Genomic DNA, 121,896 nt, shown 5'->3' with positions numbered 1-121,896 from the left:
CTGTGACCTTGTGGCACTAAAAATACAAGTCACTATTCTCCACTGCACCAACCACGATTTAAATCTGTTGTTACACACAGACCTCTGCAGTGCATTAACTAATAGAGGTTTCATGATGCACTACAGTGCATCTCCCAGTGAGTAACATCTTTCTTTTATTTATTTTTCATTTAAGCGCGCTGTTTTTTTATATGTACTTGCCTAATGGTGAAAGACTTAAAAACAACTTCGAATATTTTGGGGTTTATGTATGAGAGGTTTGTGCTGCTGAAGCATCACTGTTTTTGACACTCCAGCGGCACAGGCCCCTCAATCATAGCTTTGAGGCAACGCAAAGCCACCCTGCATGGCCTCATGCATACAGAGTAAGACAAAGCAGCACAAAGCCACTGCCTTGCGTTACTCTGCGTCAAGGAGGCGTTCCATGGGCATTGTGGGGGGTGTTTCCACCCAACACCCATGGATTTTGATGCTGCGCCAGATTTACAAAAGTACATAAACTGGAGAAGTGCCAAAGCCTTACGCCTCCCCAGAGCAGGCGTAATGAGGAGAAATGTTTTCATCTCTCCTTATTTTCACCTCTTCCATGTGTGTTGCGTTCTGCCGCACATATAGAAAGAGAAAAATGCCACTCAGGATTGTTTTTGTGCGGGAAGGTGCCCCTTCCTGCACAAAAACAATCCGGCCTGTGTTGGTGCTATGCAGCAACTTGTGCGCCAGCGTAAAGAGAAAGGATAGGAATTTCATAAATATGGTCCATTCCTGGACTTCTATATTGGCGTAGGGAGTGTAGCAAGAAGACTTGTGGCAGTACCCTATACCAATTCCTCATAAATTATGACTTTTGTTTTTAGCTACACCTTTGACCACGCCCCCACACTCACTGACCTTTGGTTTGCTAAACGCTGTTTAATATTATTTTCTCACCGTAAAAATGATTTGACGTGGGAATTGGGGACCTTTATGGTAGTCGATGATGAGGAGTACCATGTTCTAGAAATTTGTGTCAGGAGGGGGTCCACCAATACAAAAGTTTGACGGGGGTCCAAGCATCAAAGAGTTTGAAGACCTCTGTTCTAAGGATTTATTGGATCACAGGTTAAAAACCGCTGCTCTAATGGCAACATAATCTATAACATGGCAGTGACCACATAACAGACAGCGTTTTTTTCATTCAGTACATCTCACTCGGCCCCTCACCCTACTTCAACATTACCCTAACTCCTCAGGTTATGTATCCCCACTGTTTGAAGACCAGTTTTTAGGTCTTATGTCTTGAACATTATAATGCCTACTAGGGAGCTGATGAAATAATCTGTATTATTATGTTATGGGCATTTCTATAGACATTGACCCATGATTATGGCACTGACACACTTACATTTAAGGCTGTTTCCTATTGGATGGGTTGCTTACAAGTTTTAAAACATAGCTTTGGAGATGCTGAATAAAAAAAGAACACATTTTGTTGCAAAACATCTATGCACATAGGCTTGTTTTCATATTTTGGTTCATACAAACTGTTTTACTATAAAGGACACTTTTTATAAAATGGTATCCGCTGCATCTAAACAAGACAAAATATGTGTTAGTCAATAACACTTTAAGACCTGTTGAATGTTTGTACTTCACCCTCATAAAAATAAATCATGTTAAAATGCCTGATTAATGGTTGGAGACTCCCAATTTGGCCAGAGAAAAATTATGGTATTATAGTCAGGCGTATGCCTTTCTCTGAGAAAAATACCTCCCATTTATATGTGTTTTAAGGTTCTGGAGGGACCAGGAAATGACACTTTAATTACAGTTTTTAAAAAAAACTGCTGCATTCATTTTTAACGTTTGTCTCTATTTGCTTTATATACTTCAACTTGGAACAAAATACCAGATTTTGCAGCTCTTCTCTAGTTGTTTAAGTCAATCAATCAATCAATCAATAAATTTATAAAGCACGCTATGTACCTGTTAGGGTTTCGAGGCGCGAGGGGGGGGGGAGGGGAGGGTGCTGCTATCGTTCGAAGAGCCATGTCTTGAGGAGTCTCCTGAAAGTGAGGAGGTCCTGGGTCTGGCGTAGTGAGGTCGGGAGTGAGTTCCAGGTCTTGGCGGCGAGGTAGGAGAAGGATCTGCCACCAGAGGTCTTGCGCTGGATTCGTGGGACGATGGCGAGGGCAAGGTTGGCAGATCGTAGTTGACGTGAGGGAACGTAGAAGTTGAGTCTGGTGTTCAGGTAGGTGGGTCCGGTGTCGTGTAGAGCCTTGTGTGCGTGGGTGAGGAGTTTGAAGGTGATCCTCTTGTCCTCTGGGAGCCAATGGAGGTCCTTCAGGTGAGGGGAGATGTGACATCGGCGGGGTATGTCGAGGATCAGGCGGGCGGATGCGTTCTGGATGCGTTGGAGTCGTTTGATGTCTTTTGTTGGGATGCCTGTTTAGAGTGCGTTGCCGTAGTCGAGTCTGCTACTGACGAGGGCTTGGGTCACCGTCTTTCTGGTTCCTGTTGGAATCCACTTGAAGATTCTGCGGAGCATTCGGAGGGTGTTAAAACAGGAGGATGAGACTGCGTTGACCTGTTTGGACATGGTGAGGGCGGAGTCGAGGATGAAGCCGAGATTTTGTGCGTGGCTGGCTGGGGTGGGTGGGGGGCCCAGGGCGGAGGGCCACCACGAGTCGTTCCAGGCCGAGAGGGTGCACCCGAGGGTGAGGACTTCCGTCTTGTCGGAGTTAAGTTTCAGGCGGCTGTTGCTCATCCACTCGGCGATGGATTTCAGTCCCTCGTGAAGGTTGGCTTTGGCGGTGAGAGGATCTTTGGTCAGGGAGAGGACGAGCTGGGTGTCGTCGGCGTAGGAGAGGATGCTGAGGTCGTGCTGGCGGGCCAGTTGTGCGAGGGGGGCCATGTAGACGTTGAACAGCGTTGGGCTTAGTGAGGAGCCTTGGGGGACGCCGCAGATGAGGTTGGTGGCTTTGGAGTGGAAAGGTGAGAGTCGGACCCTCTGAGTTCTGCCGGAGAGAAAGGAGGAGATCCAGTTGAGGGCTTTGTCTTGGATGCCGGCTTCGTGTAAACGGGTAAGTAGGGTGCGGTGGCAGACTGTATCGAAGGCGGCTGATAGGTCTAAGAGGATCAGGGCAGAGGTTTCGCCGTTGTCCATTTGTAGTCTGATGTCATCTGTGGCGGCGAGGAGTGCAGTCTCTGTATCTGTGGTTTCGTCTGAAGCCGGATTGGGAGGGGTCTAGGATGGAGTTGTCTTCTAGGTAGTGGGCGAGCTGTGCGTTGACGATCTTCTCAATGACTTTCGCTGGGAAAGGGAGGAGGGAGATCGGTCGGACGTTTTTGAGATCGTTGAGGTCGGCCTTGGGTTTCTTGAGGAGGGGTTGGATTTCTGCATGCTTCCAGCTGTCCGGGAAGGTAGCAGTGTTGAAGGAAAGGTTGATGATCTTGCGGAGTTTGGGGGCGATGGTGACGTCGGCTTTGTTGAAAACGTGATGTGGGCAGGGGTCAGAGGGAGATCCTGAGTGGATGGAGTTCATGGTCTTTAGGGTTTCGGCTTCGTCTACTTGGGTCCAGGTTGTGATGTGGTCGGCGTGGGAGGAGTTGTTGGGGGTGGGGTCTGGCGGAGGTGAGGTGTTGAAGCTGTCGTGGATGGCTGCGATTTTCTGGTAGAAGAAGGTGGAGAGATCGTCGCAGAGTTTCTGGGATGGAGGGATGTCGTTGACGTTGGCGTTGGGGTTGGAGAGTTCCTTCACGATGTCGAAGAGTTCCTTGCAGTCGTGAGCGTTGTTGTTAAGGCGTTCTGTGAAGTGGGAGCGCTTGGCGAGTCAGATCAGTTGGTGGTGTTCACGGTTGGCTTCCTTGAGGGTAGCCAGGTTCTCGGGTGTGCGCTCGAGGATCCATTTTTTCTTGAGTTTCTGGCAGGTGCGTTTGGAGGTGGTCAGTTCGTCTGTGAACCATGCTGGTTTTTTCTTTTCTTGGTTGACGGTGGGTCTCTTGAGTGGGGCTAGGATGTTGGCGCAGTCGAGGATCCATTGTTGGAGGTTGATGGCGGCGGAGTTCGGGTCGGTGGGGTCGGGTGGTGGGTTTTTGGCGAGGGTGTTGGTTAGTTGGTCTTCGGTGACTTTTCCCCAGCGGCGGTGAGGCGGTAGAGGGGTGCGGTGGTGTTCGGTGTTTTTCTTGAAGGAGAAATGGACGCAGTGATGGTCGGTCCAGTGGAGTTCGGAGGTGTGGCTGAAAGAGATGTGGTTGCTTGAAGTGAAGAGTGGGTCAAGGGTGTGGCCGGCGATGTGGGTGGGAGTGTTGACCAGTTGACGGAGTCCGAGGTTGGAGAGGATGGTGGTCAGTGATGCGGTGTTGACGTCATTGTTGTTCTCCAGGTGGAAGTTAAGGTCTCCCAGGAGGATGTAGTCTGAAGAGGCGAGGGCGTGGGTGCTTGCGAGGTCGGAGACAGTGTCGCTGAAGAGGGCTCTTGGTCCTGGAGGACAGTATATGAGGGTTCCTCTGAGGGTAGTGTTGGGGTTCGTGTGAATCTGGAAGTGGAGGTGTTCGGCTGTTTTGAGGGTGTCGTCCGTGTGGGTGTGGATCTTAAGGGTAGATTTGTGGGCGACGGCTATTCCTCCGCCGATTCCGTTGGTGCGATCTCTTCTGGTGATCTTGTAGCCGTCAGGGATGGCGATGTCTGGGGCCGAGGAGTCGTTCCACCAGGTTTCGGTTAGGAAGGCTACGTCTGGGGCGGTGGTGTCGAGCAGGTCCCAGAGCTCGATGGCGTGTTTTCGTGCGGAGCGTGTGTTGAGGAGGATGCAGTGCAGGTGGTTTGTGTTGGTTGTTGCTGGCTTCGTTGTTTTGTTGCAGGTGAAGTTTCAGGTGCAGCAGGAAAAAGGTCCTTTGGTGTGCTTTGGGGTGGCCTGGAAGCACTCTGTGGAGGGACCAGGGTTGAGGGCGAGGAGTTCGCGGGCCGAGTATCGGAGGCATAGGGTGCGGGGGGCGTGAGGACCAGGGGGGGTGGCGCTGGGTGCGGTCCAGGCACGGACGGGCGCAGACGGGCTTGCATCTGGCGCACCTCCGGTGCGCCAGCGGCGCGGCCGCGCAGCGCCAGCCATTAAGAAGGGAGGGGGGGAGGCGGGAGGGAGCGGCGAATGGGGGCGCGAGTGGGGCGGGGCCGCAGGGAGGCAGCGGCAAGGGGAGATCGGCAAGGGGGAGCGAGGGGGAGCGCCCAAGGGGCGAAAAAACAGGAGAAATACAAGGCACAATCAGAAGGCAAAAACTTCCAAAAACAGTCACAAAATACAGTGAGGGCACAAAATACAATCGGGTAACAGCAATCAGAAGGGCACAAGGGGGTCAGAAGCGCAAGGAAGCAAGGCGCTGAAACAGTGGGCAAAAAACACTTACAGAGCGGCGAAAAGCGTCACACGGATCTGATGAGGCTTACCGGGGCCTCGAACACGCTAGCAGCAGCGGGGGTCAGAGGCAGGAGACAGCAGGTTGGTGCTGAGGACGTGGGGGGCGAGCTCTAGACCTAAGGCAGGTCAGAGGTCGTTCACTCGCGATGCGCAGCGCCAGCCATTAAGAAGGGAGGGGGAGGGAGGAGCAGCTGGGAGGCGGGAGGGAGCGGCGAATGGGGGCGCGAGGGGGGCGGGCCGCAGGGAGGCAGCGGCAAGGGGAGATCGGCAAGGGGGAGTGAGGGGGAGCGCCCAAGGGGCGAAAAAACAGGAGAAATACAAGGCACAATCAGAAGGCAAAAACTTCCAAAAACAGTCACAAAATACAGTGAGGGCACAAAATACAATCGGGTAACAGCAATCAGAAGGGCACAAGGGGGTCAGAAGCGCAAGGAAGCAAGGCGCTGAAACAGTGGGCAAAAAACACTTACAGAGCGGCGAAAAGCGTCACACGGGTCTGATGAGGCTTACCGGGGCCTCGAACACGCTAGCAGCAGCGTGGGCGGGGGTCAGAGGCAGGAGACAGCAGGTTGGTGCTGAGGACGTGGGGGGCGAGCTCTAGACCTAAGGCAGGTCAGAGGTCGTTCACTCGCGATGCGCAGCGCCAGCCATTAAGAAGGGAGGGGGAGGGAGGAGCAGCTGGGAGGCGGGAGGGAGCGGCGAATGGGGGCGCGAGGGGGGCGGGCCGCAGGGAGGCAGCGGCAAGGGGAGATCGGCAAGGGGGAGCGAGGGGGAGCGCCCAAGGGGCGAAAAAACAGGAGAAATACAAGGCACAATCAGAAGGCAAAAACTTCCAAAAACAGTCACAAAATACAGTGAGGGCACAAAATACAATTGGGTAACAGCAATCAGAAGGGCACAAGGGGGTCAGAAGCGCAAGGAAGCAAGGCGCTGAAACAGTGGGCAAAAAACACTTACAGAGCGGCGAAAAGCGTCACACGGGTCTGATGAGGCTTACCGGGGCCTCGAACACGCTAGCAGCAGCGTGGGCGGGGGTCAGAGGCAGGAGACAGCAGGTTGGTGCTGCGGACGTGGGGGACGAGCTCTAGACCTAAGGCAGGTCAGAGGTCGCTCACTCGCGACGCGCAGCGCCAGCCATTTAGAAGGGAGGGGGGAGGGAGGAGCAGCTGGGAGGTGGGAGGGAGTGGCAAATGGGGGCGCGAGGGGGGCGGGCCGCAGGGAGGCAGCGGCAAGGGGAGATCAGCAAGGGGGAGCGAAGGGGAGCGCCCAAGGGGCAAAAAAACAGGAGAAATACAAGGCACAATCAGAAGGCAAAAACTTCCAAAAACAGTCACAAAATACAGTGAGGGCACAAAATACAATCGGGTAACAGCAATCAGAAGGGCACAAGGGGGTCAGAAGCGCAAGGAAGCAAGGCGCTGAAACAGTGGGCAAAAAACACTTACAGAGCGGCGAAAAGCGTCACACGGGTCTGATGAGGCTTACCGGGGCCTCGAACACGCTAGCAGCAGCGTGGGCGGGGGTCAGAGGCAGGAGACAGCAGGTTGGTGCTGCGGAAGTGGGGGGCGAGCTCTAGACCTAAGGTAGGTCAGCCTACTTGACAGTGCATGTACTGTCTGTTGCAAGGAATATTGTGGCATACCAAGAGATTTGGAGCTCGACAATTGCTTACCATTTGCTTTCTTTCCTTGTCACCCTTTGCATTTGCCTGCTTCTTATTGACTTTTCAGCTTGTACATCTTGTGTTTGTCCCTCCCCAGGAGCAACAATCTCTTGGACTGGCTCACATTCGTATTTCCACTGCTTCTTTTTCAACCTCTACTCTTTTCTTTCCTGTGAAGCACTTCAGTATGTATGTTTTTGAGTCATCTCCCTAATGTGAGTCTCTCCCCTTGCACTACGTGTTGCACTCTGTTGCCTGACTACTTCTTCCTGATCCCTCACTCCCTCCCTCTTGCACTCACCTATGAGCTTTTTCCAATGTCATCCCCCACCCACACATTCCATGTTGCTTTCACTCTGCCCCTCTGTCGCTGCTTCAGCATATCCTTCAGCCCTTCCCTGCCTGTTACTTTTGCATCCCCTCCCATGTTTCTTTGACATTTACCACAATCCTCCCCAGCCTGCTTTTAATAAACCTTTTGCATATTTTCTTTTCTTTTTAGTTAGCAATTCAACTCAGATTGGTAAGTAAAAGGAAAACAAAAAGCACCAGTGTCATTTTGTAAGTTCTCATGCCTGGTGTGCATGCCTACAAAATGATGCGGGTAGACATGTCTAAGATTTATTTTTAATCTTTAGCCACACTGCTGAGCATTGAGGATGCTGGGCTGTGTGGCTAAATACCACTGGCAATAGGTCACAACAGAGATCTAGGTTTTTTTAACCTGTCTTGGTGTTAATATACTGGCCCAGCCTTGTCAGGAGGCAACCTTAAATTTAAAGCATATGAGTTTTAAAACGTGTGCCACTCCAATACAAGTTCAATGGAATCTACATTTGTTTGATTCCTGTATCTGAATCTCCCTACTCCATGTGCTCTGTCACCATGTATCAAGGGGGAAATTGTATGTTATTAGCTTGCAACTCTCTTTCAATCAGTGTATTAAAATGTGAAAAAACCTACACAAAAAATCAAAAGTGATGGATAATTTACAATGTTTGAAGAGTTGTCAACTTTTCTGCAAAAGAATTTATGTATAGATTTGAAATCAGTAACTTCCCAAGTTCCGTGTGTAACCTCGGGTAACTAATCCAATCCTAGTTTTGTCTATGCATCTTATCTGTTTGAAAATCAGGAGTACAAGTTCCCCTATGCAAAGGAAAATCTTGATCTCAATTATATACATATGGACAGTGCTTCAAAAAAATTTAAATATAAAAGTGCAGGTACTCACTGCTAAGAGTACATGTTTGCTTCTGAGAAGTGCTGGTACTCTCCTATTAAATGTATTGTAACAGTGATAAAAAGTGCAAGTACTCTCCCTTTCAAATTAAAGAAGTGCAGGTACTAAGTACCTGCCCATTTAAAGCACTGCACATGGAACTTGGGAGACTTTAGAGCTCTGTAAATTCTAATGCTAGTATAGCTACAAAGTTTCCCAAGTCCATGTGTGATGTGCTGCTCCAGTCCAGGTTTTTGTTCCTTTGAATTCTGGGACTTGAAGTCCTGGTTTATAATGGAATAAACAAGAGTACAAGTGCAAAAATTGAAAGCGAGGATGGGGTGTAATGGCTGCTGCCTTTGGAAGTGGGGAGCCGGGTTCAAGTCTCAGCGTGGGTATCCCATGATACTGAGAAAATCACCTAAGCTCCCCATGTCCAAAAATAAAATGAATATGTCCTTGTGTGAGGGAGCTGGTGCTCATGTAAAGCGCTACAATACCTGCGGATTGAGTTTGCGCTACATAAAAACTGCAAAAAAAAACGGGGCTGTAGGAGCACATCACACATGGACCTACCAAACTTGGTAAGGCTGCTCTATGCCTGATATATAGGGGATAGCATACACGCCAACGTTTTCGAGAGAAACAGCTAAAATAAAGCCATTTTTGGCTGAAAAATAGGGAGTCTTTCTACTGAACATGCTGTGTTGTCACGTATGCGAAAGTTAAAAAGCCTAAATATTTTGAAACGTTGCATTTTGGTGTCTGCACATCCCAGGGACTGCTGCTACTACTCTGAAGTTAAACATCTGGATGCACTCCAGCTGTGCTATCCTCAGCCAGGAGGCTGACACCTCGGCAGCCATATTTGATTGGGAAGAGAACACTTCCGCTTCCCTGCGCAATAACCAAGGTAACGGCGACCCAAACACCCGCCGAGCACCCGCGCCAATAGGAGCTGCCCAAGTAACTGATCGACACGTGCGAGCAGCCAATAGGCGCGGCTCTCACTGGAGAAGGCCAAGTTCTGCGTCACAGTGAGTGGAGATGGCCGCAGCCGGGCGCGTCGGCGCCGTGAGAGGCGTGGTCTCCGCTAATGTCCGCCACTCGTCCAATCAGAGCAGGCGGCCAAGTTTGAGCGGGCCGCGGCGGCGGGAGATGGAGGACACTCGGAGCTTCGAGGAGGCAGCGGCCGGGCCCGAGGCGGCCTCGGCGAGCAGCGTGTTCTACAGGCTGAAGGTAGCGCAGGGCGAGGCCAGGGACCGGCGGGAGGCGCACGTTAGTGGGAAGCGGGGTGGGCATGGAAACGGGAGAGAGTTGGCATAGAGAAAGGACTAGCGGGTAGGCATGGAGGAAGGACTAGACGTAAGGAGTGCGCGAGGGTGACGTAACAGGAAAGAGTGCAGGTGCAGACATAGAGAGAGGACTGCGCGGCGTTATGCGGCAGAGGAGGGCCGTGTTATGCGGCCGAGGAGGGCCGTGTTGTGCGGCAGAGGAGGCCCGTGTTGTGCGGCCGAGGAGGCCCGTGTTGTGCGGCCGAGGAGGCCCGTGTTGTGCGGCAGAGGAGGGCCGTGTTGTGCGGCAGAGGAGGGCCGTGTTGTGCGGCAGAGGAGGGCCGTGTTGTGCGGCAGAGGAGGGCCGTGTTGTGCGGCAGAGGAGGGCCGTGTTGTGCGGCAGAGGAGGGCCGTGTTGTGCGGCAGAGGAGGGCCGTGTTGTGCGGCAGAGGAGGCCCGTGTTATGCGGCAGAGGAGGGCCCGTGTTATGCGGCAGAGGAGGGCCCGTGTTATGCGGCAGAGGAGGCCCGTGTTATGCGGCAGAGGAGGCCCGTGTTATGCGGCAGAGGAGGCCCGTGTTATGCGGCAGAGGAGGCCCGTGTTATGCGGCAGAGGAGGCCCGTGTTATGCGGCAGAGGAGGGCCGGAGTTATGCGGCAGAGGAGGGCCGGAGTTATGCGGCAGAGGAGGGCCGGAGTTATGCGGCAGAGGAGGGCCGGAGTTATGCGGCAGAGGAGGGCCGGAGTTATGCGGCAGAGGAGGGCCGGAGTTATGCGGCAGAGGAGGGCCGGAGTTATGCGGCAGAGGAGGGCCGTGTTGTGCGGCAGAGGAGGGCCGTGTTGTGCGGCAGAGGAGGGCCCGTGTTGTGCGGCAGAGGAGGGCCCGTGTTGTGCGGCAGAGGAGGGCCGGAGTTATGCGGCAGAGGAGGGCCGTGTTGTGCGGCAGAGGAGGCCCGTGTTGTGCGGCAGAGGAGGCCCGTGTTGTGCGGCAGAGGAGGCCCGTGTTATGCGGCTAGGTCGGATTGTTATGCGGCAGGACAAATTATGCGGCACTTTTGTTAAAGACATGCCTCATCATTTTGTTATTTTTAGACCCGATAACGGTGTCTGAGAAAATAGTTCACCTTAATTCGTACCAATTGAACACCTAAATACAGTAATTGGCAACTGACAGATGAGCAGTCAACCGCTGCGGAAAGCCTTTCAGTGCGCATGAACTGGAGTTCCCATGGTCTTATTTAACTTTTGATCCGTTTGAACTAGAAACAAAATTATATTTTGTTCAGTGCTGCAAGTTGTGCGGCAGATGACGGATTAAAGGGCGAATGAATAATTGTGCGAGCATCGCCCCGGGCGCGGAACCGCATAATTCCAGTCACTCTGGAGTCCGCGCCTATCTAGACATAAAGCGGGGGCGGCTCTGTATGATCGAGGGGGGCGTACACTGTAAAACAGCACACAGTGCCTCAATATGGGAAAGATTACACGTGCAGCTATTACCAATTGCTCTGTAAGTGTAATAAGTTATTTTTTTGTATCCTCTTAGTGTCAGGCTTCCTAGCTTGGCTTTTGGGGATTCTTTTCAGACCTAGTGGAATTATTCAAGAGGGGAGGACTAATTTGTGCAACAAGAAAAGACAAATTATGCAGTGTACTGCAGCATATTTTGTGATTGCATTACTTCATAGTTTTGACGATTTTACACATGGTAACCCTGTTTGGACTAATATGTTACCTTGTTAGTACAAGTTCAACACCTAGATACAGCAATAAGCAAATGAAAGATGAGCAGCCAGCCTTTGCGAACAGCTTTCCAGTGCAGAGGGACACGTTACAACGTTTTTAGTATGTTATGATCTGTTTCAGCTAGAAACTATTTTTTTGTTTAAAATCTGCAGATTTCCTAGCAGAAAACAGATCATGTGGCAAATGTTACAAAGCTATAATTATATGGAAAATTCTGAAGAATCACAAAATTCCATTGACCCTTCATATAATGTATTTGGCAGTTTTTTTGACTTTTCACAATATTTACCTTTGAACGGTCTGCCACTATTTTTCATCACTTAGATTTTGAAAAACTGTGATTTTTAGTTTGAAATAAAGGCTTCAACTAGGCGACATAAGGTTCATGTAAGAAACATAGAACTGCAGAAGTCTCTGTGCAGCCAGATAATGTCCTTCCATTCATTGAGAGCAACTACTAGTCTTTCTGCCCCTTCCAGTAATACCAATCCATTCCTTTCCTGTCCATTTAGGTAAAAATCGAAAGGCTTCAGGGTCAACATTAATGCGCTCCTCAGACTCTATACCAGAATAAATGAACCAACCCAGACTCAAGGTTTTTTTGCTGTGTTTATATGGCATATTGAATAGCGCAAACCTAGCTAGAAAGCAATAGAGCTATAAATGGTCAAAGGCAAGCATAAGATCAACAAGTAAAAGGAGAGGACGCTCGTTGTGGAGGGTTAATGCATTATGAAAAAGTGGTATTTAAGGAGGTGAGTGAGCAACTCTTTCCTAATTTAATGCAGTGTTGCGGTGGTTCTGATGGATAAAGGGATGTTGTTCTGAATCCTTGATTCATAGGTGAGAGTGCAAGGGCATAAACAGCAGTCCTTAAGTCACTTTCTAAAAGAAATGGTTTGACTTTCTTTACAAGAGAGAGCTGGTAACAGGCCGTCTGTGTTTTAGGCAGTGTTTTGCTTGATGGTGAGGATAGTGTCCATGGTGGAACTTGAGTGAATTGGTATTCGGTGAAAGTTGTGGTTCAAAGCCATCAAATTTGATTTCATTGAGCCCGGTTTGTACTGTTTTGTGTTTGTTCTTGGCAAATAACAGCTGTTCTATCTTGGCTGGATGGGTCTCCAGGCAAGGGCTTAACATCCAGGTCTTGATGGTGTGCAAGCAGTGTTTGAAGAGACGAATGTCTGAAGCGGAGGAGACTTTAAAGCAGAGATATGTATAATCGCCATGTTAGTGAATTCTGATGCTGTTATTTGTGAGGAGAGCACCAAGCGGCTCCAACTAAAGGATGAAGGTGACTAAAGATAGTATCATAGCTGCTAAGTTTTCAGATTGCTTATGTGTGACATTTCCATGATTTCAGTGTAATGTACTTGAGTGACATTCAACTGTCAAATGTGTGACACTTAGAGTGAACCATTCTTGTGAACAAAACCAAGCAATTGTCATTGGATAGAGATAAATGGCATAATTTCTGACCCTTAAAGCAACAAGAAGCTCTAATAAGATCATGGAAGTGCTGCAAAATCCCTGAAATGGGAGGTCACGAATCTACTGCCCTTTTCTAACATGAGTGACAGGTAAAGTCAGTATTATATCTCTGCAAGATGAAAAGGTTTTTTCATATACTTTTTCCACGGTGCCAAGCATCATCTTGAAGGATACCTACTGAATTTTTCTCAGAAAATGAACAGCAGTTTCCTTTCAGCAGTCAGATTATTAGCATGTCTGCTCTTGAATCGCTTGCCACACTTTGTTACTGTCATTCATGGGCTGCACGTAAGTGCAGGGCATCCAAGCCATGTCATAGCATAATTCATTAGGTTTATTAGGATGCTGACAGCTTCGGTTGTTGGTATGAAGGTTTGACTAGTCCGGAGCCTTCAGCACACTTGCATTGCACAGTGTTCTCTTCAGAAGCTTTTTGACAGTGCTCACTTCAAATAATTTTCTTGGACTGCTTCTTCAATATCACTGGAACAGGTGTAGTCCCATACTTAGCCACAACGCTTCTGTTGGACAGGTGGGCTATAAAAAGGCTTTCACTTGTGTTTGGATGGTGGGCACTACCCACTCCAACACAGACTTAATCTTGCCATTCAACGGGTGTGTCTTCCTATTACCCACCTGATACTCATAGTAGACTACAATGGACTATCCCACCTGGCACTTCTTTGACCTTCTGGTCAGTTTTGCTGCCTGTGTGCTGATCAATACTTGCTCTAGCTGCTTCAGGTGGTTCTCCCATGAACTGCTAAACACCACAGTTTCACCTTGATAGGCCACACAGAGTTCTTCTAATCCTGATCAAACAAGGTTCACCGGGCACTGGAAAGAGGCATGAGCCTTCTGCAAATAAAGGGGTATTGCTTTGAACTGAAATAATACCTCTGGCATGGAAAAAGCAGTGGGTGACAACAATTTGCTTGTAACCACTGGTCAATTCAAAGATGCTTAAATATTTTGAAGTTCCCATCTTATCCATAGTTCATCACCTCTGGGCCTCATATGTGCATCTGTTTCTTGATGTCATTGAGGGCTCAGTAGTCCACACAAAATTGTGAGTCTGTGAAACCTTGCCGGGGTATACCAACACTAATGGGCAGGCCCAAGGACTATAAGACTGATCAATAACTCCCAAGCCAAACATCTTGACCACTACTGCCCTAATGCACCCCTGAACTTGATCACATATATAAGTCTTGAGTTTTACTGGTAGCCTTTCTCCTGTGTCTGTGTTATGAACACAGAGAGATGTTTAGTCCTGAAGTCAGCAAAAAAAGATGGAAATATTGTGCCAGTAACTCTATTTGCTCTTTCTGCTGCTCAGGTCTCAACTCTGAGACAAGCCACTTCCCTCTTCCGCAGATTCATTTTTTTGTCACTGTGTCAAGTCAGGAAGTAGCCCTCTGTTTTCAACTCCCTCAATCATAGCTATGATGTGCACTGTATAATCTCTCCAGTGGTAAAACTTACGCTGGTTCACACGGAAGACCCTCCGGGGCTTCCTTGTGGCATACATATCCACCAACTACTTCACATCAGAAACCTTCTGCCCTACCTTGTATCACCCACACCACTTACCCACCAAAGCTCTGGGACCAATGGTCTACAAGGTTCACACCTCTTGACTGTCCTGATAACCAGTCACTGTCTTTTTCTTGTTATAGCGATCTTATCAGCTCCTGGCTTGTCTGAAAGCTTTTCTTTGCTTGACCTAGGGATTGTGCTATAAACTCCCAGAGGCAGTCACATAACCCACATAGTGATGAATCAGAAGTGCCTTCCCACGCTTCTCTGTCTAAGGTGACTATGCATTACACTGGGTGCCCAAACAGAACTTCATGTGACCTGAATCTAGCTACCTTTTCCGGAATTTCCCTGAAAACAAATGAGCAATGGCAGGATATCCTTCTTCCCCCTGAGGTTCGTTTGTAGAGTCCCCATTATGCTCTTAGGGTCTTGTTAAACCTTTCCATCAACCTATTAGTTTGCTGGTGGTATGCCTTTGAGAAGTTGTAGACCGCACTAGCTTCCTCCTAAATCTGTCTCCTATATGATGAGAAAAAGTTGGTTACCCCGTCGAAAATCACTTCCTTTTGAAAAGGCAACCCTAAAAACGATTCATAGGAGAGCTCTAGCTACCACCTTTGCAGACGTGCTCATCAGCTGTACTACCTTTTGGATATCTGGCGGCAGGATCCACCACAACCTACACATACTTGTTGTCTGACGCTGAAAAGGGTGGGGGTGTCATATGGATCAGCAATATTAATTCCCAGCTGCTCAAAAGGCAAACCTACAGCGGGTAGGCCATTAACAGTGCTTCTTACCTCCTGAGTTACCACTCAATTGGCAAGTGGGACAGGTCCCACAGGATCTGTGTCTCTGTGCATCCATGGCCATTAGAACAGGGGATCCAACCTATCCTGTGTCTTTCTAATGCCCAAGTGTCCCGAGAAGGGCACTTTGTGGGCCAGTGACAATAGGAAGTTCACCATAAAGCAGTCCATCTTCCAAGCTAATGTAACTGTAGGTAGCTAAGTTCTGATTGCAGTAGCCTCCCCACCGTTTGCCTGTATTTCGATGCAGCTTTGACTGAAGTGCTCTGGATTCCTGTTAACTAGGTCCCCAGTACCAGTGTTCCTTCCCCAAAAACAAGACCCTTTGTTACATACCTCTGTAAGCCCCTAGTAAGTAGTATCTTGGGTATCTAGGACATGGGTACTAAAGAGGGTCCCATAAGAGCTGCAGCATAACTTGTGTGTAGGAAGTTGGCTCTGTATGTGCTATTTCAAAGTAAGGAATAGCATGCACAGAGTCCAAGGGTTCCCCTTAGAGGTAAAATAGTGGTAAAAAGAGATAATACTAATGCTCTATTTTGTGGTAGTGTGGTCGAGCAGTAGGCTTATCCAAGGAGTAGTGTTAAGCATTTGTTGTACATACACATAGACAATAAATGAGGTACACACACTCAGAGACAAATCCAGCCAATAGGTTTTGTTATAGAAAAATATATTTTCTTAGTTTATTTTAAGAACCACAGGTTCAAATTTAACATGTAATATCTTGTTTGAAAGGTATTGCAGGTAAGTACATTAGGAACTTTGAATCATTTCAATTGCATGTATACTTTTCAAGTTATTCACAAATAGCTATTTTAAAAGTGGACACAGTGCAATTTTCACAGTTCCTGGGGGAGGTAAGTTTTTGTTAGTTTTACCAGGTAAGTAAGACACTTGCAGGGTTCAGTTCTTGGTCCAAGGTAGCCCACCGTTGGGGGTTCAGAGCAACCCCAAAGTTACCACACCAGCAGCTCATGGCCGGTCAGGTGCAGAGTTCAAAGTGGTGCCCAAAACGCATAGGCTTCAATGGAGAGAAGGGGGTGCCCCGGTTCCAGTCTGCCAGCAGGTAAGTACCCGCGTCTTCGGAGGGCAGACCAGGGGGGTTTTGTAGGGCACCGGGGGGGACACAAGCCCACACAGAAATTTCACCCTCAGCGGCGCGGGGGCGGCCGGGTGCAGTGTTAGAACAAGCGTCGGGTTCGCAATGGAAGTCAATGAGAGATCAAGGGATCTCTTCAGCGCTGCAGGCAGGCAAGGGGGGGCTTCCTCGGGGAAACCTCCACTTGGGCAAGGGAGAGGGACTCCTGGGGATCACTTCTGCAGTGAAAGTCCGGTCCTTCCGGTCCTGGGGGCTGCGGGTGCAGGGTCTTTTCCAGGCGTCGGGACTTAGGTTTCAGAGAGTCGCGGTCAGGGGAAGCCTCGGGATTCCCTCTGCAGGCGGCGCTGTGGGGGCTCAGGGGGGACAGGTTTTGGTACTCAGTCGTAGAGTAGTCCGTGGGTCCTCCCTGAGGTGTTGGTTCTCCACCAGCCGAGTCGGGGTCGCCGGGTGCAGTGTTGCAAGTCTCACGCTTCTTGCGGGGAGATTGCAGGGTTCTTTAAAGCTGCTTCTTTGGATAAAGTTGCAGTCTTTTTGGAGCAGGTCCGCTGTCCTCGGGAGTTTCTTGTCGTCGTTGAAGCAGGGCAGTCCTCAGAGGATTCAGAGGTCGCTGGTCCCTTTGGAAGGCGACGCTGGAGCAGAGTTCTTTGGAAGGCAGGAGACAGGCCGGTGAGTTTCTGGAGCCAAGGCAGTTGTCTTCTGGTCTTCCTCTGCAGGGGTTTTCAGCTAGGCAGTCCTTCTTGTTGTTGCAGGAATCTAAATCTTTAGGTTCAGGGGAGCCCTTAAATACTAAATTTAAGGGCGTGTTTAGGTCTGGGGGGTTAGTAGCCAATGGCTACTAGCCCTGAGGGTGAGTACACCCTCTTTGTGCCTCCTCCCAAGGGGAGGGGGTCACATCCCTAATCCTATAGGGGGAATCCTCCATCTGCAAGATGGAGGATTTCTAAAAGTTAGTCACCTCAGCTCAGGACACCTTAGGGGCTGTCCTGACTGGCCAGTGACTCCTCCTTGTTGCTTTCTTTGTTCCCTCCAGCCTTGCCGCCAAAAGTGGGGGCCGTGGCCGGAGGGGGCGGGCAACTTAAGCTGGAGTGCCCTGCTGGGCTGTGACAAAGGGGTGAGCCTTTGAGGCTCACCGCCAGGTGTGACAGCTCCTGCCTGGGGGAGGTGTTAGCATCTCCACCCAGTGCAGGCTTTGTTACTGGCCTCAGAGTGACAAAGACCCCCTGGGGCCAGCAACATGTCTCGGTTGTGGCAGGCTGCTGGAACCAGTCAGCCTACACAGATAGTCGGTTAAGGTTTCAGGGGGCACCTCTAAGGTGCCCTCTGGGGTGTATTTTACAATAAAATGTACACTGGCATCAGTGTGCATTTATTGTGCTGAGAAGTTTGATACCAAACTTCCCAGTTTTCAGTGTAGCCATTATGGTGCTGTGGAGTTCGTGTAAAACAGACTCCCAGACCATATACTCTTATGGCTACCCTGCACTTACAATGTCTAAGGTTTTGCTTAGACACTGTAGGGGCACAGTGCTCATGCACTGGTACCCTCACCTATGGTATAGTGCACCCTGCCTTAGGGCTGTAAGGCCTGCTAGAGGGGTGTCTTACCTATACTGCATAGGCAGTGAGAGGTTGGCATGGCACCCTGAGGGGAGTGCCATGTCGACTTACTCATTTTGTTCTCACTAGCACACACAAGCTGGTAAGCAGTGTGTCTGGGCTGAGTGAGGGGTCTCTAGGGTGGCATAATACCTGCTGCAGCCCTTAGAGACCTTCCCTGGCATCAGGGCCCTTGGTACCAGAGGTACCAGTTACAAGGGACTTATCTGGATGCCAGGGGGTGCCAATTGTGGGATCAAAAGTACAGGTTAGGGAAAGAACACTGGTGCTGGGGCCTGGTTAGCAGGCCTCAGCACACTTTCAATTCAGAACATAGCATCAGCAAAGGCAAAAAGTCAGGGGGTAACCATGCCAAGGAGGCATTTCCTTACACAACCCCCCCCCCCCCCCCCCAAACGAAAGAGGATGAGACTAACCTTTCCCAAGAGAGTCTTCATTTTCTAAGTGGAAGAACCTGGAAAGGCCATCTGCATTGGCATGGGCAGTCCCAGGTCTGTGTTCCACTATAAAGTCCATTCCCTGTAGGGAGATGGACCACCTCAACAGTTTTGGATTTTCACCTTTCATTTGCATCAGCCATTTGAGAGGTCTGTGGTCAGTTTGAACTAGGAAGTGAGTCCCAAAGAGGTATGGTCTCAGCTTCTTCAGGGACCAAACCACAGCAAAGGCCTCCCTCTCAATGGCACTCCAACGCTGCTCCCTGGGGAGTAACCTCCTGCTAATGAAAGCAACAGGCTGGTCAAGGCCATCATCATTTGTTTGGGACAAAACTGCCCCTATCCCATGTTCAGAGGCATCTGTCTGCACAATGAACTGCTTAGAATAATCTGGAGCTTTTAGAACTGGTGCTGAGCACATTGCTTGTTTCAGGGTGTCAAAGGCCTGTTGGCATTCTACAGTCCAGTTCACTTTCTTGGGCATTTTCTTGGAGGTGAGTTCAGTGAGGGCTGTCACAATGGATCCATATCCCTTCACAAACCTCCTGTAATACCCAGTCAAGCCAAGGAATGCCCTGACTTGAGTCTGGGTTTTTGGAGCTACCCAGTCCAGAATAGTCTGGATCTTGGGTTGGAGTGGCTGAACTTGGCCTCCACCTACAAGGTGGCCCAAGTAAACCACAGTTCCCTGCCCTATCTGGCATTTTGGATGCCTTGATAGAGAGGCCTGCAGATTGCAGAGCCTTCAAAACCTTCTTCAGGTGGACCAGGTGATCCTGCCAGGTGGAGCTAAAGACAGCAATATCATCAAGATAAGCTGTGCTAAAGGGCTCCAAACCAGCAAGGACTTGATTCACCAACCTTTGGAAGGTGGCAGGGGCATTCTTTAAACCAAAGGGCATAACAGTAAACTGATAATGCCCATCAGGTGTGGAGAATGCTGTTTTCTCTTTTGCTCCAGGTGCCATTTTTATTTGCCAGTACCCTGCTGTCAAGTCAAAGGTACTTAAGAATTTGGCAGCACCTAATTTGTCTATGAGCTCATCAGCTCTAGGAATTGGATGGGCGTCTGTCTTGGTGACAGAGTTGAGCCCTCTGTAGTCCACACAAAACCTCATCTCTTTCTTTCCATCTTTGGTGTGAGGTTTGGGGACTAAGACCACTGGGCTAGCCCAGGGGCTGTCAGAGCGCTCAATTACTCCCAATTCCAGCATCTTGTGGACTTCAACTTTGATGCTTTCCTTAACATGGTCAGACTGTCTAAAAATGTTGTTTTTGACAGGCATGCTGTCTCCTGTGTCCACATCATGGGTACACAGGTGTGTCTGACCAGGGGTTAGGGAGAAGAGTTCAGGAAACTGTTGTAGGACTCTCCTACAATCAGCTTGCTGTTGGCCAGAGAGGGTGTCTGAGTAGATCACTCCATCTACTGAGCCATCTTTTGGGTCTGATGACAGAAGATCAGGGAGAGGTTCACTCTCTGCCTCCTGATCCTCATCTGTTACCATCAACAGATTTACATCAGCCCTGTCATGGAAGAGCTTAAGGCGGTTCACATGGATCACCCTCTTGGGGCTCCTGCTTGTGCCCAGGTCCACCAGGTAGGTGACCTGACTCTTCCTTTCTAGCACTGGGTAAGGGCCACTCCATTTGTCCTGAAGTGCCCTGGGAGCCACAGGCTCCAGAACCCAGACTTTCTGCCCTGGTTGGAACTCAACCATTGCAGCCTTTTGGTCATACCAAAACTTCTGGAGCTGTTGGCTGGCCTCAAGGTTTTTGCTTGCCTTTTCCATGTACTCTGCCATTCTAGAGCGAAGGCCAAGTACATAGTCCACTATGTCCTGTTTAGGCTCATGAAGAGGTCTCTCCCAGCCTTCTTTAACAAGAGCAAGTGGTCCCCTTACAGGGTGACCAACAGAAGTTCAAAGGGTGAGAATCCTACTCCCTTCTGTGGCACCTCTCTGTAAGCGAAAAGCAGACATGGCAAGAGGACATCCCATCTCCTTTTGAGCTTTTCTGGGAGCCCCATGATCATGCCTTTTAATGTCTTGTTGAATCTCTCAACTAAGCCATTAGTTTGTGGATGGTATGGTGTAGTGAATTTGTAAGTCACCCCACACTCATTCCACATGTGTTTTAGGTATGCTGACATGAAGTTGGTACCTCTGTCAGACACCACCTCCTTAGGGAAACCCACTCTGGTAAAGATACCAATGAGGGCCTTGGCTACTGCAGGGGCAGTAGTCGACCTAAGGGGAATAGCTTCAGGATACCTAGTAGCATGATCCACTACTACTAGGATGTACATATTTCCTGAGGCTGTGGGAGGTTCTAGTGGACCAACTATGTCCACACCCACTCTTTCAAAGGGGACCCCCACCACTGGAAGTGGAATGAGGGGGGCCTTTGGATGCCCACCTGTCTTACCACTGGCTTGACAGGTGGGGCAGGAGAGGCAAAACTCCTTAACCTTGTGGGACATATTGGGCCAGTAGAAGTGGTTGACTAACCTCTCCCACGTCTTGGTTTGTCCCAAATGCCCAGCAAGGGGAATATCATGGGCTAAGGTCAGAATAAACTCTCTGAACGACTGAGGCACTACCACTCTCCTAGTGGCACCAGGTTTGGGGTCTCTGGCCTCAGTGTACAGGAGTCCATCTTCCCAATAGACCCTATGTGTTCCATTTTTCTTGCCCTTGGACTCTTCAGCAGTTTGCTGCCTAAGGCCTTCAAGAGAGGGACAGGTTTCTTGTCCCTTACACAGCTCCTCCCTTGAGGGTCCCCCTGGGCCTAAGAGCTCAACCTGATCAGGTTCAAGCTCCAAAGGCTCAGTTCCCTCAGAAGGCAGAACTTCTTCCTGAGAAGAGAGGTTCTCTTTTTCTGACTGTGTTGCAGTTGGTTTCCCAACTGACTTTCCTTTTCTCTTGGTAGGCTGGGCCTTTCTTCCAGACTCCAGCTCTACTTTTTCACCCTGTGCCTTGCACTGTGCTCTTGTTTTTACACACACCAGTTCAGGGATACCCAGCATGGCTGCATGGGTTTTTAGTTCTACCTCAGCCCATGCTGAGGACTCCAGGTCATTTCCAAGCAGACAGTCTACTGGGATGTTTGAGGAGACCACCACCTGTTTCAGGCCATTGACCCCTCCCCATTCTAAAGTTACCATTGCCATGGGATGTGCTTTAGTCTGATTGTCAGCGTTGGTGACTGTATAGGTTTTTCCAGTCGGGTATTGGCCAGGGGAAACCAGTTTCTCTGTCACCATGGTGACACTGGCACCTGTATCCCTCAGGCCCTCTACACTTGTCCCATTAATAAAGAGCTGCTGCCTGTATTTTTGCATGTTAGGCGGCCAGGCAGCTAGTGTGGCTAAATCCACCCCACCCTCGGAGACTAGAGTAGCTTCAGTGTGGACCCTGATTTGCTCTGGGCACACTGTTGATCCCACTTGGAGACTAGCCATTCCAGTGTTACCTGGATTGGAGTTTGGAGTGGAACCTTTCTTGGGACAGGCCTTGTCTCCAGTTTGGTGTCCAGACTGACTACAGTTTCGACACCAGGCCTTTTTGGGATCAAAGTTTTTACCCTTGTACCCAGGATTGTTTTGTGAAGAGGCTCTGGGCCCACCCTCCTGTGCAGGTTTTTGGGGGCCTGTAGAAGACTCTTTACTATTTTTATTTTTGGCTGTCTCACCACCTTTCCCCTGGGGAGGTTTTGTGACCCCTTTCTTTTGGTCACCCCCTGTGGAAGTTTTGGACACCCTTGTCTTGACCCAATGGTCCGCCTTCTTTCCCAATTCTTGGGGAGAAATTGGTCCTAGGTCCACCAGATGCTGATGCAGTTTATCATTGAAACAATTACTTAATAGGTGTTCTTTCACAAATAAATTGTACAGCCCATCATAATCATTTACACCATTTCCTTGAATCCAACCATCTAGTGTTTTTACTGAGTAGTCTACAAAGTCAACCCAGGTCTGGCTCGAGGATTTTTGAGCCCCCCTGAATCTAATCCTATACTCCTCAGTGGAGAATCCAAAGCCCTCAATCAGGGTACCCTTCATGAGGTCATAAGATTCTGCATCTTTTTTAGAGAGTGTGAGGAGCCTATCCCTACACTTTCCTGTGAACATTTCCCAAAGGAGAGCACCCCAGTGAGATTTGTTCACTTTTCTGGTTTCACAAGCCCTCTCAAAAGCTGTGAACCATTTGGTGATGTCATCACCATCTTCATATTTAGTTACAATCCCTTTGGGGATTTTCAACATGTCAGGAGAATCTCTGACCCTAGTTATGTTGCTGCCACCATTGATGGGTCCTAGGCCCATCTCTTGTCTTTCCCTTTCTATGGCTAGGATCTGTCTTTCCAAAGCCAATCTTTTGGCCATCCTGGCTAACTGGATGTCCTCTTCACTGGAGTTATCCTCAGTGATTTCAGAGTTGTTGGTCCCTCCTGTGAGGGAACCTGCATCTCTGACTATTATTTGTGGAGTCAGGGCTTGAGAAGCCCTGTTCTCCCTAAGTAGGACTGGAGGGGGGGAATTTCCCTCCAAGTCACTATCTTCATCCTCTGTGTTGCCATCCTCAGAGGGGTTGGCTTTTTCAAACTCTGCCAAAAGCTCCTGGAGCTGTACTTTGGTAGGTTTGGAGCCCATTGCTATTTTCTTTAGTTTACAGAGTGACCTTAGCTCTCTCATCTGTAGATGGAGGTAAGGTGTGGTGTCGAGTTCCACCACATTCACATCTGTGCTAGACATTTTGCTTCTAAAAGTTGGAATACTTTTTAAGAATCTAAAACTAGTTCTAGGTTCTAATTCAAACTTTTACCAAACTTTTAAACTCTAAAAGAAATGCTAACAGGGACTAACACAAGGCCCTAGCAGGTCTTTTAAGAATTTAGAAAACTTTTCAAATTGCAAAAATCAATTTCTAATGACCATTTTGGAATTTGTCGTGTGATCAGGTATTGGCTGAGTAGTCCAGCAAATGCAAAGTCTTGTACCCCACCGCTGATCCACCAATGTAGGAAGTTGGCTCTGTATGTGCTATTTCAAAGTAAGGAATAGCATGCACAGAGTCCAAGGGTTCCCCTTAGAGGTAAAATAGTGGTAAAAAGAGATAATACTAATGCTCTATTTTGTGGTAGTGTGGTCGAGCAGTAGGCTTATCCAAGGAGTAGTGTTCAGCATTTGTTGTACATACACATAGACAATAAATGAGGTACACACACTCAGACAAATCCAGCCAATAGGTTTTGTTATAGAAAAATATCTTTTCTTAGTTTATTTTAAGAACCACAGGTTCAAATTTAACATGTAATATCTTGTTTGAAAGGTATTGCAGGTAAGTACATTAGGAACTTTGAATCATTTCAATTGCATGTATACTTTTCAAGTTATTCACAAATCACTATTTTAAAAGTGGACACTTAGTGCAATTTTCACAGTTCCTGGGGGAGGTAAGTTTTTGTTAGTTTTACCAGGTAAGTAAGACACTTACAGGGTTCAGTTCTTGGTCCAAGGTAGCCCACCGTTGGGGGTTCAGAGCAACCCCAAAGTTACCACACCAGCAGCTCAGGGCCGGTCAGGTGCAGAGTTCAAAGCGGTGCCCAAAACGCATAGGCTTCAATGGAGAGAAGGGGGTGCCCCGGTTCCAGTCTGCCAGCAGGTAAGTACCCGCGTCTTCGGAGGGCAGACCAGGGGTGTTTTGTAGGGCACCGGGGGGGACACAAGCCCACACAGAAATTTCACCCTCAGCGGCGCGGGGCGGCCGGGTGCAGTGTTAGAACAAGCGTCGGGTTCGCAATGGAAGTCAATGAGAGATCAAGGGATCTCTTCAGCGCTGCAGGCAGGCAAGGGGGGGCTTCCTCGGGGAAACCTCCACTTGGGCAAGGGAGAGGGACTCCTGGGGATCACTTCTGCAGTGAAAGTCCGGTCCTTCCGGTCCTGGGGGCTGCGGGTGCAGGGTCTTTTCCAGGGGTCGGGACTTAGGTTTCAGAGAGTCGCGGTCAGGGGAAGCCTCGGGATTCCCTCTGCAGGCGGCGCTGTGGGGGCTCAGGGGGGACAGGTTTTGGTACTCACAGTCGTAGAGTAGTCCGGGGGTCCTCCCTGAGGTGTTGGTTCTCCACCAGCCGAGTCGGGGTCGCCGGGTGCAGTGTTGCAAGTCTCACGCTTCTTGCGGGGAGATTGCAGGGTTCTTTAAAGCTGCTTCTTTGGATAAAGTTGCAGTCTTTTTGGAGCAGGTCCGCTGTCCTCGGGAGTTTCTTGTCGTCGAAGCAGGGCAGTCCTCAGAGGATTCAGAGGTCGCTGGTCCCTTTGGAAGGCGTCGCTGGAGCAGAGTTCTTTGGAAGGCAGATGACAGGCCGGTGAGTTTCTGGAGCCAAGGCAGTTGTTGTCTTCTGGTCTTCCTCTGCAGGGGTTTTCAGCTAGGCAGTCCTTCTTCTTGTTGTTGCAGGAATCTAAATCTTTAGGTTCAGGGGAGCCCTTAAATACTAAATTTAAGGGCGTGTTTAGGTCTGGGGGGTTAGTAGCCAATGGCTACTAGCCCTGAGGGTGAGTACACCCTCTTTGTGCCTCCTCCCAAGGGGAGGGGGTCACATCCCTAATCCTATTGGGGGAATCCTCCATCTGCAAGATGGAGGATTTCTAAAAGTTAGTCACCTCAGCTCAGGACACCTTAGGGGCTGTCCTGACTGGCCAGTGACTCCTCCTTGTTATTCTCATTATTTTCTCCGGCCTTGCCGCCAAAAGTGGGGGCCGGGGCCGGAGGGGGCGGGCAACTCCACTAGCTGGAGTGTCCTGCGGTGCTGTGACAAAGGGGTGAGCCTTTGAGGCTCACCGCCAGGTGTTACAGCTCCTGCCTGGGGGAGGTGTTAGCATCTCCACCCAGTGCAGGCTTTGTTACTGGCCTCAGAGTGACAAAGGCACTCTCCCCCTGGGGCCAGCAACATGTCTCGGTTGTGGCAGGCTGCTGGAACCAGTCAGCCTATACAGATAGTCGGTTAAGGTTTCAGGGGGCACCTCTAAGGTGCCCTCTGGGGTGTATTTTACAATAAAATGTACACTGGCATCAGTGTGCATTTATTGTGCTGAGAAGTTTGATACCAAACTTCCCAGTTTTCAGTGTAGCCATTATGGTGCTGTGGAGTTCGTGTAAAACAGACTCCCAGACCATATACTCTTATGGCTACCCTGCACTTACAATGTCTAAGGTTTTGCTTAGACACTGTAGGGGCACAGTGCTCATGCACTGGTACCCTCACCTATGGTATAGTGCACCCTGCCTTAGGGCTGTAAGGCCTGCTAGAGGGGTGTCTTACCTATACTGCATAGGCAGTGAGAGGTTGGCATGGCACCCTGAGGGGAGTGCCATGTCGACTTACTCATTTTGTTCTCACTAGCACACACAAGCTGGTAAGCAGTGTGTCTGGGCTGAGTGAGGGGTCTCTAGGGTGGCATAATACCTGCTGCAGCCCTTAGAGACCTTCCCTGGCATCAGGGCCCTTGGTACCAGAGGTACCAGTTACAAGGGACTTATCTGGATGCCAGGGGGTGCCAATTGTGGGATCAAAAGTACAGGTTAGGGAAAGAACACTGGTGCTGGGGCCTGGTTAGCAGGCCTCAGCACACTTTCAATTCAGAACATAGCATCAGCAAAGGCAAAAAGTCAGGGGGTAACCATGCCAAGGAGGCATTTCCTTACATTGTGCTACTCTAAGGGACCCACCACCAACCTCAAGCAGACTGCCATTACAGACTGCATGACAAGGTGCTCCAAAAAGTGAAAACACAACATGGCACACAGCCTGTGTGCCGTGCACCCTAAACACTTCATGTAATATTTGTAAGTCACCTCTACAGCAGGCCTTACGGCCCTAAGGCAGGGTGCATTAAATTACATGTGTGAACGTAACTCCAAGGACCGATATTCCCCTGCTATGTATTTGTCAATACTTAGACATAGTAAGTAAACAGGGAAGCCATTTTAAGTACATGTGCTGGACAATTGTCAATACGAGTTCCCCAGCTACGTGTTGCGTCACTGAAAATAGGAATGTTTGGTATCAAACATCTCATATTAATAAACCCTCACTTATTAAAGTGATGGATTTATTAATACATGCATCCAGAGGGCACCTTTGAGGTGCCCCCTGAAAACCTATCAACTTCTGGTGTGCTAACTGACTAGTTGTAACCAGCCTGCCACCAACAGATGGATTTTTGACCCCGAGGGTGAGAGTCTCTGTTCTCAGGAGGTCAGGAACAAAGCCTGTTCTGGCAGAGGTGTTGCACACCCCTTCCAACAGGATGACCTGCACATCTGCATTCCAAGGCAGGAGGCTTCAAAGGAGCCCACCGCCTTTGGTATGCAGCCCTAGCTTCCTTCAGAAGGGAGATGCCGATTGCTCCCCTCCCAACCCCAAGGCCCATTTGGCCTCTGGACAGGCCGGAAAACTAGCTATGCAGGAGGTGTGTTAAACTTACAGGCTGGATACACCCGTAGGGTGACCAGCCTGAAATGCACACAGCCTTAGAAATTCCACCATCTTGTGTGTGGTGGAATTAGGAATTCTGGGACAGGATGATGCCCACTACCCAAAGGAAGTGGTCATCTAGGGTGTGTAGTGACCCCAGGGGTCAGCAGCCCTTTGGCTATGACCCTTCACTCCCATAATGCCCCTAAATTGAGTATTTAGTGGTGTCCCTGATACCAGGCCTTCAGATATTTGCGGGACACAAAAGAAGGAATGGGCAAAGAAGCCTCCGGACCCAGGAGCTGAGAACCACAACTGATTTGGTGCCAACTCTGCCAGCTGCACCATACCCTTGAGGAGCAGCTGACCTGATGCTGCAACTTCCAAAAAACGGGAGAGCTGCCAGTGCTTCGCAAATCTCCAAGAAGAACTCCCTTGGAGCAGAGAAGCTGCTTCCCTGCCTCTGCAGGCAACCAAAGAAGAACTGTGAGTACCAAGGACCGCCAAACCCCGACGCTGGACAGCACCGCTGCATCGAGTCTCCTAGCCTGAGCTAAAGTGGGCCAATGGTGTCATCATGGTTCCCAGGCTCTCCATGGACGAAGCCAACCTTGAGTTTGCTCACTGAGGACTTCTCGATGGTGTCTGCAGCTTCTTTCAGCAGATCCCTTCCTTACCGTGACCGCCTTCTTTGTAAGTTCAATGCACCTCTGCACCTGGACCAAAGAGAAGATCACTGGTATCCCCACGTTCCTGAGACTTGTGAGACTTGAGCCCACTTGTGGGTTTGGTCGGACAGGACCCTCAGTCCACACCTGTAGCCTCTTCTGAAGGTCCTCTCTACTGCGACTGCTGGCAGTGTTGGAGACTCAACGGTCCTAACCACCTCTGCACCTGGCTCCTCGTGAGAAAGGAGAACAGGACCACTGGTGTGCCCGAGCATCGCAAGACCTGAAGCCACTTGGTGTTTCACCCAGATTGGACTTTCAGTCCACCCCTGCAGCATTTTTCTGACCGGACTAATCCCCATTGACTTACACAGGGCACCCGACACTGAACTGCACCTGGTCGCCCTAGATGACATGTTGGTGTGACCTAGAACTCTGCCCTATATAACTTTAAGTCCTGGAGAACAGACCTGTAAGTTGCTATGGATTTGCTGTTTGCCATGTATGTTTTCTCTCCCATAGAGTAACATTGCAGTTTCAGAAAAATTAATTGTTGACCTTGAAAACTGTAAAAATTCATAACTCGAAAATTACTCACTTCAATCCAGTGATCTTGGTATCTAAATTTATATAAAAGTACATGAAACGTTTATAAATTGGTGTCAGATTTCTTTGAGTGTGAGTCTCGCTTACTCCCTATGTGTGCTTTACATGCTTAGCACCACCCTCTGATATGCCTAACTGCTTGCCTACAGTACCACAGAAGAGAGCACTTGGGATGTCATTTGTGCCTCTGTGATTCCTTGGGGGTTTGCTTGGACTCATTACATGGTGTGCATCTTTTCGGTCCACTATATAAAGAGCCATCTTCCTACAGTAATGCCTATGGACTACTTCAGTGTTGACGTGTTCCTGGACTCCTTGGAAGGTCCAACAAGCATAGGGCATGAAACCTCTGCCATGTAGGTCCTCCAGCACAGCTAATAACCCTTGCAACTCTAGCTGTGACCCAGACTCCAAAACGTGGTCCACTTTAGTGTCCCATTGTCTTCTCTATCATGAGTAGGGATGATGGGTGCCTTCTCAGAGTGTGCCCTGATCCACTTATTACTTTGTTCTGGTCTAGGCAAATCTGGAATGGTCCCAGTCTCCTTCTGAGACTGATGTGCATCCTGACGTGGTTCAAGTCATGTAGACGTCGGGTCCAATCATTGCCAAGTGGACATCCAGCACCTTGCTTCTGTCACCCTACACAGCCATGGCTGTCTCGCCACTGATTTCTAGTTCAGCTTGTATAAGGAGGTACTCCATGTCTTGCCCACTGGCTACCAACCCTGTGTCATTGGAAGCAGGAAGAATCTCTCCTTCCGGGCTGAGATACTACCTCTCCACCACAGTCCTATAAGCTCATGTATTTCTCGGGGCAGGAACCTTCCTCCCAGTGATACTCGCTTCCAACACCGTACAAACCTCATGTTTGTGTGAATGTGCTTTTGGGCATCTTCTTCCCTTTCCCACATGTCCATTGCTACTATGTAGCGTGCAACAGGGCCCTTTTAGGCACACAACAAACCCCATAACTCACAATATATACCATGATGTTCTCCTGTTAACTGTTTTGTGTATTTGTGCCCTTGGCAAATAGATGTTTTGTGAACAGTGGATACTGTGAGCAGGGGTGTGGAATTTATTAAAATATCTACTTGTCCAGGGGACAGGTTGCTTCTCAAATCTACTTGTCCTGTAAAAAGATCTACTTGTCCCTTTGGTGCCATGTAGTGTGGCGACAAATTATGGCAGCAATTAATAGCCTCTCTGATTATGCCAGGGCTACTACCATAGTAGGGCTTGAATACTTGGAGTTTCAATCCCTACTGTAGCAATTTCCTTATTTTGCCACCTTTCTGCAGATCTGCATACTGGGGCTGGAGGAAGCAGTAAGCAATAGTTCCAGGGCTGGAATGCCTTTGAGTCTGCAAACCTACTAACCTGCATGTTTTAAAGATTTTTACCAGCTTCTCTCTAATATTTTCCCATAATAAGAAAGGTTGGACATTTACTCCTGACAATGGCAGAATTAGAACTTCTTCCAGGGTTGGGAAGAAAGTGGCTGGAGGGAAAATGAACTTGCAGATGCTCAATAGATTTTCACATGAGCAAATCTACACATCGTATTTACCCACGCTAAAATCCAGTTCACAAATATTTTATAGGGGTACGACATATACCATGGGTGCACTTTTGTGACTTTCTTTAAGAATTTGGGGCCACAAGTAGGTAGGTTCAGATTTGTGACCTGCAAATTGCGAGTCGCAAATCCGAATGTAGGATGGTGTCCTTGACACCATATGTGATTCGCAAGGGCTTCGCAAATGCCCACATCATGAATAATCATGAGGTGGGTCGCAATTTGCGACCCCCTCACGAATGGTGGCCTGCTGGAGACCGCAGACCACCATGTCTGTGACTGCTTTTCAATAAAGCAGTTTTTTGGGGGGTTTTTTGTAATGCAGCCCGTTTTCCTTAAAGGAAAACGAGATGCATAACAAAAACGAAAAATGAAACGTTTTCGTTTCATTTTTTCAGAGCAGGACCACTGCCTGCTCTGAAAAAATGTTTACAGTGACATTCTCAATGGGGAAGGGGTCCCATGGAGATCCCTTCACTTTTGCGAAAGTGTTGGCACCCATTTGAAATGGGTGCAAACTGCGATTGGTGTGCGCCCCCGGTCACAAAACAATCCTACATTGCACTGCGAGTTGCAATTAGGAAGGGAACACCCCTTACTAATTGCGAGTCGCAAACCTGTTTTGTGATTCGGTAACCAGGTTACTGAATCGCAAAACTGGGTTTTGCATCGCAATGTGCTTTTTGCATGTCGCAAACAGCGAAAGTCGCTGTTTGCGACATGCAAAAAGCTACCTACATGTGGGTCTTGGTCCCTAATTAGGTCTGGTGTTAACAAAGACATTTTGTTTTTATTAAACTTCTATTTCTCTCTCTTTCGGCTGGCTTTACTGTGAGTGATCGCATTCTGCTCTTCCACAAGGAGCATATTGCCACACAAAGTAGTTTTGTTCAGTGTCAGGAACTACAGTGGCAATCAGTGACGTAACGAAACTGGAGGGTGCCCCTTTGCAAAGAACATGGAGGAGCCCCCTCTCCAGACTCACTCAGGGCAGGTGCTGTGCTGACGGGGCCCCCTGGAGGGCGGCTGCGGGGCCTTTGTTATGCCGCTGGTGGCAACGTGTGCTTTAAGAGTTCAAAAACTTTTTCGTTTTTTTTTGCCAATGTTTGTTACAATGTTGAGGGCCTGGTAGCTCCCACAACAATAAAGTGTTACAAAAGCCATGTCAAAATAAGACACGCATTGATGAAACTAAAAGACTTATAAAAATATGTCAGATCAGTTGGCTTTGTCAGTGTTTGTTTATTTTCATGCTTCCCATAATCATGTTGAAAATGGTTACACTGATTTTCCATTAGAAATATTTTTGGGAAATACTAGCATGCATCAACACATTTTACTAAATGACACTTCATTTGCATATAATCAGAGAGCATTCTGGAAGCATTATACTTAGCCTCTTAGCCTAAACGTTTCAAAAATGTGTGTACACGTTTTTTTTTTTTTTGTACTGGAACCAACGTCAGTAGTGAAGTGTGACCTTAAAACATTTATTTACAGCATGCACCCTAATAATGAAGGCTTTCAAATAATGAACCATAAATACAAGTTCGAACAGCATTATCTTTTGGAAACATATTACCTCAACTGCAGAGAGTTCAACTCTCTGTAAACAGGCAGCCAAAGGGTTTGTGCTGCAGGGGGTTGGGCCTACTTGTCCCAAGGACAAAGTAAACATAAAAACTTGTTGCCCTTGACCCCAAACAAGATGGCGTTGGGCGATAGGAATTCCACATCCCTGTGTGAGTTAAGGCATGTGTTGTGTGCATTCATAACCATAATTGACAAATTTCAGTTTTGAGGCAGAACCATAATGCTGTTTTTAACTGTATATATATATATTTTTTTAGTTCATTTTATATAATGCTGAGCGTAGTAGGGGTTGGGCGCCCAACCCCCCAAAACCTACACGCAGTCTGTGGCTCGACCCAGTGGGGTTTAGCCGCAGGGCTGGACTATGGCCAGGCCCTGCGCTCATCATGCCCTGGCCACCCATTCCAGACTGCACGTCCTTCTAGCCAGCCCCTGTGCCCTACCTCCACTTCCTACTACACAAGCAAAGGTATTTTTTTCCCCACTGTCTGAAAGTCACTAGTCAGAAGTAACTCGCAAGTCCGGCACAAAGTGGCAGGCAAATCCAGCACCTAAATGGTTGCTGGCGTGCTCAGAAGTTTCCTTTAACTCGTGAATCCTGCCCTGTTTTTTTCACAGGAGTGCTGTGTATTTTCCCTGCATCTAGGTACTCCTGACCACTACACTGGGGTGTGTTACCTTTGGGTTTGGCCCACGGTGGAAGTGGAATTTTGTTTTCACACATTGCGAAATGTGTGAGGCTAAGCCAATTTACGAGTTTGAAGATGGTGGAAAAAACTGATCTTTAATCCAGCTAATCACAGTTGTAAAAAAATCAAAATGTGACATGATTTGTGAGTCATGACTTAGCAACTGAAAATGCAGACTTCTACAAAAGATTTCAACCTTTAAATGCTGCTTGGCCACTTTGTTAATACCTCAGATCTACTGAACAGATGTGCACCAAAGAAAGCATGCTTTGTGAGCAAAGTTCTACTTTCATGCCAAGTGTGGTTTAAATCCAAACGGTGTCTTTTTTTTCTGTCTTGCCGCAAAACTTCCTCTGGGAGCTAAAATGGGGAAATCACTTGTTTTTCACCCCCATTAACTTTTTTTCCACCGTAGATGTGTTTTCACAAAATGTGGTGTGTTGAAATTTAGCTAAGTAGACTGTCTGGTTTCAGGCAAATCCGTCCACAGGGTGAAAAGTTATTGGCATTGTATGTAGATAATGGGTCTTCAATAACAGACAGCTAAAGCGGTCTGCAGGCAAGGTCTAAGAAAGAGGCTAGAGGCAGAGAAGAGTACTGGATGGTGGCATGTGTGTAGTGCCCCAGTGGCGTAGAATCTTGTGCGTTTGCAGATTACCAGAGAGTTTGTATACATAGAGAGCGGCCAGAGATCAACCATGCCAGTGGCCGCCTCCTGGCAGAGGATTGTCCAGAAGCACAGAGAAGGGGCCGATGAGGGGACATCCTTGGTAAGCATGGTGTTCACCTCACTGCAGGCAGCCAGGCCAGAGCTTGAGGTAGCAGCTGGAGGCATCTGGCCTGAGTTGAAGGGTGCATTGTTGGAGCCCTGATCCTTTTGAATATGTTAGCTGCATTCTTTACTGTTATTCATTGTATCTCCCTGCGTCACATTGATGAGGTCAGTGTGGACGCCTCAGTTGTACTTTGCATATAATAATTTCTCAGGGAACAAGAGCAAAGAGCTGCAATACTACCTTTATCAGCACTGGCCCAGTGGTTTTAACTGAAGCTGGTCAGAGCTCTCTGCATTGACCGCCATATTTAATTGCCAATAAAAGCTCTACACAACTTTGATCGGACTGTATACGATTAGGCTTATGAGCATCAGCTGTGCTCGAAATTGGAGCCATACAAATGCCACAGGGACCTCTGTTTTCCTTTGTCGTCTATTCCACTGGAGTCCAGTGTTCTCCAGTGTCGGTCCTGGATGGCCTGGATCCATGCCAGACTTTTAGCATATCCACATTCAGATAAATGTGATTATCTTAAGGCCCTGCATGGATCTGGCCCTTCAGGACTGATATTGTAGAACCCTGCCAGACAGGACTGTGGTGGGATTTTGATGAAGCACAGCCTGTCCAGAACCGAAATTCATCTTTTTGGGGCTGGCCAGGAAGAAGGAAAAAGAACAAGTGAGTAAGGTCTGAGTGCCCCCTCTCCTCTCATGATCGTTACAGGAGTGAGCACATCTCCGCCACACCACTCATCACACTGACTTCAACAGCGAGCAAGTTCTCTGGGCCATACTCTGCTCATGCTAGTTCAGAAGCAAACAGTGTCTGGGCCCTAGTTTGTTCACGTTAGTTAAAAAAAAAAATTAAAAAAAACAAGGTCGGTGCGCTCCCACTCTTCTCGCGCAGCCAGCGTCGGTGCGCTCCCACTCCTCTCGCGCAACCAGCGTCGGTGCGCTCCCACTCCTCACACCAGCTTTGACAGCGACTAAGATCTCTGGGCACTCACTCCGGTCCTGCTAGTTTCAACTGTAAACACTTTCCTTGCTGTCCTGGCTTAGCGACTAGGCTTCTCTCTTCAAATTGCATACAAATGGCAAATCTGTGGTTTTCTATGCAGACCCTAAAACGTTCTTTGCTGTCCTCCCCATTAAAGATGCTGCGTCATCTGCATTGTGCACATTGTCTGTCTGGATTATGCCAAATCCCTATCGCGGCCTTTTTCAGTCCACTCTATGCTGATAGTCCAGACTGATTTAGGCACAAACACTCTGTACATGTTGCCACTTACCAGGCTACCTGAATTTAATATCTTATGCTTTGTACATCAGAGCTTATGCAATATTTAACTAGTGTTTCTAGCAGACCGATTTAATCGCACTTCCCAAAAAGAGAAATACCATCATCATGTGCAGGGCTTAAGAGAGATTCCAGGACCAAAAACTCCACAGTGGGTAGGTGAGCAGTTGCTCTCCAGACAGTCGCGCTTTGGAACAAACTTCATCTAAACTATATGACAAAAGTATAAAATTTAGTCAGTGCCTCAAAAACTTGGAGTTTCCTGTCAGAGTTCTGGGACAACATTTTTACACAACCCTCCTGCATCCTTGGTGCAATTAGGCACCAAAACATCATTCAGATGAAGGATGTTGCACTAGGTACATATAAAATAAAAAGGAGGACCTCTTGTGTCAGGAACAAAAGTGCTTTAGCGATAAAAGGTTGAATAGAGGACTACACAGTCGGGATACCATCACTATGATGTCCTGGGCAGAGATGAAAGACCATTTGGATGTCTGTAAAGGAGGATTTATGGAACAATGATGAGCATAAACAGTGCTAAAGGTTGAGGCAAGTGTCTTATAAAATGGTTGTCACATAAATGTTAGGACCAGGGGCACCCTTTTCTAGGTCGAGCATAGCAGGGCGCATGCGCTGCTTTTCTGACGTGTTGGTATGTATCTGGGCTTTTAACAACGCCCACGTCACGCCCATCATTACCACTCGTTCGTGGGCTTGCCCTTCAAAAATCCTTTGACATTGGTAAATGGCTTACGTTTGTTCCTCCTTAGGGAGGTTTTGTTACCGCCTTTGCCATCGCCCGTTACATGTCTAATTGCACTTTTGCCGATAACTTTGACTGCAAGAGAACTTTTTTCCTTTTGTGTGTCTCTTCACGCTGATGCTCATGGCGGCCGTGGTGCTGTGAATCAGCTCGCTTCTGTAAAACTCTTTTACTTTTAATTTTCAATTTATGTGGCAAGAAAAGTCCGGTTAGGAGTTTACAACGATAATAGCTCTAACTCAAGCAATTGCGGACTTACGGTGTGGCTGAAGGAGTTTGCAAGCCCAGCTCATGCTTTCAGTCACAGGTCACCACCACGTAGAATCAGTCCTGGGATCAAGCACGATCGCTTGGGGGGGGTCTTACTGGAGAAAACTTTGTCTTACTCCAAGGAGGGGAGGTGCTTGCTTGTCTATCCTATTTGCAGATCTGTGAGCCCGGTCCTGTTATGGTGCTACTTTGAGGAGAAGAAGGCCTGAGCTTCAGATCTTCATATGGGAGCTGTATGATCCACTGGCTTTCACCAGGACCCCCGTCGTACCTCGCTGCACCTTTTTTGGCCTGTTGTTGTCTTACCAGCCCACTTTGGGAACCTTTGGAGCACACTGATTTGTGGAGGCAGCTGAATTAAGAGTCTGCAGGACAATATTCCTTATGCACAGTAAGCAGTAGTGATCCTAATGTCAATGTATTGTCCACGTTTTACCTTCTTAGTCTAATTACTACACCTTACATGGTTGTAACAGAGAGCGTTAAAGTCTGCAGTGAATGAATATAGTAAATTGCCTTTCCTTAACCCCTGTTTTCTAGTGCTTCACTATTTTATTGGGGTCTGAAGGCACTGATGGTGCTTGCATTGTACAGCTCTGGGCCTAGGTGATTCTGTGACTTGCAGCTGCAAAGAGTATTTGTAATGAGGGCTTCCTATGGGCAGCCAACTCTAGCACATGCCGCTTAGCTGTACTGCAGAACCATAAAGGAAGCCAGAGGTTCATTGCAGAAATCCGAATGATGAGCAGAACGGATCATAAGCTTTAAGAGGGATGGTTGGAATAGCCAAGGTGATGAGCCATCACGTAGCATCCACCAGTGGCCAGAAAGGACAGCAGCTAAAGGATCAAATAAAAACCTTGTATGAACAGGAAACCCCTAATTCCTCAACCTCGCAACGTTTTTCAAATATATAAGTTGTTTCCCCCCCAACTGCTTGGTACACCGCAATAAACCACTATTAGTGATGTCAAACCCAGGCAGTTCTTTTTATAGACCCCATCGCCACTACCACTCCTGATATTGTTGGTCAGAAGCGGTGTACCAGTTCTTTTTCACCTGCACTGCAATTCTTTGCTAAAGAAGGATAACGTTCGAGATAAAATGTTAACATACATTGTGTGAGCCCAAGTGCCTTGCCAGAGTGGTGACATGGCGCAAACTTTCCTCACCTTCTAAGTACCTGACCAGTACGCTCCTCTGCCATACCAGACTGTGACCCAGGTAGGACGCCCACATTTGCCACTAGGTTATAGTTGACTGTGAGTGAAGAGCAGTCGTGCACTGTCCCTTTTGCTGCCTTCTTGAAACTCCTTTGCCAAACTGCTTCAGTCTTTTTAAGCTCAGATCAGAGCTATACAAGTCAGCCCTGCCTCTCTTGGAAGTTGCTTTCATATACAAGTGATCTAAGTTTTAATTATTCCTGGGTGCGGGTTTACACATGTAGAAATGTTGCCACTACGGGAGTGCAGGGAGTCTATTTAAAAAAAAAAAAAAAAATGTAATAGTTGATCGATGGAGGGCGATAGCCGAGGCATGCCTATGTGAGCTATAGCCTCTGGGTGTGCAAAACAAAATAGTGTAGGCATGGTAATTGAAAGTGTAAGGTTCCATGACTTACAAACTGTTCTTCATGTTGCAGGAGTTGGAGTGTCCACCTGTAGAGGGCCTCTACCTAACAGAGCCAGAGACCATGTTGGAGCTGTTCTGCACCCCATCAGTGCACCGCCTCGACATCCTGGAGTGGATCTGCACACGGTAAGACTCCAGGATATATCGGTGCATGGTCAGAAACTGGGGTGGCTCTGTGTCTGGTCAAAGGGTAAGGTGGATCTGTGCACCATAAGATCTCAGGGTAGATCTTTGCATAGTCAAAGGCAGTTGTAGCTCACACAGTCAGAGGGTGGGTGGAATGGGGTGGTGCCGTGGTCCATTGTCAAAGTGTGGGGTGGAGCTGGATCTGTAGAGCTTATCAACATTTTATTTGTGAATTTGTGTAGGATGAACATAGCCTCACGCACTATAGAGGGATCTCATAATTCAGAAATAGGACCCTGGGCTCTAGACTGAATCAGTAAGAGAGTCAGTCTAGACTTGCACTCGTTTGTGTTGGTGGCTCTCCCTGCAGCAAGAGGCCACTTTCTGTTTAACACACCTCAGTGGCTTTGGTGGCAAGCTCATAAACTCCTCTCTGAGGCTGTTATCTCTCTGTGCCCCTGAGGACGAATTTTGGGTGATTGTGTGCTTTGGAGCTTCCTTGTTGGCCTACATTTTCTCACAAGTAGTGTCTGTTATGGTTTCTTGAATATAATGACACCGGTTGCACCTGAGTAAGGCCCTGTGCATGCAAACTCTATTCCTTCTAATGAAACTTGCCTCCATCACACCATTTGTCGCTTCGGTGTTCTCGGTCTCCTTCTATAAACTCTGAGAATGTGGTTCCCCTGGTTTATGGGGTCAGGGCATGGTGCCTAATTATCGTGCCCTCATCCTGGAATCCTATTTTAAAAGTAATGGTTTAAATACAAGTCCCCTGCATTTCTTTGTCATTCTAACTTTAAAGGAAGGACCCAAATTGGCGCATCTAATGTGTGTTTTTTTTTTTTTTTTTTTTTAACAGTCGTGTTTCTCCAACTTCACAAGGAAAAGAGCCATGGACAGGCACTCCTTTTTTTTTTTTTTTTTTTTTTTTTTTTTTTTTAATTTCTTTTTTTTTACTTCAATTGTAAATAAACTCTCAAATTAGTGATATAAAACACTTTTTGAATGTCTCAAAAATATTTTATAGATGAAAACCAAACTGCAAAAGGATTTCATGTTCACCATTTGTACAAAGCCTTTCCTTACAGGTTCAATCCATTTTTATGTAGTAGATTTCTCTGCTTTTCTGAAAGATTTCCTATGGGAAACATACTTTTTGAACTGCTTCTATAAATCTGTGCTCCCCATCCTACCAAAAATCTTCATTAAAACATTACATTAATTTAGCAAATGTTTTGTTTTGCAAATTTGTTTGGAGATTTATCAAATGGCACCATAGTTGTTTAAGAAAGGTGTTTGTCTCTGAACTATTCACCTTAATCACAACAGTGTCAGTCTGTCTCAGGACCTTTTGTAATGTCATTCGTGTAGAAAGCTTTTAGGACACAGCGTCATACTGAAAGTGTTTTGCTGTCAGAGAGGTTTTTATTGTTAATCACCTCAATAGCGCATCTTCTTTTTTTCTCCTCTAAAACAACCCTTCAGACTGCTAAGTTTACCCGAGACCCTGCAAAGATACTGCTATTCTGTGTTCAAACTATTATCTCTTTTCCTTTGCCTACACTCCTTCCCCCAACTTATAGCCTCTGCTTCAGTTTGTTTGTGTGACTCTAACCGCGGTGCAGCGGGTCTGCTCTCGTAGCGCGGTGTGGGTGTGCGTGTCTGCTCTCGTAGCGCAGGGCGGGTCAACTCTTGTATCTCAGTGCAGGTCTTCTCATGTAGCGCCGTGCGGGTCTGCTTTTGATCAGGATGCAGTTCTTATAGCATGGTGCAAGTCTCATCTTGTACCATGGTACAAATCTGTTGTTGCTTCACAAGTGCAAGTCCATCTTACTGTTCAGTGTGAGTCCATTTTGTAGCACAGTGCAGGTTTGCTCTCGTTACATGGTGGAAGTCCTGTTTCACTGTTCATTGTGAGTGTGCTTTCATAGCAGAGAGTCATCTCTTGTTGCACAGTGCAAGTTGTCACTCTTTACAAGTTGTAAGTCGCTTCTTGCAGCACACGTCTGTCCTGCTCACTGTTGTGGTATTGGTTGCTTGTTTTCTAGTAAGAGGCACCCTTATCACCCTATCACACTCTTGTTGCTTGCTTATGCTTTTTCTTCTCCTAGGAACATGGGACTCTGTCTCTTCTCTCCATCATTTATTGCTCTTCTCCCACCTATCTTGTTTGCTCTTCCTTTTTTCACACAGATAGCTCTGCCATCTCCCTGTGTGTGTGTCTCTCCTAACACAGCTCCTTCTCCTCTTCAGTTCGATGCACCCTCTCTCTCTCGTAACATAATGCCTTTCCCTTGTTGCAGGATTTGCCCACCACTCCAGGATCAGTTTTCTTGTCTGAAGGAGTCTCAGAGCCAAGTTAAAATTAAAGGTATGCCTTCTCATTCTCCCTTCCAGAGACCTGGCAGACCTCAATGTCAGTGCTTAATTTGAGCCTGTGGTTTCCAGAGCTCAACACTGACACTTAATTGTCAAGCCTGGCACTTATGATGGTCAGCCACATGGAGGTGCTGTTTGTTTAATTCAGAGATGAGCAGAGCAACAGTTGTTTATTACTTCAGTGTACATTACAAATGGCTAGTACCTGCCGCCCAAGACATTCTTATAACTTTGTGGGCCTGGAATAGTCTGAATTATCGCACTTGGAGGAGTGTGATGGTTCGCAGTTGTTGGTACTGTCGTTGGAAGCAGTCGCAGGGGCAATTGGTGGTCCAAGCTGCAGTGGCCTCCTGACGGGAGCCCTGGCGTAACGAGAGCTCTGGCATTTTTTTTTTTTTGTTTTGTTTTTTGTTTAATACAAATTAAGCACTACTCAACGTTCTTTCCAAATTTGAGGATTTATGCACTGGTCCTCACAGCTGCCTAGCTTTAAGTGTAATCTTTGAATGGTAATACAGTGGTTAGCATCAGTGTGCTTAGCATTTCCAGGCTAAAAGTGTTAGTGATTGATGTTGTGCCATGTAAAGTAGGTCTTTGTCCTGAAGATGCCACAGTTCAAACTAGCCCAGGACTACACACCGATACTCCATGCGTTTGGGCTTCCTACAGAACAGAAGTAGGGGTATGGGGGTAAACCGCATGCTTTTTTTCTAGAACAAAACCTGCTCCCAAAAGCAGAGAGGAAAACTGTGGAAGCCAGTGAGCTGAGCAAGCGTCCTGACTGATAGCCCAGTGGCATATGCACCCATCCACACACATGTAGTTTACATGTCTGATCCTGGAAGGGCAGTCTCCATTTGAATACTTTGAGAGCAAGAAAATAACTAGGTTTTGTTGGGTCTTGCCTAGTGAGTACTAATAGACATTCTGGTCTGTGCTCCATAAGTACTCATTATTATTAGAATTATTATAACATACTACCCTGCAAACATGGCTGCTTCCCCGCAGAGTGATCTCTGGAATACTCGTCAAGACTGCAGCGTAAACTTGGACATATGAAAGAAAAAGATGTGACTGGTTGCACTGTCTCCAAAGGAGTGTTCATTAAGCAAACGGCAACCACACGTAAACTCTGGAGTGAGAAGTTACATGCACTACATAAATGATAAATTAACAGTACAGATCCCAGTCCCATATGAGGCCCGGAGTGTTGCCAGCGGTGTTTTAAGTCCTCTCTACACTGGTTCACCAAACGTCATTCATGATTACTCCAGTTGGCCAGAATTAATGATGAGGTGTTAAAATATGGAGATTGGGTAGAAAACCTTTCTAGTGTGTGTTATGAAAACTGGATGTAGCCCCACTTACAGGGTACATGGTGAAAACCTATCCTGGATAAATAGTGCTATTTTGGGCTATGACTTTAGTGTAGGATGCACAGTTAGAAGGAGATGTTAAAGTTGGGCAGAACCAAATGACAAAGCAGGCACACCAAAGATGTTGGAAATAATGCTTGCAAATAATTTGAGCCACTGACGATTGCTCTACGTAGCATTCCAAGTCATGGTTTTCACCCACTGTGCCACTCTAGACAGAAGCCCACGTTATGCAAACCAGTTCTGACCCTGCTTCCCATAGGAAGAGCCCATCGCAAGCTGCCAGGCAAGGCCCCCTCAGTAAGGAACACAAGCAACCCCAGACTGGATTTGGTCTTGTCAGTGAGTTATATTTTAGATTCTGTGGGTGAGCGGGCAAAGGACCCACATATGGGCATTGTAGGAAGCAGGCTCTACATATGGTGTACCAAAATGAGATATACTGTGCAAAGAGTCCAGGGGCTCTCGTACCAGTTGACAAGGGCTTGCTGTAGCAATCCCAAGGTGCTCTTTTAGGGGGTAGTGTGGTCGAGCAGCCTTAGGCTTATCAGAGAGGAGTGTTGGACATCTACAGTAGGCACGCAGTCAATAAATTAGACACATGACTTAAGAAGGAGATCAACACCAATTTTACAAAAATATCAAGTATCTTTATATATGTTTAGGCAGCAGAATCAAAACTGTCAGGTAAGTACATTTTGCAATAGAAATTCTTACAGTTTTGAAAAGTTGACACTTAGAGCAATTTTCTGAAGCTGCAATGTTATCCTATAGAGGAAAAACAAATATGACATACAGGTACTCAGCAGTGATTTACAGGACCAATCTTCCAGATTTAGGATGAGTATGGAGCAGGGTACTAGGCCACACCAACAGGTCCCGCAGGCGGCACTGAGGCAGCCGCTTACAGAGGTGTAGTTCAGCATTGGGTGCCCCGTTTAAGACAATTGGGATCAGTCCAGTCAGAAAGGCACTGCAGGCAGGGACTGGGAGTGCAGTCTGGGTGGACCAGCAAAGGAGTTCAGTTTGTGCGGTGGTCGGGGATGAAGGGACACCAGTTGCCTTCTTCTCCTCGATCCAGGGCGGCCAAGTGCAGAGGTGCAAGGGACCATCGTGTTTCCGTCACCGGTCGCGGTAGAGGGGCCTGCAGAAAGAGGCTGCAGACGTTGACTGGGAACCCATTCCTACCGAACCAGTAACTCGGATCTCTCAAAGCTCAGGGAAGTAAGGACACCAGTGGTCCCCTTCTCCTTGGTCCGGGGCGGACAGACGCAGAGGTGCAGTTGACTGTCTGGTTTTTATCTCCGGAGGCAGTCGTGGTGGGGCTGCACAAAGAGGCTCGAGCCGACGATGTGAAGGTCGCAGTGGGAAGACCTACAATGGACTTTGTCTCTGGAGAGGCTGGGGATCACACTGGTACCGTTGTCCCACTTCACCTCTGGATAGGGGCACGGGTGCAGTGGTGCTGTCCAGCGCCAGGTGTTGGACGTGCGGAGTCCTCTTCAGTGTTTCTAAGGTGCCTTCAAGATTCAAGGAAGCGGCTGTGCTACTCCACTGGAGCTCCTTGTGCTGGGGTGAAGGCTGACAATCTTCCCAGGCTTTTGGAAGATTTAGCAGCTGGAAGACAAGGCGTCTTTCTCTCAGTTGTCGAAGTCAGCTGGTATGGTTGGCACCAAGTAGTCAGTGGTCTTCAGTTCTTACCTTTTTGTGTCTCTGGAGTGTCCTTCTTTTTCAGGTCAGCAAGATCTGATTTCCTGGTGCCAGGGGCTCCTCTAAATACCAAATTTAGGGGCTTTCAGGTGTAGGATAGTAGCCAGTGGGCTACTTTTCCCTGGGGTCAGGTCATCCCCTATATAACCACTTCCTGTGGTAAGTGGGCATAACCCTGTCCCATAGTTCCTAGTTCTGCCATCACCAGGGTGGCAGGCTTTAAAGTGGTGTCTACATCAGGCAGCTCACCCTAGGGGTGGGAATGCCTCTCTGACTAATTTTCCTGCCTGCCCATGTGCCAAATGGACTGTGGGGCAGGGGGATTGGTATCCTTTATTTTGAGGGAAGCCAGATCTGCATACCAAGGGCTTCTTTGAAGCCCCCTGTCTTGGAATGAGATTTGCAGATCATCCTGTTGGGAGGGGTGTGCTAACACCCCTGCCAGAGCAGGTTTCGTTCCTGTTCATCCAAGAGCCAAGGCTCTGAACCTTGGTGGTCCGAAACCGGTCTGGTGATGACAGGCTGGTTAGAACTAGTCAGCAAGCACACGAGCAAAGGTAGAATTTTCAGATGGCACCTCTGAGGTGCCCCCGAGTGCATGTATTAATAAACCCATCACATCCATCAGTGAGGGTTATTTAATATGAGATGTTTGAAACCAAACATCCATATTTTCTGTGAAGCCATCATGTAGATGGACAACTCCTATTGGCCAGTGTCCAGCACATGCACTTAAAATGGCTTCCCTGTTCACTCGCTATATCTGAGTCGAGAAAGACATAGCAGGAGCGTATCTGCTCTTGCAGACATCTCCTAGCATATAATATAATGCATGGTGCCTTAGGGCTGTAAGGCCTGCTTTGGGGTGACCTACATATATTGCATGTAGTGTTAGGGGACATGGTGTGCCATGTTGTGTTTTCACTCTTAGCTGCACCAAGACACGCAGCCTGCAACGGCAGCCTGGTAGGTGAGGGGTCCCTGAGGGTGACACAATAAATGCTGCATCCCTTGGGACCCCCTTTGGTACCCAAGCCCTAGGTACCAGGGGCATTTTATTAGGGACTTACAAGGATGCCGAAGGTATGGCCAATTAGGGAACAATTGCACAGTTTTAAGGAAGGAGATCTGGCGCTGGGGACCCGGTTAGCAGGAACCCAGTGCACATTCAGTCATAATTGCACTAATTTTCAGCAAAAAGTGGGTGTGACCATGTCAAAAGGGACACTTTCCTCCGGGCAAACACTTGGCCACTTAAGGCGTTACTTCAAACAAACAAAAGGTGATGGGAAGAATGCTAGCAAATAGTCCAAACCACTAGAAATCACTCGTGGTAGCTCGCCAACCCATTTTTTTTTTACCCAGTGTGCCACTATAGCTGGAGGCCCACAATATGGAAAACACTATTGACCATAAATGTACAGTTTCATGCGAAGATAATATTGGACCTGCGCTAAGTTCCTACCTACTGGACTGGTGCCCAACCAAGTCGATAATGAACATATAACCAAAAGCTGGTCAAAGGGAAATTATTCAAAAGGTTTCAACACAGACAAGATAAACCACATCTGTCCACAACTTGTATTCCATTAACATTTGTTCTTACATTTTAAAATTATTCGTATCTGAGATACTGCTAATCCACAGGTCCAATAATATCTAAGACCCATGTTAAAGCACTTAAGTTCAGTATAAATGTTCAATTTTGTTCATTCCACTTTATATTCATCAAAATAACAATTATAACCGTTGTATTTTTTCCACTTCATGTTGAATAAACACTTTCAGCCGACACGTGTTTTACGGCGGTTCATGTGGCTTCTTCAGGGCTAAAATTTAAAAAGATAACAATAGTTTTACACAATATTACAAACAGTGCTGTGCCTTCATTGCAGGTTCCTTGTAGTTCAAAAACACAACTTGACCACTTCCAAAATTACTTCTGTGGGGGAAGGCTCATTTGAGAACATAATTATACTAATCTCCACAACTCCATTGTGTGCTCACATTATCAAACAATAATTACTGTATCAAGCCGTAGTCCCCATTGCTCCCCAATTGTTTTCCAAAACAATTTGTTAAACCCTCACTCTAAAAAATATTTTGACTTGCTTCTTTACAGAACTGCGCCTCCACACCTCATTGCAAATGAAACATCGAATGTTCAGGGTCAGTCTTCTGCTAAAATACATCAAAATGTCACTAGTATTATTCTGTCACTCAGATCACATGTTCACCAGAACTTATTCTAAGAGCTTGTCTCGTGGTTTCCCTGTATACAAATAAAATCTAATCTTTAGCAGGATCCAGCCTCACTATCCACTATTGCACTGTTGGCCGTGCTCCTCGTGGAATAGTCCATCCTGAATGGCCATCCGAGGCCCCCTCCAGAAGCGGGCAGATCTTGTTTCGAACAAGAGAGCAGCAGGCGGGAAACCTCTGCATTATTGATAATAACTTCTTGAACAAGTTACCCACGAACAGTTCTCCAGTCCCTTTTGGAACCCACAGGGGATAAGCAACTTTTAGTTTTCTCGGGTAGAAGTTAAATATGCGGTTGGGTTTGCTTGACTCTGAAGGGTGACGTTTTCCAAGCAGGCTGTCATTACCCTTCTGTGTCACTGTGAACAAGGGAGCTTTGTTAGGAAAAGCAGTCCTGCCACTGATAGCTGCTAGAGTGCAGCAAAGTGCGACGTCCATGAGCACAGGTACCAAGGGCCTTATTTTTGTTTTTTTTGTTGGTTTTTTTTGCGTATGGATTACTCCGTCGGAGCGGTGAGGGATGTCCTGTTCGCCGTAATATATATCCCATACGAAATGATGGTATTTATTATTCGGCGGACGGGATATCAGTCACCGTTGTAATGAAGTAACCTGTCTCCGAAATATAAATCCGACCCCAAGCTCTTTAAAATAATAATTACTTTGCAGGGTGATTGTCAACTTTACCCTGAACACTTTGGTTTCTAATCTTCACCCTCCCCCTATATGATCACCTCCTGTGGGAAGTGGGCATAACCCTCTCCCAGAGTTTATTTCTATTTATTGATTAGTGTAATTACACACACCTGATGCATGTTGTTCTGTTCGTGGACGTGGTTGTTTGGATTCGCTCCTGCCACACTCAGCAGAGCTAGAGAAGATCTGGACCGAGCAGGGAGTGTGTCCCTGTTCCTTGTGGGACGTTATGTTCCCTTCGTCTCCATCTACTACTGGGCGTGCTACCTCTCCATCTAATAGTCCACAGAGAACCTTCAGTCCCCAGCGGGTTTCTGTAGTGATCAGTCTTTTGAGATTACAATCTGAACGCTCTGGTTTTTAATAATCATCCTCCAGGCTATAAATTAGCATAACCGGATGTGCATGTACTAAATAGCTCATGAGAGGTCATTACTATAAATGCAAATATAAAAAGATTTTAAAAGGTGTGGAAGATAAAGAGCTTCCCAAAGCAGTAAATACGGTTCAGGCTGCAATTATGGAAATGTTCTAGCCAGCCCGACACAAGGGAGTTGCACAACAGTGATCAGGAAAATGACACACTGTAGTTCCTCTTCCCCAAAGCCCTCATGACAACTACACAGCAGAAGGCTGGTTGTGATTCATTGTGTTGCGCAACCATTGGCAAGCCTTCCTAATTAGGATACTGCTTTCCTCCTTAAACATGGAGGTGCTGGCCCCTTCTGAAACCGCAATGCAGTGTGCAGAATAAGAAGAGCAGCGCAAACCCCACACTGTGGTGTAATTCCTTCACCTTGGATAGATGACAAGCCGGGTCCTGGTTATTTCATGCCCAAAGCCTCAAAGATCCTGAGGATCTAAGTGAATATTATTACATTCCTCTATGCTGGAGGGATGGGCAGCTCTGAAAGCTCGAACAGCACCACAATGTGAACATCAACCATGGGACAATATTGACTCCAGAGTGGTTTCTGTTTCTTGAAGATTGGGAAGGACAAAGAAAGGGACTATAGAGAACGACATGATGATGGGTAGAGCAGGCTTTATCTGATCACAGCAGTCTGTGGTAAGTTTTAGACATCGGCTTTACCACGCATGCCTTTACCCCTACCTAACGCCCAACGGGACATAGGTCATCATTAAGACATTGGAGGTAAAAACCGCCTACTGCCGCGGTGACGGCCGCCAACATACTGTCATCGCGGCTACCATCCGTCTGCCATATTAGGAGCACTTCCTGACTTCCGCCACAATAAGGGCAGAAATCGAGCAGTGATCATAGTGGCGGACGGTGGTAAGCTGGCGCTGCTACCACCAGCCCCGCCACTCCCGTAGAACGCCGTCAGCCGTATTGTGACCAGTAATACGGCCTAGCGGTGTTCTGCTGGCGGTAGCAGTGCCCCTTCCTGTTCCCTGCCGGATGACCTCTGCGACCAAGGTAAGTCAGGCTTCTGGCAGGGCAGGGGGATGGGAGGGTCGGGGTGTGTGTGAGTGTGTGCATGAATGTGTGAGTGTGTGTGTGCATGTGCCTGTTTGTGTTGTGGTGTTTGCGTGTGAGTGAATGTGTGTAAGAATGATGAAGTGAGTGCATGTCTGCATGTCAGTGTGATCGTTGTAAGAATGTGTGTAGGCATGTCAAAGTATGCGTGTATGCCAGTGTGAGTGATTGGGTGTATGCATGGTGCATGTCTGCGGTGTGTGCATGTGGGCAGGTGTGTGTGAGGATCGGAGGAAGTGGGGGGGGGGGTTTGTGAGGATCTGAGGGTGTGTGGGTTTGTGTGTGGATCGGAGGGGGTGGGGGGAGTTTGGATGGAGGGAGCTGTGGGGTGTCAGGTGAGTGTTGTGGGGGGAGGGGGGGGAGCAGCCTACTGGTGACAGGAAAGGAATTCCCGATCACCGGTGGGGCCTACCGCCATGGTTTTTGTGGTGTTGCTAACACCACAAAAACAATGGTGGTAGGCAGGCTCATAATGCCGCCGCCGGCCGGGCTGGATATAGACATCTCCGACCCGGTGGCTCATACTGCCATGGCGGTCTGAGTGGTGAAGTGGCGGGTTGGCTGCAGCCAACCTGCCCATCTCATAATGTGGTGGTATGTACCGCCAGCCTATTGGCAGTATTGCCACCACTTTACCACTCACCGCCAGGGTCATAATGACCCCCACAATGTGTCCGGGGTGGCTGTTGATGTGAATCGATACAGATGAACAGGTAACAGCAATATGACTGGTAGAACTTAAAGTTTACCTGTGAAGAGCAGTTCTTGAACACCCCTCTGGTGAAGGATCCCTCGCAGCATACGATGGCTGACTGTGTCAACACAGCTTACAGTCCTAATGATATCAGTGGCTTGATTACCAGCATCTGCTCACACTACCAGGTAGTCCGTAGTAGAAACAAGAACTTTTGAGGTGAACGCCCAACAAAGAAGCATCTAGAATGTTACAATGTTTGACAAAATGTTGCTGTTGACCATTAGCTGCTCTCTGCAAACAGTTTCCTGTATTGGGAGTCTGATGTATAAAGTTCCTTGGTGTCCTGAAGGAACTCGGTCCTTTTTAGTAAACGAGTGACCAACTCATGATTAGGATAACTCCTTGTTTTGAGAGAATCAGTCATGTTTTGAGGTAGTGACAGTGATTTGAGTCAAATCATGAGGCACACAAGGGTTCACTCTAGACCTTAAGCAGTGGCTTCTGGGTAACAGCCAATGATGCCTCGGTTCTTAAGGGGTGCAATTAAAGTTTCCTACTGCAGTGGAGGAAACCACAGTCATCTTGCATAAAGCAGTGTGTTTACTGATGGGATTATATTTAAGGCTCCCAGTTTTCCACTTTTACTGATTTTTACAGATAAATGCAGACCGAAAACAATGTGTTTCCTCTGTATTTATTTTTAAAAGCGGAAAATTACTGACAATTGTGCTTTTTGTGAAGGACTCTCGATGATGTATTTTATGAATTCCAGGCAAAAGCTAAGCAGATAGACAGATAGGGAGTTGCAAAACTGGATCAGATTTCCTTAAATACAGGCATATGTTAACAATATTTGTAGTATAAAGCTAATATTCACCTATGGGTGTAGTGTTTTGATATTTGTAGTCGCTTAATTTGATAAAACACAACAACACGAGGGCACATCCAAGAGTTAAATACATGTGGACTATACCATTTTAAACTCTGTTTATTCTCAAAACACAAAATAAATATGGATAAATACCAACAACTTGGCCAAAAAATATATATGGATCGATACAGACGAAAATGTTAAAAATAAGTACCATAAGTCTGAGCGCCTTAATTATATTGTCTGCAAAGAGATTGGTGGATTTCAAAGCTCATGGCTGGGAGCTTATTGGCTGGGTCCCAAGACCCATAAGCATTCTAAAAGTAACTGTATGACACTCTTTAGTAGCAGCCAGGTCCAGAGTAAAGATTTTGCTGAAGGCTGTAATAACTGGTAGTGGACTGGGGTACCTTGAGCATAAGAGGGAGAATGTGTGCCCAGAGTGTAGGGCAAGGTGCAGCTGTACCAGGAGTTCTATGCAGAACAGGTGTGTCCAGTTCCCATCGTAATGCATGTGTGCCCCGAGTGCCACAGTTATGTTATGTTAAATCAATTTATAAAGCGTTCGATTACTCGAAGGTCTCTTAGGTGGCAGTGCAAAAGGAGACCTTTTCTTTTTCCCCTCCTTTAATAACCAGGAACCTAAAAGTGGGAGATTTCTTTTCTTTATTAAACAACCAGGTTTTCACGGCTTTCCTGGAAGCCAGTTAATTAGGAGATGATTTGATGTACATCGGCAGAGCATTCCAAGCATTCGTTGGTCCGCACACAAAGCTTCTGCCCCCCCCAGGAGGAACGTTTGAACCGAGGGACAATGGCAAACTTAGCGGATGGAGACCGTAAGGTCCTTCCTGGTATGTGCCATTTGAAGCTGTCCTTGAGAAAAGCTGGACCTAGATTGATTGGTGCTTTATAAACACAGAGTGCCCTGAAAACAATTCTCTGTGTTATGGGGCGCCGATAAAGTTTCTTGATGTACTTAGAAACATTTATGTTTTGGAATATTCAGTATCAGACGGGCTGCTGCCTTCTGCAATGTTTGTGATGGCTAAGTTACACTACTGTACTGAAAAAACTGCAAATGATATGACAAGCATTCTGAGAAGATGTTCTGGGATTTTCAGAAGGATCTTCTTTAGTGACCTGAGGGTAATAAATGCAGAAGAGGTCACTGCGTTGACCTGGTCAATTTTAAGAAAGTGTGACCTCGATTAGGACTCTAAGATTACATGTTTTGGTTACTGGGACAGGGGGCGAACCCATTTCCTGCGACCACTGGGAGGGGGTCCACAAAAGTCTGGGCTCCGAACAATAGAACTTTGGTGTACCCTGAGTTAAGTATCAGACAGTTCTTATTCATCCATCCAGTTAGAGCCTTAGCGCTGTGTGCTGACGGCTGTGAAGATCAGGTGCGCATTGAGTATCACACAGAGCAGGTGGTCCCTGAGTGGTACATGTGGCCTTGAGTGACCCAACATGACAGTGTGTCCTGACTGCTGCATTATTCAAGTATATCTTTTTTAAAAAACTATATTTTATTCGTTTTTAAATAGAAGGGTACAAACAATCATCAACACGATCTTGTCAGCAATGGCAAGTAGGTAACATATGACAATAACATTGCATTAGGCATGGTGGTCATAAGATATGACACGTCAACATATATAGGCTAGTATAATCTCTATCTATGCTCAGTTGTACTTGGAATTCTGAACAGTAAACAACAATCATCGCCTTTTGTTAATAATTTGCGTCATTTCAGCATCTTTAGAATGTAAACGTGTTGATAGCCGCCACCAACCATGGTGTGTGAGAGGGGGAGTCAACTGGGGGGGGGGGGTAAAACAACTTTACTAGTGTCTAGTCTGGCATGGGGGTGGGAGTACCACCCGTTCATAAGGGGGATCTGCACCACGGGAGCAACACAAAGGGGGCAGGAGGATAGTGACGGGCTCTGCACCAGGCCTGTGGTAACATTGTTTTGGGGTTATAGAGAGAATCACTTCTTAGGTTGAGGTTAATAAGGAAGAGTCTCTTTGAGGCCCTTGGTAGGGTGATGGTAGTGTTCCGGCCGAGGGCAGCGCTGCAGCTACTGGAGATGTGTTATGGGTTCCTGCCTCAGCAGTCGATTGTGAGGCTTGTGTTTTTGCTAATTTGAGCAGGTAGGTGTCCCATAATGTGGCCACTCCACTCCCGCCCCGGGGTCTATGATCGCGCGCCAGTGCATTAGTCTCCGCCGTGGCCCACCGCAAGGTTGTATGTAAGCAATTATCAATATTGGGGGGTTGTGCTGCCTTCCATGACATGGCGATAAGCCTCTTAAACAGTATTAACGCTAAGTCGATGAATTTTAAATAATGTTTAGTCTTGGTCCTTTTTCTGATCCCTAGAGGGCAAAGGAGTGGGTCTAGCGTGAGCAGTGTATCTATAATTTCTGACACATGTAGTAGGACTCGTGACCGCACAGGGCGTAATGTAGGACACTCCCGTGTCATGTGCAAAAAAGTGGCATCATCGTACCTACATCTTGGGCAATGGAGTGAGGTGCCCGGAAATATTTTATGTAGACGATGTGGTGTTAGGTATGTTTGTTGTAAATAGTTGAATTGTGTATACTTCATTCTACTGTTACGTGAAACATACTTCACCCGTTCTAATGCCATTTCCCATTGCTCACTAGTTAAGTTCATGCCTAAGCAATCTTCCCATCTGACTTTACTTCGCTGCTGACAGACAGTTTGAGGCTCTTGCAGTGCTAAATATATTGTTGAGGTTGCTTTGCAGTTTTGCCCCTGGGACAACATACAGTGTAGTACACTGTGGGTTGGAGGTTCAGCTTGTCCCATCTGCCATATTTTGCCTATCGCCGCACTCGCTGCATTGTGGGCAAGGAATTGGCCCAGGCCATGTGTTTTCAGAATGTCCCAGAAAGGTAACAGCAAGCCACCACTGTACAAATCCCCTAAACATCGTACCTCGCCGCCTTCCCAGGGAGCAAAATTGTACAGTCGCTTAAGGCGTCTCAATCGAGGTATTTCCCACAGTGCGAGTTGCGGGGAGTACGGCATCCATGCCTTCGATGGTTGGATATATTGCTACCCTACTAACCGTGCTGTCTGCATAAGCAGGCCGGGAGCAGAGCGTTGCGACCCAGTGTCTAGTAGCCATGGGGATTACTAGTAGTGCTGGGGCAGCACCAGCATCTTAGCTATAGACGCTCTACCCATGGGAGACAGGGTAAGTCCTGTCCGGAAGGGTAGGGAGTGGCGTATCAACGTCAGAGCCCTGCCATGATTGCCCTCAAGTAAATCGGCCTCTGTATGATATATATATGCACCCCCAGGTAGGGGAAGGTCCCCTGGGTCCAAGGAAGTCGTCCGCCACCTGGGTGTGTAGATTGTGGAATGTCCACAGCACGCAGTGAGAAAACACAGGATTTCCCCCAGTTTACCCTTAAGCCTGCTGCCTCAGCAAACCCATCCAACAGGGCAAAAAGAGTCGGGAACACACCCACTTCATCTCTCAAATTTATAAGAACATTGTCTATGTACAATGAGGTTATGTTCCACTGTCGTCCCACCTGCAATCCCCAATCAAGTCTCCTGTTACAGAGACATATTGCCAGGGACTCCATTGCTAGTGCAAATAGCACCGGTGAGATGGAACAGCCCTGGCACGTTCCCCTTTGTATAGGAAAGGAGCAAGAGATATGGGTCCCGGTGCACACCCGCGCCTGTGGGGCGGTGTATAATAGTTTCACCCAGCACAAAAAATGGGGACCCAGCCCAAGGTGCCAGAGGACCTGCGTTAAATATGGGCAACCCAAGGTATCAAATGCCTTTTCGAAGTCTAGAGAGACAGCCATTGGGTGGCCCGGCTCCTTCGACACTGCATCCGTAATAGAATTTAAAATGTATAGAGCGCATGGCTACCCAAAGGCCTCCCAGGGCTAATACAGGACTATTAAACAGACAAAGCTGACGCACTATACTGAAAAAAGACAGGTCTTCAACTTTTTACGAAGTGAAAGCTCAGGATTCTCTAGTCGAAGTTCCAATGGTAAAGAGTTCCATAGAAACCCTGCTTTACAGGTGAAAGACCTACCTCCCCATCTTACTTTTGTGGCACAATATATAATAATCAAAGAAGCAGAGGAAGATCTAAGTGATCTTTGGGGGATGTAAGGGATTATGATTCGCCTAAGAAAGGCCGGTCCTCTATTATGAAGTGCCCGATGGACATAGCAGGCAGCTTTAAACTTGATCCGCTGTTCGATGGGAAGCCAGTGGAGGGAGACCAGAGCAGCTTTGGCAGAGTGATATCTCGAAGTGCCCATCAAAAGACGGGCGGCAGCATTTTGTGCCACCTGCAATCTCTTTAGGACGTACGATGGAGAGCTCAGAAATAAAGTATTCCCATAGTCCAGGTGAGACAATATCAGAGCCTGAACAATAAGCCTTTTAGCTACGAAGAGAAGAAAAGTAAAGATTTTCCTACACGTCCTCAATAGATAAAAACAAGTAGCAGCCAGTTTGTTTGCATGACATTCCATTGTGAGGCGGGAGTCCATCCAAAAACCTAAACTTTTTATGTTATCTTTAGGTGAGGGAAGATCATTTAATTCAGCTGAAATTATGGCATGGGACTTAAGACAGTAGAGGTTCCCTACCAACATAACCTCTGTTTTCGCATCATGTTGCCATCCATCTGGCAACATCCGACAGACATGAAGAAAGGGCAGCATGTTCCGAACTAGTATCAGTGGAAAAGGAGAAAACCAATTGGGTGTCATCGGCATAGGACACAAGGGTTAACCCATAGGGTTCCACGATCTTTGCCAGAGTGGCCATATAGATATTAAAAAGCGTAGGGCTTAAGGACGAACCCTGTGGGACCCGCAGGTCAGTGGAAGGATATCAGAGTAATGTGCTTGATCAAGGACTTGGAAAGTTCTTTGACTCAGATATGAAGAAAGCCATTTAGGGCAAGTGCCCTCGATTCCTATTTGAAAAGCTCTACAAAGAAGAACCTTATGATCCACGGTGTCAAAGGTGGCACTCAGATCCAGTAGAATAATTGCTGCGTATCCGCCAGCATCCACACGTTGTCTAATGTCCTCAGTAACAGCCAGCAGGGCAGTTTCAGTACTATGAAGTGGTCTGAAACCCATTTGAGTGTCATGAAGAAGATTGTTCCTCAAGAAAGCCTGACACCTGAATATTAATGTTTCTCAATTATTTTAGACGCAATGGGAAGAAGAGCAATTGGTCTGTAGTTAGAAGGTAATGTTGTATTAAAATAAGGTTTTTTTAATAGGGGTTTAACGACAGCATGTTTCCAACGTTGCGGAACGTGTCCATGGGACAGAGTCGTTGAGAATATCAGTTAACACAGGAGTTAATTCTTTTGATCCTAAGGCTAAAATAGACAGAGGGGAAGGGTCCAATGGAGAGCCAGATTTTATGGTGCCAAGATGTTTGCCTACTAGCTCTTTATTCAAAGGCTGAAAAACTGAAAGTGAGACTCTGGGGACCTGAATGTCAGGGTGAAAGACAGGCTCATCCTCATTAGAGGAATTACTGGGAAGAGTTGCCTGTGGATCAGGGATTTTATTTTGGAAAAAAAAAAGCTAGTTCATTACTATGTGCTTTAGAACCTTCCGCTATGTTGTTAACGGAGGGAAGCTTAGTAGTTTCCTTAAAAATAGAGACAATCTCTCTAGGAGATTGGGAGGATTGTTCAATCCTGGAAGGGTAGAAGGAGGCCTGTGCAGCTTAGATTTCCTGGTGGAAGGATAGGATCATGTTCTTACAGTCTCTTTTGAGGCCAGGATCATATGATTTCCTCCACTTCCTCCATCTGCTCACATTCTTTTTTTTAGATGCAGCAAGTGAGGGGAGAACCTACATGAACTTTTCTGACGAGTGGTCCTAATGATAGTTTTAGTAGGAAGAATAGTGTCTAGAGATTTGGCAATCCATTTGTCAAACCCATCTGCTGTGTAAGGTTGACAGAAGGATGAAGAGGCATGCAGGTTGATTAGTGTATCTATCCAATCTTTCTTCTTCAACTTTGACCACTGATGTACAGTTACCTTACCCTAGTGCTGAGGGATTGAAGAAAGGTAAATGGGGAATGTGAGTACGACTAAAAAAATGATCAGACCAGGCCAGGGGAATAGGAGCCGGAGCTGAAAATTTTTGAAGATTACTAAAGACTAAGTTAATTGTATGACCTTGGAGATGAGTGGGGCCAGATATAAGTTGTGTCCGGTCTAAGGCTGCTAAATCTGTAAGTAGAGTTTTGGCGGAGGTGTTGTGAGGTTCATCTACCTGAATGTTAAAGTCGCCTAAGATTGTACAATTTGAATATCTGCAGGCAAAATCTGCCACACAATTTGGCAAGGTTTGCAGGAACCTGCCATAGGAGCCAGGAGGGCGGTAAATTAAAATACCAGAAAAAATGAAAGTGGAATAAATTGCCAAAGAAAAGGCCAAACTTTCACAATCTGGGACACAAAGGGGGTGTATAAGACAATGAATAGAGCTTTTGTAGATTATTCCAATCCCTCCTCCTCTCCCCTGAGGTCTATCTACACGCTGTATAGAGTAGTTTGAAGGAAGGGCCATAATTATATCGGAAATGGAGTCCTCTGATAGCCAGGTTTCTGTTAAAAACTGAACCTCTGGAACATATTCATTTAGCAATGAATGAATATGTATCTTATGTGCGGGTAAGGGCCGACAGTTGAGTAAGAGTAGTCTGTTAGTCTGCTCTTTCTCCAGTCTTGGATTTGCAGGGACTATAGGATAAGCCGTCGTGCTTGGAGGAAAGTTCGAATTACACAAGTATTGACAAAGATTTACTGTATTAGTATTTAAAGATAAGAGAAATTGCCTGGAGTAAGCTAGTCTTTCAGGGACTGAGCTTGTGGCATTTCCTGGACCATAATACGGCACACTCGTCTAACTGTATGATGCGTGGCCTTGCGTGGTACAAACCCACATTGGTCAGGGTGTATCAGGTGGTGAGTTAACGGTATCCATCTATTTGCAAGGATTTTACTCTGAATTTTGTAGGCAATGTTTAACATTGACATTGGGTGGTATGAGCTCACGTCCAGGGGATCCCTACCCGGTTTAGGTAGCGGCACTATAAGTGCCTCACGAAGTGAGCCTGGTAGTTCCCCTTGTTGGTGGGCAACTTCATACATGTCCAGTAGTCGCGGTGCAAGGATCTCCTTGAAGGTGGCATAGTATTCTACTGGGTACCCATCCGTGCCTGCTGTCTCTCCCCTAGCCGTTAGTTAGATTGCTAAATGGATCTCATCTGTTTCTAGGGGTTCTTCCAGCTCACTCACCTGGAGCCGCGTTAAATGAGGCAAGATGAGATCCTGCAAAAACAATTGGGTTTAATGGGGAGTGGAGCAAGCTTGTGAAAAGCAGAGTTACTCATAGTAACGGGCAAAGGTTTCCTTGATCACCTCTTGCGTGTTTACCACCTGGTCTCTACATTCGCGGATCGCTCCCAGAATAGTGCAGGGGGGGGTCTCAGACCGCAACAGCCACCCCAATATGCATCCAGGCTTATTGTCTTCCATGTGTTGTCAAACTAAATATGACTTATAATCTATATTGCAAAGGCGCTGGAGCTCCTCACACTTTAGGCATCGTTTAGCTGTCAGGAAAGGGCACGCAGAAGGGGAGTGGATTGCCTCCTTTTCAGGCTTACGAATGCCATCTTCTAAGTCGGTCACCATGTGTAGGAGGGAAGACCTCACTTCCCATGAAGTAGCTGTACAATGGCCTCGTAATACCACCTTCATTGCATCCCATTCCACCCTTGAGTCATCCAGTGAACCTGAATTAATAGCAAAGTAATTTGTGATACAATTTCTTATCATTTCCCTGTATGCAGTATCATGCAGGGCCTCCACTCTGTCTCCACGTGGGGATGGGCGGCCTGACTCTACCCCACTGAAATGTGATTTTAAGGGGGTTATGATCTGATAATGTCCTGCCCAAATACTCAGAGACTTGCATTGTAGGCCAACCCTCCGAATTACAGGAAAAATAGTCTAGTCCGGTATGAATCTGGTGTCCGGGTGCATAATAGGAGTATTCCCTATCGCTGGGGTGGTGGAGGCACCAGATATTGTGTACATTTAAAGAGGAAGACCACTGCCGGAAGTGTTTGGTGATCTGTATACCTGGAATATTCGGGAGCGAAGGTATTGACCGATCTAATTCTGTATGATGTATGCAATTGAAGTCCCCTCCCCGTAGTCCCGGTGCTCCGGGGTTCTGCAGGAGGGCTGGAGAAAGCATATTTAAGAAGGAGCCTTGTGCTGGCTTGGGGGCATATATTGACGCAATCATAATAGAACGCCCATCGAGTGGGCCTTCTAGAAGGACATAACGGCGTTCCGTATCTACATAGGGCACCTCTAGTGCTATCCAAATAGGAGCTCCTCTAGCATAGGCCGAGTATCCTGTACCATATATCTGCCCCCTCCACCTTCGACTAAGTTTAAGCAATTTGCCATGTGTCAAATGTGTCTCCTGTAGGCACGCAAAATGTACCTGCCTGCTTCTGAGATAGGCATACACCCTGTGTCTCTTAGCCGGGGTTCCCATGCCCTCAACATTCCATGTTAATGCAGCGTAATCAGAAACCATAGGAGCGGTATACAGTGCCCAACTAATCCCACACTCTCTCCTCCTCGCCCCCCCCCCCCCCCCCCCCCCCCCCCAACTCCACCATCTCCCGTTCCCATCATGCTCCACAGGTGTCAAATGCTTCCCCCGGTCAACTAGACACATCGGAACTATAAAAACTTTTTGAACAACTCCCCAATCCCAGGTGTGAACCACAACAAGCAGCATGCCCAAACTATGCATCCAATGCAAAACAGTGATTGTCAAACACTGTTAGTCCATGTGGGGCAGGGGGTAGGTGGGCCACACACTATTCCACCCCCTTCGGGTGCGACAGAAGACATTCTACCAAGGAAGGTCTACAGGGATGGGCTCCCGAAAGATCACTGAAGGTAGCCTGTCCCCACAAGAGGGGATACAGGCAGCCGACAGGCGATCCCGCCATAATATAGGCACTTTTCTGGTAGGGAATCCAAGGGGCGCAACATGGCTCAGTGTTTCTGTCTCTTTAGGTCATCAGCTGTACAAGGAGGAAGCGCTGGCCCGTCTTCTTCAGAGGTGTGTGAGGAAGCCAGAGTGTCCATCTCACAGCTCTGGTCCCTCGCCGGTCGGTCATCCAGGACATGGAAAGGGTTAAGTGTCAGTTGTGAGGCCTCCAGTACTGCATCTGCTCTCTCTTTATCTGCTTGTGCTCAAGTGGGTTTGATTCTATGCGGTCTGCGAGATCGTTACTTGACTCGGGGAGTCAGTCAGGTCGTCACATCCTTTTCTTCCCCTGGGGTGCGTATTAAACCCTTGGCGTGTAGCCATGTCCACACATCTTCAGGGATGGAAAACATCAGAGTAGCCTCACCATCTACTACCCTCAGTTTGGCTGGGAATAAGAGCACATATTCAAAATTTAGTTCCCTTAGGTGTTTCTTCACCTTGCCATATGATCTGTGTTGTCTTTGTACCTCTGCGTTGATATCAGGGTAGTCTGTTATCTCTGCGTTCTCGTGTCGCCATGGACTTTTTGTTCGGGACAGCTGGAGAATCAAGTTGCAATCTCTGAAATTAAGGAGGCGAGCTATGATGGATGGTGGCAGAGATCCAGGCCTGTGAGGCCTCCCAGGTATCCTGTGAGCCCCCTCCACTGAGAAGAATCTGGAGGGAGTGCCTCCTAGCATATTGTCAATCAGCCATTGTTCCACATATAACTCCATGTTGAGGCCCTCAGTACAGTCAGGAAAGCCCAGCAATCTGATGTTGTTGCGCCAAGACCTCCCCTCAACGTCGTCCTCTCGCTTATGTAGGGCTACTGTCTTTGCCTGAAGTTGTATCATTTGTGTTTGGAGTCCTGTGACTGTAGACCGTAAAGAGGTAAGTGTGGATTCTGTCTCCGCAACCCGCTCCGCCAGGTTGCAATGATCCACCCTGAGCAGATTCACATCTATGGAAATTGAATCAATCCTGGATTCCAGGGAGGTCTTCGTATCTAGGATAGCTTGTCGAATTGAGCAGAGTGCATCTTTAGGGTAGTTTCTAATTGTGTGAAGCCTGTCATCACAGATTCTTGGGGGCTCATTGTTCCAGGACCCTGCATGGGGGTTTTTACTGCCCCTGGGTTTCCCATCATGACGGCACAGCAAACCCAGCACCCTCCCCACGGCGGGTGATCGTGGTCTTCTACTTTTGATCTAATTCCCAGTGGACAGAAGAGCTGTCCCCTGAAGGGCCAGAGCGCAACTGCAGGTATCCGCCAGTCCTCAAGTTGGAGCGTAATGGAAGGGACCATCCTGTGGTCTCCTCGCCTCCGAGGGACACGCCCCACCGTTCCGCTCCCCTAGAAGTGCTACCTAGCCACTCCACAGCCATGAATTTCAGTTCCAGTCACTTACTCGGGGGAGGGCCACTATTCAGGGTGAATTAAATATAGTGGGTAAAGGAGTTAACCTCCATCAGGGGAGCCATAAGCTCCTACAACTCGGCGAGAGCGGGGGGTGAAGTAGGGGGGACGCCTGGCAAGGGTTTTCTAGCGTTCGGAGATCGGGGCCTTCCGCCCGCAGCCACCCTCGATCATCAGGAGAAGGCACAATCGGGTGGCGTCCGGCACGGGATCCCAGGAATGTTAGCACTCTGCAGTCCCCGCTCCCATCATCAGTTGGTCATGTCGTCTGTGTCAGCCGCACTCGGCCAAGCAGTGGCCAGACCCCACACCCACCACTGCCCGTGGCGGTCCCAGGCATCGCCGTGCATCACTGGGGCGCTAGGTCTGCTCACCCTATTGCAGCCAGTCCGCCCTGCATGGGGTGAACCTTCCCTGCGGTCTGCATCCCTCCTGCACCTCACCTTCTATGCGCGATATGCCGGTGGAGGACCAGTCATCATCAACACTCCTCTCCACAGCGTCCCACAGCTCCACCTGCTCCGCCTTGTGTTGCGCGGCCTCCCAGTCCGCCACTCCTGCAGGCTGCATTCCTCGTGGGGGGTTCACTTGCCCTATCACCTGGCACCCCAAGTGCCCCATCCTTGCGCAGTCCAGCTAGTTCCTCATCGACACCAGCTGATTTCAGGATAATAAGCAGGGACTCGCACGGAGCTCCGGTTTAGGCGATTACACTGGTCGCCATCTTGGCTCCACCTCATTAAAGTATATCTTAAGTGCTGTGCTTAGCAAGTACATCCAGAATGCTGTTTAGAAGAAGTATACTGTGAGACAGAAGCGTACTAACTCTGTCTGTCATTAAATAACTACTTTGTCTCCTGTTTTTTTTCCCCAGAGATGGCCAATCTGGGCTTCCGACTGATGATGTGCCGGGCAGACGACTTGGACTTGATCAAGGTACAGCGTGGGTTCACACATACAGAAGGGATTTACTTGTATGTTGGAAGAAAGAACACACAACAATCTCTTGGATGAATATTTAGAATTTTTGGAAGGCATGTAATGTAGTGTGCTCTGAAAAATAGAAGTTCCTGATCTATCCTAACACCCCTAAAAAAAAAAAAAAAGGGAAACTTTTAGCTTTTGTTGGCATCATTTCCAACAGAGGAAACTTGGTCTTTCTTACTCATTCACTCAGTTATTTTTGTGTAAATAGTAAACTTGTTCTTTGTTTGCTTTGTGGTACACACCATGAAGAGCCAACACCCCTCTTTGAAATCACACTTCACTGCAGCTGCCTCTTGCATCATGTGAATGCTGGTGAATAGGTTTGCACTTCTAAGTTTCCTGAAATTCATTTTATTATGTAGAAGTGTGGAGTGCCTTATGGTATAACTGCCTTTACACACATGCTCACTGCACACATATCACCCCAGTCTAAATAAGGTGGACTTCAACTCCCTTTCTATGTTACACATACATTTTCATCTATGATACAGAATGTGAAAGCCTTCAGTAATCTTTCACAGTCCGTGAGAGCTGCGCAGTTTGAGGCCACCTGTTGGTGGGGCTTTAACCTGCGCCAGCGATAGACGGGCAGCGCTGTTCAGTGTAACCTGTGGCACCTCTTTTATGTTTCATCAACAACATATGGGGTTTTCACAGAGTTTGTGGACTTTGTCCCCTTTGCTCTTATGACCTTAGCACATGGAATTTGTGTCTTTACCTACAATTCAGATTATTACATTTGGCTAAACTGTAGGTTGTCATGCCTTTAGTTAGGCCAAGTAGGGTTTGGGCGGCTGCTGGAGAGCGAATGCAAACTGGCCGTCAAGGTAACTTTCTAAGAGTGACCTTTCCTAAATATTTATTAAAAATCCAATGTCACAATTAGAATGGATTTTTAATAATTACTAAAAGTAGTGGTTGAATCATTTTACTAGCTGATCCCAAATGCGAGATAGCAGAAATAATGTTTTAATCCGTACTGTTTCTTATTGGAAAGCCAGAGCCTTCCATTATGAAAATAGCTTTTCGGGCCTTGCCACTGTAGCAACATGGTAACATTAAATTTTTGCATGTCCCACTTTTAAATACCATGCACTCTACCCTGTGTGCTGCAGTGCCTACAGAAGAAAAGTCTTTCCATGTCATAAAAGGTTATACATATGAAGGAAAGGCGGCAGTGGTCCTGAAACAGCACAGCATGGCAAAAGACTCCCTGTCTCTGGAGGATGCATTAGGCATCAGTGCCCAGCTACAAACTACATTTCCCATGAAACCGCTGAACTCAAGTAGGATATGGTGGCAGCCTGTTGCAAGTTTCCTCATTATCCAATGTCTCCTTGCTAGGCAGTCGTGATGTGCTTAATGACGAGAGGTAGTTCTCCACTTCCACCCAGTTGCTCAAGACAAACAATGGTCCTCCTAGTCTTGCAGAGGCCTTCCATCTGACGTCTGATACATGAAACTACTGTGAGGAACAATCTTTCTTTAACAAGATCGGTCACCACAGACTACTTTCAATCACCAAGGAACAGCAATTTGCCTCCACCATATCAATCCAGGCAACTTTGATTATTGTTGAATAGATTAACCTCCAGGCGATGTATTGTTCACGTACTGTTGAGTCGTGAGCTTGAGCCTGCAATGCATGATGGATCTATCCAAGTGCAATAGGACTTCCTCTTCTATGACAAAGCTATTTGCTGATACTCGATCTGTTGGCGAGTATGACGTTCACTCGCTGCTGAGCAGCGATACTCCTCTTTCATGCTGTCCATAAAGATGTCGTCCTTGATTGTCTTCTTGTTTCTGGAATTCCATTTATGACAGATGTCAAGTGAGCAATGGAACCAGCAACCGAGGGATCAACTGCAGTGTGTTTGGATTCCCTTTTCCAAGAAATGAAAGCAAATGTTCTTCATAGGTTTTAGATTGTGTTCAAAAGGGTTGCAGGTTGAGTAATCCGAGACTTTCAATACAGCACCATTTTGCTTCTGCTTTAGCAATTCTTTATGCACAATGGAAAATTCTGTGTATGGTGCAAAAACTAGGCCCCAGAAGACTTGTTTTGCCGGAGAACAGTGGCAATTGTAGTAGTGCACAATACCACTCCTGGCGGGACGTGGGCTTAAGAACATTGGTGGTCACAGGCGGTCGTAATGTGTGCGGATAGGAGCTGCTAAAACAAGCTGATGACCCCTAAATGTTTCCTCTGCCACGCAAGACCACTGGCAGTCTGTCTGACAATTTCACCTCAACCACAGATTAAATGATGTGTAGCGCACAAAACATTTGTTTTATATTTTTTATAAAAATTTATAGAATAGAGATGAAGCATCAGCCTTTGACAGATAGTTTATCCTTAGTTAACCATAACCTATTTAGAAATGTATTTGCATAGGGTCTTCTAGCTATATGTGTTTATTTTATGTGCCTGCCAGGCCGCCGCCCTTATCTAGAGGCATAAATGTCTGCATTGGGGCAGCACCAAGTTTAATTCACACTCGCATTAACTGCAGAGAGCCTCATTCTTTGTTTCTTACGATGTTGGCTGAGTACTTTGTACAGTAACGTTGAAGCCCTAGAAGCTGTGTGCATTGACCTGCAATGGGAGTGTCACTGAGCCGACCATCCAAGGGTTTTGTTCTCCTTCAGCAGAACATAAAGTCCTTTCCTCTCCAGTGTCCATTGCACTGTTTCTGTCCAACAAGCTGTTTTGACTTTGGACTGTCTCTGGCTGCTGTCCTGGGACCCAATGTAGCATTTGCAGTGGGCCGCCACCACAGCTAGAGTGCTGTGGCTTACTGCACATCTGCCAGCCTCATGCCAACCAGGGTCCAAGCTTGGTGCCAGCCCTCTTCGTGCCATGTAGTGAGGTCTTGGGTCTACAAACAGCTCCTAGCTTTAGAGTCTCTAGTAGAGCAGATCTTACCATGTTACAGTGCTGGGTTCAGACATAAACATAGAGAATTACTCATATCCTTTCCTCTCTGCTTCCACCAGGGCCTTGCTAGTCCTCGGCGACAGCTGTCCTTCATGACCGAGTTACTGGATGTAATCGGCAGCCCTGACTGTGCCACAGGAGAGTCCCTTTCTGGCAGGTAAGTGGTATCCGTGCATGTCAGGAGCCAAGGCTGCTGGTGGAATCCGCAACATGCTTGACTGAAAGAAACCCCCTTTCCTTTCCTCTGTAATTGGTGGAACTCTGTTCTTATTCAGGTTACATTCATGCCTTTTCTTCCTGCCTTACTCAACCTTAAGGACAATTCCCTTCCCTCTAGCCCAGGCCAGAAAAACAACTCCAATGTTTGTTGTGGACATTCCTTCTGTCCCAGGCTAAAGGGACTGTCCCTCATTGTAAGCCATGGGGCACATTCCTTCCTTTCTGCCCAGCCATGCGGAACATTTCTGCCTTGCAAGCCCACAGGCACATTGTTCCCTTCCGAGCTCAGGGGTTTTGTTAGTCAGCCATTGATGGTTTGATCTTTAGGTGAGGTAGGGTGAGGTGTTTAAATTGATTTGGTGTACCTTGAGGTAGAAATTATTGTGTATGTTGTCATTCACTTCTTAGGATATGCTAAACTCCAAGATTAGTCTGGAAGGGATTGAAGTGAGTTTGTTTCTGGCCATTTATAGATCATTCAATTTAGGGGGCAGTGTAGATCACTGTTCCCTTTCCTAATCTAAGGTAGGCAAGGGGAAAGCGAACGGGCATTTGACAGGTGAGTGAGCCCTTGGGTACCAGTGCCCATTTTTCTGCTTGAATGTGTGTCCACATTGAATTCTGGTAAAATGAGCATGGTTGTGTGGCCTGGATCCTTCAACCTGTGCAGATCTTCCTTCATTGGTAACGTGACTGACTGTGCCCAGCTCAGGCCGATAATTGACTTTGAGATGTTCGAGGAGCTGTCGAGGTGAGTGGACAGTTTCTGAAGCACCACTTTCTCTATGGTTATTGTAATCAGTGGGATGTTGATAATTGGCTGGTTGTGCCCAGGCAGGTTACTGATGCTGTGAACCTAGAGGCCAATAGTTCCAAGAGCCATTCTTGAGTTAGAGTCCTGTGCAGTGGTGGGTTTCAGCGCCCTCAAAAGCGATGTGAAAAATCTGCTAATACATGCTTGTATGAAGAATATGGAAATGGGCAACTGACCAGGACTCAGGATGGCGGCAGGATATCCTCTTGTACACTGGATGTTTTAAGGAGAGGAATGTACTGATGCCGGTAGAAACATTTGGAGTAGAGCACCAAATGGGCAGAGTTTTATGCATGTTTACGACTTTACCATTTCCACTCTGCTTTCCGCTTTCCCAGTGAGTGTTTTCACCTGCTGGTCCTGGGTGAATGTGAACGGTCTGCAATGACAACCTTCGAAGCCCTCCATAACTCCCTTTCCCCCTTCCCCCAGTGTTGAAGAGTCCATCCTGAGCCGTGTCCAAGGCACCGAGGACCTCCTGAAGGAGATGTTCTCCAGCCCTCACTTCCAGTCCGTGCGGAACCCTGAATGTAACCCTTGGCCTTCAGACATTAAGCCACTGCTTCTCGGAGAGGATCCCTCGAAAAAGAGGTAGGTGGACCCATTGAGCCTGTGTAAATCTGCCACTTCATACTGTGCTTTGTGTAGTGATCGTCTTTTTGCAGTCTCGCTGGTGCAGGGTGTGTGGTTTGCCTCTGATGGTATAGTGTGGTGGTGCATGCTAGTGTACACCCCTGCTAGAGGAGGCCAGGTTGTATGCAAAGAGGCCTCCGCCTTCTGTCCCACCCATGATCAACCACATATTTGGACATGTTGTGTTTGAAACCTCACTACTTTTTTCTCTAGGTGGGCCTTGGTACTCTCTGCCCCTAACAACTAGAAGATGCTGAAAAGTTTGTGCCAGCATGTGACACCTTCTTCTCAAATTTACCCTGTGGGTCACTCTGAAATGTTGTATTTGCTGTACATCATTAAATTGATCGGGGAGTTCCCATCTGCTGCACACCAATAATATGAGGCTATGTTTATTTTAGAGAATTCTGGTTGTAGTGTGGCATCCGGCTCCTGCATGATGACTGAACTTGCACTCTGAAGCCGGCAGTGCTGTCAGGACACTCAGAGGCCATTTGAGGGCACAACTCAGATCATCTCATACCCCTACATAAGCGTTTGTGTCCTGTTTCCTGGGCCTATTGCATTACTAAAGAGGCGGGTGTGCCTACCCCTCGCCTTCCTTGCATTGACTGTAGCGCTAAAAACCCGTCCAGTGGAGCCGACAACAGTAAGTGTTGCTGCTTCCTGAGCACCCACTAAACGGTACACCCTGAACACGAGCCCGATGAGGACCAGTACGTGCTACACCCATCCTGCATACGTGCTGCTCGTTCAGTGCCGACAGGAGGAGTCTGGACAATCCTGATGCTGCCACAGGGAGCCCTTGCTCCAGTAGCCACGACGTGGAGGCGTGCTTACGATGGCGAGCGAGGCAGTACTCCGAAGGAAAGAAGTGCCTGATGACCTGTTCTGCATGTGGGAGAGAAGGATGTGCTCCACACCCTGCTAAGCACAGATGCCCTTCACACTGGAACAGGAAGTAATTCACACCCTGATCGGAGCGCACCTTTTCAGCTGAGATACCGCCAAATTCTGTGTAGAGAAGGACAACCAACACCAAGATGCAGCAGCATGCGTCTGCCCCCGCAATGTGTTGCAAGCTCTACATGAGACAAATGTTGGCACCAGCCCATTGGCACAAAGAGAATTAGAGGCAACAATTAGGATATTGCTGGCAGTGCTCAAGGGGTTGCCCATTTCCACATCCAGGTACCTTCTGCCACCATACCAGCACAGCCTCCCAGCAGTGATGGGGCGGGTTCCCACTTTTGACCTATGCAGAGGGCAGGCGGCAATACCAACCTGCTGCCGCCATTCACTGGATTGGTTGACCCCCTCATCCGCTGAGCCTAGGTGGCATGTGTGGGTGGCACAAAGGAAAAAATATTCCAAAGCCACTAAAGAGACTTACAGGGGAGTCAAGTAATCCTGATTACTAGACCATGGTGAAGAGGGCCGCTGAAACTATTCGGTAACCTCCACGGTGTAGGTGGTGAGCCCAACTACGACAAAGCAATAGCTCTCCTAAATATGCACTTTCATCTACAGTTAAACCCAGATTTCTAGCATTTCAAGATGAGGAAGGCCTGGTCGAGAGAGAGAGAGTCCAAAGATATCTTCGACGCAGGGCTCAGAATTTGCGAGTACCTATATGAAAGATGACCCCCACAAGGAAGTAATTTGTTCAAATCATCCAGGGAAGTCAATCTTCTGTCTTATGGTGATTCACTCTTCGGAAACTAAGCATCCCTTTATACCAGAGGCACAATAGCCAGGACCCATGAACTATCAAACAGTCAGGAAGAGCAAATGGAATCTGCGTTTGTCAAAGCGGCAGCTTTGAAAGAACCGGAGGACATTGAACTATTAGCTGGTTAAAGCAGGAAAACCTCTGCACCACCACAAATGTGAAGTTCTAAAATCCGAAGTGCAATTCTATGGCTGTCCGTTCCCTGGAGGCCGATGAACAGTAGATGCCCCCAAGAAGGCATCTGAGGTGATGCACCACCCCAGTCCGGCCTCAAGTGCAAAGTTTCCTGTGGACGGTGACCTATTCTGGGTAATTCATGGCAACACTATAAGAGCCCTAAGTGTTAACAAACCGCATGGAAGCGGGGGTCGCTGAAGAGAGCCTTGTATTCCTTATGAGACGACCTCCTGCATGATGCGAGGTGGTGCTTGGGTCCTTTCAAGTGCACTGAGCTTCTTGTGGGCGCCCGGAAGGAGCAAGTGGAACCTGATTATATTCACTAGCATTGCCCTCACAGGGTCTGAACTGAGATAGCCCATAGAAAGGGAGGCATTGGCCATCAAGGGGGGCTGTACCCACTTTTAGTTGTTTCTGCACGGACACCCTTTCAAGGTTGTAAGAGATCACAAGTCCCTCGTGACGCAACACGCTGACGGATGCTGATCACGTGAAGGGTGTGTCGTGAACACCATGATAGTCTCCATGCTCAGTTGCCTCTTTTCTCCTTCATGGCCTGCTGCGGTCTGTGTTACAAAGTGTGAAGTTCCTAGCAACTGCTGAGTTCATCAAGACTGCCCCCGGCCTAAGCTGGCATGCTTTGTCACTTTCGTCATTAACAACATGGCACCTTAAGTATGTGTATAGATCTGACATACTTTTCACCAGGTTAACTTAGTCTGGCCAGAGCTGCACCGTGTCTCCGAGCTCGGTGGTGTTTTGAAAACATGAGATAAAATTGGTGGTGAAACCCTAGGTAAACCCCAGGGTTTGACAGGATTAAGGGAGGTCTTCACACTACTCTGACTTCAATGTGAGGATTTATGTGACAGTCTTGCTGTGAAACAAGATTTTTCCCAACAGACAGCAAAATGAATTGTGCTGCTATTTCAGAATATATCGGAATTAGGAAAGTGCACATTAATTTTATTTTTATTGTAATTCTGAAGCATGGTGGAAACAAATATTTGAATACCATCAGAACACATCAATACACATTTTGGTGACATTTCCACACATCGTTTGTCTGTAGTAAATCGGTGTCTGTGCAAGTGCCATGTGTAAGGAAATGCCTCCTTGGCATGGTTACCCCCTGACTTTTTGCCTTTGCTGATGCTATGTTTTGAGTTGAAAGTGTACTGAGGCCTGCTAACCGGGCCCCAGCACCAGTGTTCTTTCCCTAACCTGTACTTTTGTTTACACAATTGGCACACCCTGGCATCCAGGTAAGTCCCTTGTAACTGGTACCAAGGGCCCTGATGCCAGGGAAGGTCTCTAAGGGCTGCAGCATGTCTTATGCCACCCTAGGGACCCCTCACTCAGCACAGACACACTGCTTGCCAGCTTGTGTGTGCTGGTGAGGACAAAACGAGTAAGTCGACATGGCACTCCCCTCAGGGTGCCATGCCAACCTCTCACTGCCTATGCAGTATAGATAAGTCACCCCTCTAGCAGGCCTTACAGCCCTAAGGCAGGGTGCACTATACCATGGGTGAGGGCACCAGTGCATGAGCACTGTGCCCCTACAGTGTCTAAGCAAAACCTTGGACATTGTAAGTGCAGGGTAGCCATAAGAGTATATGGTCTGGGAGTCTGTCAAACACGAACTCCACAGCACCATAATGGCTACACTGAAAACTGGGAAGTTTGGTATCAAACTTCTCAGCACAATAAATGCACACTGATGCCAGTGTACATTTTATTGTAAAATACACCCCAGAGGGCACCTTGGAGGTGCCCCCCTGAAACCTTAACCAACTACCCGTGTAGGCTGACTGGGTTTAGCAGCCTGCCACACTCGAGACATGTTGCTGGCCACATGGGGAGAGTGCCTTTGTCACTCTGTGGCTAGTAACAAAGCCTGCACTGGGTGGAGATGCTTATCACCTCCCCCTTGCAGGAGCTGTAACACCTGGCGGTGAGCCTCAAAGGCTCTCACCCCCTTTGTTACAGCACCACAGGGCATTCCAGCTAGTGGAGTTGCCCGCCCCCTCCGGCCACAGTCCCACTTTTGGCAGCAAGGCCGGAGGAGATAATGAGAAAAACAAGGAGGAGTCACTGACCAGTCAGGACAGCCCCTAAGGCAACCTGAGCTGAAGTAACTCTGACTTTTAGGAATCCTCCATCTTGCAGATGAAGGATCCCCCCAATAGGGATAGGAATGTGACCCCCTCCCCTTGGGAGGAGGCACAAAGAGGGTGTAGCCACCCTCTGGGCTAGTAGCCATTGGCTACTGCCCTCCCTGACCTAAACACACCCCTACATTTTGTATTTAGGGGCTCCCCTGATCCTAGGAACTCAGATTCCTGCAACCTAAGAAGAAGAGGACTGCTAAGCTGAAAAAACCCTGCAGAGAAGACGGAGACACCAACTGCTTTGGCCCCAGCTCTACCGGCCTGTCTCCCGCCTTCTAAAGACACTGCTCCAGCAACGCTCTCCCCAGGGACCAGCGACCTCTGAATCCTCCGAGGACTGCCCTGCTCTAGAAGGACCAAGAAACTCCAGACGACAGCGGCTCTGTTCATCCAAGACTGCAACTTTGTTTCAAAGGAGCAACTTTAAAACAACTGCGTTTCCCGCCGGAAGCGTGAGACTTGCTACTCTGCACCCGACGCCCCCGGCTCGACTTGTGGAGAACAAACACTTCAGGGAGGACTCCCCGGCGACTGCGAGACCGTGAGTAGCCAGAGTTGAGCCCCCACAGCGACGCCTGCAGAGGGAATCCCGAGGCTCCCCCTGACTGCGACTGCCTGACTCCCAGATCCCAGCGCCTGGTAAAGACTCTGCACCCGCAGCCCCCAGGACCTGAAAGATCGGAACTCTAGTGCAGGAGTGACCCCCAGGAGGCCCTCTCCCTTGCCCAGGTGGTGGCTACCCCAAGGAGCCCCCCCCCCCCCCTTGCCTGCCTGCATCACTGAAGAGACCCCTTGGTCTCTCATTGAAACCTATTGGAAACCCGACGCGTGTTTGCACACTGCACCCGGCCGCCCCCGTGCTGCTGAGGGTGTACTTTCTGTGCTGACTTGTGTCCCCCCTGGTGCCCTACAAAACCCCCCCTGGTCTGCCCTCCGAAGACGCGGGTACTTACCTGCTGGCAGACTGGAACCGGGGCACCCCCTTCTCCATTGAAGCCTATGCGTTTTGGGCACCACTTTGACCTCTGCACCTGACCGGCCCTGAGCTGCTGGTGTGGTAACTTTGGGGTTGCTCTGAACCCCCAACGGTGGGCTACCTTGGAACCAAACTTGGACCCCGTAGGTGGTTTACTTACCTGCAAGAACTAACAAACTCTTACTCCCCCTAGGAACTGTGAAAATTGCACTGTCTAGTTTTAAAATAGCTATATGTGATTTATGTGAAGACTGTATATGCTATTTTGATTATTCAAAGTTCCTAAAGTACCTACCTGCAATACCTTTCATTTAAAGTATTACATGTAAAATTTGAACCTGTGGTTCTTAAAATAAACTAAGAAAATATATTTTTCTATACAAAAACCTATTGGCCTGGAATTGCCTTAGAGTATGTTCCTCATTTATTGCCTGTGTGTGTACAACAAATGCTTAACACTACTCCTTCGATAAGCTTACTGCTCGACCACACTACCACAAAATAGAGCATTAGTATTATCTCTTTTTGCCACTATCTTACCTCTAAGGGGAACCCTTGGACTCTGTGCATACTATTCCTTACTTTGAAATAGCACATACAGAGCCAACTTCCTACACCATGGTTATTTCAATTGAAAATGTATTGTTGGTAATGGCAGTGCAGTACCACACCATGCATACCCCACACTGTGCTGCCCTACTTTACACCACACCCCACTAAAACACTCTGCTCCACTGTATGCCACTCCACTCAATACCACGCCGCGACTTTGTACTCCACAACACACCATTCCACTCTTTTACCCCAGTCCACCCTCTCCAATCTACTCCAATCCACCCCACACCAGTCTACCCGACTCGACCCCGATCTACCCAACTGCAGGCCAGCCTACCCAACTCCACCACACCCCAATCTACTACAGTCTACCCTACTCCAGTCTACCACAATTTACCGAACTCCACTCCAAGCTACCAGACTCGACTCCAATCTACCCCCTCACTCTACTCTACTCTACTCCACCCCACTCCAATCTACCCCTGTTGATCTAACTACACTAAAATCTACCCCATTCCACTCCAATCTATCCCACTCCACTTCGGTCTGACCCACTCCACCCCAAAATATTGCAGTCAACCCCAATCTATGAAAATCCCCCTCACTCTACTCCGCCCCAGGATACCCCACTCTACCCCTCTCCATTCTGCTCTGCCACACCAGTCTACCCCCTACCCATGTCTACCTGACTACACTCCAATCTACCCCTTTCCACCCTTGTCTACTCCACTCTGTCCCACTCCGCCCTAGTCTAACATACCCCACTCTAATCTAACTCACTCCACTCTATCCACCCAATTTACCCTACTCCACTCCAGTCCACCCCACTTCATTCCGATCTGCCACACTACAGTCCACCCAATCTGTCCCACTCTACCCCATCCACCCCACCAACCCCACTACAATCTACCCTTTTACACTCCAGTCTACCCCACTCATCCCAGTCTACCCCAATCCAATCAACCCCACTCCAGTCTACTACTCCAATCTACCCCTCTCCAGTCTACCCATCTCTAATATACCATACTCCAGTCTATCCGGCTGCAATCCACCTGATCTACTCTACACTACTACACTCTACCTCAATCTACCCCACGCCACATCAGTCTACCCCGGTCCACCCACTCCGGTTTACACCACTTCACCCCACCCCACTCTAACCCACTCTACTCCAATCTACCACACTTCCCTTCAATATACCCCACTCCAACCTACACCAGTCCACCCCAGTCTGCCCCACACTACCCCACTCCAGTCGACTTCACTCCTGTCTACCCCGATCTACTCATCTACAGTCCACCCCACTGAACTCAAGCCTACACTTTACTGCTTTCCGATCTACCCATATCCACTCCACCCAATCTAGCCTGCTCCAGTCTACCCCGTCCCACTCTCCAATCTACCCCAATATACTCTATCCCACTCCAATCTACTCCACCCCACTCCATTCCAATCTACTCCACTCAACTGCAGTAAACCCTACTCCAATCTAACCTAATCAACCCCACTCCATTCCAATCTACCCCACTCTAATCGCTCCAATCTACTACCCTCAGCCTAGTCCATTTGACTTTGCTTCATTCTGCCCCACCCTACTGCACTCCAATCTAATCTACTCCACTCCATCCACCCCATTCCACTCTATCCTACTCCAGTCTAACCCAATCCACTCCATTCCAAACCAATCTACCCCACTCCACTTTAATCATACCCCCTCTCCAATCTACCCTACTCCAGTCTATCCCAATCCAATGTACCCTACTCCCCCACTCCAGTTTACCCAATTCCAATATACTTCAATGCTATCCACCTGATCTACTCTACTATATTGTACCCCAGTCTACCCCACTCCACTCTACCCCAATCAACCCACTCCAATCTGCCCCACTCAGATCAATCCCACTCCTACCTAATTTACACTAATCTACTCCATCCTACCCCCATGCTACTCCCATCTGTCCCACTCTGCTTCAATCTCCCCATTCTACTCCACTACAATCTACCAACTCCAATCCACCCCTCTCCACTCAATCTACCCCAGTCTAGCCCACTCCACCCCACTTAGCTCCACTCTACTCTCACACTTCTGTCTAATCTACCCCGATCTACTCATTGCAATCTACCCCATTCCACTCCACCCCACCCCATTCCAGTCCAACCCAATCCACTCCACCCTAACCCAGTTTACCCCACTCCATTCCACTCTGCCACCCAGTCTGCACCACCTCACCCCCTTCTACCACACTGCACTCAAATCTACCCCACAATAATCTACCCACTACAATCTACAGCAATTCACCCCCTCCACTTTAGCCCGATCTGCAGTACTCCGTCTACCCCAATCTAGCACATTCTACCCTACCCCACTCTAATTTACCCCAAACCACTACAGCCTACAACACTCCTCTCCACTCTACCCCACTCCACTGTATTCTATGTCACTACTCCATTTCACTCCTCCCCACTGTAATCCACACGATCCACTCTATCCCACTCTACCCACGTCTACTCAATCTGCCCCAACACACCCAAATCCACCCACTCCAATTTACCCCAAACCCACTGTACACCAGTCTACCCCATTTCAATCTAACCCACCCCTCCCCATTCCACCCCTGCCCTTTCGGACTAACCACAGTCTACCACACTCCACTGTACCCCAATCTAAACCACTGCACTCCAGTCCAATCTACCCCACACCATCCCACCCCAGTCTACCTCACTCCACCCCCTTCCAACCTACCCAACTCCACTCAAATCTACCCCACCCCAATCCATTCCAATTTGCCCTACTCCACCCTAATCTATCTGACTCCACTCCACTCCAGTTTACCCCAGTCTACCCCACTCTACCACTCTTCACTGCAATCAGCCCCAGTCTACCCCACGCCACTCCAGCACTCTTCACTGCAATCAGCCCCACTCAGCCCCAGTCTTCCCCACTCCAACCTACCACACTCTACTTCAGTCTGATCCACTTGAATGTAACCCACCCCGCGCCACTAACGTTTAGCCGTGGTGAACACTATCCGCATTGGTGTGCAACATGTCTAAAACACATTGCCAAAGCCAATTGCTCTTCAATAGGCCTGATGTATTGGCTTTTCCAATGCTTTTTTTAAGTGGTTATCTCAATGGCTACGGTTGATTGCCCTACCAGTGACCTCGTCTGGTCTACCACCCTAGGTCTGTGTTTGCTTATCCAGAAGCCAAGCACATAAGCACACAGCTGTGCAACTAGTCTTGTGCTACATGAAAACTGCTTGATTGCCTTAGTATGAAAAAACACACCCCTAGTGGGGAGGTTGGTGCCAAGATTCCTGATGAGATGGAAGAAGAGTCCCTCGGAGTAATTGGTCCTACAGCTTTTCATGTCAGGGCATTTCCTCTTTGTTTGCGCTCTAGCTGTTCATTCTAGCATTATTATTTAATGAGGGCCAGTGCACGGACGTTCCAAAGGCGTCGGAAAGGCTAGCCGGAGCAAGGGCCAAGACCCCCTACCCGTCTGACCACAGGGTGGATTAGCTATTTGTTGCATAGGCTAAAACTACTAAATTGACCAGTGGGTAATAAATGCTACCATGTATTAGACCCTGCTTGCTTTTTCACAAAGTGTGGGGTCTGTAAACAAACTTTAGGGCATTTAGACCCCAAGCAGTCAATAGATCTGCTAACTTACCAAAGCATGAGTGCATATAATCTCCAGAATATGAGTGATCCTCATTGGTATGTGGTTTTGGTCAGTTGTAGGTCCTAAACACAAGCTAGAGATTTGCACATTTCTGAAGGACAAGCAGCCAAAGGCTTTATTTGTTATGGAAACTTGGCTAAATGACTGTCTGCCTGATACTGTAGTTGCACTCCCCCTCCTCCACACCACGACCGGGCCGGACCATGAATTCTTACAAGTCCTGCATGACATCTTGTCCTCAAATATTTTTAATATAGTAACTTCACGCTGCTGGGTGATCTAAATCTGCACTTACACGACAGCAAAGGTGAACGTAAGAAACATTTTATATGACCTTTGGGCTTTACAGCTTTCTCAGTTAGTCAAATCTCCCACTCATGTAAAAGGAAATCTATGTGACCCAGCTTTTACAAACATCTTATGCATGTTAGTGAAAGGCCCCTTTCCTGTGTGCTGGTTTGACCATCTTATTATCCCTCTTTTCCTCCCAACAGCAGGAAATAACCCCCATAGCTGGGCAGCCGAGGGCTACCCGACAATGGCCTAAATTAGACGTGGCCATTGGGAGAAGGCTCAAATTAATTTAATCCCCAAGGTGCATGACCATGTCTCTACATCACACAGTCTTCGGTGACTGAGTAAAGGACTCACTAGATAAGTTACTTCCCCTAAGATTAAGCAAAAAAGCCAGGCCGCAGATAAAAGCATTGTGGTTTTGAGCAGAGTTCCTCAAACTACAGAAAGAATGTAAAGGAAAGTGAGTGGAGGGTAAGCTACCATGAAACATCCACACTGACCTATAAAAAAGTACTATAAGTGTATCCATATGCTACCAGGGAAGCCCAGATGAATGATTTCACCTTGAGAATTGAAAGTCCCTCCAACTCCTCGAAGGAACTTAATAAAATTGTTAACTTGTTTTTTGAAACATCAGAGCCTGGGCTGAGGCCCTCCTCCCTCTGAGTCTTCTTGTGTCATTAGTTAATTACTTTCTTTGAAAATCAAGCCTTATCTCTGATAAGCTTGCCAGGATGTCAGACCTCAGACAAGTTCAGTGACAAGACCTTTGCTGTTAGCACTACAGGAGAGCTTCCTGCGTTTCCTCAGGTCAGCATAGACGAAATTACTAACAGTTAAACCATAAAAGCAGGCTCCCCATTGGACCCCGCACCTCTTGATATTTTACTGAAAGGCAGGGATGCTACCCTCTCAGTACTCACTGATCTACACAACTACCATTGGACAGTGGCAGTGTACCAGACGCATGAAAGCACACAAGCATTAAACCTCTCTCAAATAAACCATCACAGAATCCAGAGTTAGCCAAGAGTTAAAGGCCTAGCTCTCTCCTCCAGGGAGTTGGCAAAATCCTGTAAAAAGCTATTAACAACCTTCTCTCAACATTCCTGTCACTGGGGCGGCACTAAAATGGCTCTCCTCATTTCCAAATAATTGTGGTTTTCAAGTTAGTGAAGGGCCAATCCTCACTGCCACCCATCACTAGAAGTGAGGTGTTTCACAGCGTTCCTCTCTGAACCGGACACTTTTACATCTGTATCTTCGTACTTTTGTCAGACATAATTTGCTCCCTAGGTTTCTCTGTGGTGACCTATGTGGACGACACACAGATTGTGTGTGGTCTTCCTAACTCCCAACGCAGCAACCATTTCACAGCAACTTAATGTCTGCCTAAAGCAAGTTGCTGATTGGATGGCTGCTAGTTGTTTGGACTTAAATGGTGACAAAACAGAGGTGTTGGTGGTCAGCAACAACCTGCCGCTGTGGAATCAGCTCGGTTGGCCATCCTCATTGGGTGATTGTCCTTCCCCCCCAAGGCAGAAGTGAAAAGCCTGGGTGTTACACTCAGCACAAAGCTCCCCATGGGTGGGCAGGTCAGGAAGCTATCTTCCAGCTGTTTTGGCCTATTAAGAGCCCTCAGGAGCCGCTTAGTTGGTTACCTGTCGCCGTCCGATGAGTGGTGTTTCAAGGCCTTGTTGTATCTCGCCTCGACTACGGGAACTTCCTCTATCTGAGGAGTCCACTCTCAGTCATGCAAAGAGTTCAGGTAATTCAGAATTCTGCGTTTTCAATCCTCTTGAGTATCCCCAAGTTTGACTGCCTCCCCGGCGCTCATCATTCTACACTGGTTACTCATTAGGAAGAGGATTCAGTATAAAGCACTGTATATGGTTCATAATGCAGACAAAGGACTGGACCTCTCATCCTCCATCAGCTGGTCACTCCTTATAATCCAAATAGAGACCTCAGATCTAGCAGCCTGGCCTTCTTTCCATTCCTAGAGCGAGAAAGGCTTGGGGAGGGGGGTGGGGCTCCTTTGCAACAACCCTTCCTCCTTCTCAGCAATGTGTTCTTCCCGCCAGTGCCTCTTCCTCCTGCCATTGCCCCACCACCCCATGTTTTTTTTAATTAATACCTCCTTCTCCTTCTTTACTCTGATCCAGAGTCTGGTTTCATGTTGTGGGACTTGTGGGACAGAAGTTAAGCAGGCACAAATGGACGTGATGCGTCACCTCTGCTGCTTTATTTTCGGTTCCACAATTGCGCTCCATTGGCACTTCCTGTTGCCGTCTGAGTGAATTTGTTCAGACGGTGTCTGCGTCAGGTCTGTTGGGAGATGCTTCTAGATAAGAAGTGTGCAGCAGGATAAAGAACCAATGAAGGTACCCTGCTTGTTTTAAGTGTCTGACGTATCCTGGGCCTGGAATAGTACAGAGTGTGTATTGCGTTTACCGCCAGTGCCTTGAGCCTCAGGCGCAGCTCATAGAACAGCGCTGTAGGAGCAGGCTCAGTATCGTAAAGCTAGTGGCGTAAGGATCGTGTCTTCCAGCGCAGAGACCCCTTTTACATTTCCGTTTAAAGACGTGTTACTGAACATTTAACAAGTGATGGCTTGCTATTTCATCTAATGCATGTTTCTGGCATGTGATTTTTATTCAATGTATCATGAATATGCCCGAGAAGCAAGATCAATCAAACATACATTCAGTGATAATTTAATGACTATTCAGTTTAGGATTTGTTCCAGGAATGTCATAAATCTTATGGCTGTTTCCCTCCATAATTATTTTATTTCCTCTTTCAATCACTTGTTTGTGGGCCTCTTTTAGTTGTCAGTTCTTAAACACATACATGACCGGTTTAGTGAGCCTGTCCACCTTTGGCCGAGATACTGCTTGTCATTATGACGTGAAGTCCTACAGTCTGACTCCATATTTAAGTGGGCCCGAATCCATCTTAGGAAATGGGAGTCGCCAACTTCTCAATTTTAGGTAAATAACTTTGTGTGTTCCTTAATTTCTGCAGAATCATCAACATGCCCGCCTTTGGTGCAGGCGTGGTCTGTGCCTATCTTTCCAAGAGCTGTGAAAGTATCAAGTCATTTTGATCTAGACACAAAAAAAACCAGTGCAACATCGGGCTGGGACCGGTGCCTTTTCAAGGTCAGATAACCACCATAACCCAGATAATGTAGTCTATATTGACATATGTTTACCTGGTTATTACGCTCCACTGATGTATATGATTATGTCAAAACATTCCCAGGGTGACATTGTATATTCCGTCTTAGATGAGACACGGTGCATAAGGACCACCACTGGACCACTTAGGAGAGAACTTCTCCCAGGTCACAGATGAAAGTGTAGACGGGCGAAGCACCGGACTCCATCTCGACTGAAGACCTCAAACAAGACTCTCCAGGGTTCTCCGAAGCATTCCATTCTGCCTTCGCGAACCGGTGCCAGGAACGTGTTCTCTCATGGATACAATCTCCTAGCTCTTGGTCTTGTGCTCGAAATAGTTGACAAGCTCATCCAAACAGACAACGAACCTTGTTGTCCTGGTATGCACACCACCTCTGAAACTCAGGCTTGTTATTCATTCCTCAGCTAGAGCTACCATAGCGCTTGGAGCTAGCACAGTGAGGGTGTGAACTGTGATGTTACAATTTTACCCCTTTTCGCTAGCCTATCTGCTTTTTTATTACCTTCGTCAATGTTACCAATATTATATGCCCTAGATCTCGGCATTTAAAAATAACTTTTAAAATAAACATATTGAAATACATATTCCGTTTCTAGTGATCTTGAAAGTGTAAATCATTAATGAATGAGTGTTTGTTTGGATTAGTACTTCTCCCTGTTAGTAACTCTAATGCATTGGCATCACCGTAGTTCTCTTTTGGGTGGGGTTCTGCAGGGCTACAGTGACCTGCCTTTCACATTCAACGCTGGTGCATTGGATTACGTTCATTCGTGTCATCTGTGGGTGTGATAACAAACCTCGTAGAGCTGAGCCAGACACTCGGTTTACGTCACACTTGGATGTGAGCAGGGTTGTTAAGGGAGGAGACACCAGTAACTCAAACAGTACTCAACAACTGAGACGCTACAGCAAGGGCTGTCCTTACACCTCAGCAGCAAGGGGCAAAGGCTGTCCTTACACTTCAACAGCAAGGGGTATATGCTAAATATAAATCCCATTATATTCTATGGGATTTAGATTTCGGCAGACGGGGTATCTGTCACTGTTGTGCTGGAGTAACCCGGCTGCCGCGTTCTAAATCAGGGCCTATGTTTTGGATGCATATAACCATGACCAGTGAGCCATGTCACAGCTAACCACAGGAGGAACCATTTGTAACTAGATGACTTGAATTTCCAGCATTTCTTCTCAAAGTATGGGCCAAAAATGTATAGAACCCAAACATTATTTCTTTAAATCTTTTCAGTTGACTGTCTTGAGGTTGGCCTGCTTGAAGGCGGGGAGCCAGGGGGGAGCGTCGTGCTATCTCAGAGGAGCCTTGTGCTCGATGTTGCTGCAGAGAACACATTGCCTCTGCTAGTAAACATCATTGTCATTTCTCCAAACTGTACGTAGATTAAGAATAAGCTTTGTAAAGCCAAGAGTTCTCGCCCATGAAACCCATTGGCTTTGCTAATGCTTGTGTTTTGTATTTGCATCCCTGCTTAGTTCTGGTCTGTAGCCCCCCTTTTTATTGATCTGACCTCAGAGCAAGGCCAATACAACGATGCTCAGCACGAGATGGTGAACCCAACGTTTTTAGATTTTTCAGGGCTTTTGTAGAAATATGCTGCAACATATGAAAAGTGCATTGCAGCCTCTTGCGCACCGCTGACATCTTGTAAGCTTGGTGTCTGCAAGCAGCGTGCATCTTGTGTACTTTTTGCTTTATAGTGTCCTCAACATCATAGCATTGTTTACGCTGCTGGAAACTAGCGTGTTTGCCGTGGAGGTATCTTTTCAAATATAATGTGAAAAGTCTTAGCGCTACTTTTTGCTGCCATGGCGTACAGCCCTCCCTTTCACTGGTGTGAACTGTATGGTATTATTACTACAAACACAGATATGGGAGCATAAGTCTTGGTGCCCCCTTAGGTTCCCATATGGATAGTGTCTCTTCTAGGTAGTGGCTCGGTGCACCTGGATTCTCATCAAGATAGTCTCTGATCAAGGTGCTGCTCCCTCACAGATTGTAGTCAGCTAGTGTCTCATCAAGGTACTGTCTTGATGCACCCCTAGATTCTCGTCAGGATAGTGTCTCACAAAGGTAGTGTCTTGGTGCACCCCAGGGTTCGCACCAGGCTAGCATCTCATGAAGGTTGTGTCTTGGTGCACCCCTAGGTTTCCTTCAGGATATTATCTCTTCAAGGTGGTGTCTTGGTGCCTCTCACCACCCCCCCCCCCCGCAGATACTTACCAAGATAGTGTCTCACTAAGGTAGTGTCCTGGTGCACCCATAGGTTCGCATCAGGATGGTGTCTCATCAAGTATGTGTCTTGGGGCACACCTAGATTCTCATCGTGATAGTGTTTCATCAAGGTTGTGTCTTGGGGCACACCTAGATTCTCATCAATATAGTGACTCATCCAGGTTGTCTCTTGGTTCCTCTCCTCCCACAGGTTCTTGCCTTTAGGGAATCAAGAGGCAAGTCAGTTGCCATGCTCGCCCTCTACTTGGCCTAGGTTTTTGTAATCGATGGAACAGTATTATTGTCTATTAAGCCAAACAAGAGGTTATTTAACAGCACTCACCCTGGACTAGGTGCTCTCCTATGTGAGATGCGCACCTCTATCATGTGATGGTAATTAACATGACAGAGGAATAGGAGGGACATGATTTGACCATGATCAAACAATTTTGTGAAGGAGCACCAACACCGCGTGCAGTACTCCTTGTTCCAAGGTGCATAACTTTCTCACTACTCTGCTTTTTAATGAGTGGAATATGAGACTAGATGTGCTGTTCCCCCGTGGATAAAATCAAATGATGGTTGGATTATAGTCCTGTTTTCCTATCACAGGCATGCTACCAGTGTTTAGTTTGATTTAAGTTATTCTGATCTCTAAAATAGAATTAAAAAAAGGAACAGAGAATTATGTCACAAAGTGATTGCAAAAAAAAACACAATTTGTTACATGCATCAAAAAGCTGCAAACCATTCAGAACTCGGTGTCCGGCCTCCCACTTCGCATTCACATCCCATCCTAAAGGAGCTGCCTACACACAAATAAGTACATTCAAACTCCTCACCCACACTTTCAGGGCACTATATAACACTGGCCCAGCATAACTCAGCAATCACATCTGCTTTCATAAACCTTCCAGGCTCCTCAGCTCGTCTGTGTTGCTGCTTACAAACTTCTTATGCATATGGAAAACCAGGTGTGGCGGTGAAGCCTTCTTCTCTATCCCTCCTAAAGTGTGGAAAGGCCTCCTGCTACACAATAGCCTCCTACTCACTTGAATTCAGCAAGAATCTGAAGTCCTGGCTTTTCGAGTAGTCCCACTAGGCCCTAGATTTCCCTATGCTCAGACCTGCTCAGCGCCAGGATACCTTCCCGGGTGGTTGTGCGCTCTACAAATCTGTATAACATAACACAATACTTGCGGACACCATGTTTCCCGGTACCATAGTTTCCATCCTGATCAATACACTACAACTGAGGTGTGACTGGTTCCGATATAGAGGCCCTGGGCCTACTTTCACCAGGGAAATGCAACTGTCTTATGAGAGCTGCCCAGACTCTCAATACAGACTTGCCAACCAGCATAGCAGTAAAGCCAAGATTAAACGTTCAGTCTCGTCTTGCCATTGCTGATTCGTTGCTGCAAATGCCATATCTATTGTTGGAGGTCGGGCGTTTGACTGCCCGGCTCAGTGAATTTCACGTCTTCTGGAGGGTCCTGGTCGAGGAATTTTTATAGCACTTGCTACCTTAGCTAAGCCTGTTTCTGAGCACTCTTAATGTTTAGAGATAAGAGACGAGAGGTATCAGGAGAAAGTAAAGTCTAAGATTCTATTTAATTCAAATGTACTAATCGTTACTACGATCAAAAGGCGATAGCAAGAAGAGACAGCGTAGTACAGGGAATAGCAACTCTGATACCGCATCACACAGGAAGAGGATGACAGTAGGGAATGAAACCAAGAAAATTACTTCAAGATTCACAGTCCGCATGAGGTACATGCTTATCTTTCCTAAGCCAAACTTATGCCCCACCTCCCCAACCCTTCTGACATCAGTGCGGCCTTCAGTCACCCCATACCCTACTTTTTGCCCCCTGCAAAAATGTTAGCGAGTGCCCATGCCTAGGGTGTCATCTTGTTGTTTCTCATAGGGGAGTGTTTTGCTATAGCCTGAACGTGTCATTGGGATAGTGTCTTTGTAGATCCTTAGGGTGTCATCATGGTAGTGCCTCATCAGGCTACTGTCTCTGTCCTCCTTTCGGGTTTCATCAAAGTAGGTCCTTGGTATATCCTTAGGGTATCAATGAGGTAGGCCCTTGGTATATCCTTAGGGTGTCATCAAGGTAGGTCCTTGGTATACCCTTGGGGTGTCAATGAGGTAGGCCTTTGGTATATCCTTAGGGTGTCATCAAGGTAGTGCCTCATCAGAGCAGTTCTTTGGTGTAACCCCCTAGGCTGTCATCAAGTGTGTCCCAGAACAATCCACAGACAATTTTCCACGCAGAACGCAGCCAGGTGTCCTGTCCAAACCCACAAATATTGGTCTTTGAAAGCGTTTTTCACTCTCTCTAGAGGCGCTTCAAACTGTGGGTGCTAAACATCACCCTCCTTCTTTTTCTTTGTCCTCCTCAGGAATCAGCTGCCTTCAAGATCAAAAGATTTAGAAGATTCTCTGAAGTTGCTGAAGGAAACATCTGAGACGTTGGAGGAGTTGAAGGAGGAGGTGAGGGGCCCTCTTGTAGAAAGGGTCTGGGGAGGGACTAAAGAGAAGGTAACGAGTGGGACTGAAGGGGATCTGAGGTACGGAGAAGGCACTTAATGAGAAGCTGAGGAGTGTAAGGGTCAAGGGAAGGGACTGAGGGAGCTTGAGGGATGGAGAAGGGGCTGTACTTCCCATGTTTAAACAAGGAGAGGAATTCAGATAGAACAGGGGAGATATCATAGGTAGACTTGGGAGCTGCAGATGCCTCATAAGGGTGATAGTGCCCAGTTTGGTTGGTTGACAGCTCCTCGTCCGCAGTGTCATCGTCGGTACGGCGGCACTGTGGTTGCATGAAGGTCCTCTTCTGCGGTATTCTGGTATGATTGTGGTGCTGGAGTGCGGCAGTGTTGTCAAATAAGGATGATGATCTGCAGCATTGTGGTGGGTGAGGTTTCACATGTGCAGTGTTCTGGTTGGAGTGGTGGTCTCCCACACTGGTGGGATGGAGGGGATAGGATGCACGTTGTGGTTGAATGCGGATTTTCATCTGCTCTCTTCTGGTAGGGTTCGGGTGCTTGTCTGCAGTATGGTAGGCAGGTAGCGGTGAAAGTAAGCAGCCTTGTGGTTGGGTGAGGGCTCTCGTCTGCAGGCTCACGATTAGATGGTGGAGCTATTCTCCACTGCCTGGGCATGGACCCCATAATGAATTGAAGTTAGTTGAAATGTTTTTGCTGATGGTTTCGAGCATTCTCTGTGTCTACTGAATAATATCTCTCCCTTATTCCCTTTTAGTGCTCCTTCCTTGGTGCCGATGCCTTGCCTGATGCCAGCACTGTTGTCCATGCCCTGAAACTCGCCGTGTCAGACTTCCTGGTGCTAATAAGCACCTTCTCGCAGGTCTACGAGGATGAATTTCAAGTGCACTGCGGCCGACCAACCCCACTGATCAGCGACTGCGGGACACTGTTTAAGTCTGTGCATTTATCCCTAGACATCTGCAGCAAGGTAAGGACAGCGACCAGAGCAGGGCTCTGTTAAGCCACCGCTTATTCAGCGAGTTCCTTCCCTTGTGAGGTTAGAAAGCAGGGAAGTAACTGACCGCTGAGTACAAGCTCTCTAACCTAGTGCCAGCTCACGTGATCCAAGCCCGGTGCCCAAGTAAGATCCTTCTTACTCTGCTCTGTGTAAATTTCAGCCTTGCACACCTGTGTGTGGATCGCCTCCAGGTGCTCCACTAATTGCAGGTGTGATTGCTGTTCCACTGCTCCCTGGTTTGTTTGCTGCCCCTTGTTTTACTCCATTTCCTCCTTTCTGCTGCAGCCCTACAGCTTTCCTTTTATCCCCAGCAAGATAGTTCCTCTCTTCATTTCAGCTTAAAACCGATGTCCGAGGAGTGCCTCCCCAGAAAGTGGAAATATTAAATCCAAATATGTGGGGAAGATTTGTGGCAGAGGGTAGTGGCCAAAACCTTGCATTGGATAATTGCAGGAAAAACTCCCACCGGCTCCAAGGAGATTGAGCGAATTTCTATATATCATTTGTCTTTAGAGCGCCACACAATAGGAGCTGTCTCGCCACAGTGAGTTTGACACAACTGAAGTATCTGTGCTGATGCAGGTGCCTGGCCTCCTCCTCGTTCACATAGTGCTGAAACATGTTTACAAAATAGACATGAAGGGTTCTTTGTGCAACTCTGTAACTTTGTGGTAGGACGCATTAGTAAGTATGGCACCATCCCACCCACATACCATGTAAAGAGTGTTGTAAGGGTGTAACAAAGGGAGTGCCCCCACACACACCCTTAATGAGTAACCCCCTGCCGTCACAAACCACGTCAGATGACCACTGCGGACATACGTACCAGTGAACGCTGCCGATGGTGGGCGGGGAATTACCAGGTAAATGAGGGTTCATCATGCAGTGCTGAACCACCCAGGAAGGGGATGACTCGGGAAATAACCTCTCTCTCCACAGAATGTTTTATTCTTTATATATGTTGCTGAAGTAAGTAGGATGTGTCATAATTCTTAGAATCCTCAAACAGGAGGAAGTTTCGCCGTTCTTAAAATCCTGTCACTCTCAGAATCATTTGGGGCAGGACGAGAGGCCTTTACTATCAGGACAGGGGCAAAGGAGCAATACTTTCCGATGTAGCCGAGTAGCAACCTTGTTGCAGGTACTGGCCACGTTAGATTCTCAGGAGGTCACAGTCCGGGTCAGCTTCCATTCCGGCTTGTCTTCAATATCCCAGGACTGATCAATAACCTGGCTCAGCTCAGAAACACTGGGGTCTGTGTTTGCATTCTTCATAGTGGCTGGCATTATTGCAGACCCCAGGCTTGCACAACATTCGTTGTCTGTGCCCTACAGAATGTCTCCCGGTTGCACTCCAGGGGAGGAGCGGCGACGAGCATGTCTGGCCCCATCATTAAATAACATCCTGCAGACCTGTGCAGGGGAGCAGTGCCCAGCCCTGCATCAAAGGTGCTACGGGAATGTGACCATAGAAGTGACCGATTCCATCCTAAACCCTCCAGCTCTACTGATGCCACGCCGCAGTCCATTGCCTGCCTCCGTCTGGGCTCAGGACCCCGGTGATATGAATCGTACAGTTATGTGTCTGGATTCCAGCCCGCGCTGTTGGTGAATCCCGGCTCAGGTGGACATCCTCTAACTGCACATAGTCCATGGGTCACTGTTGAAGAGCGCCACTGGTGATGCAGACGACCTGTCAGTCTCTCCTTTCTCTTAGGTGTACATTAAATACTCTCCCAATAGTAGGCGCACAGCACCCACACCTGTCAGTAGGAGCGGGTCCGTGCGCCCCTACACCACACATAGAAGTGTGATGGGGCTCAGGGAACCGCAGACCTCTTTCCCACGGGTCACATTCCCAGACATTGATCCAATAGTAGGCGCACAGCACCCACACCTGTCAGTAGGAGCGGGTCCGTGCGCCCCTACACCACACATAGGTCTGCGGTTCCCTGAGCCCCGCCACACTTCTCTTTCCCACGGGTCACATTCCCAGACATTGATCCAATAGTAGGCGCACAGCACCCACACCTGTCAGTAGGAGCGGGTCCGTGCGCCCCTACACCACACATAGGTCTGCGGTTCCCTGAGCCCCGCCACACTTCTCTTTCCCACGGGTCACATTCCCAGACTTTGATCTCTGGTTGAAGATCTGTGTGCCGCATTAAGTTTCTGCTCTGCGCTTCCCTGATGATGGTTTGCAGTAACCTCAATGGTTTCCGTTCCCAGGCTGTGTCTGCCCTTGTGGGGTGTCAACATTGTGCTCCCCAGTGGTGTGTGTTGTGGTCTCTCGTGCTTTCCCTGGTCACCCATGCTCTCCCTGCCCCTTGCGCTCCATCTATGGTGGAGTTGCCGTCTTAGCTCCCGTCTACCACAATGTTCACCCCTCGTGGGGTGTCTCCTGTGTACTGTCGTTCGCACAACTGCCATGAAATCTCCCAGACTGTTTCTTTTCTCATCAGTTTGATATGGTTGTTGTATCTCTTCCCACGTGCTGTCTCTCGGGTTGATGCGTTGTAAATGTGCCCTGCATGGTTATGGCATACACTCCCGCCCTGGGCGACCCATCTACTTGTTAATCTGCTATGCTGACGACTTAATGGCCCAGCTATCATATTACAGTAGCTCGTGTCTGAGGGATAATCTTCTAAGGGTTCACTCCGATAAAACCGGTTCTCTTTTTTGGTACTGGTTGCAGTTGGTGGCCTTCTGAACTGGGTGCCCCGCTCTCCTCTATACCAGCTGCTAGGATTCTTGGAGCCATCTTCGATTCTGACCTTTCCTTTGCGCCCCAAGTAAAAAGAGTATCGGCTAGCTGCTTTGCCACTCTTAAATCTCTGGTAGAATGGTACATCTTGTGCCGAAGGACCCGCGTAAGATCACTATTCACTCCTTAGTGAATGCAAATAGTCCTTATTTGAGGTTGCCTGCTTACTAGCTGCCTCATCTACACATCGTGCAGATAGCGGCTGTCAGACTGATTCTGAAAAATCCTGTTTCTCAATCAGTAGCAGGCCATTGACAACACGTTCATTGGCTGCCTATTGTTTGGCGAGGCTAATTTCAGGTGCTCGCCTAAGCCTTTAGAGCTTTGGACCTTAGAGGACCTGGATATCTAAAAAGGAGAATTAAAGCCTACTTCAAGCTCCTTGGTGCAAGAAGCACTGCTGGGCTCTGGAATGCCCCTCCTACTAACCTCAGGCTTGCTCCCCCTGAAGTGAGTTTTAGAAATAATCTAAAAGCTTTGCTATTTAACCCTACTCATTTCACTCCAGGTCAATGTGGCACCCACCCCCTTGAGCTGACATTCTATGTGCATGTTTAAAGCATGTGTGCATTGTGATGTGCGACCTACACATGGCAGGACAGCTCTATGTGCAATGTGAGCTATTCGCTAGAATTAGTGTAATCCATTTTGGATGGCCCCTGGTTTAGCATGGCACAAGCTGGAGGATGGTCACTGTCTCTGCAGACAGTGTTAGTCTAATGCCGACTTCCTGAGGCTAGAAGGTAGAGACATTGAAGTGAGCCAGAAGGGAGACCGGGCTAACGTTATAATTTTATTAGAACCTTTTAGCTACGGATTGCTGATTAACTTTTCCTGAGCACTGCCAGTTGGTGGGTGGTTGGGGTTTAGGGGCATGTCGGCATTCTGTTGTTAAACCTGAGGATGTTTCTGAGCAGGCACTGCCCTTTGGTCTGCGTCGACTGCTACTTCAGGAAGGCTGATGACAGCCAGGTGCTGAGACTTCACACTTCATCGTGCCACTGTTTTAGATACTCCTGCTTGGAGCCTGCGTCATCAGTGTCCGCTGTAGGGGACATCACCTTCTACAGAGGGTCTGTCTCCACTGCAGCCAGAAAATGACGTGGAAGAAACAACCGCAAACATGTTCCAGCGCCTCAGACCGTGAATCCACATCCCCTGTCTGAAACATGAGAATAAAGGTGGGAACCAACCCCACTCATGTAAAGCCCCTAAGGTCCAACTCCTGTATATGTAGGCCCGGACTCCGTCTTAGGTAATGGAGGTCGCCATCTGAGACCATGTATGTGGTCCTATTTAAGCCCAGCCATGTTCCTGGCATGTGGACCACACAGAAGAAGCCGACAGCAGGTGGGAGTGTCACTGGGACTGACCTGAGTCATGGCATCATAAGGTCTCCCAGAACGTGGTCCATATGGCGAACTGCATAAAGAACTTTAAGCCAAACTGCAGCGTGATGTGAAGCATGCCCAAAGCACTGGCACTGCCACTGCTGGAATGTAGCGCATTCCCCTCAGCATCCGTTGCTGCCAGAGTGGGACATCTGCCCCCAGCCCGGAAGCAGAAGACAAGCACTCGTCAATCTGGCCTTCCATGCTGATCCCCTCCGCAGTCCAGTAAGGTGCAAGGCCAGCGCTTTGGTCGAGCACCGCCAAAGAAGACGCCAGTAGGGCAAGCCTGACGAGCGCCCCATTCAGCGCCAGCCATACGCATCTCTGGTGAGCGGGTAATGTGCGTCCTGGCCTACACAGACTGAAATGCAGTATAGCAGGCCAACAAAGATAATATTGCTGTAGAAAGTTGTTGTTGCCAGTGAGAACCCAATGAGCTATAGAACTGTTCAAACTGAAGTTTAATCTGCTGATATAGCAGTGGCTTCATGGAATTGCACCTGTGCCTAGTCCTACATAAGATAGAACTGCTGGGAAGTCGCCATAAAGGTGGGAGAAGGCCCATGGAAAGGAGATTAACTTCTGGTTGGACCCCCTGTCAGTACGTAGTGTTCCATTTTGCCATGTTTTAAAGTACCAGGGGCCACATGTACTAAATGTTGTAACGATTCCAAACAGATCCAATAACTGTCTGCGGCCACAAAAAACATTTTTTTTCCAATCTACCTAACCCATTTTACTAGCTCCTAAAATGGGTTTGGGTCTCAATAGCAATTCTGTATTTGGAAGCAGCAAGTTGTAGGTGTCCCCTCCAAATACCGAAATATTATGTGATGTGCCAATGTTTTGTGACAGGAATTGGGTCACGAAGGTATTACGGGCTTCCAGTTTGGGATAGTTACTAAGCCATTTGCAAAATGAATGTTAAAAAAAGTGTGTTGAAGACAAAGCTGTAGCAACCTTCAAACATACAAAAAAATACTTTTTAAAAACTCTGTCCCATTTCTTTTAAGGGAAACAGGTTGCGTCTTTTTTTTTTTTTTTTTTTTTAAATTTTGTAAAGTTTTATTTAAAGACTAAAGCCAACCTGGTGGTCTGCTGACCTTGGCAGACCACCTTCTCTGTGATGGCCATCAACAGGCATGAGTCATAGTTTGCGAACTCCCTCAGAAATATTCATGAGGTAGGTCAGAATACGATCCTCTGTGAACTGAACTTTTATGAACTGACCTATTAGTACACAGGTTGGTTTGAAAAAATCTGTACTGGTCACAAAAATACTAGTCGCAAATTGCAACCAGCGGTTTTTTGCAGCCAGTATTTAGTACACCTGGCACTTCTTTTTTACTAAAAGACGAGCATGGTGTAAATATGATTTATTGTGTTTGTTGTTTGACTTCTGAGACTCTCCCCCCCCACACTGCATCCCTGAGCAGCCTGTGACTGCTCACCCTCGTTAGACTGACAGCCAAGTGCTGAATGGGCACACTTGGCCCTGTGTGCACAAGCTTAGCGGTCGGGCACAGGACACCAGAGGTATACAACCTCAACTACAACAGTTTTGGCCCACCGGTCGCTTTCTTCCCTCAGGCCTTCCCTGAACAGGGTCTGACACAGGATCTGTCCACTTCATGTGCTCCCCCTGCACTGGGCTCCTGTCTATTATGTACGTTGCAATATTCTCCTGGATCCCTCATCTCACAGGCTTCGTCCAGTCGTGAGGTTCCAACGCTGTGCTTTCCTCAATGATGTTGTTTGTGTATCTCTCCTGGATTGTCAGGAGCCTCTGCTCTGCCCAACCCTCGGTGCCCAATCTAATGAGGTCGGTATTGTCCCCTCCTGGACTGCCCATCTCCCAGGCTTTATCTTCCATGTTGCGGGATTTCAAGCGCTATGCTTCACTCTAGGATGTGGTTCGCTGTATTCACCAAGAATACCTCATCTTGCATGCTCTAGTTAAACCTTCAGGGTTTCTAGCATCACTCTCCCTTAAGATATGTGGTATGCAGCATTCCTCATGAATTCCTTGTTTCAGTCTGCACTCGTGTGGATCCAGCATTCTGCCCCCTGTATAATGACTGTCAGCTCCCTCCTGGATTCCATGTCCCCCAGTCTCTGTCCAACCCTTCTAGATTCCAAACTGCTCTTCCTGTAATATGTGGCTTGCAGAATGTCACGTGAATTCCTCGTCTCATGGGCTTGGCTTGCTGTTTGTAGGGTTTCAGCCCTGCACATGATGTGGTTTCTCACCTCACTTCCACTGCCTCTGATCATGTCTTGTGGGGTTCCCACTCTAGGCTCCTCTGTGATGTGGTGTCTGGTATCTCACCTCGTTTCTGCTCTCTCCCAGGCTCTGAGCACTTCTTGAGGGATTCCCACACTAGACTCCTCTGTGTGATGTGGTGTATGGTATCTCACCTCATTTCTGCTCTCTCCCGGGCTCTGAGCACTCCTGAGGGATTCCCACACTAGGCTCGTCTATGAGATGTGGTTTGTGGTACTTCATCTCATTTCTGCTCTCTCCCAGGCTCTGAGCACTCCTGAGGGATTCCCACTCTGTGCTCCTCTATGTGATGTGGTATCTCACCTCATTTCTGCTCTCTCCCTGGCTCTGATCACTTCCTGTGGGGTTCACACTCTGTGCTCCTCTATGTGATGTGGTTTGTGGTATTTCATCTCATGTCTGCTCTCCCCTGGGCTCCGATTGCTTCATGTGGGGTTCCAGCACTGTGCTCCCCTGTAAGATATAGTTTGTGGATCTCATCTCATTTCTGCAGCCTCCCAGGCTCTGATACTTTCTTGTGGGGCCCCACACTGCTCATGATGTGGTTTGCAGTATCCTGAATGAATTCTCCTGGTCACAGACCAGCCCTTGTGGGGCTCCAGCACCGTGCTCCCGTGCAGGATGCTGCTTGCAGTATCTCCTCACTTTTCTCTTTGTGAACCTCTTTGCTCCATCTCCTCTTTCCTCCCGCAGGAGCTGCAGGCCTTCGCCCAGTTTACTGAAACCTCCAAAAGAATCGTGGATGCTGTGGAGAGCAGGAAGGTCCAGAAGGAGTCCTGGGGCAGCAGCAACATGATGACCTTGTGTGAGTACCTCGCCCCATGCTCTTGTGCCCCTCTAGGGCAGGAACAGGCAGATGCCACCATTAGTTTCTTAAGGACTTCAGTGTGGACAGGGGTATTGTAGGGTGCCACCAGGAGACCTGCCAGGGGCGTCTGCAGCATAATTTCAAAATTCCTAATGTGGCCATCCACTTGTGGCAGCGTGGGGTGCCCCTTTGCTGACATGGGTGACTGTGGGAGGACCTGTAGCCCACAAGTAGCATGCACAGCCTGGGCCAAGCAATACATTTAAACTGGGCCATGTTGGTATATTATTAGTGTTATTATACTGCCTCTGCTGGTGGGGGCAGGAGAATTTGTGTGCACATACAGCTCTAAATCAGCAGGAGCTCAACCATCGAGGCTTTTATCCAGGTGCTCACATTTGGTTCGAGCTCTTCTCCCCCTCGTGGATTTTAGCTTCTGTTAAATCACATATTTCTGTGTCAAAGGCTTGTGTAGGATTTTAAATGGTGAGCTGACAGAGAAGTGTAGTTATAACATTATTCTTTTTATTACCCTCTGCTTTAAGTTTGGGGTGGTACCTACATTTAGAGGGCTACTGTCTGATTTTTATTTTACCAGTTTTTGGCGCACAATAAAGGTCAAAGGTTCATCACTCAGGCCAAAGGAACCTAAATGTTTCCAAGAAGTAAAGGAGTTGGGGAACTTTGTGATCCATAAAAGTGTGCAACAACGCATAAAAGTAACTGAATTGCAGAAAGAAGTGACAATTAGGAGAACATATTGCCCTTGCCGTAGAGCACACCACTCCAGTCCCTCTGTTCTACTTGTTAGCAACATTCTTCCTCAGCCAGAGCCATGAACGTCTACCTGATGCGGCCTAAACCGGCTGCAGACGTTCTTCAAATCTGGGTATCTTGAGCAAGACAAATGCTCCCGCAAGATTGGAGAGAATCCAGGTATGCCGAGGATGAGTGGTGGCATCCTCAGCCAAACTTTGTTCAAGTTATGACTTGCCCTGTGAGTGGTCCTGTGCGCCGGCATTTGTGGAGAAGAAGGAAAGTAGCAGAATCCCTGTTAAGTCGCCTCTCGCCTTCTGGACTAGACCTAAGTGTGGGAGGGCCATGCCCTAATGCAGGTGTGGAAAGAAAAGAGGCTGATGAGGGGTCAGACTGCGCGTGGCAGGAGCAGAAAGGCATGCCCCAACTGATTGAGGGGCCTGCGTGAATGACAGCTTGATGGACTGAGACTGACCAACAGCCACAAGATCACTCCAGCAAACGCCGAGGCGCTGCTCCACCCCCTTCCTCCTTGAAAATGACGAGCCTGCAGCATCACGACTCTCCCTACCTCCTTGGAGGACACAAATTCTGAGCTTTGATCATGTCCTGAGGTTGCATCCCGTTGGCAGGCGGAGGGGTCTCTGATTTCAAAATCATTACAGATCAGCTTCCTAGGTGCTCCGGTTCAGAAACCATGCCAGCTGAAGCTCCAATGCAAACGTGTTTTCACCAAGCCAGACTCTGCCCAGGATGCATGGGTGCCCGCTTAATGGAAAGTCTAGACCTCGACTGGCAGATGTATTTCTAAGAGTACAAAGTACAGGGTAATGGACACCTGTGTGTACTGACACACTTGTCAGCCATTGTCCCCCACCTTAGAGTCCTTGCCTGTAGAGAGCTTCTTCTCTTTTCTAAAGCATGGCACTGCCTGGGTATTTAAAGTGTTAACAGTTTTCTAAGGTGTCTCACTGTTTACAGCCCCACACCAACTCCTCAGAAAAGCCTCTAGTGCTCAACCCCACCACTGTCAGCTCAAGTGCAGACCAACAGTGTAGGCGCCCCCGGACACAAGTGGTAAATGACAGCAAATCCTTATAGATGCTTGTCAGTAACTTCTCTCTGACCCTGAACCCGACAGAAGGCCTGACAGATTGGCATAATCCGTCCTTGTGGTCGTGGCAGCTTTCATGCTGCTGTCCATGAGACCTCGACGCCTGGATGAGTTGGTGGAAATGCGCCCTTCCAGTGCACCATCTTCCCAGTACCACCTCCTGAACTAATGCTTCAGATTTATCACTATTTGAAGTTGTGGTTGGATTAAGAAATTAAGCTGCAGTCTCCTAGTCCCATTTGTGCACCACAAAAGATCACAAATGGTCGGATTCAGGACAGGAGTCTTTGAAATTCAGAACCTTCAGAGTAACTTCTCTGGGCGCTACACAATGTCCAGGCACGCACCAGCTTCAGCTTTGAGCTTAAGCCAAGTTTAACATTTAACTGATGTGTCCTTAACCATGAGCTCTGTGCCGGACGTCAGTTCGTGGATCCATGGTAACCGGGCTAAGTGGATGCGGAGCATCTTGACCCTAAAATATCTCCGATTCATTTGGGTGAGATCTCCCCTTCCCCTTCGAGTGGTGGGTTGTGGGTGAGTTTGCTTTTACTTTACCTAAGCTCGTGGCCATACAGTGGTCCAGTGCTTGACCCGGGGCCACTGGAAACTAGGACACAGAGTTGGGGCATCTTGAAGATTGTAAACACAGCCCATTGAACGTTTGCCATTCAATAGTTCCGGAAGTGCATCAGCTAGACTTGGGGGGGTGCACCTTTGAAGAGATCCCCCACCCAATGAGACCTCTAAATGTTGCGAGCCGTCCCTCGCCAGGGAGAAAGGAGTTATCCTGTTGGCTCGTCTGCAGACAGTAAACGAAAGCCATTGTCTTCTTCCAACCTTCACTTCGTGCCAGGGCGGCGATGCTGAGCGCATTATAGAATCGCACAAGGGGGGACTACAAATTGTATATCTAATTTCCAAGAACTGTTTCCCAACACAAGGCGCTCATTATTCATTCAGGTGTGAAATTCACATCTAATCTTTTTTAGCAGTTAATTTATAAAACCTTTCTTTGCAAACGGAAATCTGTTGCACAATTGTATAAGCATTCGTTCTTTTTTCTCCTCTGAAAGCGATCATTAAAACTTAGAAATTCTACTTTAAAACTACTTGCAATTCTTACTTTGAAAAGCTTTCTGAAGAACCATAATATTTGGTATTGGCACATTATGTACCTGACCGGTCCCTGTTTCATGTCTAGAAGAAGGGGTCTCCTTACAGTTGCTTTCAACGCACACACTTTGTGTCCTGTGGGATTTCAGGGCACCCTATAATTTGTAATAACGGACCGCGCTGTATTCTTGGACGGTTGCGTCCCTCGATTCTGTCAAGGAGCACTTTCAGTTTTTCTCTTATAAACCTGATGCCTTGATGCAGCCTTTGCTCTGTTTTTAACTATTTTTATTAAGGGGGCACTGATGTGGCCTTTTCAGCCACATGTGCTTCATTGCATTTAATACTACTTTTAGTTGGCTCTCTACAATTGAAAGGACGGAATATGTGATGTGGCCTTTTCAGCCACATGTGCTTCATTGCATTTAATACTACTTTTAGTTGGCTCTCTACAATTGAAAGGACGGAATATGTCTGGTACAATCAGCGTGTTCTTATTGAGGTGAAGTTGAGAAAGCGACCGCAGAAGTGTGCTGTAGGACGCCCATCAAGGATGCAGCTTTCCTGATGTTTATGAATTCCAAGGCACTGTGCTGAGTACATTCATACTCCTGGTAGTAGACTAGCATAGCAGGTGTGGGCCTTTTGTGCTGGGATCTGCTCCTGCCTTGGGTTACTCGTTTGGATGCTTGTGAACTTGGACCTTCACCACTGGCTTCTCTAGGCCTCGGGTGCTGCGGGGCTCCCACCTAATAACCAAGTTATGCTTTAACTCCACAGCCAGAGTGAAGCCGACTAATCAAGGCTTCGTTGTAGGTCTGCAATGGCATACACAAACTCACTCGGTGTCCTGAACAACTGTTGCTTTTAAAAAATAGCAGTTTCATATTGACATGTAAGACGTGAGGGCTTTTAATGGGGAGCCTCAAAACAAACCCGAACATTGCATCTCCTGCGACTGAGACCTGTCCCCGAACACAGGATGCTAAAGGCTGAATAACATCAGGCCTTTAGACCGTGTGACCCTTTGGTGAACTATCAGATCCCATCGGTCTCGGGAAACGCTTTCCCCTCTATGGGCTGTGTTTACCGTCCCCGCTGAATCCGGGAAGGCGTCGGACAACGCTGCCATGCATCGCCTGTACCACGAGCGACTACTCTTGAGGTCCAATTCTTTGAGCTATTCCGTGTAAAGTGAGACAACCCCCGGTGTTGGAGTCCAGGCACCCAAGAATCTGCAGAAAATGGCACAAAATGCAAAAAGAAATTCAACACCCTAAACCTGAGCGCCCAAAATCGAACTGCGGTTGCTACCTACAGATTCAGATGGCAACGTACTGGTCCAAAGTCAAGGTTCCGGAGTTATGCTCTCGTACGTCAGTCTCACAGAGGGTACCTGCAGGTGCTGTAGGTGTCCTTCCACCCTTAGCAACCCTACATGGGGTGGCAGATGTGGTGTAATCACTGCCCATTGCTGAATCCTTGCGGCCAAGAAGCCTAGTTTTGCTGTGAGCACGGTTAGACGTGCACGTATGATGTGCAAGGGATCCTTTTGACGCAGGGCTCTGATCTCTTCTTGTGACCTGGACGAGCAGTGCAGTCGGTGCTTTCGAAGGAAGCCAGGCCAGGCTGATGTCTCCTTGCATTTACAATGCTGGCGTAGCCTCCGCTTGATTTGATAAAAAGCTGCATGAGCACCAAGGAGAAACTAACCCCGATGAATCGTAGTTGAAAAGCTAATACTTTAGGGTCTGCTTTCACTTCAGGTTTAAGGGTTGCGGAATGATAACAAAATAAAAGCATTCTAGGGACAAAGGAACTTAGAGGGTTGGTTTGTGTGGTCTGTGCTGTAGCTAACAGTCTGACTTTGCTTTGGTCATGCAGAGGTGCCGTGGGTAACCTGGCGAGCTCCTGTGATGCATAACTTGGAGGCACCGGGTTCATTGGAAGTGTTGATTGGACGCACGTGGGTGCTGGGATGTCCTGTTTGAATGTACAGGAATGTGTCCTAGGCAAGGATATGGAAAGTGACTCAAAGGTAAGTTTCTTTAAAGGAGGGAGTGAGGTAAGCCCAGTGGTACACCTCCTAGAACAATTTTAGGGAATTTGAAGGCTACCAACATGAAACGGTGCCATATAAAATCAGATTCCTTGAAACTCTGAAAGTTGTGTCCACCACTATCCAGTTAGAATTCTGCAGTGCACCATATCACACCTGGCAGACTGGCCCTTGAAACAGATGGCTGAGTGGTTGCTGTTGGCAGCCTCGAGAATGTTGCTCCAGACCACAAGCTCAGCTGCTCTGTTCGTGGCAGAAGAGGGTTTGAGCTTTAAGAGGTTGACATGAGGTTGATTCTCTAGAAGCCGCTCTGACGGACTACTGAGCGTCTTCTCGGTGGTTTGACAGGTGACTGGTATTCACACAAGCCTGTGGCATCTAATGGGGCATGATGCAAATGCAGGTATCCTCTTCTGAACAATGTGATAGTTTCATTTTTCAGTTACTCTGTCAGTGACTTTCATAAGGATTTTTGTTAGAAAAAGTCCAGAGGGGAGACAGGTTTTAATATTTTGCTTTCTAGCATTAATATACAACATAAAACTAAGATTAGAGAAGGTTGTAGTAACATCTCAGTTACTCCGTTATAGCGCTCTCTGCCGAACCTCCCCCTCCTTTCTTTAAGGCAGGTGTCTTATTTTGACTTACATGAATCTTAAATTGATCAAAACGTCCTAGTTGAATTGCTTCTTCCCCATACGGTTCTTATTTCCCCTTGTCTTTGTTTTGTTGTCTTTAATCGAACAGATCCAGCACTCTTAACCTTGGAGGGCGCGTCAGACATTCTCTCCTGCAATCTGTCTACTGTACCTAGCTGGGCAAGGGTTTTACCCCACCTGAGCTCTGTCTCAATCTCTCTCTGGACAACAAGTCCCAGTGCATTCATGGGTGGGAGTCTGAGGGAGCACATGTCTTGACTTCAAGATTGATGGCTGACCCAGGGTGGGTAGTTTGTAGACTTCGCTCTTACTTCTGGGACACTGGAGCAGGGGCTCTTCTTATCAGGATTTCCTGAGTGAACCCTAAAAACGTCTTTTAGGTGCTTAGTTCAGAACAAATGGAATAAGCCCATTGTACAGGGAATCCCAGACCTCCCTGGGATCAGATGCCTCTTTAAGATGACACTACCCAGCCTAATCTCTTCTGAGCTTATTTTCTGCCCCCCATGGCCTTCTTTTTCCCGACTGTATCACATTTACGTTGATGGCACTGATTCTACTGAACCACAAAAAATATATAATGAGCCTCCACTTTTCTCAAGCTGTACACAACCCCTTTTAGTTTTGGGGTGTTCACTACTTGTAAGTGCTCATCCCTGTTTCTGTCAGACCCCAAGGTGCCAGGGGAATACTTCAAACCAAAGGTGCAACGTACCCGCCGGTGTCTCCTTCCCTCGTAGCCGGTGCAGTAGGCATCATGTTAGCTTTGGACGTGTCCTCTTTCCATCCACAGAACACGCATTGTTCTACATTCCTCTTTACATCCACGGACCAGGCATTGTTCTACATTCCTCTTTACATCCACAGACCACGCATTGTTCTACATTCCTCTTTACATCCACAGACCAGGCATTGTTCTACATTCCTCTTTCCATCCACAGACCAGGCATTGTTCTACATTCCTCTTTCCATCCACAGACCAGGCATTGTTCTACATTCCTCTTTACATCCACGGACCAGGCGTTGTTCTACATTCCTCTTTCCATCCACAGACCAGGCGTTGTTCTACATTCCTCTTTCCATCCACGGACCACGCATTGTTCTACATTCCTCTTTCCATCCACAGACCACGCATTGTTCTACATTCCTCTTTCCATCCACAGACCACGCATTGTTCTACATTCCTCTTTACATCCACGGACCAGGCGTTGTTCTACATTCCTCTTTCCATCCACGGACCAGGCGTTGTTCTACATTCCTCTTTCCATCCACGGACCAGGCATTGTTCTACATTCCTCTTTCCATCCACGGACCAGGCATTGTTCTACATTCCTCTTTCCATCCACAGACCAGGCATTGTTCTACATTCCTCTTTCCATCCACGGACCAGGCATTGTTCTACATTCCTCTTTCCATCCACGGACCAGGCATTGTTCTACATTCCTCTTTCCATCCACGGACCAGGCATTGTTCTACATTCCTCTTTCCATCCACAGACCAGGCATTGTTCTACATTCCTCTTTCCATCCACGGACCAGGCATTGTTCTACATTCCTCTTTCCATCCACGGACCAGGCATTGTTCTACATTCCTCTTTCCATCCACGGACCAGGCATTGTTCTACATTCCTCTTTCCATCCACGGACCAGGCATTGTTCTACATTCCTCTTTCCATCCACGGACCAGGCATTGTTCTACATTCCTTCCACCAGAGATGAGGACACACCCAGCAGTGCTGCTGCCATCCAGACTTCAGTGGCTGGCTGGTTTTCCCAGTGTCCCTGTTGCCATCTGCAAGCGATTGCATTGCCAGATCAAAAAATGCGAGGTCGTCTTCCTTGGGTTCACCGCCCTCTTCTTAAACTCACCCAGAAAGTCCTGCAGGAGGCAAAAAAGGCAGTTTGTTCAAAGTGCGTCATGTTGGCCACTAGAGCTGCAACTTTCATGCATCCCTCCTACTTGGCGGTGAAAGACAAGCGCCCCATCTTCTGGCTTGAAGGCCTGAGCTGCCAGGAGTGGATATAAGAAGTGTTAAAAGGAAGGTTCTTTGCCAGACTCACGGGGCATCGGAGTCTGCCCTGCTAGTGACAGCAGCTGCATGCTGGACAGCACGACTCCTGCAATGCCACAAGCGAATGGCAGACCCGGGACATCATGATCTGAGGTCCCGTTGCAAAGGGCACGGAATGCCAGCCCACTGGGGTGCTGGTGGTAGAGCTGTGCAATCCTGCCCTCATATGAGGGAATTCCCCAGAATCTTAACCAAGAAAACTGCTGTGTCCAAAGTGTCTGTGTGTTCTAGCTCCAGAGAAGTCTCTAGTTCCAGAGAGGAGGCCCTGCACTCTGTTAGGCTGGTGCCTTGAGAACTTGTCCTAAAGAAGCAACCCTACCAAAGAGAAGCACAGTGCCCGTGGGTGAGTGAATGTGGAGAGCAGCATCAGCCCCTATCTGTGTTCTTGGGTTCAAATGTACTAATGGAGATTCTTGGTTCATCCTTGGCATCTAATGCCTTTCTTCGTTCAGACAATATTATTTTATTCTCAATAATTAAACTGTGAAAAAAGATTACCCTAAAATATACTTTTCAAACTGGTTATTGAATATCTAAAGTTTTATTTTAATTTCATTTAACCCATTACTGGTTACTCTCACCGCAACCTAGTTATTCCACTTTGGTGACCTATTTTTTTTTTCTCCAGTAATAATTTTTCATGCTTCTTGGTGAGTAACTATTCCTTCGGCTATTGTTTCATAACTTATTGTATTCACACCGCGCATGTTCTCCTTGAGTGCTGCTGTGATGTTCTGCTGTAGTTATTAAAGCAAAGCCAAGGATTTCCTGACTAAAAAAAAAAAACGAAGCCATCTATGGAACCCTCTCTGGTGCAAAGAATTGCCCCCTCCACACAGCCTGATAGACCCTTTACGAACACTGGAAGAGGAACCAGCATCTCAGAAACATGAACCAAGACTTTCAAACTAAACCTCAACAAATTACTGAAGTGATGTAAGATCCCCTCCATATCCTTTTTAAAACGCATTCTTTTTCAGAAAGGTGTCTGCTCTCAGACTGTTCGGATTTGCAGCTTATTTTCTGCCCCCCATGGCCTTCGCTTTAACATCTACAAGAGCTGGGTGCAGCTCTGCCACCATACTGTCAGAAACGTTGCGACAGCCGATCTTGCATGCAACCACCAACAAACCATTCTAGTCGTGTTCATCTCTGGTAACCAGATAAGGTTCCAGGCTGTCTTTGACATGTTCTGGACATTTGGGAGAGATCAGGTGACCTGAACCGTAGCTTAGATTTGACAAAGTTCTCAGAGCTTGGAGGAGCATTGCCATATTAGTGTTGCTATCACTCACTCCTTCCTTTCGCACTTGAACTTTTTGAGTTGCACTTTCAACAATTAAGGATTTTTTTTACCTTTGCATCGAACTTTGGGTTATTTACTTCTGCATTGTCACTGAGAACAAGAAACAGCTAGCAGTACCATTGAAGTGTTTGCGTTCCGCAGCCATCTGTTTCTTCTTATAGCTCAGATTTTGAAAGATTTAGAAGAAGAAACTAGAAATCCCAAAAGGCCACACGTGCATCGAGACGTATTTTGCCTGATTGCAGAAAAGTCATCCTGTGACCATCAGAATTAGGACGGCAATCCTGTAGTCATCTACAGCTATGTTGGCCAGGTCTCTTACCGTCTCCTTGAAGTGAATATCGAACCAAAGTCTTGCCAGGTACAGCCCTGCCATTCCTCCAATGCCCCCAGGAAATGACAACGGTTCAGTCAGGTTAGACCAGAGGTCTTGAAACTGGGGGGCGGGCCCCCCTAGGGGGGCCTCAAGTGACCCCTGGGGGGGCCCCAGACTCTGGCCAAAATAAATATTATACAGATAACAAGCCTTCGTTTTAAGCAGAAGCATGTTACTGCAGTTTTAAAAAGGTAACAGTACTTAACTGCAATGTTTAAATAGGTTTAGACATATTTAAACATTGCCATGTTTATAAAATAATTGTGAAAAATTCTGAGGGGGGGAGGGGGCCAATGATTTTTGTTTTTCAACTGGGGGGGGCGCGGCATTAAAAAGTTCGGAGACCTCTGGGTTAGACAGTGTTGTCTGCTTTGCCCTAGCCCCAGTAGGGTCTTTCCCCAAATCACTGAAAAATGTCCCGGTTTGAATCCTTGCTCCATGTTGAGTCAACTTTGACCCCAAGATTATTCTTGTTCTGTCAGCAGCGTTTTGACGCTGTCTTGCATTGTAATCGGTTGGAGCAGCTTAGCACCATTGACATTCAACGCACTGTCTCACAATGATTTCAATCTTTTTTTGTAGAACAGAAAACAGGCTGCACAGTTGGCCTTGTTTTGCTCTAATTTTATAAATTGTCAGTACGGAGTGCCACACAGATCTGCTCTGAGTCCCAACCATTTATATCTGTGTTCCTCATTGGCTGATTTGATTACCTCTTTGGGTATGTAAATGATGCCCAATAATAATCAGAATGGAAGGGAATCTTAGCCATTACTAGATCTGTTAAAAAAAAAAAAAAAAACTTTCTCGTACAAGGGGCTAGCTAGATGAATGCCCAACTCACTCTGTCTAAACTGAGATAAAACAGAGGTGTTTCTGTTTGGCAGGCCTTCATGTTGGTCTTCTTATTGGTGGCCTCAACCATTAGGGCCGTGCATAACCAGACAACCACCACCCCTCACCTGGATGTTGTATTCAACACCAACTCATCATTTGAACCTCGTGTCACAATACTTGTGATCGCCTGTTTCCTAACCGTAATAATTAAAAATACTCTTCCTTTCATCCTGGAACTGTCTAGACAACTTCTGATTCAAGCTTTGATCATGAGCAGGCCGAGTTATTATAATTCACTGTGTGTTGGTCTACCAGGGCATCTTGTTCAAAAATTGCAATTAATCCAGAACGCAGCCGCCAGACTGATTTTTGGTCTTGGCAATGAACAGAGCACCTGTGCTTTGTGTTCTACCGGTCTGTACCGGATGCTTTTGCGTCCTGTTGCACCGCTCTACACAGTACTGGTGCATTGTGTTCTATCGGTGTACCGGATGCTTGTGCGTCATGTTGCACGGCTCTACACAGTACTAGTGCTTTGTGTTCTATCGGTGTACCGGATGCTTGTGCGTCCTGTTGCACTGCTCTACACAGTACTGGTGCATTGTGTTCTATCGGTGTACCGGATGCTTGTGCGTCATGTTGCACCGCTTTACACAGTACTAGTGCTTTGTGTTCTACCGGTCTCTACCGGATGCTTGTGCGTCTTGTTGCATCGCTTTACACAGTACTGGTGCTTTGTGTTCTATCGGTGTACCGGATGCTTGTGCGTCATGTTGCACCGCTTTAGACAGTACTGGTGCATTGTGTTCTATCGGTGTACCGGATGCTTGTGCGTCATGTTGCACCGCTTTACACAGTACTGGTGCATTGTGTTCTATCGGTGTACCGGATGCTTGTGCGTCATGTTGCACCACTTTACACAGTACTGGTGCTTTGTGTTCTATCGGTGTGTACCAGATGCTTGTGCGTCATGTTGCACTGCTCTAAACAGTACTGGTGCATTGTGTTCTACCGGTGTGTACCGGATGCTTGTGCCTCTTGTTCCTCCACTCTACACAGTTCTGGTGCTTTGTGTTCCACTAATCAGCTCGAGGCACTGGTCCCTCATGGTGCACGGGTGTGCACGGACCCTTCATGGTGCACCGGTATGCACTGGTCCCTCATTGTGCACTGGTCCCTCGTGTTGCGCCGGTTTGCACTGGTCCCTCGTGTTGCGCCGGTTTGCACTGGTCCCGCGTGTTGCACCGGTTTGCACTGGTCCCTCTTGGTTGCGCCTGCGCCGGCGTGCACTGGTCCCTCTTGGTTGCGCCGGTTTGCACTGGTCCCTCTTGGTTGCGCCTGCGTGCACTGGTCCCTCTTGGTTGGTCCCGCGTGTTGCGCCGGCGTGCACTGGTCCCGCGTGTTGCGCCGGCGTGCACTGGTCCCGCGTGTTGCGCCGGCGTGCACTGGTCCCGCGTGTTGCGCCGGCGTGCACTGGTCCCGCGTGTTGCGCCGGCGTGCACTGGTCCCGCGTGTTGCGCCGGCGTGCACTGGTCCCGCGTGTTGCGCCGGCGTGCACTGGTCCCGCTTGGTTGGTCCCGCGTGTTGCGCCGGCGTGCACTGGTCCCTCTTGGTTGGTCCCGCGTGTTGCGCCGGCGTGCACTGGTCCCTCTTGGTTGGTTGCGCCGGTCCGCGCCGGTCCCGCGTGGTTGCGCCGGTCCCGCGTGGTTGCGCCGGTCCGCGCCGGTCCCGCGTGGTTGCGCCGGTCCGCGCCGGTCCCGCGTGGTTGCGCCGGTCCGCGCCGGTCCCGCGTGGTTGCGCCGGCGTGCACTGGTCCCTCTTGGTTGGTCCCGCGTGTTGCGCCGGCGTGCACTGGTCCCTCTTGGTTGGTCCCGCGTGTTGCGCCGGCGTGCACTGGTCCCTCTTGGTTGGTTGCGCCGGTCCCGCGTGGTTGCGCCGGCGTGCGCCGGTCCCGCGTGGTTGCGCCGGCGTGCGCCGGTCCCGCGTGGTTGCGCCGGCGTGCGCCGGTCCCGCGTGGTTGCGCCGGCGTGCGCCGGTCCCTCTTGGTTGGTCCAAGAGGGTCCCGCGTGTTGCGCCGGTCCCGCGTGGTTGCGCCGGCGTGCACTGGTCCCTCTTGGTTGGTCCCGCGTGTTGCGCCGGCGTGCACTGGTCCCGCGTGTTGCGCCGGCGTGCACTGGTCCCGCGTGTTGCGCCGGCGTGCACTGGTCCCTCTTGGTTGGTCCAAGAGGGTCCCGCGTGTTGCACCGGCGTGCACTGGTCCCTCTTGGTTGCGCCGGTCCCGCGTGGTTGCGCCGGCGTGCTGCACTGGTCCCGCGTGGTTGCGCCGGCGTGCTGCACTGGTCCCGCGTGGTTGCGCCGGCGTGCTGCACTGGTCCCTCTTGGTTGGTCCCGCGTGTTGCGCCGGCGTGCACTGGTCCCGCGTGTTGCGCCGGCGTGCACTGGTCCCGCGTGTTGCGCCGGCGTGCACTGGTCCCGCGTGTTGCGCCAGCGTGCACTGGTCCCGCGTGTTGCGCCGGCGTGCACTGGTCCCGCGTGTTGCGCCGGCGTGCACTGGTCCCGCGTGTTGCGCCGGCGTGCACTGGTCCCGCGTGTTGCGCCGGCGTGCACTGGTCCCGCGTGTTGCGCCGGCGTGCACTGGTCCCGCGTGTTGCGCCGGCGTGCACTGGTCCCTCTTGGTTGGTCCAAGAGGGTCCCGCGTGTTGCGCCGGCGTGCACTGGTCCCTCTTGGTTGGTCCAAGAGGGTCCCGCGTGTTGCACCGGCGTGCACTGGTCCCTCTTGGTTGCGCCGGTCCCGCGTGGTTGCGCCGGCGTGCACTGGTCCCGCGTGGTTGCGCCGGCGTGCACTGGTCCCGCGTGGTTGCGCCGGCGTGCACTGGTCCCGCGTGGTTGCGCCGGCGTGCACTGGTCACACATATTAACTGACAGTCTCACAGTTTTCTTGTCTGATTCTCTGCTGTGATTTAGGTAAAAGCAGTCCCTTGCAGAACACTTTTTTTCTTTTAAATATGGTTTGCCCCAGTCTGTGGGGAGGAGCGTGGAGGGGGCAGGGTAAAGGGGTAATCCCCTGTTTCTTTGCAGCTAATTTAAAGAGCAGATGTGGTTTAAGCAAAAAGTTGCTGACACTGTGGAACTTGAATGAATTGTGTAAGTCTGTGCAAACTCCTTCCTGTTTCTGTGACTCTGGCCTGGTTTAGAGTTTGGCAGAGGAGGCTACTCCATCAGAAACGTGACAGGTGTCCCGTCCACCGTACTGTGATCCCGTTAAACCCTGTGGAAAGGGTAGCACGGCGGAGGGGATATGTCACGTTTGTGATGGAGTGACCCATCTGCCAAATTCTAAATCAGGCCCTTGGTTCCCTTAATTTTGAAAAAGTTGGGACCACTTCAAAAGTGGCGAAACGTGAATTAAGCAATTTTATTTTGTTTGTTTCGTGCCAAGATGCCAGCGGTGGTAAATGCAGCACCCTGTGAAATAAAATCTATGAATGAGTTAAATGACCCCTCGTTGAAACCGCCCGGGGGTGGCACATACTCATGCCTTTATCCCTGGCCCTTACCCCTGGTCTGTGGGGCTTATGTTACTCAGTACTGCTCCCCTCTACCCCTGGAGAGATGGTTCAAGACCTCACACGTGGAGAGGTGTTTCAGGACTTCACATGTCGAGAGATGGCTTGACATGGAGACATGGGTCAATACCTCACTTGGGGAGGGATAATATGATACCTCACGTGTGGAGAGGTGGTTTGTGACCTCACGTGTGGAGAGGTGGTTTGTGACCTCACGTGTGGAGAGGTGGTTTGTGACCTCACGTGTGGAGAGGTGGTTTGTGACCTCACGTGTGGAGAGGTGGTTTGTGACCTCACGTGTGGAGAGGTGGTTTGTGACCTCACGTGTGGAGAGGTGGTTTGTGACCTCACGTGTGGAGAGGTGGTTTGTGACCTCACGTGTGGAGAGGTGGTTTGTGACCTCACGTGTGGAGAGGTGGTTTGTGACCTCACGTGTGGAGAGGTGGTTTGTGACCTCCTGTGTGGAGAAGTGGTTTGTGACCTCACACGTGGAGAAGTGGTGTAGAAGTGGTTTGTGACCTCACACGTGGAGAAGTGGTTTGTGACCTCACACGTGGAGAGGTGGTTTGTGACCTCACACGTGGAGAGGTGGTTTGTGACCTCACACGTGGAGAGGTGGTTTGTGACCTCACACGTGGAGAGGTGGTTTGTGACCTCACACGTGGAGAGGTGGTTTGTGACCTCACACGTGGAGAGGTGGTTTGTGACCTCACACGTGGAGAGGTGGTTTGTGACCTCACACGTGGAGAGGTGGTTTGTGACCTCACACGTGGAGAGGTGGTTTGTGACCTCACACGTGGAGAGGTGGTTTGTGACCTCACACGTGGAGAGGTGGTTTGTGACCTCACACGTGGAGAGGTGGTTTGTGACCTCGGGTGTGGCGAGATGGGTAGGTTTGATTGCTTAGGTGTGAGGGGTCGGTTTGAGACCTCTGGTGTGAGGGGTCGGTTTGAGACCTCTGGTGTGAGGGGTCGGTTTGAGACCTCTGGTGTGAGGGGTCGGTTTGAGACCTCGGGTGTGAGGGGTCGGTTTGAGACCTCGGGTGTGAGGGGTCGGTTTGAGACCTCGGGTGTGAGGGGTCGGTTTGAGACCTCGGGTGCGAGGGGTCGGTTTGAGACCTCGGGTGCGAGGGGTGGGTTTGAGACCTCGGGTGCGAGGGGTGGGTTTGAGACCTCGGGTGCGAGGGGTGGGTTTGAGACCTCGGGTGCGAGGGGTGGGTTTGAGACCTCGGGTGCGAGGGGTGGGTTTGAGACCTCGGGTGCGAGGGGTGGGTTTGAGACCTCGGGTGCGAGGGGTGGGTTTGAGACCTCGGGTGCGAGGGGTGGGTTTGAGACCTCGGGTGCGAGGGGTGGGTTTGAGACCTCGGGTGCGAGGGGTGGGTTTGAGACCTCGGGTGCGAGGGGTGGGTTTGAGACCTCGGGTGCGAGGGGTGGGTTTGAGACCTCGGGTGCGAGGGGTGGGTTTGAGACCTCGGGTGCGAGGGGTGGGTTTGAGACCTCGGGTGCGAGGGGTGGGTTTGAGACCTCGGGTGCGAGGGGTGGGTTTGAGACCTCGGGTGCGAAGGGTGGGTTTGAGACCTCGGGTGCGAAGGGTGGGTTTGAGACCTCGGGTGCGAAGGGTGGGTTTGAGACCTCGGGTGCGAAGGGTGGGTTTGAGACCTCGGGTGCGAAGGGTGGGTTTGAGACCTCGGGTGCGAAGGGTGGGTTTGAGACCTCGGGTGCGAAGGGTGGGTTTGAGACCTCGGGTGCGAAGGGTGGGTTTGAGACCTCGGGTGCGAAGGGTCGGTTTGAGACCTCTGGTGCGAAGGGTGGGTTTGAGACCTCTGGTGCGAAGGGTGGGTTTGAGACCTCTGGTGCGAAGGGTGGGTTTGAGACCTCTGGTGCGAAGGGTCGGTTTGAGACCTCTGGTGCGAAGGGTCGGTTTGAGACCTCTGGTGCGAAGGGTCGGTTTGAGACCTCTGGTGCGAAGGGTCGGTTTGAGACCTCTGGTGCGAAGGGTCGGTTTGAGACCTCTGGTGCGAAGGGTCGGTTTGAGACCTCTGGGGTGAAGGGTCGGTTTGAGACCTCGGGGGTGAAGGGTCGGTTTGAGACCTCGGGGGTGAAGGGACCTCGGGGGTGAAGGGACCTCGGGGGTGAAGGGACCTCGGGGGTGAAGGGACCTCGGGGGTGAAGGGACCTCGGGGGTGAAGGGACCTCGGGGGTGAAGGGACCTCGGGGGTGAAGGGACCTCGGGGGTGAAGGGACCTCGGGGGTGAAGGGACCTCGGGGGTGAAGGGACCTCGGGGGTGAAGGGACCTCGGGGGTGAAGGGACCTCAGGGGTGAGGGGTCGGTTTGAGACCTCTGGGGTGAGGGGTCGGTTTGAGACCTCTGGGGTGAGGGGTCGGTTTGAGGCCTCTGGGGTGAGGGGTCGGTTTGAAGCCTCTGGGGTGAGGGGTCGGTTTGAAGCCTCTGGTGTGAGACCTCTGGTGTGAGACCTCTGGTGTGAGGGGTCGGTGTGAGACCTCTGGTGTGAGGGGTCGGTGTGAGACCTCTGGTGTGAGGGGTCGGTGTGAGACCTCTGGTGTGAGGGGTCGGTGTGAGACCTCTGGTGTGAGGGGTCGGTGTGAGACCTCTGGTGTGAGGGGTCGGTGTGAGACCTCTGGTGTGAGGGGTCGGTGTGAGACCTCTGGTGTGAGGGGTCGGTGTGAGACCTCTGGTGTGAGGGGTCGGTGTGAGACCTCTGGTGTGAGGGGTCGGTGTGAGACCTCGGGTGTGAGGGGTCGGTTTGAGACCTCGGGTGTGAGGGGTCGGTGTGAGACCTCGGGTGTGAGGGGTCGGTGTGAGACCTCGGGTGTGAGACCTCTGGTGTGAGGGGTCGGTGTGAGACCTCGGGTGTGAGACCTCGGGTGTGAGACCTCGGGTGTGAGACCTCGGGTGTGAGGGGTCGGTGTGAGACCTCGGGTGTGAGACCTCGGGTGTGAGACCTCTGGTGTGAGGGGTCGGTGTGAGACCTCGGGTGTGAGACCTCTGGTGTGAGGGGTCGGTGTGAGACCTCGGGTGTGAGACCTCTGGTGTGAGGGGTCGGTGTGAGACCTCTGGTGTGAGGGGTCGGTGTGAGACCTTGCATGTATCAAGAGATGGTTCAAGGCTTGAGGGACGATGCAGTGTTCCCAGCGCTGCCCTCATGCTCTCAGTCTGACTAGATTTCCTGACCAGTCCAGCAGGCAGAGTCAGGGAGCTGGTGTTTGACTTCAGTGACTCACTTGTCTTCTGTTTCTTCATTTTTAGGCTCAAAAATGGAACAACTGCGAAGAAGATATGATCAATTCCATGCCACGTTTCAAGCATTAGAGGAAGGCCTGTCTTAATTCTGCCTGCGGAAGTGGACGTTGCATCTCTTGATGTAGGAGGGAGAGGGTGATAGGGGCTGGAGCCCCTACATTAACCAGACCCTCCTTCTCCCCTCCATGAAACGTACACCTGACTGAGCTGGCACCTAATGGACTAACCACGCGACCTTCTCCTTGAGTGTCTGTGTTGAGTCTTCCCCGGGACCAGAGAATGCAATTGTCTTGTCCACCTTCAAGGAAACAAAATCAGAGGCCTTGCTCCTGGTGAAAATATGGCTGTAAGTAATCCGGCAGCACGCTGCGCCCTTTGACCTGGATTTGATTCTTTCTTGCAGAGAGGACATTTGGATGACTCCTAAAAACTCTCATGGGTGCCCCTAAAACAGAACAGTCTTTTGATCCAGTAAGGGGCCTAAGAGTTTCAGTGCCAAGTGACTGGTGGTGGTGAGCCTCCTGTGCCTGGAGCCCGGGTGGCTTGCCCTCTTTGTGAGGTGCTCTTGTCTGGGGTGATGAAGAGACCCTGGATTACTAAAGCTGTAGTGGGGTGCTGCTCTGTAGGGACCCTAGGAGTCTGCTGTGCGCTGTTTGATTCAGCTGTTGAGGGGGCAGGTGGCACCGAACGACACATCTTGTGCTTTCTCTTGCCTGGTTTATCTCACCCTGCGGTGCACTTCTGTCAGTTGAGACCCCTCCCCACATGACAAGACGCGAAGCAACTTACTGTTTCTTCTCTATAATATTTATTGAGATTTTTGGAAGTGGTGAGATGCATTATTTTTTCTTTTGTCTCCATTCTGGATACATTTTTTTACTGTGGCCCATGTTACTTGCTAGCGTTTCCCAGTTCTCAGAAACTTTACTGGCTCCTTACTTCTGTTTTGTTTACTCCCCACCCACCACCCCTGTCCACCTTCTTGTTCCTCCCTCAGCACTCATGCTGATTTTTGCCCCCAAGTAACCTCTCACTTGGTTCCCTACCCCTGCCCGTTCACTGAATCTGCCTCCTGTCTCTTCCTGTAGCTCCCTGCCTCCACTGTGTGCTCCCTGCACCCCTCTGGTACTGAGAAGCTGCAGATTACCCATCTCCACCCACTGACCAACCACTTACCACAGTGGTAGAGGAGCACTTGGCATGGCAGCAGACTGGGGTGGGCTCCCGGCCCCTTGTCATATGTTGGACATGACCGCAGTACTCGGGCACAGGGATGGCACTGCTTCACGTTCATCCACACCGGAGACTGTTGGGACGATAAATAGACACGAATGGCTTTGTGGTGGTTTGGTGAGGGGGGGGTGGGGGGTGGGGGGGTTGTGTGTGTGTGTGTGTGTGTTTCTATCTGTCTGTCTCTTACAAGAGTGAAGTTAATACTGCATTGGATTGTCAACTGGCCGGTTGGGTGGAACCTTCGTGGCCATTGTGGACAATGTCAGCCTATGCTGTGGTTGGGTCCCATCACCCTCTGGTGCAGTAGGCACCATGGCACTGAAGCAGCAGCCTTTCGACATGTGGCACCATCTCCAAAGTAGGCTGCCTCGTCCTTCCCGTCCTCATACGCGCGACTCTGCGCTTTGTCCACACCTGCGAAGGGTCTCAGGTGCCCAACAACTCCTTTTAGTTGTTCTTTTCCCTGGGACTCTGTTTCAGAGCCTGGCAGAACTGGAGGCGACCGCTAACACCTGGCAGTATGTCAGTGAGATTCCGTCTCTGAGGATGAACAGGATGTGGCCCTCTCAGGTCCTTCATGGTTCATCTGGAGTAGCCCCCGCCCACCCAGTCGTCTCAATTACAGGCATTCTGTGAACTTTGGCGCTGCCACCTTATTGCGTCAAACACCACCAGTGTTATCTTCCTGCCAGATGAGGGGCCGGCTTTTAATTTGTATTTTTCTGTAAAATGATCACCTTCAGCCCCCGCTTCCATTGGCCGGTACACCTGCACCTTAAGTTATTGGTCCAGGCTGTTCAGTGTTGTGTACTGAGGTCACCTTGTGATATGAAACCTTTGGAAATAAATGTTGGATTTGTGACACAGGGACCTTGTGGAGTACCTGATTGTCGTCGACTGTGTACTTCTAGCAGCACAGGGGGTACAGGATCGCTGAGGTGCCGGTTGTGTTTGCTGCACACATCTGTGGTTGACGATGCTGAAATGATGGCACCATAATTGGGGCGGGTTTACAGTCCGGCATCGGTGTTTCTAAGAAATCTGTGCACTCCTGGAATGGCTTAAAGTTATCAAAAGGAGTGGAGTTGTCTGCCCATCACATGCTCCTTCCATGTAGCTACTTGTCCACCCCAAACTATTCACAATCCTAGGTGTGTCAGGAATGTAACTTAACCGTTGTGTGACCTTGTAAAACAGTCACTGATGTCACAGTACACCTAAAAAACCCAGGTGACGTCATCAAACAAAGGGACCGTCATAGAGCTCGGCCTAATCTCCTAAAATTTAAGAAACAACTAAAAACTTGGCTTTTATGCTCCTCCGAGTTCCTTTTCTCTGCCTTCACTCTGAAACATCATGTCTGACACTAGCTCCAAGATGCCGGTTCTTATTCACATGATTTACAAAATTATTAATACAACATTAGAGTGCCTGTTGTTGGTGATTGCTAGTGATGCAAGACTGGGTAAAGATACCCATTACTATTGTATACACTGGACTCCCCCTTTAAATATGGGGGCCTAACTTGTCTTTAAATCTTTCCCAAACCTTTCACTTACCACAATCTGTTTTACAGATAATATTTCCTTTTAATCACTCCAAATACTTGCAAGTCTACCACAAAGATAGGTGGTCGCAGCACCCGATAGATCAAATCAGCAGAAAAGTGAATTGTCTTGGATTCATTTACTCCTTTTCCTAGGGGCATCCATGGGTAAACCGAGGGCTGTCTCACATTGGTGTCTTCTGGTCACCAAAGCCTTTTTTTTTTTTTTTTTTTTATCTATTTATTTTTTTTATTCGTTTTTCAGAGATCCAGCAAAATAACAAAACCAGTTTCGGGAACATAGTTTATCATGTACATTTCCAAAAAGATAGCACTCTCTTAATGCAATCAATCTAACTAACAACACACATTTTATTATCTGACCTAAATATAGTTACTACCTGTCGCCTTGAAAAAGTTTGCCCCAGGTTTGGGAAAACTTCTTAAAACTACTCACTCTCTTTGCATACCTCATTTCCTGATTTCTTACCAAAACCCTTTTATTCAGCCATTCTACAGAAGTGGGAATCTGCACGGAGCACCAGTTTTTCAGTAAAAGAGAGATCTGGCGATTGCAGTGGCAATAAAAACTAGTTTTGCCCACCTAGGTGGAAGCCTTGCCACGGGATCATAACCCAAGAACAAAAACCAAACACTGGGAGTTATGGAGATCTGGACGGTGGTTGTTAACAGCTTAAATGCCCTGTCCTAGTAATCTTGGATAAGACGGCATGTGCCAGTCACATGCGTACAGTTTGCTGTGCCTTCTGCTTGGCAGCGAAAATGGACATCAGGGCAACTGGAGGTAATCCGGGACAAGGCTTGCAGGGTGCGATACAGCAGCCATTTACTGAAAAATATCATACGATGCCAATTCGCGCCTCTGAGTACTCTGAAATGTAATTGATTAACTTTCTCCTAGCAATCCCTTGTCCATTCCAGACCCTTTTGCCAATCCCATTTTCTTGCCGCTTTTACCCAGAGGTAAAAAAAAAATTCCCTCCGTGAGTAACCTTCTCCACGCAGCTGCTCGCCTTGCCCCAGAGGGGTCTGCCAGTTCTTTAACAAATGTCTGTGTGCCATAGATTAGATCGGTGTCCAGATCGCTGAGACTACGGAGCAAGATACTGTATAATCCCATCAACAAAAAATCATTTTGGACCGCAGTCCGAATGTTTGAGAGTGTTTCGCAGTTGTCATTGACGCGAAAGTCACCAATTTTCCTGAATCCAGCCTATTACCATTTCCTCGCTATCTTTGAGCGAAGCTGGGAACCAGACTGCAGCGTCAGCTATGAAAGAGGGGTGAAAAATTCAAGTATGGAATTGAATATCCTCTATAAAGATCAGACTTCTTCCTAAAAAACATTTAAAAGTCTTATATAGAACTTATTTTGGAGATTTCACCAATCGTGCAGGATTCTGTATATCATGCTCCCTGCAAATTAATTCACGAAAAACCTAAATAAACAGGCAGTCTGTGGGCTGTATGGCTTTAAAATTGGTCATATAGTACGCAAAAAAAAAGTGAAGTAATAATCTTTCAAGTTCGGTAATGCAAACCTACTCTTTTCTCTATGAAGGAATAGCGTACTTAATGCAATACGTCCCCTTTGATTGTGCCAAATGAATGAGCCAAACATAACATCTAATTTCTTTAAAAATGCGGACGTTAATGCACAAAAAGTGGCAGAAAATAATGAAATAGTGGTAATATAGACATTTTGATCAGCACAATTCTACCAAGAATAGAGAGGGGAAATGATCCCCAGCATGCAAGCAACGCCTGGGTTTTCGAGAGAAAGGTAGCGTAGTTGAGATCATACGGATCTCCTTTATCAGATGAAGGATTGATCCCAAGGTATCTCTTCGGCCTGGCATTCAGGCAGAGTGATAATTCAGGAATTAATCTATTGGGAGTAGCGCCACAGAGGATAATATCAGTTTTACTCCTGTTTACCTTAAACCCGCCAATTTGCTCGAATTCAGAAAAAAACTTTAAAACCTCCTCCTGAGAGCCCCGCTCCTCATCCAGGAACATGATGATATCATCTGCGTAGAGTTTGATCTTCCCCATTGACTTCTAAGGGGAATGAATATGTTTTTTCTGTCTAATTGTAATAGCTAACGGTTCGATAAAAAGAGCAAAGAGAATAGGGAAGAGGTGGCACCCTTGACGGGTCCCACGCCGAACTTGGAGCTGACCAATGCTCACAGAATTGATTATATTATTGGCTTCAGAGTTTTGATACAGCCTTTGAAATATTATCTAGATTCAGGGTCCCCCCCCCCCCCCCTCCCCCTCCCAATGCACTAATTCAAACCGAGTATCCCAAACTACTAGATCAAAAGCTTTTTCCGCATCGAATAAAAGAATGATAGTATGGATTTTATTAGAGGCGAAATAGTCCAAAGCCTTGGCTAGAAAATGTGTGTTAGTTGCGAGTTGTCGGCTAGCAATAAACTGATTGTGATCAGGATTTACCAAGTTAAAGACAACCCCATTAAGCCGATTAGACAGGAGTTTCATAATGATTATATAGTCCGTATTTGGAAGTGAAATTGGGCGATATGCATTAGAGTATTCTTTATCCTTATTTTTTTTGGGGGGGGGGGAAACTGACAACATTCCCCATATACCAAGAATTAGGGATCCTCCCGCCATTTAACAGGCTATTAATTTGAGACAAAAAATACTCTACAAATACATTAGTAAAGATTTTAAAGAATTCGGCCGGGAAACCACCAGGGCTGCAAGCTTTCCCATTGGGGAGGTTTTTGACCACCTCGAAGTTCCAGCTTTGTAAATGGCTGCGAAAGAGCATCTCTGTCTTCTTTTGACAGAGTGGGGATATCTAATTTCCCCAGAAAATCCCTAATAATCCTAAAGTCAATATCCTGGGTTTGGCTATAGATTCCCCTGTAATGTTCTAACACGACTTCCCCCACTGCACTAGACTCAGTATATATTTCCCCCGTGATAGGGCATCTCAGTACGTGTATCATGTTACTAGCAACTTGGTCCCGAATTTGCCAGGCCATGAATCTGCCTGTGAAATTGCTTTCCTCCTATGCCTTCTGTCTATGCACCTGGTATCCCGTATCGACCTTCTTCACAAAACCATCGGACAGTGCCTGCTTGGCGAGCTCAAAGGATTTTCTATTATTATCCGTAGGAGATCACAGATTGATATCTAAGCTCCTCTGAACTGCTTCTTCCAGAGCCCGACTTTGTTGTTTCTCACAGAGTTTATATGCCACCCCCTTAGCGATTACAGTGCCCTTAAAAAAGCCTTAAACCCGTCCCAGACCGTAGACTGAGTTGAAGAACCCCAATTACTTTTGAAAAATTCACTAATTTCGACTCTAGAGACCTGCACCCACCCCTCCTCTTGGAGAAGTTGCTGATTAAACACCCACCTCCTAGGCTGAAGCGTGCAACGTTCAGGTGAAAAAAACGTTTCCAAAATAAGGGCAGCATGGTCCGGAACACCTGAATGTAATACAGATTGGTTCTCAAAGTGCATTGTTTTGGATATCAAAAAGAAATCCATTCGGGAGGCACTTTTAAATCGGCTAGAGACACACGTATACTCTCTCTTGTTTGGGTTATTTAATCCCCAAGGGTCACATAACAACAAAACTCTGACATAATCCTTAAAGATTTTGGCAACCTTAGGTTTATGTTTTTTTTTTTTAACCATTTACTGAAGTATCCATATATGGGTCCTGAAGAAAGTTAAAATCCCCGCCGATGATAATTTTACCTTGGAGCTGTAAAAGGGATTGAAAAAGTTGCACATACGGACCCGGATCATCTGTCAAAGGGGCGTAAAAGCTCACAAAGGTAAGTCTTTCCTTAGGAACTTGACAGTGAGCCCAGCACCACCATCCATCTGGATCGCTAGGAAAATCAAGAACCCGAGCCCCAAAATCTCTGGCTTGGAGAACCGCAGCACCTGTGTGGGCGGCTGGGGCTGCGGCAACCACCTTATAATCTACAGATGTTTTTAACATAATAAAGCCCCTAATTTTTTTTTGCCGGAATATGGGTTTCTTGTAGTAGAATTACAGAGGGTTTAATGTATTAATCTGTTCTTCCATTGCACCCTTCTTCTTCCTATTATTTAACCCATTGACATTCCACGAAACGATTCTTAATGAAGGGTTTGGCCCTACCATTGGATTCTTTTTTATATTGGCTGAGAATTAGACGGACTAGACCTGCCAGAGAGCTGCATTGCAATAGAAAAGTACTTACATTAAGGCTTTTAATGTCAAATGATATCCGTGAATCTGTTATTACCAGTAGGGGGATTTTTCTTTAGGTTTTCGAGCCAACGGGTTTGTTCCCAGAGTTGTGAAGGATGTGTCTTCCGCGACCTCAGGTACACTGTTCTTGCTCGATGCTTGAGGATCCGGGGAGGCTCCGCTTCACATAAAGCAGGATAGAAGCGGCGACGTCTCATAAGCCATGCACGGACTGTCAATGCTCGCTGGGCGGTAGATGAGGGCTGATAAATCCCTCTTGCGGGTGGGGGCTGCATTGGACGCACACGCTGTCCTTTCCACTTCTGAACTGATGCCCTTAAAAGCTACGGTAGGGCTCGCCGATGCCAGTAGGTGAACAGCTTCTAGGCGCTTTCATCACGCGGAGTGCAGATGGAAGATTCTGCAGCTCCACGTCACATCTTTCCCATGTGTTGGGTGGGCGAGCCCCCCTTCCCATGAGAGTGTGGTTAGGTGAAGGGTTTGCACTGAGTCAGCTTCATGGCAGAGTGCCTATAGCGCCTCGCAAGGGCACAGCTCGCCGTCATAATATAAGCGCCGCAGAGTATGGGGGGGGGGCGGGGGCGGCCCCCCTCATTCCGGTGAGCAAAGCCGGGGTTGTGATGCCAGGTGGGGAGTCTGGGTCGGTGACATAAGGGTGAGGCTAAAACAAGACATAAAAGTGGGCACAGCTGTGTTAACAGTACCCATAAGAAACAAACAGATGGCACTCAGAAAAGCTGGATAATATTTATGCAGGACTGACTTACCAAACGAAAAGTGGGAACCATTAGAAACCACTAATTAAGTTTTGGACTTTGCATTTAAGTTTTGTTGGATGCTGATATTTAAAAAAAGGCGCAGATGTTTTTAGGAATATGCAAATTGTGTATTTAATGTAATGGATACATTTGGTGATTAATACTTAGTTTTGGCACTCATCAGCAAGTTGTCTGAGCGTGGGTGGAGTTTGAATGATTCATTCGCATTCTCTTGTGCAATTCACATTACTCGAGCGCCACGTGTGATCCTCTCCTCGAGGCGCTGCGTCCGCCGAGCATGAGTGCAGCTGCGGCCACACATACCGGGCACTGCTGGGCACTGCGTGCCAGATAACACCAGAACATGGCATTTGTTGCCCAGAGTTTCCTGGCGTATAGCTCATAGGCTGCTTTCCAGGCTCAGCGCACCAGGTCGCACCAGTCTTCACCCTTTGACCGTTACTCGTAAGGCTTGTGAGGTGACACCTCTCTCATCCTGCCTCTGAGGGATGCAAGCAGGTCTGAAAATAACATATTACAATAATCAGAACTCGTTTTCCACATACCGCTTTGTAGTATTAGTAGTGAAATTAGGCTTAAAATCAATGTTGCTGGGGGGGGGGGGGGGTGGTATCGGAAACATGCTCGAGTTACTTGGCCTTTAGTGGCTCATGGCTACCGATCAAAAGTAGCTCTCACTATAGAAAAGGTTGGAGACCCCTGGTCTAGGAAGTAAGCATGTAAAGGGTGGGACCTCTTAAATGATGCATCGAGGGGTCTGGTCTCCCGGGATCACTTCATACAAAGGTGCAATCTCTTGGAAGGGAGATGGACGCTAGGCAGGGTCGCTTGGTAAACCCGGGACTAACAAGGGACCTCACTTGAACACACACCCCTCATGGAATCCCAGTTTGGTGCCGTGGTAACATTACTTTTCCAACCTATGTTTAGATTTCATTAATACCTCTGAAGCTTGGACTGTACACAGACCCCTCTGGACTCCCCAGTATTGAACATACAGCTGCCCCCCCTGGCAGCCCTCAAGCTCGGAGTAGACCAGCATGAGAATCCCGGTACTCTGAAAACTAAATGGATACTTTGGTTTAGAAATGCACATCATCATTTCTCTCTCCTTGGACTCGTTCTGGTGGAATCTAGTTGGTTTGGCCCTTCAGGTGAACCTACAGATTATATGGGGGGTCTCCCTGATTAATGAAGCCGTCGCCGCGGGTCTCCTGCTGTGCATTACAGGGGGCGCGACGGGGGACCAGGGTCCCCACTTGTTGAGAGCGCGCCGATCTGGAGAGCACATTTTCCCACGAGCGCACCGGCCTCTCTCTGTTTTGTTTTTTGTATAGTGTCCCTTTAAGAAGGGATGCACCTGAGGGCGGAGTGTGAATGATGCTGACGGGCCACCTGCAGCAATGTGCAACGACAGTGCCATAGGGGGCAACCAGTTGTGAATCACTCACCGCTATTGAATGACATCTCCTGCGGCCTAGCAGATCGTTCCCTAGAAACTTCATGATTTTGACTGACTGACTGTGAAGGAGCAAATGTGCGCGTCTCCCCAGGGACCCAGGCCACAGCCCTGAAGCCAGGCTGGCAACACTTCGGCACATGTGGCCACTGAGGCTCTTGTAGGTTGATGCCTGGCAGCAGGAGTCAGTCAATCTCTGCTGCGTGTGACAATCAGTGAGTCCAAACAGAATTATATTTTACACCTGGAATGATTTACTTTTCGATAGTTAATTAATTTCTTCACTATCTCTGTTTCAGAGGAGAGAATCCCAATTCTAGCTGTATAGCAGGTTTACTTAAGTTTAAAGTACCAGGTAGAACTGGATGGAGAGGGAAACATCGCCTTTGGTAAGACTTGTGAGAGACCTTCATAGGCGATTCAAGCTTTTAAATGAATTTGAAAAAAGCTGTTTCTGAAGTAAGATTTTGGGCCTGATTTAAATGTTGACGGAGGGGGAATTCCATCGCAACAGCAACATTGTGGCCCTCCGGCCAGATTTCCACCGTGGTCAAATCCCTCCAGTGGAGCAAGGACCATCGGAGGTTTCCATCCATCCACCTAATTTAGGTGGCTGGACATACATTTGCATTTCAATGCCCATCACTTCTAAGAAAAACCTCAGATTTCGTGCCCCTCCATGAGAGCCCCCCCCCCAACAAGCCGCGCCCAGGTTGTGTCTGTTCGTTCATTGAGTGGTCCATTGCACTGGTGTTTCTTGTGTACCCTGTGTGCAGTGATTCCAAGGGAGCTCTTCCGAACTGCATCATTGATGATGATCATACAAAAAAAACATAGAACTTGTGAACTTTGTCACCCTCAAGAAAAGCCGCCTGCTCCAGAGAGCATTTAACCCACAGTAACAGACTCATTATATCTTTAATCACGAAACTGTAACCCGCAAGCAAAGAGCAGCCTTCCTTCCTCCCACCAGGCACAGCGAAGCTTCGGACACAACCCCACACCGAAGAAATGTTTGTATCTGCAAAGAACCCCTCTCCTCCCCAAAGCAAGAATATCCGCCTTCCTGGGAAAACCTTGAGGAAAGAGAAAAAAAACTATTCCGCACTCACCACTTAAAGTATTGTACACAAGACAATACATGGTTTAACTCCGAGACTTCCACTGAAAGCCACAAGAAAGGCCTGTTCCCCAAACCGGAGGTATTCAGTGAGTAAACACCCTCTGAATGTTCCTGTGGGCAGGATTCCCAGCAGGGTGAGAGATAGCTCTGCGGTCTGTGGTGTTGTGCATCAGGGCCGGAGGTGAGCTGTACGCACGTTTGCAGGTCACGCATCAGGTGCTTCATGGGGAGTTATTCTGGCTCCAAGTGGTCAATAAAGGGCGTAGATATGTGCACCCCAGTAAATTTCCCGTTCACTCCGCCCCTAGAGTTACCGATACCGGGGTGAAGGTAGCTGTGGGGTGGCAGGGGGAGCAACAGACGCCGCTGCCGACAGGTAACCTCGGCTCGCTCTTCTCGGCCGCAGCACAGACCCGGCTCTGAAACGCTGCCCCAAAAGGGATAAAGATTTCGTATCATTCTGACCAGCATTACATACCCATTGATGCCACGTCCTGGGGGCCCTCGAGGGCAACCCCCACGGCTGTCGGTGCAGCTCTACTCCTCGGCCTTGACTGAAAGCAGAACGGACAGCTGCAGGAGGGGGAGGAAGGCAGGGAAGGTACGTGGTTGGTTCAGGATTGCAGAAAATATATTTTTCCAGGTGTCAGATGAGCACCCATGCTATGGATGGCTCCCCCATTTCATCTCTGCCCCTGCCTCGCAGTGGACAACAGCGGTAGATGATTTTGGGGGCATACATAACATAAGAATCATAGATGGGTAAAAAGTGAATTATGGGGATGTTATAACTTCAGAGTTCTGAGTGACATCATAGACACCTCGAGCTTCGCCCTCATCTTTCTGATGTCACTCAGAACCCCTCAGTGGAAAACATCCCCGTAATTCACTTTTAACCCATCGATAATTCTGTATATAATCGAAGTACAGATAGTTACCTCTGACCTTCTTGAGCGTAGGGCATGATACTTTGGATATCGAACAGCAGAGGTGCCCCCACATCATCAGAAGGGCGCATCTTTCACTGTTAGAATCTTCGCAGCAAGGTCTCTAGAGGGAGGTCCAGACAATCTCTGGGTAAGGTACGCTGGTCAGAGGGCGTGTCCATTCAGTTGCGTCATCAGTTCCTCCATCCTACAAGGTGACCTGCTGTAGCTTGTCTGATGCCTTTCACAGGTGCCATCCTCCCGAGAAGAGAGCACTAAGGTCTGGAATGTTGTTCTGGAGTTGGCTTCTGGTGGGAACGGTTCCCCAACCTCCCACCCAGACTGTACTGGAAAGACGAAAAAGTTATTAAATATCCCACCCCTATCTTGTCTGACTTCTGTGTGAGTTCTTCTTGTCTTTGGTCACTTGTTTGCTCTTTACCACCCAAGCACAAGCGGCTTCCATCCAGCTCCAGTACCACATCCGTGAGCATCCCCGTCTCAAGCAGCTTACATCCAACTGCAGGACTACATGCGTGACCATCCCCGTCTCGAGCAGCTTCTATCCAGCTCCAGTACTACATCCATCCGTGACCATCCCCGCCCCAAGCAGCTTCCATCCGACTCCAGTACCACATCCATGACCATCCCCGTCTCAAGCAGCTTCCATTAGACTCCAGTACCACATCCGTGACCATCCCCGTCTCGAGCAGCTTCTATCCAGCTCCAGTACTACATCCATCCGAGACCATCCCCATCTCAAGCAGCTTCCATCCAGCTCCAGTACCACATCCATCTGAGACCTCTGCAGCTCAAGCAGCTTCCATTGACTCTGGCAGTACATCCATCCGAGACCTCTGCAGCTCAAGCAGCTTCCATTGATACCAGCAGTACATCCATCCGTGACCACTCCAGCGGCTTCCATCCTATTCCTGTACTACATCCATGACCATCCCTGCATCAAGCAGCTTCTATCGACTCTGGCAGTACATCCATCCGAGACCTCTGCAGCTCAAGCAGCTTCCATTGACTCTGGCAGTACATCCATCCATGACCATCCCCGTCTCAAGCAGCTTCCATTAGACTCCAGTACTACATCCATAACCATCCCCGTCTCGAGCAGCTTCCATCCGACTCCAGTACTACATCCATGACCATCCCGTCTCAAGCAGCTTCCATTAGACTCCAGTACCACATCCGTGAGCATCCCCGTCTCAAGCAGCTTACATCCAGCTCCAGGACTACATCCGTGACCATCCCCGTCTCGAGCAGCTTCTATCCAGCTCCAGTACTACATCCATCCGTGACCATCCCCGCCCCAAGCAGCTTCCATCCGACTCCAGTACCACATCCATGACCATCCCCGTCTCAAGCAGCTTCCATTAGACTCAAGTACCACATCCGTGACCATCCCCGTCTCGAGCAGCTTCTATCCAGCTCCAGTACTACATCCATCCGTGACCTCTGTAGCTCAAGCAGCTTCCATCCAGCTCCACTACTACATCCATCCATGACCATCCTCATCTCAAGCAGCTTCCATTGACTCCGGCAGTACATCCATCCGTGACCACTCCAGCGGCTTCCATCCGACTCCTGTACTACATCCATGACCATCCCTGCATCAAGCAGCTTCTATCCAGCTCCAGTACTACATCCATCCGTGACCTCTGCAGCTCAAGCAGCTTCCATTGACTCCGGCAGTACATCCATTCATGAACTCTGTAGCTCAAGCAGCTTCCATCCAGCTCCAGTATGTGAGGAAATGCCTCCTTGGCATGGTTACCCCCTGACCTTTTGCCTTTGCTGATGCTAAGTTATGATTGAAAGTGTGCTGGGACCCTGCTAACCAGGCCCCAGCACCAGTGTTCTTTCCCTAAAACTGTACCTTTGTCTCCACAATTGGCACAACCCTGGCACTCGGGTAAGTCCTTTGTAACTGGTACCAAGGGCCCTGATGCCAGGGAAGGTCTCTAAGGGCTGCAGCATGTCTTATGCCACCCTGGGGACCCCTCACTCAGCACATGCACACTGCCTCACAGCTTGTGTGTGCTGGTGGGGAGAAAATGACTAAGTCGACATGGCAATCCCCTCAGAGTGCCATGTCAACCTCACACTGCCTGTAGCATAGGCAAGTCACCCCTCTAGTAGGCCTTACAGCCCTAAGGCAGGGTGCACTATACCACAGGTGAGGGGATAAGTGCATGAGCCCTATGCCCCTACAGTGCCTAAGCAAAACCTTAGACATTGTAAGTGCAGGGTAGCCATAAGAGTATATGGTCTGGGAGTTTGTCAGACACGAACTCCACAGTTCCATAATGGCTACACTGAAAACTGGGAAGTTTGGTATCAAACCTCTCAGTACAATAAATGCACACTGATGCCAGTGTGGAATTTATTGTAACATACTCCCAGAGGGCACCTTAGAGATGCCCCCTGAATACCTACTCGACTTCTAGTGTAGGCTGACCAGTTCCTGCCAGCCTGCCACACACTAGACATGTTGCTGGCCACATGGGGAGAGTGCCTTTGTCACTCTGTGGCTAGTAACAAAGCCTGTACTGGGTGGAGGTGCTTCTCACCTCCCCCTGCAGGAACTGGAACACCTGCAGTGAGACTCAAAGGCTCACCCCTTTTGTTACAGTGCCCCAGGGCATCCCAGCTAGTGGAGATGCCCGCCCCTCCGGCCACTGCCCCCATTTTTGGCGGCAAGGCTGGAGGAGATAATGAGAAAAACAAGGAGGAGTCACCCACCAGTCAGGACAGCACCTAATGTGTCCTGAGCTGTGGTGACCCCTGCCTTGAGAAATCAATCCTCCATCTTGAGTTTGGAGGATTTCCCCAATAGGATTAGGGATGTGCCCCCCTCCCCACAGGGAGGAGACACAAAGAGGGTGTAGCTACCCTCAAGGACAGTAGCCATTGGCTACTGCCCTCCCAGACCTAAACACACCCCTAAATTCAGTATTTAGAGGCTCCCCAGATCCCTGGAAATCAGATTCCTGCAACCTGAAGAAAGAAGGAGGACTGCTGACCTACAAGCCTGCAGAGAAGGAGGAAGACGACAACTGATTTGGCCCCAGCCCTACCGGCCTGTCTCCAACTTCGAAAACCTGCTCCAGCGACGCATCCGACAGGGACCAGCGACCTCTGAAGCCTCAGAGGACTGCCCTGGACTAAAGGACCAAGAAACTCCAGTGAGCAGCGGCCCTGCTCAAAACCAGCAACTTCTTTGCAACA

General features: G+C 48.4%; 1 protein-coding gene across 3 annotated transcripts; it reads left to right on the top strand.

Annotated features, from left to right (window-relative positions):
- The first annotated feature begins 9,309 nt into the window (after nucleotides 1-9,309).
- HAUS7 (HAUS augmin like complex subunit 7) lies at nucleotides 9,310-109,422 on the top strand. 3 transcript variants are annotated; one of them, XM_069209377.1, is made up of 10 exons: nucleotides 9,310-9,511; nucleotides 36,649-36,764; nucleotides 39,071-39,138; nucleotides 59,679-59,740; nucleotides 62,792-62,889; nucleotides 64,198-64,356; nucleotides 81,847-81,937; nucleotides 82,709-82,921; nucleotides 90,087-90,198; nucleotides 107,329-109,422. In XM_069209377.1, exons 1-10 carry the CDS (start codon nucleotides 9,320-9,322, stop codon nucleotides 107,406-107,408), a joined length of 1,191 nt encoding a protein of 396 aa, XP_069065478.1. In that variant the 5' UTR covers nucleotides 9,310-9,319; the 3' UTR covers nucleotides 107,409-109,422. The 3 variants fall into 3 exon arrangements, with proteins under 3 accessions (XP_069065478.1, XP_069065480.1, XP_069065479.1); XM_069209379.1 differs by lacking the exon at nucleotides 9,310-9,511 and adding an exon at nucleotides 10,483-10,560; XM_069209378.1 differs by lacking the exon at nucleotides 9,310-9,511 and adding an exon at nucleotides 34,995-35,397.
- The last annotated feature ends 12,474 nt before the right edge of the window (nucleotides 109,423-121,896 follow it).

The sequence above is a fragment of the Pleurodeles waltl genome, chromosome 10 (genome assembly GCF_031143425.1).
Source record: "Pleurodeles waltl isolate 20211129_DDA chromosome 10, aPleWal1.hap1.20221129, whole genome shotgun sequence".
NCBI lineage: Eukaryota > Metazoa > Chordata > Amphibia > Caudata > Salamandridae > Pleurodeles > Pleurodeles waltl.
Note: the sequence above shows the minus strand (reverse complement) of the source record. Positions and strands in the feature narration are given on the sequence as shown.

Excerpts from the sequence above, each read along its gene's own strand:
- HAUS7 (XM_069209377.1), top strand. The coding sequence starts at position 9,320 with ATGGCCGCAGCCGGGCGCGTCGGCGCCGTGAGAGGCGTGGTCTCCGCT. Across the intron at positions 9,512-36,648 it reads GCGTGTTCTACAGGCTGAAG|GAGTTGGAGTGTCCACCTGT; the intron begins GTAGCGCAGGGC and ends TTCATGTTGCAG. Across the intron at positions 90,199-107,328 it reads CAGCAACATGATGACCTTGT|GCTCAAAAATGGAACAACTG; the intron begins GTGAGTACCTCG and ends CTTCATTTTTAG.